The sequence below is a fragment of the Cyprinodon tularosa genome, unplaced genomic scaffold (genome assembly GCF_016077235.1).
Source record: "Cyprinodon tularosa strain WSP-4 unplaced genomic scaffold, ASM1607723v1 ctg368, whole genome shotgun sequence".
NCBI classification, from domain to species: Eukaryota; Metazoa; Chordata; class Actinopteri; order Cyprinodontiformes; family Cyprinodontidae; genus Cyprinodon; species Cyprinodon tularosa.
This window is the reverse complement of record NW_024039083.1, coordinates 454,817-592,500: the sequence shown is the minus strand read 5'-3', so window position 1 is coordinate 592,500 and position 137,684 is coordinate 454,817. Positions and strand designations below refer to the sequence as shown.

At 38.5% G+C, this 137,684-nt stretch overlaps 3 protein-coding genes and 2 long non-coding RNA genes across 7 annotated transcripts in view; 2 read left to right on the top strand and 3 right to left on the bottom strand.

Moving 5' to 3' along the window:
• map3k21 (mitogen-activated protein kinase kinase kinase 21) overlaps positions 1-15,082 on the bottom strand; it is a 30,402-nt gene extending 15,320 nt beyond the window's left edge. The window contains exons 1-2 of one of the 2 annotated variants that reach the window (XM_038296139.1): positions 14,583-15,082; positions 13,391-14,472 (exon numbers count right to left, since the gene is read on the bottom strand). In XM_038296139.1, coding sequence (XP_038152067.1) covers positions 13,391-14,183 — 793 coding nt within the window. In that variant the 5' untranslated portion in view covers positions 14,184-14,472; positions 14,583-15,082. Of the gene's footprint in view, positions 1-13,390 lie in introns of both variants that reach the window. The other variant, XM_038296140.1, reaches the window with a different exon arrangement.
• A 2,811-nt stretch (positions 15,083-17,893) lies between these two features.
• pcnx2 (pecanex 2) lies at positions 17,894-68,221 on the top strand. The gene is given in 41 exon segments (XM_038296131.1): positions 17,894-18,323; positions 22,388-22,590; positions 23,137-23,254; positions 23,356-23,392; positions 25,659-25,680; positions 27,756-28,218; positions 28,316-28,516; positions 29,057-29,545; positions 29,628-29,802; positions 29,929-30,073; positions 30,142-30,284; positions 30,480-30,558; positions 32,375-32,510; positions 33,747-33,889; positions 34,026-34,179; positions 36,932-36,964; positions 37,084-37,255; positions 37,393-37,503; positions 40,237-40,328; positions 40,425-40,534; positions 42,197-42,305; positions 42,714-42,806; positions 42,906-43,056; positions 45,820-45,961; positions 46,049-46,226; positions 47,473-47,581; positions 49,034-49,163; positions 52,575-52,633; positions 52,788-53,003; positions 54,853-55,106; positions 55,190-55,423; positions 55,514-55,617; positions 56,922-57,066; positions 57,435-57,665; positions 61,299-61,456; positions 61,548-61,664; positions 64,726-64,904; positions 66,209-66,375; positions 66,461-66,535; positions 66,625-66,801; positions 67,821-68,221. Coding segments are annotated over 41 exon segments (6,405 nt in total). The 5' UTR covers positions 17,894-18,170; the 3' UTR covers positions 68,019-68,221.
• A 9,480-nt stretch (positions 68,222-77,701) lies between these two features.
• rgs17 (regulator of G protein signaling 17) lies at positions 77,702-113,720 on the bottom strand. 2 transcript variants are annotated; one of them, XR_005281743.1, is made up of 7 exons: positions 113,548-113,720; positions 98,801-99,187; positions 89,900-90,030; positions 81,642-81,716; positions 81,324-81,555; positions 78,417-81,207; positions 77,702-78,357 (listed from the first exon to the last, which is right to left on the bottom strand). XR_005281743.1 is itself a non-coding variant. In XM_038296141.1 (6 exons), exons 2-6 carry the CDS (start codon positions 98,801-98,803, stop codon positions 81,019-81,021), a joined length of 630 nt encoding a protein of 209 aa, XP_038152069.1. In that variant the 5' UTR covers positions 98,804-99,187; positions 113,548-113,720; the 3' UTR covers positions 77,702-81,018. The 2 variants fall into 2 exon arrangements, 1 of the variants encoding a protein (XP_038152069.1); XM_038296141.1 differs by having other exon boundaries at positions 77,702-81,207.
• Positions 107,926-109,951, top strand: LOC119790562. The gene is made up of 3 exons (XR_005281744.1): positions 107,926-107,970; positions 109,646-109,735; positions 109,845-109,951. It is a non-coding gene; the product is annotated as an uncharacterized LOC119790562 (long non-coding RNA).
• A 17,240-nt stretch (positions 113,721-130,960) lies between the features above and the next one.
• Positions 130,961-132,796, bottom strand: LOC119790546. The gene is made up of 3 exons (XR_005281742.1): positions 131,689-132,796; positions 131,539-131,602; positions 130,961-131,085 (listed from the first exon to the last, which is right to left on the bottom strand). It is a non-coding gene; the product is annotated as an uncharacterized LOC119790546 (long non-coding RNA).
• Positions 132,797-137,684: the final 4,888 nt, after the last annotated feature.

Here is a 137,684-nt window from a genome sequence, read left to right as displayed (position 1 = left end):
ACAAACAAGCACACAAGTACAGGTTGCTCATTAACTGTACTGGTGCAATATGAAAAATAAATGTTTGTGTTAAAACTACGCAAACTTACATGAGAAATGTAGCTGTACATCCACAAAATATAGGGTACTTTGTTTCATAAAGCGCAAAAAAATACATTTTTGTTTTTAAAGCCCCTACGGGGTTCAAACAACAGGCCCCCCCATTTCAACAAATGAGGTTTTTTAGACTAGAAGAGTTCTGCCTTTTAAGACAGGAAAGTATAGCAGTTAAAGTTGCTACTTGAGAAAATACTGAACCATAGAGATAAAAATAGCCCTGTGATTCAAATTATAAATTGTATTTGGAATAAAAATGAGAGAACTAGGGGTGCTAAAAAACACATCCTCCAAAGACAGATATTTACATGGGAATGTGGCATATAATTAATTGACATATTACTGATCTTGCTGGATTTTATTCTGCTTTACTTCCATAAATTGCAGGATCTTTACTTTATCTTCGCCAGAAGATTTAAACTTTAAAAGCATTGCCCTCATAATTTGCCAGTTAATTTATTTATAAAGTAAATGTAAACGCTGCTTAAGCTAATTCAAATGAAATTAAAGGTAAAATAAGTAGCCAACCTTATCACTGTCTGTAACCTACTAACACGGTGAGGAAAGCATCAGATGAGCTACCTGAGAAACTAACGTAACGTTTCCCCACTTTAAAACCAAACAAACATGGTGGTTCCGTGCCATGTTCATTTGTTTTGAAAAAAGTTGCATGTTACGACTTTTTTCGCTTTACAAAGCGCAGGCTATTTTAATTATTGTGATCAATTTGCGCCGTCAATCACGGTGCATGCGCGCTTCATTTGCAGTCTGGACGCTGAGGTTCTGACTGCAGAGCTGAGAGGGACTCCTGCGGGAAAACGCGGTTGGGGTGGGGGAGGCGCCCCACGGCAGAGTAGGAACGATACATGCTTTCACGTAAGAGTCTCCAAAAGCCGCCAGTGACACCGAAAAAAGTTGCCAGATTTGTCGCTAGTCGCTTTTTTGAAAAATAGTCGCTGGAGGGGTCTGAAAAGTCGCTGAGTTGGTAACACTGCACCTGCGGCGCTGACTCGCTCTGCCATATTTTTTTTTCTTCCTCTTTCAGTCAAGAGGCAGTGATGACGGCGCGGCGGATGACGCAATAATCGCGCGACACAACTAATCGATGATGAAATTCGTTGCCAACGCTTTTAAAAGTCGATTTTTATCGATTTTATCGATTCGTTGTTGCAGCCCTAGTTTCTGGTATCGCTCCATTATCCAGACTATTTAGACAGTTGGCTCTAAGGATTAGGATTCTAGGCCAACCACAGAAAATAAAAACGATTGAAACTTTATGCACATTTTTAGCTATAATCTGAGTAGATTGCTGCTTTTTTTTTTTTTTCTTTTTTTTTTTTTTACTTATTTGCTTGAAATGTTTTGACTCAATCTTTTCATAGTGCTGCTAAATACTTGGTTTCATAGCAGAAATCCAAGTTAAACATCCAATTTCTTCCATCAACCCGACCAAATAAATGGGAACCTTTTCCAGGAACCAAATTTTTTTTCTTCTGGGTCAAAGAGCCTTACCAAAATACCCCGTTGCAGGGATTTACTACTGAAATTCACAGGAGTGTCTCTCTCTCTCTCTCTCACGCACTCAGTGGATGAACAACATGAGTCAGTTTTATGATGTTTTCAAAGCAGCAAAGATTCAGCTGTAGGTGTGAGCCTCTTAGTGTCAATAGGTATAACTCACATAAACAACGCAGATTGGAACCGTCATTGGGATAAACAACTCGTTGAAGCTTACATCAAAACTAATCTCTGCAAGTTTCATTGGGTTTTACTTGTAGTCTTCATAGATTAAAGTCGTGCTCTTTACATTCCCAAATGTTCGCATTAATGAAAGTAAATTTGTATCTTTAAGAGCAGAGGTTGAGGCAATCAAAGTTTTTCCAACATAATTTTTTGCTCATCATCAGACAAAACTGTAACTAAATGTAACTAAAGCAGGGCAAAATACGACGTTTTATTTACCGTCAGAACAGGATACTTTTTCGTACCATACCTTCCTGCAGCTTTTAATGAAATATATAAAAACCATAAATTAAAACAAAGAGCACTTCTCATTGTATTGTAGTAAGATGTACACTTTATCAAGGTTGTGTAATGCACAGCTTAAGACATCTTCTAAATTCATTCAATCACTTAAAATAAAACCCCGTCCTCAGGTAAAGCTCACTCCTGCTATCTGGCACATATGTAAAAGTTCAGGAATTCAAAAATTAATCAGTTAGTTTAACTTCAGCATTATCACTTTTTGTGTTTTTCCTTATTTCATTATATCCAACAATAATAAATATCTATCTTCTACCCTGCATCCACTTCACAATGTTGTCATTTTCAATCAGTAGACAAGATATTGTAAGATGTTTTACTTGCTTTATGCTATTTAAAATTCAGACCAATTTACACCTAGATATGACTCCTATCATGAAGTACTGATGCAAAGAATCATTGTATTGTTTTATTTTTGGCTGCTCAACAGAGCATTATCAGAGAGACTAGCAGTTCAAAAAAGTCTGATAAACGTTTGATGGACAACTCATATCATCTACTCACTAACTTAACATTAGCCGCTAGCAGCTATTAAGCAGTCACAGGAGTGCGCTGCTCCTGCATGCAATAAAAATAAGGATGGAAATATTAACCTTTTATTGATGTTAATATCGTAATACTACACTAACACAGTAGTAATGATTAAAACTAATTACAGTTTGATCCTGGCTTAGTAAAATATAAAAATCTATTTATTACATAAGATCTCTTTGCTGTTTTTAGCTTGTCATCGTTTTCTAACCTTTCATGATCCAACAGCTTCACACCACCCCACTCCTGTCTCTAAGCTCTGAAAACATCTGAAAAGCTCTGAAAAGTCACCAATAAGTTTATTACACATCTCAGTTTTTTCGTTCTGCCGTTAAGTGTGTGCACACCATAGAGGCCAGTTTGCTGAAAGCAAATCAGGTCTCAAGCCTCCTTTCTCCAATTTGTCCCATCAAGGTAAGAGCTGAAAAGATCTTCAAATGATAACCACAAAAAAAAAACATGTATATAAAGGAGATACCTGTCTGCGACTGAGAAAGGACTGGGTATTGGTAAGAACCTCATAGTTCATTCCGATCCTTTGAGCAACAGTTTGATTCAACATTTTGAACAAGGATGGTATAGCAGTGTTTATAAAAACAATTGGCAATAAAATTGATACTTTAGTGACTAATTAATGTATCCAGTATTTTTTCAATTGATTCAGTTAAATTAAGCGACATTATAAAGACCTAACTCACACATAATCTCAAGACACTTTACAGAGACAATTCAATCAGATCGAACAATGAGACTAATAAAATGTTTCTAAGGAAAATAAGCCAATTCCATCATTAAGTTGCAGGACAAACTCCTTCTGGTCTAGCATGTGGGAAAAGGAGATATTCACTGGCATTTTGCCATCGACTACTGATATCCCACACACCAAGCATGCTGCGACAGTGCAGAGAAAAAAACTCCCTTTTATCAGGAAGAAACCTTAAGGAGAATCAGGCTCTGTGTGAGCGGCCTTCTGCTAAGGACTACTGAGAGTTCAAGGAGACAGAAGAAGGGATAAAAAATTAACAGAAGCACTGATCCATACATAATTTTTACGTAAGAAAAAGTAACTGTGAACTACCTCCATAAATGGCTCTATCTGGGAAAGAAACAGTTAATCAGTCGAGCTCTGAGCCAGTTTTCATGTCAAAGTGTAATGCTTCGTTCACACCGGACGCAGCAGGAGCAGCAAAATCACATCTACTGCTTCCTTTTTGCTGCTTGTACCAGTTAGTTCTGACGCGCGGCTAAAGCAGCTTTGCTGCTCTGGCTGCGTGGTGCAAAAGTGTGTCTGACGCACGTTGGGCGGACAAACTAGTTTGTTATTAACTAACAAAGTAGTTGTATTATGTTTTTAAGTCAGAAAATCCACCTGAAAACTTAATCAGTGGAGTCAGTTCATTCAGATCACCATCCTGCCTTCGAATATTATTTCTGTCGGAGCCGCTCAGACCCCCACATACCAGCGGTGTGCTGTCAGTAGGAATCCCATTCAACAGCAGCCTCTGGCTGGGTCGCCTCCTCGCGGTTCCCCGCGGCAGCTGGTAGGTGTTTTTCATCTAAATAATCCAAACTGCAGGCACCAGGATAATAAAAGCGAACATATTCTGTCGGCAGGTTTTAGCATTTTAAGTTAATTTAGGCGTTAATAAACTGTTTCAGAGGAGTGATCACAGTGCTCTGTATCATCAGTGATGTGTCTGTGTCACGGCCAGCTCCCAGATCAGCTTCTCTGATTGGTTGTTGCGGCACGTCGAGCAGCAAAAGTAAAATTTTTCCATCTCGAGCAGCAGCGCATCAGATGCTTAAACGCTCCAGACGCGCTGCTTCAGCTGCTCAGACGCGCTGCTCCTGCCGCGCCAACCCTTGACTTTGCATGTAAACTCGCTGCTACTGCTGCGTCCGGTGTGAAAGCAGCATCAGTAGTTTATTCATTCAGTAACTGTCATCTTTTAGAGTAGGGATGTGAAATCCTGGTCCTCAAGATCTACAGTCCTGCAGATTTTAGAGGCAGCCCTGCTCCATCACAGCTAATTCATTAATTTGAATGAACTAGCAACAGTGCTGGAGCAGGGATAAATCTAAAACCTGCAGGACCAGAGTTGGAGAGCCCCTTTTTAGAATCTGTTTATAATCATCATCATCATCATCATCATCATCATCATCATCATCATCATCAATCTAGGTGACAACTTGATTACAAAATCGGTTGATGATTATTTCAATAATTGATTTATTACAATTAACTAGATCTTTTACAGCCTAAATATCTATACAGAGTACAAAGGTAAAAAAAAATAATAATAATAAAAGTACAAAATTAACATAGAAGTGCTTGTAAACCTAAATTGTTGTCCTTTCCTTTTAGAAGTGGGATTAATTCCCATTATTCTTTAACAACAACACTAATAATAAAGCATTAACATTGTAATACTTGTGGTGAATATTTATTGTGGACTGCAGGAAACAGTTACCTGGGAGTTACCTGATAATCAGTAATGACATCCAGTATATGGTATTTAATGTAACCTACAAGAGCCACAGAGTTTCTGTTCTTGCAGCAAAAATAACTTCTAAATTTAAAAACTTGAACCTGTCAAAATAAAAAGGGAAGTGGAAAGCTGCTGTATTTAGAAATCTACGTTGTTGACTCTGATTAACCTTTGGAGGCTCTTTTCTACTTCATAATTTTATCTCCTTCCATCATGTTTATTGGGATAAAAGTCAAAAATATCTAAAAGAATAACTGCACTTTCCTGGGGGCCTTTCTCTTTTCATCTCTCAACTTTAGTGCTATCTTGTGTTAAACTTAGACTTACTGTATCTAATGTTGCTCATAATGTTTCTGATTGACAAGTAATGAGCCGATAGGTTAGCTAGATTCTCCAAATTCTCATTAGGAGTTCAGGTGCAAGGTTGTAAATTTGTGAACTTTAAGATTAAAAGGGAAGAGAAACAAAACCTTAACAGCTGCAGTAGTGCATAACTCTCATAAAAATGAATCATTGTACCTTCAAATCCAGGGTATTTCACACAGAAAGAACATATATCTAACCCAGGGTAAAAACTATGATTCAGAAGAGAAATAATACTAAAGGAAATAATATATTTCCAAAAAGTATTTCTATGTTTCTTGTCCATTTGCACAATTTTAAAAACCCATAAGAGAGGGTTGACCCCTGCAACACTGTAACAGGAACCAATCGCTATGTAAATATTACGTGGTTGGCACCTGACTCATCTCAAAAAACATCAACTCAAAATAACTTTCAATGCTTTAGAGCAGTGGTTCTCAAACTTTTTCTGTCATTCTCCACTTTGGACAAGGGGGAATTTTCAAGCCCCGCCTGTCCCCATCGCCCCAACACAATGCTAATGAAATATGAAACAATCTTAAAATGTTCCAATTTTATTGAAGTAACAAGTAGTATCTAAATACAAACTATCTACATCAAATAACAGCAAGCTCAAAAATAAAGAAAATAAAAATGCAGCTGTGTCAAAATTTGTATCAAGCTCAAAGATAGAAAAAATTAAAGTGCCACTCTGCAATCTGTTAATAAAAGAAAATAAGTGAAATCCATCTGGCAAGACAGGTCTATTTATCCCTGCATTAGTGGCTGCAATGAGCCTGTTTTGCATTGCACAGTTTCTCAAAACGGGGTTGCAGGCTTGATACTGCCACTCTCAAGTCATGCTTTGTTTTCAGTGAAGCAGCAGCTGAAAAGCCCATCTCACAGAGATATGATTTGGCAAAGGGAAGAAGAATGCACACAGCTCTCTGCCCGATGAGTGGATACTCCCTCTCCACTCCAAACTAGAAACATGAACATGTGGCTGTGTGAATCAAACGCCGTTATTTATTTAAGATAAAATATTTCAAATTCAGTTATTTATGATCAACCTGCGCCGTCAATCCCGGCGCATGTGCGCTTCATTTGCAGTCTGGACGCTGAGGGTAAACATGCTGTGTCTCTGACTGCAGCGCTGAGAGGGACTCCTGCGATAGCGGGGGAGAACGGGGTTGGGACGGAGGAGGCGCCCCACGGCAGCACCTGCCGCTGGAGGACAAGAAAAGGAACGATAAGTGCTTTCCCGTAAGAGTCTCCAAAAGTCTCTAGATTTGTCGCTAGTCGCTTTTTTGAAAAAGAGTCGCTGGAGGGGTCTGAAATATGGCGACAAAGTCGCTGAGTTGGCAACACTGGGGCGCGAAAGTTTATTCCGCTACAAATAATATGCCGACGTCACGTCAATCATTATTTTGGCACTTCAGTTCCAGGTGAAATTTTTCTCATATCTAATGTTCTTTTAATTAGACTGCATGTAGGCTAGTAATGATTACTTTGTGGGTTTGATTAGTCTAAAAAGCGGCAACATACAGCTATAAGGACAGTTTGCTCTCACACGTTATAGTCACACACACACACACACCCCGGAACTTGGCGCGCCCCACTTGTCACGTCTCAATTCCCCACCAGTGGGTCGCGCCACACACTTTGAGAACCGCGGCTTTAGAGAAACATTGCAATTGGCATCTAATTATCAAGAGCTAAACTTTCACAACTTCCTTATTCAGTGTCATCTTTTAAAAGAAAATCATATTAAGGCAGCTACAAAAAAAAAAAAAATTAAGTCTAAAGAACATGCTCTTCTCCTCAATCTTCCCAAAAAGATATTCAGTGTCCGCACGGCCAACATGGAGCCTCTCTAGAAATGAGAATGCCCCCAGACATTCGGGCTGATGGGAAAAGGATAAGGGCTAACAGTCGGCTAAAACCATCTATCGCGATCCCATCGCTCTGGGCCACTTTCTCTTTGTCCGCTCTCTTCCTCTCCTGGTTTATGGCTATAAAAGCTTACTTTACTCCACAGCCACCAAGTTAAACACATCTAATGTTTAAGGTGTGCACCCGGTGCCTTTTGCTGCAGAAAGCATCCGTCATTGTGCTCATAAGCCACAGACAGGAATGTGGAGGACTGGTTGATGTAGAAGACAGCTCTTCTCAGCTGTGGGCCCTTTTCCTTTTCACCCAACCCTGCAACAATAGGTGCAGTCACAGAGAGGTCATAAAAAACACGGTGAAAGCATCTCAACTCCTCCTCTCTCCCCTCTGCCCTTTCTCCCACCGGAGAAAGGACAGGCAGTAACTGTCTGTGTGTCACCAGGGATAATTGTGAGAAGCCGGAGAGAGTAGCCTTACATTACCTATTTGAGCTTGAACATTTCTTTGGCTGGACTCACACAATAAAACAAGAGAAATATAACAAGTATATTGATTATTCTCCTTTGCTTGTATCCATTAAATAAAATCAGAAGCACCAAGTAGCTTTACTTTGGTTTCTACTAAAGATAGTGAAAAGGTAGAGATTTTGACAGGAAGTTAGAAAGGAAATGGTTCCCAAGCTTTAGGGTCGGTGAAGAGAATAAGAGGAACACCGGGACAACAAGACGAGCCCTGACAATAGCTTCCGATTGACGGGTGTTTAAAGTTGCACACGCTTCAAGCGGAACTCCCAGCAGTTTCAGTGTCATTCAAGCACGCATTCCCGGCATTCTGTTATTCAAACTAAAATGCAAGAGTACAAAGTTAATACAGGTTATGTGCTCTGGCTCAGAACCAAGTTTCAGTGAGTTGGTTTTGCCCAACATACTGTTTAGTCGTGCCTGCACACCCCAACTCAAAGAAGCACAACAACCTTTGCAGCAGATAAATAAAAGTAAAATACAGCACTAAATCCATGTTAAAAGAAAACAAAAAAATAAAACATGCTCTAATAAAAATTTCTAAAAAAAACAAGTTAATTTACTCATTGCAATTCTACAGACTATGTATACATTCAGAAATGTTTAAATGTGTGTGCATAAAGAAATGACCACAAACTAAACTCAACTCAGTAGCATCACATTAGGTGCTAAGACATTTTTTTTGCTAAATATGTACTTCTCAGGTAATAGGAGCACAAGTTTTAATAAATGATTGATTTTAAAATTTCACATAACGGAGAGCATGTAGACAAACAATACCTGCTAGCATTTTAAGTTCTGAATAGGTTTGGATATTTTTATAACAAAAACTACTAGTACAAAAAAGTCTGCACTAACTAAACGGGAGAAATATCAAGCAGCAAGTTGGGGCAGAACAAAACAAGGAGAGGAAGAGGAGAAATAAACCCCCTCAGTTAGGGCAATAAAAGAGTAGCGCTCCTCTCTGGGAGATTAAATATGAACAGAACAAAACAAAACGAGGGCTTTGAGACCCTCCGAGTCCTAGCCATTCTTTTGGCCAAAGTAGCCTAGCAACCACTGCTTGACCAGTCCATTGTGTAAACGTATGTTAAGCTTTTATCCCTCATTAGCAACATTCCTCCCTGCAGGCTGGGATTTTACAGATTAGGTTGAAAAACACAAAAGAGAATGGACAAATCTTACTGACTTCCAACATATTACTTTACAGTCTAATCACTGATCAAATAGGTGCATGTTTGTCTGCAGAGAGCGTGTGTGCACTGAGAGTTGATGAATGACAGGCGAAGAAAGTAGAATGGCTTTTTTTTTAAACTTTGTTCTTCTACATCTGTATGTGCACACCTGTCTTTATCCAATAGATGTTTGTAATGGAAGCGGGAGACAGACATAGCCATGTGATTTGAACAACACTTATTGCAGTGATTATATTCAATTAAACTCCTCCTATGTAGATTAATCTCTTTTATCACTTTCAGTAACTTAAAGCAAAAACCAACGGAAAAACAGTAGCCCATGCAAAAACGTCTGAGCTGCATCGTGCCATTTTTAATAGGAAAAGAACTCAAACACACCGCAGGGAGCCATTTGAGTGTTTGTGTGTCAGACAGAGTCTTTTGTGAACCAACTGTCCTGCTTCTGACCAAACACACACAGCTTGGTACACAGTTCTTATTGAACTAGCACTCAATACTGAGCGCACATCTCCAGACTTCTGACCTCGACACCATCTTCTACCTGCAAGACTTCAAACCGCTGTTAGCAAGCTTTCAATTTGAACAACAAATGTTAATTTTATAAATGAACTCAGTAATTCCTATATGGAGCTCTCTCTGTTCTAGTTTAGGCTTTTGCCGTTTCACAGAGAGGTGGCAGGACAAACACAACGACTTGTGTTTGCAGCACTCTGCCCGTTTGGGGAAAGTGCGTTTGTGTGTGTTAACCAAACATCCGATTAGCAGCAACGCTCCACACAACGGTTAAATGCTTTTGCTCCATCTGGTCCAGATTTAAAGCATCAAACTTAATCTAAACCAACAGGTCTCCTGAAGTCGGTTATTAAACATGTATGGCCTCTAATTAGGGTGAAAAGGCTTGGGATCCGCCAATTAAAGGTTTTACACACCCTGATCAGAGGTTGGCTCATCCCAAACTAAAAATCAACATTTTTTTATTTCTTATTCAGCAATTAATGAAGACATCATATTTCTAACGTGTAAAAAAAGCAACGTCTCTAATCAGTGTAGAAGTTGTTAATGAGTAGCGGTGAGTATTGGCATGGAGGTTGCGATACGATCCGTGTTACGATAACACCATATTATTACTATACTGAAATATCACTATATATTGCGATGTTTTTTCCTGCTATCAAAATTAAATGTATAGATAAACAAGCCACTTCTGTATATGTTCACCAGATGTTATTGATCGTTCAGTTATTTTGGTATTCATGTGGCTTGGGGCTTGAATTAGTCCAGGTCGTCCACTGTGACTGCCTCAACTACATATAGGCTGCGCCGCACAGCAGGGCTCCACAGCATCATCTGCCAAAGAGGTGGTACATAGGTAGCCCATTTTCCCTCAATTTTAGGTAAAAATGTTTTGCTTTAAAAAAAAAAAAAAGGGGAAATAAAGGCAATACTAGGAACTGAAAGATCGATATTATATCAGGCAGCCAAAAATCAAATTTTATTGCCAAAATGATTTTTTTCCACACCTATTTATAATTAAAAAGGACTAAAAGTTTGTCATTTTCAATGTCAGCAAGGCTCATTTTAGAAACGTCTCTGAAAAATAAAAATAAAGAGATTTTCTCTGGATGCATCCGGCCCAATGAGGGTCAGCAAAGGAGGCTGATGGTAATAAAGCAAAGTGATGCGAAACCTGCTAATGCAGCTGAAAACTGACCGTCTTTCCCAAACATGGTTTTGGTGTTTCTTTTACAAAAGTGTCAGAAAGGAGTCCTAAAAGGTTAACGTTTGAGACAATAACTGGATGAATAATTTAAAAATCTAACATATAAGACTAAATAAAAACAAATTCTTTCCAAATATAAGCAGTTATTTGTTTTGAAGCAACAACTGCAAGAAAAAGTTGAATATCTACACTGTACACATTACAAGTTCTGCAAACAAAATTTATTTTGTAAAATTTACTATCTGAGAAATAACAGAAGATGTGCTTTAATTTAGTTTGGATGCATTTAATGTATTGCATTTATATATCTTTATATTATTTAGTCAAGTTTTTTTTTATTCCTAAGCTTAAATTCTGTCACCCTACAAGACATTATGCATTTCTAATATATCTAATATTGTCCCTGGCTGCACGATAGATGACTGCACAAATAGCCTTGTTAGTCATAGGATCCCCCACATTAGTGCAACATGATAGCTTCCAAATTCAGAAAGTCCTAACCCAGAGCGCCTGGATAGTCTGGTATGTGTACATTTCACAGGTTTTGTCCCGACGTTCACACATCAACTTTCACAGCTGGAGATAAACAGACATCTGTACGCCAGAGCTGCTCCCCACATGGCCACAGGCTGATGGGATTCTCCCATCACAAAAGGGGAGAGAAATTGTGTTTGGAGTCGCATTACACACATAAACACACCTGAGCTGAAGCGAGTGGCCTGTGTTTCTGAGTATGTGCCTCGAACCTTTTTTTTTTTCACTTCCAGTCCTTTCCATTCATTAATCAGTCCTGGGAAACTAAAGTTTGCTGGCCTCTTGACAATTACCAGAACTGGAACAGTAGGCCTGCTGCTCTGTGAACCAAAATCAGCTACATGAGCCTGTTATAGTAGGGCTCACAGCATCCGTTCTGTTCCTGCTTAATAAATCACCAGCTTAGTTCCTTTAAACAATTATTCACATACTAATTCCCTCTGAATCGTAAACTGCCGGTGGCTGTAGAGCTTGTATGTGTAGTTATGAAAAGGGTAAATCACATACTTTATTTTAACAGAATTTCAACTTTAGGAGAGGGGGCTGGGAGAGTTTATCTGTGTGTTTTAAAGCATAAGGGAAAGTGGCCCAGCTGGGCAAACTCTTAACCTTATTTCACATCCTCTTGATGCCTTCCCCCCACCAATTCACAGCAAAGGAGAAGGCCTGGACTGAGCAAGTACTCTGCTGGAACCTGTGGATTATGGGTTTGCAGCAGCCTCATCTAAAGCTGGAATAGTAGAGCTGGGAATGCAGTCCTAATGAGCAGGGAGCTTGAAATGTTTGAAAGCACACATGTCCTGATGCCCAAAGCCCTGAAACCCTTTTAGGGCGATAATCAAAACCATTTCCAGCTTTAGACATTTTTAAATTAAATGTTTCTGCTCAACCTTACAAAGTGTATTTTCTGGAGAGAAAAAGTCCCACAGCATGATTCTACCACCACCATGTTTCCCCATGGGAATTGAGCTTTTTATGCCTACATAGAACATTGTTTATTCTGCCTCAAATGTGGCAATGTAAGCCAAAAAGTTACATATTAGCCTCCTCTGACCAGATCAACTTCTTTCATGGGCTTGGAGGCAAATTGAAGGGGGGGACTTCCATTAAAGGTCAGATTTGTAAAGTCTATTAAGTTTTCCTGCGGACAAATTCTTCCACTTAAAAATGTATTCACATTTACTATAGGTCTCTTAGATAAACAGAAACAAATAATCTTTATGATGCTGTTGACCACTAATGTAATAAGGCTTAAATAGAATGGCTCTATTTATAGTGAGAAAAAATTACCCAGAGATTATGGTAATTTCCTCCTGCCCTCTATTTTGATCCTCTACAGTTCTGGTCAAATAACGCCCAACTTTCATGTATGGAATGACAAAAGCGCTGCAGGACACTTTCAGGGTCCGCATGTGATAGCTTGCATGCAAAATAGAGATTCTTAACACTGATCAACTAATAAAAATTAAGATTTGAACCAAATTATATGAGAAAAAACATGGGACAGAAAGCTTTTAAATAAAACAATATTTTAGTATTTTTTAAAATAGTTACCACAACAGTTTCAGAATATATTTAACTATGAAGAAAATAAATTTTTTTTTTTTTTTTTTTAAAGTAGCAGTTTATAAAAAGTACAAAAATGATTCGAGCAATACAGGAAAAAACGTTTGGAGCCTTAAATGGGGCGTTTTTTCTGGTTTGTAATTAGATGAAGTTAGAACATGGTTGTTCTAGGTTTTATTAAGAGGGTTTAAGGTAAAGGGGGATGAAAACTAATCCAGATTTTTAGAGTTTTTTGTTTAATTAAACAGTTTGTCATTTTATTTTCACTTCACAGTTTGATCCTAACTGGTTTTGGTATCCTAACACTCCTAATGAGCATGCACAGGTGACTATTGGGCTGAACACCGCAGGAAAACTTTATACACAGTAATAATAAATGAGCTTTCATGTATTTTTTTAAATCCAGAGGGACACTCTGGGAATCATTGTCTGCTGCAAAAATACACAACAATCTCTGCTTACTGTTACTGGACTTCAGGTCACGGTGGATGATGGGTACCACAGCCTCCTCGTGCAGATAGTGCATCCCGCGTGCAATCTGCACGGCCCAGTTCACCAGGATGTGTGGAGGGATGCGCCTCCCAGTCAGCGCCCGATTCAGCGTCCCACCTCGGGCGTACTCCATCACCAGGCACAGGTTGGGCTCCTCCAAGCAGACCCCCTCCAGCTTGATGATGTTCGGATGCTGCAGCATGGAGAAAAGCTTCGCCTCCTGCTTGACACTGGCAGCGGTGGCAGTTATGTCCTCATCCGGGTCTTGTCGGGCCGCTTTAACCGCGAACTCCTGATCTTTCCAAGTTCCCCGGTAAACTTTACCGAATCCACCCACGCCGATGATTTCCTCCAGCACCAGTTCACTGAAGGGGATCTGGGTGGGTGTGTTGGGCACTTGCTCCGACACCCCCACCGACCCGCCGGCTGCTGGGAGGCGGTAGATAGCGGGCTGGTACGTCACGTAATTGGAAGGGAAAATCCCGACCCGGTGGTTCAGCTTGCCCGTCCACCATCCTTCATCTCCGGAGATCGCAGCGTCCTGGGACAGCACTTCCACCACGTCCCCTCTCCTCAGGCTCAGCTCGTCCTCGCCTGTTGCCTCGTAGTCGTACGCGGCGGTCCACAGGGACCGGGTGGGACACAGCGGGGCAGAGTGAGCCCACGAGCGGACGGTCGGGCACTCTGTCCAGGCATGTTCTCCGGTCCCACCGCCGTCCGGCCGCCCTTCACCGTTTGGGAAAGCGGCCTGAGAGACATCCATTTCTCGGTGGCCGTAGCGGCACCATAGGGTGCAGATATAAGAGAACTAAGTGGGGGAAAAAAAGTTTAAAAAGGGAAAATACGACTCTCTAAAATATTCATACTGCCTTTTTCCGAAGAGAAAACGAGAGGAATCCTCTCAGCAGGACCAAACCGTGTCCAAAGTCCCGTGGGACTGAGTGGACAAGCGTGGATCCACGTCGGTAAAAAGCAACTTAGCGAGGCTGCTCGCTAAGATTAGCCGAAACACGGCTTAAATCCCACCGCTTCATGAGCTGAGTGATAAAAAGCTAAAAAAAAAGGGTATAAATTAATTATTAAGATTAGCTTCACAGGAGGAACATAAGTAACAGCGTGAATAGCTGAGTCTGCTGTGAGCAAACTAAAGTTAGCCGTTTACCGATGGAGCAGAGGAACCGAGTATCCGCAGGTGCCGCGAGAGGTGCACCTGCCGTCCGACAGGAGGAACACGGAGCCTCCCCTGGTGCTGGTGACCCCTTCAAAACACGCAGGAATACAGCTAGAAGCAACCGAGTGACGAAAATGTCGATTTTGCCTGCTGGTTTGTGGACTGTAAACAAACAAAAAAAAAGCCCGACTGCATTCCAGACTTTTGGCTAGCGGGCTAGCTTAGCATAGGTCAGCCCGTTGGTCGGTTTGGGAAAAAGTTGCTGCTCTTTTAGACCGCTTTATCCAGAGTCTCTCCAGCAAGTGGGGGGAGAAATCGGGTGAACAAATAAAAGTCACAGAAAACATTTTGAAAGTCGAACTCGGACAGAAGCATAAAACAGCAACTGGTAAACTTTAACCAAAACAATCCCTCCCACCGCCGCCGATCGATCGATGTTGTCGCTTTGCTTGGAGGTGGTGGCAGCAGCGGCAGGCTGTGGCTGGATCTGAGGAGGCTGCTGCCTGCTGCTCTCAGCGGCAGGTTGTGCTGGACGCTGATTGGTGGATTCTGTGACACGTGACAACGCGCAGCACGGTGGAGGGGGGGAGGAGCCACTGCAGGAATGTATGTAGAGAGCCCGCTTTCATGGAAATCATTGGAAGAGTGAACCATAGCATCCCTTATACAACCCCAGATACATTCTCTTTGACAAAAATAAATTACAACCTTTAAAATAGGGCTTATTATAATTAACTCCATACATGCATACACATAAAGTTTGCACTACTATCTGTATGACTGTATACAATTTGATACAAACAAGCGTGCATTCTTTGTATGGTAGGGACACCGTGACTTGATCGAGCGTCCGAGATTCTCCCTATAGCCGCTTTAATGTGAAGTATGGCAAATCCAATTTGCATATAATACCATTGAAAACAGCGCGTCGGATTCCTTTTGTCCCAATATGAGTGGTTTAATACTGAAGTTCATGTTCGCACCACACCACAGACACTGAATATAAAGTCCAAATTGGACTATTTCTCGAGTTTTTACCAACTTTCACCTCATTAATTCTAAAATGTTATAAGGATGTCATGAGGCATTTAGCATATTGGTGAAATGATGGTGTAGTGTTTGCACTGGGTTTCATTATCCCATGAGCTCTTTGCTCAGTGTATTTTCCAATGGAAAACATCTTTAAAAGCTATTTTGATTAACGTTTATTTCCTTGCTATAGTTTTCATAAATAGGTTGCCCACAAACACTCACACCTCAGGGCAATTAAGAGAACCCCAGGAGCCTAACATTCATGATTTTAGACTGTAGGAGGAAGGCGGACTACCCAGAGACAACCCACACATGCACAGGGAGACCATGCAAACTCCATGCAGAATGACCTCGGGCCAGGATTCGAACCTGGTACCTTCTTGCTGCATGGCAACAGTGCTACCCACCATGAAGCCCAACATATTTTTGATTTCCACGATAATCCATTTCATGTGAAATCAGTATATTGCTTTCATATTTATTTATTATATACCCTCTTACAATTACTATTTGTTTTTATATACCCTTTGCAGTCCATACATGCATAGTCTCTGTTCATATGTAAATACATATTTATATAATGTATAGCACTTCTGTATAGATGCAAACTACATTTCGTTGCTTTGTACTTGTGACAATGTAATGACAATAAAGTTTTATTCTATTCTATTCTAACATATTCAAAAGTCGTTCTTCATAGAATTATCCCTAAAAGACAGTGTCTGCAGTTATCTCAGCTAGAGATGTCCTGAGTCAATAATGATATAAATTGGTCTGATATCACCCCAAAGCCTGATATGTGAATATATAAGTGTGCATCTAAAATTTCAGATATTAACATGCTGATGGAAATATTAAAGCCTATTTATTTGAAATAAATAATCAGGTTTATTTACTTAGTATTAATAAAGTATAATTACTCAAAATTTATGCTAAGGAGTGTACTATTTAAAGTAAACCTGATTTTTCTGCATTTAAACATCCAATAATAAATGTATTAATTCTGAATACATAAACTGGACAATTAGAGATTCTAATTAATAGAATTGGGGAGTGGTGGTCTAGTGGTTAGGGCATAGAGTTTGAAAACCTGAGGTTCTGAGCCCTACTCCCACAGACTGCCACTCTGGGTCTCCAAACAAAGACCCTTAACCCGACTTTGCTCCTTGGGCGCCGCAATGTAGCAGCCCACTGCTCAAAGGCATAGCCAGAAAATTTTTATAAGGGTGGTCAGGCAATAACCAATGTACACTGAGGGGTGGTCGAAAGCAGATAGGCATCAAAACCCCACGGTAAATCTACAATGTTCCAACAGGAAAATGAATGAGCAAAACATCCATATTTTCTAAATAAAGACAAACTATATTTTCCCACAGCATTTGCTAACAAATGGACAAATATATTCAAACATCTGTGCTTTCTAGATAAAAGGTAAAGTGGATAAAATTCTTTCAGGTTTGAGTTTTGGGTGAACATCTTTTCCATTGTCATTACTTACCTACTTTTATCAGTAATTATTCTGCATAAAATTGATATTTACAAGTACAAATATCTACATAAATTGATTATTTAATATGCTTTTTATTAAAATATTTATTTATCTATGATTTCCCTGAAGACTCCTAGATTACTTTTCTCTCTACCCCATAAAACACAAAATCTATTTCAGCTTGAATTCTGTATTTATCATCTTCAGTGTTAGTATATTGTTGTGCATAATTAACCATAGTGTTTTTGTTGTCAAGTAATTGTCAATAAATGAAAAAATGTTTTAAATATTCCACTTGAGTACTGTTGCCACCATCTGTATTAGATGGAAATGAATGGTAGGGTTGCCACAGGGGTGGCCAATGATTGGCTAAGGGTGGCCATGGCCACCCCTGCCCCCCCATCTAGCTCCACCCCTGCCACTGCTCCCCAAGGGGATGGATTAAATGCAGAGGTATTTTTCTCAGATGTCAGATCAACAAACTTCAGTTATTATTTTATTATTTATTATAATAATACATTATAACAAGTACTATAGAAATACTGAATATGCATCACGCAATGTTTATTTAATAGCTTTTTGTTGAAATTATGTGAAAAGTTACACAGAAATTTGTTATGAAATAAAATTATGTAAGTCGTGTAAGACATTTTGTTGGTTTTGACAAAAAACATTTTTTAGATGAAGCGATGGATTATTTCCCTCAATGTCCTGCCATACTGCCTCGCATCCTGAGCAGTAAGGTGGGACTCATAATAGGGAGAGAGGGGAGGAGGGGCGGGGGCTGTCAGTGCTACGCATCTGTAGGAGCGGAGGAGAGGGAGGAAGGGAAGAGCCGAGCAGGTCAGGATGAGAACCGAGGAGGCAGCAGCGCACCAATGGGAAGAACAAGAGGATCCCATCAGGAGGGATGAGAGAGAGGGCTCCGGAGCTCTGCTGCGTCGCTCCAACATGGAGGCGCATTGACAGCATCACACGTTAGAGGAGAGCATTTCATTGTTGCCTTGCAGCATCATCATCAGCATCATCCGTTCAAACCGAAGCGGAGTGGAGCAGACATGGGCTCCCACGTTGTACAGACCCTGCGTCAGGGTGTGTGGGCATCTCTGACCGGCGGCTGGTATCACGACCCGGACCAGAACAAATTCAACAACTCCTGCCACCTTTATCTGTGGATATTTCTCCTCATACTCCCCTTGTCTCTGCATCTGGTGAGTTTCACAGGGGGTGGGGGGTGTCATGAGGTTCAAGGCCGCGTAGGGTTGCCGTGAGGTATGTTTATAACGCTGCGCTGTTTGCGCGTTGGATAAACAACAGTCAGATCTGCAGGTATGTGGCAGCATCGCTGCAGAGAGGCCAGCATCTAATGTCGCACTGTTTTTCCCTGGATGCAACGCATGGCTGCTCCAGGATGTGACAGCAGCGGAGAAACTACAATGATGATGATGGGCGCTGCACAGACTCTTCTCAATTTATTCTCCTAAATACAGAAATACCTAATAGTATTTTACCTTTCTTAACTTCTCTACATTCATTTGTATTCAAGATACTGCTGAACTTAAAATACTATTAACACTAAAGTGGTTTCTTTTCACTAATCAAACAAATCCAGCGTTCTTTTAGTGGTGAAAACCAGGGGTGGAGCTAGATGGGGGGCCAGGGGTGGCCATGGCCACCCTTCACCAATCATTGGCCACCCCATGGCAACCCCTACCATGTTTTACCCCCTAATGCAGATAGTGGCAGCAGTTATACTCTCAAGTAGAATATTCAAAACATTTTCATTTTTCATATATTACTTAGTATTTTTTCATATATTCATAATTACTTGACAACAAAAACACTGCGGTTTATTATTCAAATCAATATACTAACATTAAAGATGATAAGTACAGAATTTATGCTCTTTTCAGAACTAGATTTTGTATTTTATGGAGTAAAGAGAAAATGATGTGTCTCTGCAAGTCATCTAAGAGTCTTGAGTGAAATCAGAGATACATAACTATTTTAATAAAAACGTATTAAATAATCAATTTATGTAGATATTAGTACATAAGATATCAATATTATGCAGCATGATTATTGATACAAGGAAGTAAGTAATGACAATGGAAAAGATGTGAAAAGTATAGTTAGTCTTATCTTTGGCTTGACCCTGAGGTTCTGGTGTCTATCTGCTTTCGGCCACCCCTAAGTGTTATTTGGTTAATACTTGGCCACCCTTATAAAAATTTTCTGGCTACGCCTCTGGTGAAAACCAGGTGGAAATTCTTTCACATTATTTTTTTTTTTCAGGTTTTATTGAATATATGCAGCATACAGTAGGTTAGTGTTAGTACCCCTTAAAGGTTGTCAGCAATTTGCTGAAGTATAAAACAAAAGCAATTAAATTAGAGGCAAAATAAGTGTGATATATAAAATAATGGAATCGCTTTTGGCATTTAGTTAATCATATTTGATTACTTTAACACAATTGTTTAATGCTAGCAGGGAAGGACATAAAACATTTGTGTTAAAGTAACTAAATATGATCAAGTAAAAAGCCAAAAGCAGTTGCATTATTTTTTTCAGTGCAGCTTTCTCTACTTTTTAGATCCAAATTGCTCTAATTATAGCTTTAGGTCTTTAGAGAATGTCATATCCAGAGACTGATTTAAATAACTCCCTCAGATCGAATAGAGGATGTTTGTGCCACAGTTTGTGTGTTTGATAAATGGCAGGAGTTTGACTGGGCTATTTTAGGCTAAATTATGCTTTAATCTAAACAATTCCAATAAAAATGCACCCACTTTTACTTTTATCTTTATTTTGGCTGATGGAGAAATACAAAGATTACTTCTCATTCATTGTGGTTCACATAGATTTAGAGGTACATCTAAAAGGTAGATTTTGTATATTGTTTAAAAGTTCAGTATTTTTTTTTGTTTCATTTCTAAAAGTGAATTATTACAGATGGAGTGATATCAGGCCCACATTCATTGTCTGAGAAAATGTGAATATTGTATGAGATCACTTTAAAAAGGAAATTCTGATGCTTAGATGTATGTAATAGCTATAAAAAGCCCCCAAAATCACGAGGGAGACTGCTGAGAGTACAGATCTCCAGAGGACGGCCCTCCTCCATAAGGAGGGCAAGCAGAAAAGATAACAGCTATAGTAGCTAGTTGTTTACAGAGCGCTGTACTCAAGTATATCTATAAAAGTTGAGTGGAGGGAAATTGTTTTTTAGGAAGGGTGGCGACAGCAATGAGAGACCGGTCGAACAAAACGTATACTAGAATTTGGATCTTGAGTTAGAGCTGAAAACACAGAGTTTACTTAATCCCAATCATATATATATTTTTTAAAGACAGTGATGCTTTGTAGGGCAAGAAAAAGATGAGACACCAAAAGAGACCCGACTATATACATTAAAACAACATTACACTCCAGCAGGAGCATAAGCTGATCTCCTGCATGCAACACCGCATTGACACAGTAATTCATGCAAAGGGACGCCAACAAAGCATAGAGTTCATAAAAATGGAACCTAGGCAGAAGTTCAACTGAAGAAACTAATTACTTTACTACACCCACCTCCGGCACAGCCAATCAGCTTTGAACCACACTTCCATGAAAGCCAATCAGCATCCAAAGTTCATCTTAAAAGGCCTCCGATCGCGCCTGTCAGCTCCTGTGGGCAGGCGGTGGATGAGCAGTGACTTCACTGAGATGTGACTTCATTCAGCGAAGCTTCATCAGGGTTTCATTACTCACAGACTCTTACTGCACTCCGCGTCTCATTTTAACCGGTCCTGCAGAAGACCGCCATGTTGAGGCTGGTTCTGCCAGAGGTTACTTCCCAACAGGGAGTTTTTCCTCTCCACTGTCGCTTCATGCTTGCTCATCATGGACAGGTTCTCTCAACTTGTGTTATCCAACTGGACTTCCTTCTTCCAGGTCCCTGAGTGAAGCTCTAGTATAACTCATCACTATCAGTGTGTGTGAATGTGTGCATAAATGGGTGAGTGACTGAATGCGCTGCAAAATGCTCTGTTCTCACCTTACTTTAAAAATGTGCTATATAAGTACAGGCTTTTTACCATCCTACCTTTTAAAAAAAACAATTTTGGGTTTTTATTATCCATAAGCCATTATCTTAAAAACAACAAAAAACAAAGACTATTTCCCTTTGTGTTTAATAGATCTACACTTCTATCACTTCCTGATATGGGTGAGAAAAACACTGAACCTTTTATTGAAATTACACCTGTTTGAGATTTAAATTGTATATCAAGTACAGAATATATAATCCACCTAAATAGCCAACTATGATACTAGCAAGCAGAATTTAAATGTAATTCACCTTAAATTGTACGCAGCACCAAATATAGCACTTAAGCAAAGTGTAAATACAGTGTTTTACATGGTAAAACTGGGACAATTATATTATTACATTATACAAATATATTATTAGTGATGCACCAATCCAATACCTGGATCAGATATCGGCTCAGACTAATCTGCTGGATCAGATATTTAATATTTGACATAGATCCAATCCAGTGCACTTTACCTGGAACTGTTATTTCTTTCCTTTTGCTGTTTATTTGTTGATAAATAATATAAAGCAGTGATCCCCAACCCCAGGGTCCCAGTCTGATACTGTTTTGTGTGTCATTGATACCATAAGAAAGCAATAAATTACTTCCATTATATCGGGCAGATTTATTTTTTATTCTAAATGGCAATTGATCTTGACAAATGACCTGTTTCTTTCCATTACATCCATCTTTGTATCAATTGACGTATGTTGCCCACAACACCATTGGTCATGTGGTACCCCCGACTCTTGCAGCAAAATACAAGGTTTCTGCTGATTGACTGCTATTGTTAGTAGTTAGCAGGTGGTTTCCATGTTAGTGGTTTTTGTGGTTTCTTATTTTACGATGAGTCTCTGCTGCTCCTCCAGAGTCATTTTGCTCCTCTTGCATGCTTCCCTGATGAATGTTCTCTTTACCCTGCCAGTCAGTGTAAGCAAGTAATGGTAGATTTGCAGTTAATGGATTGAGCATAAATATTTCTGCAAGGCACTGTACTAATATGCACTGTGTTCTTGCCAGAAGTGGAATATGACTTATATATCAGGACAACCCAGATGCTTTTAAGGCTTTTTGCCCTAAATCATTCCTCTCAGACAAACAAACCTAACTAATCCCAGCAATATTTAACATACCTGAGCTTATGCTCCACTATAAAATTTAAAACTAAAAAAGCTCCTTCTGTTCTCTCCCAGGCCCTGCCTCCTACCACCATGGCTCTGAGCATCTACTGCACCTCTATCACTGTCTTCTTCATCCTTATCAAGCTAGCCAACTACCGGCTGCATATTATGTTCGATGAGGGTGAGGCAGTGGTCCGCAGCAGCCTCTCGGACCTCAGCAAGGCTCAGGAGAAGAAAAGCAATGCCTCAGACTCCTGCCAACCAGCCAGCATCAGGTATACGCAGAAAAACAGATACCTATTCTACATCCATGCCTTTTTATTATCTGAGTGCCACAGACTGGAAGGAAATCTGGTCTTAAATCTTGGCACAAAATACATAGTTAGGCCTCAAACTTCATTCTACTCGATGTTTATCGTTATTTTTCCATCCTGTTCATTTTTTTAAATTAAATTAGCTCCATAATCACACTACCTCAGCTTCATTTCTAGAATCTCAGTGCAGTTTCTGGCATATTTGCAAACTAATTTTCATGATTTCCGGTCAGCCAGTCTGCTGAGACATGCTCTCTCTGCAGAGGGCTTAATAAAGCGATATCCATCACTCCTTCCTCTCTGTATTACTCCGATATATTGAGATTGGATGAAACAAGTTGAAACACAGATGGGTTTTATGCTTCAGCCTCTGTAAAAATCTTTCTGTTTTAGCTTTGAAAGCACGAGAGGAAAAAAAACACATCACTTTCTGTAAAAGTGAAGCAGTGATTTATGAACTTCCACCTGAGTCCACATTGTCTCACTTCTTCCTGTTTCCCCGATTAGAAAGAGCAGCACGGTCCCAGACAGCGTTGCTATGACAACGCTGGCCCGCAAGCGTCCCAGCCCAGTGATCCAAGTGACGGTGAAGCAGACAGAAACCGACCCAGGACTGATCGGGGTGGTAAGATGGGCTATTTGAAGTAAAAACAAACCCTGTGCTGACCCGCCTCATGGCTACTAGAGGAATTTTAGCAAGTTCTTTTTGTCCCATTCTTCCTTCAGGACTGCTCAAAGTCAGACGAGGTGAAATCTGCAGAAGGTGACCGCCATCTTTCATCAGGTTTGAACACAAAGACCTTTACCTGTTACCTTTTAGAGGAGAAATCAGGTTTTTGCCAAGATGTTCAATTAAAATATTCTTTGATCCTTCTGCAGATCTTTTTTTCACAAAAGAACTGGTTGTATTTTTTCTAGAAACATTCTAGGTTAGTTGTTATTGTATATATTTTAAAAAATATATTTTGTAAATGTGTTAGCTTTGTGAATTTCTAAGATTAATATCTGCACATTAGCTTTTTCTTGATAATCATTTGTAGAAAATTCTTTTTATTTTGTCTTTTTCACAATAAAATATACAAAAAAAAGATGTTTAACAGGAAGAAACCTCCAACACAACCAGGCTCAGTGTGAGCAGCCAACTGCCAGGCAGACAGAGACAGACACACAGAAACAGCATAAAAATCACTGATCTATAAATACTTTCAATGTTTTAGTGTAGAATACCCCCATTTATGGCGCTTTCTGGGAAGGAAACAATTAAACGAAATTGGTGGTGTAAACAAAATGACAAGTAAAATCAGTCTAAGTCTAAGCAATTTAGGTCTGAGCCAGTTTTCATGTTCAAAAGGATGAAAGAGAGCACATATTGATAGTAAGAGTAAAAACTAAACAGATGCATATCTAGCACAGAAACAGGACTAAACACTGAAAAACAGGCCCGACTGTATCATCAATAATTGAAGTTGCTGACCCACCATCTAGGACATCATCATGGTTAAACATGTTTAACTGCTTATAAAAATCTGTTCAACTATAAATAGAGAAATGCTTCAGATTGTTTTGATAAATGGATTTAGTTCTTTAGTTATTAGTTATATATAGTTAGTCATTCTATAAATTTTCCCCTCCACTAAATAAATCTACTTGAATTAAATGTTTGGCTTTTTCCTGTAAAAAAAAAAACGATGCTACTGTAATAAAGCATCTATCTGCAACCGTGTCTATCATAATACATGTAGCAAGAAATCCAATTAACTTTAAGGATTTACCTGGCAGTATTCCCCACTTTTTAAGTGTGTTTTGGGTTGGAGTGACTAACAGTGAGTTTCTAACATATATCATGTTAGAAAAATAAAATTACCTTGTCTTTCTTTGGCACCAATGTCCCTAAGATTACGAACATGTGATGATAGATCAGAATTTCATTAAACTTAGGTGAATGAATTGCACAAACATGGAACTAAAAGGACACCATGGATCAATGCCACCATAGCCTATAAAACTGGCTAATGTCATCATAAAAGACCTGTTTCCATCAGGATAATGATGCAGAAGGACAGGTTTCATCAACATATTTTATATGAAAAAATACTTTAGAAGTTTAGCCTTGAAACAGGGCAGTAGTACCTGCAAAGAAAGATGATTTGAGTGCATTGCATTTATCTCTGCTGGCAAAACAGATAGCCTATTGGAGATAATAAAGTTTATCTTGATCTTTACAGCTTTATGAGATCAAAGGATAAAAACATGTCTGGTTTTATTTTCCCAGCAGAAATGTAGCCTTGCTCATACAGCTTGTCTCACATGCTGATAAAAAAGACCCACCTTTACATCATTGAGAGTTGCTTTGAGATCTATCTGCATGTTATTACAGTAAGATAAAAATAAAAGATTTAATATCCATATTGAAGCGTTTACAGCGAACAGAATAGATGTGCTTTAATCAATGTTTTCTTTGTGCGTTTAATGTATTACAATGGAAAAAACAATTATGGAAACAGCAAAAATGAAACCAATGTACTTCATTTCACAAAAAGGCTTTTGTGCTTGGTCAAGGTTTTTCCTGATTTTTAAGAAAAAAGAAAAAAGTGTGTTAAAGAAGAGATTGAAACATAATACAAATAAGTTTCGATGTAGTAAATATTTAACTTGCATAACTGATCAGCTGTTTCCGCTGCTGCAGTCCGGCACGGAATTCAAACCTTAGAACTGCATTTCTCTCTTGATGTTCCTGGTTTGCATAAACCATCACTAATACTAGCTGACATTATAAAAGTAAGTACTACTGCAGCACATTTAATAAAGCCTCATTACTAATCTGTGGTCTCCACTAGTTTGCTACTTCTACTTCCTGTTTCTTACAGCCAAGCGTAACATCGACGTATGACGACATTATGCGGTCAATTCACTCATTAACCAAAGATTGAGGAAGGCTTTGTGGGGCCAAGTGGGTCAGACCCTTCAGTTCAAGGGGCTTGCTTTGAGTTGCTGACTTAATGATGCTCAAATCCAAGACGGATTAGGAGTGCGGAATGACTCGCTACAGGAGTGCTCAGTCGGGATTTATTACCAAACCAGCAAAAATGAAAAAAGCATTTACTTTTTGAACCAACAGGAAAATGTAACTACAAAAGTCACTATCTAATCCTAAGATGGCAGCACTATGACACCTTTAAATACTGCAAAAATACTGTAAGTCCACATAAAAATGTAAAAAAAATTGCACAGTAACATTACCATAGCACTCATAGGCCCAGTTTATACAGTTTATCTGTTTAAAGAGTTGATTTTGGGGTGAGTTACACTTTAAACATTTATCTGTTTTTAAGCCATTTTCTTGTAGCCATCTTCAAAGGTCACATCAGCTCACATCAGCCTGACTTAAATTACAAATTTTCTCATAATTTCCAGTTTTATTAGGGACTACAAGAGATTAGCTTCTACTTTATGCTCTAATTGCCAAATAAAAATATTCACTACTTATTCAATTTCCCTTTGGAATTAAAAAAGTATTTTGAATTGAATTTAAAACATTTCTAAACACAAGTCAGTTACATTTATGCAAGAAATTATTAATATGGATCTTTAGAAAAATATTTGTCAATATCTTGCTGATTAGTTGAAGGTTTTATTACATCACTTTGACCAGCAGGAAGTATTTTCGGAGTAGTTCTGTCCTCTAAGCCTCTCTTTTCCTCTTCCCTAATGGGCAGGTTTCTTTCTTAGACAATGCAGCCTCACAACTTCCTTTTCTGGAAACACATCACTGTTGTAAATTATGCTCTGTAAAACACAGTGAGATAGACAGTTAACCAGCTCACAGGCCCTGCTCACTGTTTCCAGTAAATGTATGACCAAATGCATTGGTAATTAGGAAGAGCTCAGTCAGCTGGCTTTGAAATAGGGAAACAAACACTCTGGTGCATTACATCAGATGGATGCATATTTGTTTAAAATGCTACAGTTTGTTTCTGATTTTTTAAAAAAATCACTCATTCTACTTTTAAAGCAACATTCTCCTGGAAACGCAAACATGTCCTGTGCTTGGGAAGTTATGATTTAACTAAATAGGCTTTATAACTGTCAAAAACAAAGGAAAAAGTCAAATTATGATGGGCCAGCTTATGATGGGCCAGCTGAGGAATGGACGTAAAGGAAAAAGTCAAATTATGATTTCAAGAAAGGAAAAAACTTACATTAAATTCTAGACTCAGTGGTGAATAATTGCTGTTTTATGCATTTACTGATTACATTGCAAGATAAGGTATTGTTGTGCTACATTATAAGCTTTGTTATTGAAAGTTTCCTGTTTTGTCAGATTATGACCAAATGTTTGGAGACTTGTGCTTCTGTGTTTAAAGGTACAGTAGGTCCAATAGGTGCCCAATAATAAGGGAAACAAGTAGAGTTAAAGGGGAACCACTGAAGCTGGATTAGCTCACAGGGGAATTATTATTTGTCCGTCTGTCCATGTCTTCACACTCTCAGGTGTCTATATCACATTTAGTTAGCTTGTAATGGACGGAAGTCGCTTTCTTTCTTTGGTCTGGACCGTCTTTGCAGATGATGAAGCAAACTCTGGGTTTGGACTAACTGTAGAGATAGTGACGCCATCTTTTATCTCCATATTTCACTTAGCAACACTGTTGCTGGCATCTATTTATCAACACTATCCAAAAAACAAAAGTAGTGTATGGAGAAACTGCATTAAATTGGCTGTTTTGGAATATTAGAAATATGTCATCAGCTTAAAAAGAAACAATGGAAGCAATCATCACCATACATTTTGTTACTATTTAAGTTTCACTTGCATGGTGTAATTAAAAGCGAAGCACAGTGAAAAAATAAATAAAATTTTGTTCAAGACCAAAATTCTCTTGGCTGAAAACACCCTAGATATCTTAAATCATCTTGTTTGTGTTTTAAAATTCCACTTAAGTGCTGAGTAATGCAGAAAAGCCCGCTGGGTGCTGCAAAGAGTATGGATGAATAAATGACTGTCCAAAAGCATCGCTGCAAATTCCTCTGTTTTTCCTTGAAATTGTTGCACTCATAGAAATTGCAGGATAAAAGTTGGCTGTAAAAGCTGATTTATTTTCCTTTAATTTCAGGACATGCTGAAGAGCACGTCGTGGAAGGAGACTCACAGCCGCACCCTGAACTCTCCCCGATGATTTCTCCAGCCCCAATCCGGAGCAGGATGCCCCGCTGCTGCAGGCCCAGCAGAGGTCCCCGGCTCGAACTGAAAGGGAAGAAACAGAGGTTACTGAAACTGGGGCTGATGTAGAAGAAGTCAGAAAACTTCAGAAACGTTTGAGAGTTAAAAGTGGAGATCAATTGGAGGAGAATAGGTCTCCAGCGAAAAACGTTAAAAAGGACAGAAAAGAAGAAAAGGAATGTGAGGATAAAGATTATGCAGATAGGGAGACAGTGGATGAAGGGTTTCCCACTTCCAACGGGAGTGAAGATGAGAGCGAGGAGGCCAGCGAAGGCCAAAAAGAAAACTCAGATGCCAACAACAACTCATTGGAGACCCAAAAGGATGAGCAGGATGAGCTCATAGAAATCCCAGACTCTCCTGCTCAGGTGGGCTGTGCTGCATAAGAAAGAGCCTCATGTTGTCGTATGAAGGAGAGTGAAACAAAAAAAGCAAAATTTCCCTTCTCTTTTTAATTCTAATTAGGCTGAGCTAGAGGAGGATGAAGAGGCCTACTGTTCTGATGAGATCGAGGTGGTTCTGGTTGATAACTCCAGCCCTGGTTCAGGACCAGCTCATCTGGACGACAGTGACACGGTGAAGATCATCATCACCATGAGCTGTGACCCTCAGACAGCGGCTCAGTTGGAGGAGAGCGTCAAGCAGAGCTTGCAGGAGAACGCAAAGGTCAGAAACCCATTCGACTCGTTTCTGCACTGAGTCTAAAGATCACGGTGGATGAATGCATTTTTAAATTACGTCCGTAAAAACCTATAGATTCAATTTGCATTAGCTTTTAAAGTAGAATGTGTGTTTTTTTTTTTAAGTACCCTACCTTTTAATTCTTTCACAAATAGCTTAACTTTAGTTGAAATTTACTTAAACATTCAGAATCGGAAAAAAAAGAGGAGAAAATTTGGATATAATTAAAGGTAATTTAAAGTGGCTTTTATATGTAAACAAATTTATAATTTTAATACTAGATTTAATATAACCCTCTAATACTGAGCCATATCTGGGTGGGTCATGCCTTTCGTGACCACAATCCAAATTTTAGGAGATTTTTTTCAAATTCACTTTGCAGATCACTTTGCTGATAACAAATGATTTTTATGTGTCAAGCACAAATTTCTAAACTGTCATTAAATAAAGCATAGATTCATGTGAGGGGGTTTGATCCATTTAAGGCTTCTTGCATGTGACATTTCCCTGTTTGTCTCCTGCAAGGCTCAAAAGGATGCAGGAGAATGTCACATCAAGATCCCTGTCATCACCTTCGATTCCCCGGAAGAGGAGTGGCAACAGGAGCAGATGGAAGGAGAGGAGGCAACCGGCTTGGAGAATGACCCCACACCCAGACAGCAGCATCAGATCACCAGCCAAAGTGAAGAGTTTCACTTATGTAGAGAAACCATCAGTTCTGAATCCAACACGCTGGAAGGCGCCGATCTGGAGCAGGAGCAGCGGGGGCTGCTGGTGAATGAGGACAGTACGCCGAGCCCGCAGCTGACAAACGACAACAGCTCGTCAGGCATCGATGTCCACTCCCATCCTGATGACACGGACCCTCTGGAGCCTATTGTGGACTCGCAAGGATTCCTGCGTCTGCCTCCGATGGTCGGTCGCTATGGACCGGGCGGAAGGACCCACATCCGAGGCCTGAGCATGGACAGCGGGAAAGATGCCGTCCTCCTCTCAGACCGCTCCCATAACACGGTATGTTAAACCTCTCTTCTTCCTCTGTTTATGTCCTCATCCATCTGTAAAAAACAGCATTCATTATCTCACATTTCTGCAGACCACAATGACCAGCTCCAAATCCGACCTGGAGGCAAAGGAAGGCCAGATTCCCAATGAATCCAACTTCTTGGAGTTTGTTTCATTATTAGGTTCCCTGAGTATGAAAGGGGGAGGGAGGAGCACCCAGGAGGAGGAGGAGAAGGAGGGCAAACCAAAAGTGGAGGAAGAAGAAGGTTAAAACGCCTAATAAAGCATTTACAATCAGCTGCAGATTTTCCTCCAATTACTTATAAAGGAAACGTCTAATAAAAGTATTTCTGTGTATTGCCTGGGATGATCTCCTTTTATATCTTTCTCAGAAAATCAGAGTGCAACTCCTGGTCCAACAACTACGGATACCAGCACCGAGAACAAATCAGAGCGACCCAAGCCACCCACCAGTCTCCCAACTAACCCACTTCAAGCTATAAAACCTACGCACATCCCAATAGTCTCTCCTGACAGGTAAGCCTTTCTTTCAAGTGACTCTTTAAGTGTAAAAATACCAGTTGGATTTACTCCCTTTTTTGCAGTCCACAAACAGACAGGGAGAAGGATCCGGACTATGACTCCCTCCCATCACAAACCTCCCAGTCTGAGAGCTCCATGCTGCAGGTCATCTGCAGACCTGAAGCTACCAATAAAGAAGAGGCCTACACCTTCCACACAGTGCACAGTGAGAGCCGTCTTGTTTGAATTATCATGTTTTTTTTTTTTTTTTAGTTATAGAAGAAAAACTGACACTGTGGCAGTCAGTGTGTTTTACATTCAATTCCTTAACCTAAATGAATCCCACGTTATCAGTAGCTGCACACCATTCATCCAAGCGGAAAAGACCTGTTATGCTTAATGTGTCTGTTTGTCCAATCAGGAGACAGACCTCGGAAACTGTACGCAGAGAGAGCCCTCAACCTGCCGCTGGGAGCAGAACTCATTACAGGCAACATGTGGTATGCAGACACTCTGATCTTCCTTCAAGCCTTCTTTGCTAACATAAGTTTTCACCATCATTTTGCTTATATTTCTACCTGCATGTTCTCAGCTGTTATCTCCTGTGTTTAAGTCATGTTAAGATATTTACCTTTCCCATCGTTTTTCTTCTTTTTATTTCAAACTTTCCATATTGCCTTTCACAGATATTAATACCCTGCAAACTTTGTTAAATTATCGCCACAAATTCCAGTGCATTCAAGTGGGATTTTCTGTAATAGTCAGAAATAATGCATCAGATATATATTTGCCTGTTGCTCATGTTAATCATGTTAAGATGAGTCGCTGGTCACAAAAGCATATTTTTGATTAATATGCTAATATTTGTGTCATTTTAAAAATTTTCTTACCTGCTCAACATTCCACTGAAATTTATAAAACGGTCTGATGCTTGTAGAAAAAAAGGAAATATGCAGAGATTACAGATTGATACAAGGCTTAAAAAGAGTTGAAAATTGCTTGTAAATTCAGTGAAAATCATTCAATCAATTAAGTTCTTTATTGTCAAATACACTTTGCATTGTAATCAAGATTTCAGTTTCAGAACAGACTGTTCATCACATACATAGAGCTGCCTTTATCTCTGTGGAAAGATAGGAGCCACTTTTGGAGGGAGAGTGGGAAAAAAAACATATTTCACACCTTATCCTTGACAGGCTACAGTTTGAGATATCAGAAAAAAAACACCTCAGCACTAGAAAAGCACATTTAACACGAGATAAACATTTCAGCAGAAGGAAAACATAGGGAGGCTGGAGCCACATGTGAGACAATCTGGTATTTTAGCATTAGTTGTGTGCGTGGCGGGGATGCCGGCAGTTCTGGGCCCTTCTGCTTTAACATCCAGGGGAGTTTTGATAAGGCCGAATCAAAAAACATTTTTATTTTGAGAGCAAGCTACACAGAATTTCTTTTGTCGCTGGGCTCCACATGGCAAATCCAATATTTTGAATGTGTTAGGCTTTTCCACCTTGAAGTGGACAGTGCACATCCAAGATTTTATACCATCTCACCTTTGACTTCAACCACCGTAGCCAACTCCTTGCTCACAGCCTTTGTGATCATGTCAACCGCTGCAGGCAGCCTGATCTATGCCCAAATTGCCAAAGACATCCTCTGTAATTGTAGATACATCAGGTATCCTCCAAATCCAAACAGAAGAAATCCGAGCATCATAAATCCAAACATCCATACATCTGATCTCTCCATTCTGAGCTGTGGACACTGAAACTATTCAATAGTAGCTTTGAATGTATGTTTAGGCCCATTGTATTCCTGGAAGGTAACTCTCAGTCTTTTCCAATCTCCTACATCCGTCAGCTTCATGCTGTCACCAAGGTTTTTTACAGCGGAGATTTTAGGTGATTTCTGTTGTGAATTTGTACCCACGTTTTGCATGTATTTGTTTTAGTCCCCTCTGACCGGAGCACTTCTATCCTATTGGCACCTTTACTGCTCTATTGCTTCATATTCCAACTTTCCCCGTGCTACTTTTCTAAAAACCCTAGATCTAAGGATTGCATTAATAATGGTTCTCCTATTAACAGATTATTCCACATAGAATCCACTCTTGGAAACCAAGTCCAGTGGATTTATTTGAACTTTTATGGAACGACTATGACCTGGATGACTGAGAATCTTCATCAGCACAATCCACTCTCTTATTTGTAGCTTCCTTTGAGATGGAACAATTAAAGATTAAAGCAGTGAGAATACTTATACGATGGGTCTCTTTACAGCCGGCTTATTAAGTGACTTTTTTGTGTGTATCTTCAGTGACCTGCTGTCAACTTCTTCCAACTCAGAGGGTCAGGACGGTGCAGTGGGTGCTCACGCCGACTGCCCTTTCCAGCGACGCATCATTCCTGCTCACAGGCTGCGGCCACGGAGGACGCACCCAGAGATCTTTCCGGTCTTTATCTTCCTCCCGTTTATTTCATTATATTTATATATGGAAAAATGGAAATTATTAGAATTCTTCCTCCTGTTTATTTAATTATTTTTATAAATATGGAAAACGGAAAATATTAGAATTCTTCCTCCCTTAAATTTATACTGAGCTGTACTCACAGTAACACTTCATCCTTTTATTTTATAGGTGAAAAATGTGGGACAGATATAATCAGTTAATTTATAGACAGCTTATAAGATGCTACATGTTCCTGCGCTTTTATATCTGCTCACTTTCTGTGTCCACCTGTTCTAAATGTATTCAGTGATTTACTAAAACATGTCAGTAGGGTTGCTACACAGTCTGTGGGTTATCAAGGTTTGGGAAAATAAGAGTATCTGTATTTCAGGACTTTTAATGTTCTGTCTGAATGATGTGTTTTTCTTCACATCTTCATTCTTTGCTTCTGTTTCTTTCCTTCTCACTTGTGTTGTTTTTTCTTTACCTCCTGGTTACCATCCCTTTTATTGCTTCCTTTCCATGAGTGCATTCCTGTCCGTCCTTGTATGCGTTCCTACCTTCTTTCTGCATGTCCAAAACCATTTTGTATCCTTTATCTTCATGCACTATATTTTTTCCTCCCTCCTTTCTTTCCTTCTCCTTTTGGGTATCCTTCATTCTTTTATCTTACCATAATTTATTGATTCTTCCCTTTTTCACCATCGTCTTATTTCAACCCCTATCTTAATTTTCATTGTGTGCTATTCTTTCTTAAGTTCATACTTTTAATTTTTAAATTCTTTTTTGTCCTCTTTATTCTCCCTACTTTCATATTTTTTTCCCTGTATCCTTCCTCACTTTATGTTGTTGTATTCTTTCTTTCCTTTATTCCTTATGTTTTTCCTTTTTTTGTTCATTCCTTTCTTCCTGTCTCTATTTATTGCAGGTCTTATATATAAAATATGTCAGCTTTTACTTTAAATCCTAAAATGATCACGAAGGTCTGAGAACTCTAGAAAGTTGAGTCCAGAATGTGAATCTGAAAATGTGAAGCGACCTGAAAGCGAACTTAAAGAAACTGAACTCTGTTACAGTTTAAAACATTTTGTTAAAATGTGCATCACTGGAACATGTTGATCTGTTATTGCTCATGACAGAATAATCATGATGTAATTCCTCAGTGTGTTTATGCCTTTGTTTTTCACATGAACATGAGGAGAAGGGTTACTTGATGGGATGTATTGTTTGTCTTTGCAGGAGGAGGACTCCTTGGACGAGTCTTCAGAGACTTCCACACAGGAGAAGCAGACCAGGAAAGTTTATTATAAACTCCAGCTGCTTCCTGGGAAGTGGGTCAGTGTTTTGTACGATCGGCTGACGCTTCTTGCTCTATTAGACAGGTAACTTCCTAAACCTCCCTAATCAGATTTTCTACAGACATTAGTCTTTCTCCCCCAATCGGTTTGGTCGGTTGTGTCAATCAGCACCACTTCTGTGATCCTCCCCTCTTTATATGCATGTGCTGTTTTCTGAAAGAAACCAGGATTTTCTGGAGAACCTTGCAGCGGTCTTCATGGCCTTCCTGGTTTCCTTTTTGGGTTTTGTGCTTCTCAACCACGGATGCTTCAAAGACTTCTGGGTCTTCCAGTTCTGCCTGGTCATCGCCAGCTGCCAGTACTCTCTACTGAAGGTGAACAACGCTGTAGATTTTTGCTCTTGTCGTCTCCGTCCAGACCAGCATTGTTTTTATATGTACAATGTCCCGTTAGGACTGTGCATTCACACAGCACTATATTCTAGGGTTAAATGATTACAAAACAGACAGATTAGGTTGCTAAAGGTTGGATTCATTCGGAAATATATTTCCCTCAGTATGTCTGCAAACTTTCTGGTACATAAATAATCGGGTCGGCTAATTCGAGCACTATCCTGCTCAGGAATTATACTTTATGATTTCTGGCTCCTTTAAAAATTTTCCTCTAGAAAACTGCCATTGGATCTCTTCATTCAGGCAAAAAATTGTCTCAGCAATAGAAATAAACTGTTGCATATCAACGAACACAAGTTAAAAAGTTGAAATACAAGCTTGGAACCAGTTATGGGGTACCACAGGGGTCAGTTTTGGGCTCTGCAATATTCATTATGTATATTGACTTATGAAAAATGATTGCAATATTGAAATGAGTTTTATTTGAAGACAATACTGATATCCTTCGCCTATTTAGATTTGGATTTACAATGATAGTTGTTGATTAAAACAGAATGGGCAAATTTAATGTTTTAAGTTAAATAAATCCTTTTAAAACAAATTTAAATTTGAATCAACCAAGTCATTTTTTGTGTGTTTAATTCTTAAAATGATAAACATTTTAATTCCTAAAATGATAAAAATCAACATCAGAATACCTAATTTTATTTAGGAATACTTACTAATGTAAAGAGTAAATCATTCAAATAATTTCACAGTAAGAGGAGAAGGATACATTTTAACAGGTGAAATAAGTACAAAATAGTGTGAGCAATTTGGTCTGTGGAGTAACTTCTGTCATGATGGGTTACTGAGAGGCCCAAGATGCAGAACACCACGGAGACAGAATAAAAGTTTAACAGGTTTATTGTTTCACAAAGCACATGGAAATAACACTGGCACTGGTTCAGGCCTGGGGGCTGGTTCACTGGAGTCTGTGTGGGAGACAGTTCAGTTAGCGTTGGATCAGTTGAGTTTGAGTTTAAGGTTTTCAGGTTTGTACCTTGAGGAGTCCTGGTAAAGCCTTGAGAGAGGAACTGTTGGGTCCAGAGATTGTTTTGTTCAGCAGAGTCTGAATACTGCTTCAGCGTCTTACTTCTAGCGTGAAGGCAGACCTTGGTTCTGAGATTCAAGCTCTTAGTCCTGAGCTACATGAGAATCCAGAGAAGAGTCTTCAGGTTTGGCTCAGAGGGCAGGCTCGGCAGGTTAAGCTCTTCCAGAGCTTCACAGGAGAAAGACAGGTTTCCTGAAAGCAGAGACAAAGGGTTAGAATCCAATCTGGATTCAATGGCAACAAGGTTCTCAGAAGATACTAGGCTTAGGTGCTAACCAACTGGATTTAACACTGCGGCGTCGAGGCAAGGTCTGAAGACAGCTTCTATACTGTGGATCCTCTGATGATGACATGCGCCTCAGGTGTGTCGAAGGCTCAGCTCAGGAGGATCCATGGCGGACTCTGCTGGAGAGAGATGGAACTTCTCCAGCTCCCAACAACTTCTGGGTACAAAGTTAAAGAAAGAGTCAAAGGGAAAATATGTTGCATTTTGAAAACTTATGCAAAAGATTAACTGAGGTACAGAAAATTAGCTACTATTGCTGCTTTGCTCAGATGTTAATTTTACAACTGTTCAGGCCTGAAACAATTAATCGGATTGATGACATAAAAAAATCAATTTTTAAAATTCAACCAATTTCCTCTTCAAATAATTGTTAACAGCATACAGACTCTAAAGGAAGCTATTTGTTAAAAGAGCAACCAACTCAGAGCAGTAATAAAGATAAAACTACAGTTATTCAACACGTTTTGCAGTAAGGATGAAAAACCCTTCTTGTCTGTAAATATGAAACATTAAGATAATCTTGGTGGCATTCCTGAACATCAAGTATTTAAAAAAAAAAACTGGTTTCACCATTTTTAATGTCAATAAATATCAGTTTTTAAGGTTCAAGCACTTCATTTAGGTCGTTGTTTTTCTAAGGGTATTTGTATTAATACATCAGGAAAATTTTTTGAATCCATTGCTGAAATAGTCAATAGCTGGAGCTCTAGAACTGTTGCAGTTTTCCTTATTCAGAAAAATCATAGATTCCTCCTGTATTTCTCTTGTTGCTTTTCTTGGGTAATGTTTCTTTTTAATCATAGTTGGAATTTTTCTGTGTTAACTTTTTGGCATTTTGACAGAATAACAGCTCAGATGTTTTATTAAAGGCCGATAATTTTAATGCAGTGTGTTCCCATGGCATGGGCAGTTCTAGACAGGGGGCGAGACCTGGCTGTGGCATCTGTTAGGGTTTCTGTACTGCAGACAATCCAATAAATAATTTTCATATGATGATATGCATTGGCACAGAAACTATAATTTAAATATAATGTATTTGCGCAAATATAATTTTTTAATTCAAAACTTTATTTTAACAATAGTTTATAAATAAATGTGTCACATTTTTGCTTTTGAGATAGGATCACAATGGCCTTGGCTTTCCTGATACATTAAATGATGAACTCTTGCTTTTTTTTATTGATTTTATTCTTTTGCTCTCTATTGGCTGTTCCTTGGTACTTTTTGCAGTCAAACTTTATACTGTAAAGCAGCTTTATTGAACCTCCCTGGGCTGTTTGAACAGTAAAGCTTTAAGTGCATGTGTCACGCAGACCCAATGCAGTCAAAAAACAAAGCTTTGTTTGTTCTTCCAGAGCGTTCAGCCAGACGCTGCATCACCAACACATGTGAGTCCCTCGTTTCTTTCTTTGATTTAACAAAACACAAAAAAATGGTTAAAAACAAGTTTAAGAAAAAGAGGCTAATAGTTACTAAAGATTCCCTTTCTGACATCATGCATCTTCAGGGTCACAACCAGCTGGTGGCCTACAGTCGAGCAGCCTACTTCTGTATTTTCTGCTCGCTGATCTGGCTGCTGGAGCTGCTGCTGAGGAGGAAGGACCTGCCCGTTTCCACCCTCTATGGAGTCACCATTATCTGCTACGATGTCCTGAGCTTCGTTCGGGATCTTCTCGTCGGTAAGAAAAAGAGCATTTTAACACACTGCTGTCAGATAGATATACGGCTTATTTCCTTAGTTTTCAAATTCCTTCCCTCTTTACTAAATGTTTTCTATCTGCATTATTAAACATGATTTGTTTTGTGTGTGAATCAGGTTTTACCTACTTTTTCCCTGTCGCCTTCCTGGTGGGCCTTTTCCCTCAAATCAACACCTTCACTATCTACCTGCTGGAGCAGATTGACATGCACCTCTTTGGTGGAACAGGTCAGTGATGGTGACATTTAAGTATTGATGTATTCATGTGGGTTTTTCAAAGGGTTAGAGAAGCTGAAATAAAGAAATAAAGAGGATTGGTTGGTGAGATTTGCCCCAAACAGTGACCTCATATTATCAGCAGATTATAATTTACAATTCAATAATCCCAGAAACAAAAATCCCAAACTAAAAACCCTTTATATAACAAAATATAAAACCAACTCCAGTAGCTTGTTTATAAAGATTTTGTTGCACAGTTATGCACACATGAATTATCTGTGGCCTTAAGAGTCATTTAGGAATCTATGCAATAGTTAGTGAATATTTAGACCAAAGTTATTAGTTAAGATAACAAAGTTCTAACCGTTCAGTATATGTTTATAATAAAAACAACATCTAAAAAATTTGGTTTAAAGGGACAGTATTTGCAGCTGTGTCCAAAAGGATTCTCGCCTTGATTGGGAATTATAAATAGAAAAGAACCTTAATTCTATTTGATTCCTAAAAGGGGTTTTAAAAACAGAATAAGAAGTATTTAAATCCCAAATACAAACATTGGCTTCCTGTTTTTATGTTCTATCTGTAACCTGCTATTATTAGGGAAGCAGGCTATTAACAACCCATGTTTATTTCCATCTCGCTGCTGCTGGGGAGGAGTGGTAATTTGTTTGTGTCCAAACAGTAGAGGAAATATACATATACAGTGTTCTGCATATGATATTGGTAAATATTAAGTTAGCAGCAATAACAGCTTTAAAAAAATTTCATTTGTTGCTTTCAACCAATATTTTGTTAAATAATTCATATCTAGATTAATCATTTTTTTAGATCATGCTTTACTTTTTCAAACTAATCAGTAAATGTTTCTGCTTCCCGGGGAAACAAATAACATAGAGAACCTTCCTTTAATGGCTAGACTGCATAAAGCTGAAATAATCTCATTCTAGTTTCTTGTATAGGAGGAGTTAATTAAACTACAGTTGGTTCTGAAGTAACAAAAGCTAAAAAGATTGTGGCTGAAATGAAGACCTGTATCATAGATTAAGTAATAATATTATATGAGTGGGGATCAAAATGTCTGTAAGATGTTAGCCATTAAGAACTGGGGTCAGTAGGGAAGGGAAATTTAATGCATCTTTGTACTAGTTGGATAATATAATATAGCCAATGATTTTATGCTGTCACAGTAAGCAGTGTGGTGTAGATAATGTCTCCCACCCCATGCATGAAGCTGTTGCAGAACTGGAGAGCTCCTTCAGTGACAGCCTGCTGCACCCTAAATGCACCAGGGAGCGTTATCGCAGATCTTTCCCCCCAGCAGCTGTAGGACTCTATAACAATCACTGTTCCCAACAACCTCAATAAGTTGATGCATTCATGCTATTTTTTGCAGTTTTTATATGAGTCACCTAAATAACATGCTGTTATCATTTTTGCACATCTCTGGTGTTGCTGTTATTTCGCATATCCATTACTGTAAAAATGTCCATGGCTGTATATTGATTAATTACTCTCCAGTTGCACATTATTTATATTGTAAAAACACTGTAAAAGTCTGTTGATTTTATACCACATTTGTGTGACCACTTTTGCTATAATCTTTTGCTGCTGCTTTAACACCACAAATTTCCCCATTGTGGGACAATATAGGGATATTCTATTCTATTCTATTCTATTCTATTCTATTCTATTCTATTCTATTCTATATTCTTCTATTGGGATGAGATATCCTGAAAGCTCACAGTTAGAGTTCTGCAGCAGAGACTTTCAGTTGGATTGTTTAAGTCTTGAGACAGTATCAGCCTCCACATCTGAGCTCCATCTCCAAGTGGGGGTGGGGGTCTTTAGGCTTTGTCCTGCATGGCTTTGTTGCTGGTATGGAAAGTGTCTGACTTTGGAACTGGCCACCCCTCGGTGTCTAATTTCTGATGTACCCTGGGAGTTGTGGTGGGTGTGTGCTGATCACTTCCACTCACAGGTGTATCTTTGCTACTGGGGTGGGGGTGGGATTTGGGCAGTTCCACTTCGGATCCCAGTTCCTCCTTTGGGTTCTAAAGTTTTAAAGAACTTTGGTATTAGAGAAATAACATAATGATAATACTCTGCTGGGGCTTTTTTCCTGAGGAAATAATACAAAAAAAATAAACTGCTTTAATAAGAGCTGAATTGATTTAAAGGCTTTTTAAACATCTTTTCCAACAATGTCAATGTTAATGGAGTGTCTGTATAGCATTTTATTTATACGGTCCATATAAATATAGTCCTCTACTTGTAGCGATAAAAAAGAAACACACATCTTTTACCACTGAGAGATTTCCGTTAAAAGCAGGTTGTCTAAATATTTAGAGGTGTTGCTCTGAAATCTTACTAGGACTGAATTAATGGACCCCGTTGCCACAACAATGTAACCCAATCCCAGAATGGGGGGTTTATTTTACATTCCTTATAATAAATATTAACTCCATATTTTTTATGTGTGAGAAGGAATATGAGTAGTTATGACTGAGCTGAATTCTTGCTTTAATATGGGTCATCACTAGAATTATGTTCTTTAAATGGGTTAAAAATAGGCCTATGTGGGTCAAACTTATATAGGTCACTATGAGGTACTACTAACCCAGTTCCCTGCTTTGCAGAATTATCCATAAATCATATAGAGATGTTACCCACCTTATTTTCTCTGTCATTGTTAGTAAAAGCTGCTGAGTTTTTCTCATTTTTGAGGTCATTTGTGTGTCTCAGCTGCTACAAGTCTGATCTCAGCAATCTACAGCATCGTCCGCAGTCTGGTCGCTCTTTCTCTGCTGTACGGTTTCTGCTTCGGAGCTCTCAAGGTGCGTGACTGAAACAGCAAACCAACTCCGACCAGATTCAGTTTGCATTCTTATGTGTGCGTCTAATGCGTTTGCATTCTTTATGTGTGACTGCAGGAGCCGTGGGATGAGCAGCACACCCCTGCCCTGTTCTCTGGTTTCTGTGGCCTTTTGGTCGTGTTCTCTTATCACCTCAGCCGGCAGAGCAGCGACCCCTCTGTGCTGCTGTGAGTATTTATGTGTGTCTGTGTGTGTCTGAGCTTTGCAACCAACTGAAAACACCGTCATTATAAAAGCGCATAGAGTTTAGTGCTTTGATAAGTTAGCTATTTCTAATACATTTATTGAATTCTCTACGTTAAAGCTGGGATATTATTGTTTTATTTTAGTTATTCTAAGTAACTTTATGTTTTATATACATATATATTTGCTCTTCAGCACATTGCATCCTAATTGGCAATTCTACAGCCAGAACATACAAAACATTCAAGGTTCCTATTTAAAATAACGGATCTAAAAGTGTTCAGAGAGAATCCTGGCTTACAGTTTCCCTCTTTTGCAAAATTTCACATGCAGGGATTTAAGAAAAAAGTAAAAAAAAAAAAAAAAAAGTGGCAGTTTGCTACATAAAATAACTGGAAACATGAATATTGCAGCATCATTTGTTCGAATGTCCTTAATCTAGTACCGGTACTTTACTGCCCTGCTAAGGAGCATGTGTTCCTTTTTGCCGGATTTTATATTAACTTACCACAAAAACACAGCATATTTGTGAAAGGAAATTATTCATAGTTTTTTTTTTTATGTTCACATATTTGAAACATCGAGTTAAAATGAAAAACTTATTGAGTTCTAATAATCTTAAAGGAATAGTACACCCAAAACATGATTAGCCTTCATTTTCTACTCACCCCCATGCTGAACAACACTCTGGAGTACTTTTTTGATATCTCAAATGCATCTGGAGATCTGGGAGGCTTCTTGCTGTCTGCTGACATTCAAATAATGGAGGTCTATGGTGCCCGAGGCAGAAAGGTCCATAAAAGTCCACAAAAGACGTGTCAATATTCCTCCACACTGCTCGTCCAATGTATTCCAAGTGTCCTGAGTGGGTAACGTCCATAATTTACTCGAAACGAAGTCATTTAGAATGTTTTTAGAGCATAAACAGTAGTGTATAGGATTTCCTAAAAACGAGTTCACGACACTACGGAAGCCGGCAGACTAAACCAGATGAAAGTGCGCATTCAGCGTCTGCTCTGCCCATAATGCAAGCGTAGAAGAAGAAATGTGCTGTTTACCTGTGCAAAGAAAGAAACAACGACAGAAAAATGTCTGAGGACTTCAGTGTTGAGGAAGAGCATGAGTTCTTTGCCGAGCTGAATGCGCTGGTTTGGTCTGCCGCGGTTTCCGTAGACTCGTGAACGCGCTTTTAGGAAATCCTACACACTACTGTTTATGCTCTAAAAACATTCTAAATGACTTCGTTTCGAGTAAATTATGGACGTTACCCACTCAGGACACTTGGAATACATTGGACGAGCAGTATGGAGGAATATTGACACGTTTTTTGTGGACTTTTATGGACCTTTCTGCCTCGGGCACCATGGACCTCCATTATTTGAATGTCAGCAGACAGCAAGAAGCCTCCCAGATCTCCAGATGCATTTGAGATATCAAAAAAGTACTCCAGAGTGTTGTTCAGCATGGGGGTGAGTAGAAAATGAAGGCTAATCATGTTTTGGGTGTACTATTCCTTTAAGAGTTTGTGCTGCTATTTTGCTTTTGCAACATCTGATTCCTAATCGTTTTTAAGAATACCTTTCATTGAAATGACCGTTAGGTTGCAAACAAAACCTGATGCCACATCTTCCCCTTTTCATTTCTAGATCTCTTATCAAGTCAAAATTAATGCCCGCACTGGTGGAAAGTGAAGAAGAGGAGGAAGAAGATGCAGAAATCAAAGACCCGCTGCCTGAGAAGCTGCAGAACTCCATGGTAACTATGAACAATGAGCGCAATATGATGTTTGGATTATTACCAAGCTGCTGAATGCACAAACACACTGCATGAACTGAACATAGCGGCTCACAATAATTGCAATCAGGCTATCAATGTACTAAATCACAGAGTGTCTGTGAATTGATCTGTAAAAGCAGGGCAGGCTGCGATAAGCTCAAGTGAAAGACAAAGCAGCAGCATTTCAGTTGATTAGAGAATGTGATCACTATATAAACCCTAATTTACAGATTACAGATGTAGCCGGGATTCTCTTCGCTTTTCTCTGGCTTATGTGTCTCTGATCACGAATAAATTGAGGCTAATAGAGCCTGACGACACCTAGATCAGCCTGTAATGTACAAGGAGATTAAGGGTAATTAGATCCTTCTTTCCTATAATCTGCAGAAGGAGATTCTGCTGTCTGATTTGGTGGTTTGCTCTGTCGCCTACATCCTGACCTTTGCCATCACAGCGAGCACCGTGTTCCTCTCCCTGAAGGTTAGGTTCTCACAAGCTTTTTTTAAATTTAAACATAAAGGATTCAGCATCTTATAACCGTCCCATTTTTATGTTTGCTCTCCTTTAACCCACCTGCAGCCCTTTGTGACCATCGTGCTGTACGCTCTGGCGGGGACGGTCGGGTTCGTCACACACTACCTAATCCCTCAGCTGCGGAAGCATCACCCTTGGTTGTGGATCTCTCATCCAGTTCTCAAGACTAGAGAGTATTACCAGTTTGAGCCCAGAGGTCAGAAATACCTAGTTAACAGCATGTTTACAGGTGCTGGTCATAAAATTAGAATATCATGAAAAAGTAGATTGATTTCAGTAATTCCATTTAAAAAGTGAAACTTGTATATTATATTCATACATTACATACAAACTCATATATTTCAGATGTTTATTTTGTTTAATTTTGATGATTACAAATGACAACAAATGAAAATCTCAAATTCATCATATCAGAAAATTAGAATATTACTGAAGACCAATAAAAACAAAGGATTTATAGAAATGTTGGCCAACTGAAAAGTATGAACATGAAAAGTATGAGCATGTACAGCACTCAGTATTTAGTTGGGCCTCCTTTGGCCTTTATTACTGCAGCAATGCGGCGTGGCATGGAGTCGATCAGTCTGTGGCACTGCTCAGGTGTTATGATAGCCCAGGTTGCTCTAATAGTGGCTTTTAGCTCTTCTGAATTGTTGGGTCTGGTGTATTGCATCTTCTTCTTCACAATACCCCATAGATTTTCTATGGGGTTAAGGTCAGGAGAGTTTGCTGGCCAATTAAGAACAGGGATACCATGGTCCTTCAACCAGGTACTGGTAGCTTTGGCACTGTGTGCAGGTGCCAAGTCCTGTTGGAAAATGAAATCTGCATCTCCAAAAAGTTGGTCAGCTGCAGGAAGCATGAAGTGCTCTAAAACTTCCTGGTATGTGGCTGCGTTGACCCTGGACCTCAGAAAACACAATGGACCAACACCAGCAGATGACATGGCACCCCAAACCATCACTGACTGTGGAAACTTTACACTGGACTTCAAGCAACGTGGATGAAGTGCCTCTCTTCTTTTCCTCCAGACTCTGGGACCTTGATTTCCAAAGGAAATGCAAAATTTACTTTCATCAGAGAACATGACTTTGGACCACTCACCAGCAGTCCAGTCCTGTTTCTCTTTAGCCCAGGCAAGACGCTTCTGACGCTGTCTGTGGTTCAAGAGTGGCTTGACACAAGGAATGCGACAGCAGAAACCCATGTCTTTCATACGTCTGTGTGTGGTGGTTCTTGAAGCACTCACTCCAGCTGCAGTCCACTCTTTGTGAATCTCCCCCACATTTTTGAATGGGTTTTGTTTCACAATCCTCTCCAGGGTGCGGTTATCTCTCTTGCTTGTACACTTTTTTCGACCACATCTTTTCCTTCCCTTCGCCTCTCTATTAATGTGCTTGGACACTGAGCTCTGTGAACAGCCAGCCTCTTTAGCGATGACCTTTTGTGTCTTGCCCTCCTTGTGCAAGGTGTCGATGGTCGTCTTTTGGACAACTGTCAAGTCAGCAGTCTTCCCCATGATTGTGTAGCCTATAGAACTAGACTGAAAGACCATTTAAAGGCTTTTGCAGGTGGTTTGAGTTAATTAGCTGATTAGAGTGTGGCACCAGGGGCCATCAATTTTGAACCTTTTCACAATATTCTAATTTTCTGATATGATGAATTTGAGATTTTCATTTGTTGTCATTTGTAATCATCAAAATTAAACAAAATAAACATCTGAAATATATGAGTTTGTATGTAATGTATGAATATAATAAACAAGTTTCACTTTTTAAATGGAATTACTGAAATCAATCTACTTTTTCATGATATTCTAATTTTATGACCAGCACCTGTATATGTTTTTAGCATTTAGTGACACTCTGGCTGGATAGTTAACCATAGTTAACCATATCTGGTGTTTATGTGTTTGTGTTTGCTGTGCTGTTTCAACCACCTGGCTTTTGATTTAAGGTACATTTTAGAGCTAATCCTCCATTTTTATTAGTCCATCCACTCCTTCCAAGGAAAGAGACCTAAAGCATGACGCATCCATCGCCATACTTTACTGCGTTCTTTGATTTGGAAGGTTTACCTTATTGTTTTCAAAAATAAGGAAGGCCATTCAGTTCAAACTCTAACATATCTTTTAAATAAATTGCTCTTCAGAGAGAGTTTGACTTTACTCTGTAGGCAGCTGTAAATCTCCAGTCCAAGTTTGAAGGTGATGATTTCAGTTCAGCAATGTCATTTTTTATTTTTTTAACCAATGGCTGCCTTTTTATTCGTTTCCGTTCCATTGTAGTTTTACCTTGATGGCTTTTTTACAGAGCATCCCAAACATTTTCCTCATGCTTAAAGGTGACAGTTTGATTCTAATGGTCAAAACTTGAACAGCACTGGGTGTTTTAGCAGTACAATAATCCCACACATGCAGGAAAACTGCTTCTCCAGATGATGAATTAAACTAAAATGAAGCCTCTGAATTGCCCCACCCTCACTAAAATCTAGAGAAATAATTTTAAATGCAGTCTGTACTGGAAACTCCCAATAATAAATGAGCATTAGCATTTCTGATTAAAAGAAAGGTCCAACTTCCAACCTGAATTATGCTAGAAGGTTTTCGATGGCTTAAAAAAACATCAGGCTGAGATACAACTCTCTTAGGAAACTTTATATAGATATTAGCAGGGTTGTACGTATGTTTAAAACTGAGCCAGTATGAATATTTTGCTGCTTATAGATAAAAATCTTCATGATTTTAAGCATGAAGGCTTTTTTATACCATAATTCCACAACTAAAAAAGAGCAGCTTAAAAAATTATATCAAAAAAGAAATAGAGATTGCATTAATGTCTGATGAATTCCTATAAACACCTCTATGAATATAATGACAAAAGTGTCTTTTTTTTATATTTAAAGCTAATATTAACCATAGATGGTATCCTGAGAAACTTTTTCCCTGTTGCTGTTTCAGAGGACGCTGTGCTCATGTGGTTTGAGCGTCTCTACGTGGGGCTCCTGTGCTTTGAGAAGTATCTGGTCTACCCTGCTATAGTGTTGAGTGCCCTTACTAATGATGGCTTTGCCCTCAGTCACCGCAAGAAGCTGGGAATCCAGTAAGTTGGCAAATCAAATAGAACACCCTTTAGCCTTTAGGCTTCTAAACTGACCTTACTCAACCTGTTGCTGACCTCTGCTTGCAGCTGCGATGTTCTCCTTACAACGGTCGCTGGACTGAAACTGCTGCGTTCCTCTTTCTGCGATCCCAGCTTCCAGTTCCTCACGCTTCTCTTTACACTCATTTTTTTCCACTTTGACTGTCCACACGCCTCTGAGAGCTTCCTGCTTGACTTCTTCATCATGTCGATTGTCTTCCACAAGGTAAGGCACAGCCGATCGTATCCCGGGAACCTGGTTCAGCTCACATCATTCAACATCCCAGAAACAGTTTAAGTTTAAACCAGGAGTTTCCATGGAGTTAATCTTTCCCACCCTCAGTCTCACTGCAGCCATCTTCCTTTCAATTCTGGGGAAAACTAGTCATGCAGCAATTTTCCTCAAATATTTTTTACTTTCCTTAGCAGCGGGGGCACAGTCATGTGAGATTATAGGACACCGCACTCAACAAGAAGTGCAATGAAGTCCTCATTAAGCAAAACATATAAACAAAGATACTAATTTCTTCACCTGAGATAATCTGCAGCTCGGTCTCTGAGTTGTGTTTGTCCCACTCCCACTTGATTCAAGGCCTCCGGGTGAATTTAATTATATATTTTAAGCCTTTTCCATGTTGGACCTTCCAGTATCTTATATTATTAATAGATCATGTGAAGTTTAACAAAAAGCTCAAAGCTAATATAATGGACTCTTCTATAGAGGAGAAGTTGTACAAATTTTTTTGTGAAATTGTTTTTGTGTTTTTGTTTCTTTAATTCTTTTGGTTTATCCTACAAACATCTGTAACAAATGCAGCTGCTTTGTTATGTATATAACTGCTCTTTTTGCTTTTTCGTCATGTGACACTGATGTGACGTTACCTTTGCACTCTGTTCCTTGTTGGATTGATAAAGGAATATTTGTACTGTTTTTTTATTTAAGGGGTGGGAATTTATAAGCCTTTTGCTTCAGTCCACTCCTTTGAGCAGATTAACTGCTCAAATGAATAAATAAAGAAATACATAGATGATGGTGGGTTCTATTTTGGTGAGTAGGCCACGTCCCTCACAATAAATCATGCTTTAAAATAAAAGAATGACAGCCTGTTGTAGAAGGGATATGGACATGGGGCTTGAAATTATATAAACGCAACAAAGGTGCATTTGACTGCATTAAAGGGAGAAAAATAACATTAAAAGATATGTTAGGATAAAAATATTAAGCAAGCATTGATGGGTTGATGTTCACTTCAAGATAGGAAGAAAAATAAATCTGTAGCTGGATTTGACACCTAATTTCAAAGCTTTAATCTTATGTCCAGTTTTCCACCTGATTTGAAATCTTGACCTCTATAGTCTGAGGGAGTGGAACTCATATGGTTTTAGAAACCTCTTAGGTTATGTGTGTGTATCCCCTCAGCATACCATAGACCTGTGATAAAGTTTAGTCTGTTTTCTGTGTTTGTGTCCAGATGCGAGAGCTGCTGCTAAAACTCCACTTCATCTTGGTTTACATCGCTCCCTGGCAGATCGCCTGGGGCAGCGCCTTCCATGCCTTCGCTCAGCCTTTCGCCGTGCCTCGTATCCTTTCTTCAAACGCCACGCCATGGGAAAGCATTAGCAAGATGCAAAATGGGTTTCTGTTTTGGCTTTTTGGTCATTTTAAGTTTTCAGATCAACAGTTGTTTTTTTTGGAATAACAGAAATACAATCAGATTTCCTCAGATTATCAATGATTTATTATGGAGTGAAAAAAATTAAGTCCAACAAAAATTGACTTAAACTGGTTGACAGAATATTTCTAATTCAGCCAGACTGGCTGGTATTTAACAGTCTGTTTAAATGTAAATAGGCTGAATATTTGTAGAGAGCTTTTTTATTCCTACTGACACCTCAAAAAAGCACTTTATACCATAGCCACATTCACCAAATTGCACTCTTTAATGTGCATATATGGTTAGTGCCATGACAGAAGAAGGGTGGAGCTGAGCCCACAGTATCTTATGTTTAGTTGTCCTTTTCACCTACTTTAAAGTCTCGCCTTTTGCAAATTAATTAGATTATTTAACCACAGTTTTATTCATTGTGTTCGTTTTTTTTTAGCCATTCAGTCTAGTTTGGCCTGCTGCTTTGATCTTGTTCGTGTCTTGCTTTATAACCCGAATGTACTTTAACTACTGTCTGGGCATTCTCCTTTTGGATTTTAAAGGTATAGTGGAGGATGTTCTTTTTCTGGGTGGATCACCAAAATAAGTGGTCCTCCTAATTGTCAATCATTCTTGTGATATGTTTACGTAAGGCCGTCCTACGTGCTCGTCCCCATTTTCACTTACCGGTGATGAGAGAAAGTAAGCTTGTATGAGAGATGCAAACAGCAACTTTTAAACAGAGTGTGCACGAGGGGAAATGGGCTCCGGTATGCTCTTGCACGCAGAATAGGCGTTCCCTCTCTGGAGTGGGTATAGGGTTGTGCATGTGGATTAAAAAAGGTACAGCCTGAATTCATGGCTCGCTGATAAAAAATAAACCTATTCAGAAATGCTCTGATGTAACACGCCTGTGCACGCCTTCTGAAAAGCTCCACTTATATAAAAATGTTCTACCAAAAATGTCAGAGAATCACTGACATCATTTTGATAGACAGACTGACTGACTGACTGACTGACTTTGTGTTGTCAGATAGGTTCAGTTTGCATTAGCTCCTAATTCTAGAGCTTAATTTCCAATCAGCTCAGGGTCTGGCCTGTGAAAAGGCCCCATATATTCCTTATTGTTATCAATTCATCATATAACAGTTTAAAATTGGACCATGATGATTCTGTCAATATTTGTCCATTCAAAAATCATAACACCTTTATAAAGCTACATCTACTCTGGTAAAATTAGTTTATTGATCTGAAACCAATAACTAGAACAAAAAATGCAAAGGATAAAAGCAATGTTTTAAGAGGAAGCTACTTTTTCACAGCACAATACACCAGGACCACCAGCTCTACCTTTTATTTTCCTTTACCCCCATCTGCGTGTGTCCAGACTCAGCCATGTTGCTGCTACAAACTCTGCTCACCACTGTCTTCTACACCCCACTGGCTCCCTTCCTCGGCAGCGCCATCTTTATCTCGTCTTACCCGCGGCCCATCAAATTCTGGGAACGGAACTATAAGTAAGGCCGTTACTTTGGACTCACAGCTGAGGATTTGGGAAACATCCTTTTTTTTTATACAGCTCAGTTTAACCGTGAAGTAATATAAACCAGACATCAGGAGAAAAGGTTTTGTTTGTCTTTCTGCTTTTTCTTAATAAAAGGTGTTTATGTTTTCATAAAGGGAACGAGTTTATTTAATAGAAAATCTGCTGAAGGGGAAAAACACCCTCTGTCTCTTTCCAGACTTAGCGAACCGGCCAACACTAAACAGATGTTCCTACTCTCACTTATTGATGCATATTTCTACTACAGACATCCAAAAATACTCTGGCGGCTTTGTTACGCAATCTCTCTCAGAGATTATATTTAGATCCAGAATGAAATCCTTGATGTTAAGAGTCTCGAGCAGGCTCAGCTCAGCAGGAGTCTAATGAAAACAGCAGACAGTTTGAGTTGCCCTGTTGCTGTGGTGACAGCTGGAGATTCTTTAGTTCGCTCTAAATATGGTGCCATGCATTGTGTCTGAAAATGTTTTTATGAGAATTCATGTGATAAACCGACAGAAAATTGAGGAAAATGGATAGAGGGCCTTTTTAAAATACAGTGTGACTTATCTTGATGTAAATTATTAACCTGCTGGAAGGTCAACCACCACCCTGGTGTGAAATCCTTTGCAGCATCTAAGAGTTTTTCTTCCAGGATTGATCTGAATATAACTTCATACCCATTTTACCAACATCTATGTTCAGCTTTTATGTTTAAGTTGAATAAAATGTATTAAAATAGATTCTTGCCCGAGCTGTGCGTTTCTGCTAGTGTTGCGCCAATGCCATTTTTTGGCCCCGATACCAATACCCGAGCTGGCTATGCAGTATCGGCCGATACCGATACCATCTGTTTGAAATGGGCTCCGGTATGCTCTTGCACGCAGAATAGGCGTTCCCTCTCTGGAGTGGGTATAGGGTTGTGCATGTGGATTAAAAAAGGTACAGCCTGAATTCATGGCTCGCTGATAAAAAATAAACCTATTCAGAAATGCTCTGATGTAACACGCCTGTGCACGCCTTCTGAAAAGCTCCACTTATATAAAAATGTTCTACCAAAAATGTCAGAGAATCACTGACATCATTTTGATAGACAGACTGACTGACTGACTGACTGACTTTGTGTTGTCAGATAGGTTCAGTTTGCATTAGCTCCTAATTCTAGAGCTTAATTTCCAATCAGCTCAGGGTCTGGCCTGTGAAAAGGCCCCATATATTCCTTATTGTTATCAATTCATCATATAACAGTTTAAAATTGGACCATGATGATTCTGTCAATATTTGTCCATTCAAAAATCATAACACCTTTATAAAGCTACATCTACTCTGGTAAAATTAGTTTATTGATCTGAAACCAATAACTAGAACAAAAAATGCAAAGGATAAAAGCAATGTTTTAAGAGGAAGCTACTTTTTCACAGCACAATACACCAGGACCACCAGCTCTACCTTTTATTTTCCTTTACCCCCATCTGCGTGTGTCCAGACTCAGCCATGTTGCTGCTACAAACTCTGCTCACCACTGTCTTCTACACCCCACTGGCTCCCTTCCTCGGCAGCGCCATCTTTATCTCGTCTTACCCGCGGCCCATCAAATTCTGGGAACGGAACTATAAGTAAGGCCGTTACTTTGGACTCACAGCTGAGGATTTGGGAAACATCCTTTTTTTTTATACAGCTCAGTTTAACCGTGAAGTAATATAAACCAGACATCAGGAGAAAAGGTTTTGTTTGTCTTTCTGCTTTTTCTTAATAAAAGGTGTTTATGTTTTCATAAAGGGAACGAGTTTATTTAATAGAAAATCTGCTGAAGGGGAAAAACACCCTCTGTCTCTTTCCAGACTTAGCGAACCGGCCAACACTAAACAGATGTTCCTACTCTCACTTATTGATGCATATTTCTACTACAGACATCCAAAAATACTCTGGCGGCTTTGTTACGCAATCTCTCTCAGAGATTATATTTAGATCCAGAATGAAATCCTTGATGTTAAGAGTCTCGAGCAGGCTCAGCTCAGCAGGAGTCTAATGAAAACAGCAGACAGTTTGAGTTGCCCTGTTGCTGTGGTGACAGCTGGAGATTCTTTAGTTCGCTCTAAATATGGTGCCATGCATTGTGTCTGAAAATGTTTTTATGAGAATTCATGTGATAAACCGACAGAAAATTGAGGAAAATGGATAGAGGGCCTTTTTAAAATACAGTGTGACTTATCTTGATGTAAATTATTAACCTGCTGGAAGGTCAACCACCACCCTGGTGTGAAATCCTTTGCAGCATCTAAGAGTTTTTCTTCCAGGATTGATCTGAATATAACTTCATACCCATTTTACCAACATCTATGTTCAGCTTTTATGTTTAAGTTGAATAAAATGTATTAAAATAGATTCTTGCCCGAGCTGTGCGTTTCTGCTAGTGTTGCGCCAATGCCATTTTTTGGCCCCGATACCAATACCCGAGCTGGCTATGCAGTATCGGCCGATACCGATACCATCTGTTTGAAATTGATGTGTATGTGTATATATGAAGAACACCATACTACTCAGATGTAAAATAATTGCCATCATGGCTTTGTCAAGCTGCTGCCTGCCTTTGTGAAGCAGGAAAGTGAATCCAGTAGAACTTTTTATTGCCTACCTGGGTGACCATAGTTGAATAAACTTTTGGCTCTCAAAATGGTATCGGTGCCCTATTTGTTGGTACTCGCCGATACCAATATCACCATTTTAGTGCTGGTTTGGGGCCCTGTCCAATACTGGTATCGGTATCGGTGCAACACTAGTTTCTGCAGCTCCTCTAGAGTCACCATGGGCATTTCTGCTTCCTCCTTCTGTTCATGAACAGATTTAATCGACACTAATTTGTGTTTTTGAATCTATACATTTTTCAAGACTATCTAAAGTTTTTCTTTAGACTTTGGCTGCACTCTAAATAGAAAATGCAGCTCCAACTTAAATTAATAGCTTCGAATGGTAACAAGTAATTGAATTAAATTTAACTTAATTTATTTAACCTTTCAACTTATAAACTTAATAAATTAACTTAAATGAACTTGATTCAATTACTTGTTACCATTTCTAGCAATTTATTTAAGTTTGATCTGCATTTTCTTTTTACAGTTTTTCTAGTTAGATTCTCCGTCTAGTATCCTAACTGATTATGACCACTAGTCTCTAAAAATTAACTTATGGTGAGGAAGAGGAAAAAAGATGGATCATCCTCTGTTAATCATCTATTTTCTGCACGGATTTTGGCTGGATGTCTCAGGGAAAATCTAAATATACTATGGTGTTTAACTTTGCCGTGTTTTTAAAAATCAGCTAAAGAAATTAAAAACAGTTATCTTTGTGACTTCTGATAAAATGTTTCATGGCCTGTTCTTCTCAGCACTAAGCGCATAGACAACTCCAACAGCCGGCTGGTGTCCCAGGTGGACAAAGAGACAGGTTGGTTCTCTCATTGATGGTTTCATCATTTATATTCTGCATCACTTTTAGCTTCTCTGTCAGCCCTTCACATCAGATACCATCAAACTACCCATGGGGGAAAAATAAAGAAATAAAGCAGCATATTGTGTGTTTTCTCCTGGCTTTCCTTCAGGTTGTGACGACAACAACTTGAACTCGATTTTTTACGAGTACCTGACTCGCTCGCTGCAGCACTCTTTGTGTGGGGACCTGATGCTGGGTCGCTGGGGCAACTACAGCACTGGAGACTGTTTCATCCTGGCTTCTGACTACCTCAACGCCCTAGTCCACCTCATCGAGATCGGAAACGGCCTTGTCACCTTTCAGCTCAGGGGGCTGGAGTTCAGAGGTACCGCTCCACCTTCTGCTTCTCTGTGACGGCACGGCAAAAAAATAGCCTTTATGTCATGTTAAGTTTTAATAGAGAACATTGTTGAACAAGCAGCATCCTGGGGAGTAAGGGATAAAGCGGACATGTCAGGGAGAAGGTTGTGGTAAAATTGAAGGCCAGGTTGGGTTATTTCAACAATAACTTCAATTTTGACAGGCTGGAAAAGGGAGCAGCAGTTGGGTAACTAGCTAATGATAAACAGAGAGTGCAGAGATCCACAGCTCCAGTAGAAAAACGTCAATTAGTCTTGTACTCCGAAGAATAGGGGCATGAAGAAAGCCATGAGCTGAGTTTGCTGTTTGCCATAAGCCATGTAGGAAACATAGCAACACTAGGCATGACTAACAATATGCTTCACTCCATATATCAACATAGTGGAGGCAGCATCATAATGTGGGAATGTTCTTCCCTGAGCAGGAACAGGGAAGAAGGTCAGACTGAATGTAAATACAGATGGAGCTTTGTAAAGAAAAAGAAAACACAGTACAGTTGTTGGAGCCTGCAGAAGGCCTGAAACTGAGTAGCAGGTTTCCTTTCAGTAATGCAGGGACCCATAAACATGTAGCAGGAGCTAAAGTAGAATTACTCAGATCAAAATGTTAGACCTGTGCTTCCTGTGCTTGTTTTTCTGGTCTAAAAAAGTATACTGCAGTTATTACATAGTGCAACACAATAAAACAAAAAAAAAAACCCCTTTAAATCACAAATTAAGAGTTTCATTGTTTAATTTACTGTCTAACAGAATACAAATTAATTGATAACACATTAAAAAAACCCTCTCAAAATGGGAGCGTTTATTCATCTAATTTCAAAAACACCAACATCCAATCATAAAGCCAGCTGTGAATCTACACTGCAAAAAACTATCTAAAAATAAGTATACAGTGCTTTAAATAACTTTATTCACCTCAATTTATGATGATTTGACATTATGAGACAATGCAGTTGATTTTCCTTGTTTCCAATGTAAATTGTCTTATTTGATTGGCCCTTATTTCAAGAGAAATTGACTTGCTTAGATTAAATTTTTTGCAGTGTGTGAACACTAAACTGATAATACAATGCAAAAACGACCTAGAAATAATTAATTTGATTAGGTAAATAAGATGATCTGCCAATGGAATGAGTATTTTTAATCTTTAAATAAGATAATTAGATAAACTGCACTTAAAATAATAAGACAATGCAATTGTTTTTTTCTGATTTAAATGTAAATTGTCTTGTTCCCTTGGCAAAGAGTCTCACTTACCTTCTCAACTCAAGAAAAAATTAACTTATTTGAAGAAAAAATGACTTATTTAGATTTCATATTTTTGCAGTGTAGGAGGTTTTCTCCAACCGTCCTTCCTGAGCTGGAGCCGTCTTTACATTGATGAACGAGCAAATTGGTCTCCAGATGTAGGGAACTAGTACAGATTTACAGATTTAGCAGAGGCAAAAAGGGTTTTATTGAATATTTACTCTTGTTGAAATAAAAACACACACCACAGCGTCTGTTTCTTTTTCAAATTTGCCAGAGTTTCTTGAAAACATATAACATAATCTTCAGGCTGTGAGATATGTGAATAAGAAATGGGTGACTAAGTTGTGCAAAAAAATAAAAATAAAATAAAACTTTATTTTCATATAGAGGTTTTTATTTTATTAGATGGTGAAGTATTCCTATATGTTAATGTAACAGTTACCCCAAACTGTGCAGTAGTCAGCAATGCAGGAGAGGTCTCAGGAGGGATGAGGGATGAATGCAGAAGGAGGGATGAAGGAGAAGACCTACAGTATGTCCTCACCACTGACCTGTCTGTTTCAGGTACCTACTGTCAGCAGAGGGAGGTGGAGGCCATCACAGAAGGCGTGGAAGAAGATGACGGGTGCTGCTGCTGTGAGCCGGGCCACCTGCCTCACATGTTGTCGTGCAACGCCGCCTTTAACCTGCGCTGGCTGGCCTGGGAGGTGAGGGCCACGAAGTACCTGCTGGAAGGCTACAGCATCAGCGAGAACAACGCCGCCACCATGCTGCAAGTGTACGACCTCCGAAAGCTACTCATCACCTACTACCTGAAAGTATGTCCGCTCTTTATTTCACAGGCTCCAAATAGGGAGAGAATTCAATCAAACCCACCCTCTGCCTCTCTCTCTGCTCACAGAGCATCATCTACTACCTGGTCCACTCCCCTAAGCTGTGCACATGGATCAAAGACGCCAGCATCCAGGAGGCGCTGCAGTCCTACACCAAGTGGCATCACATTGAACGGGATCCGCAGGTCTTCAGTGTGAAGATCGACGAGGACTACGTCCACTGCCTTCAGGGGGTGACAAGGGCCAGCTTCTGCAACGTCTACCTGGAGTGGATCCAGCACTGTGCTGGGAAGTTGGAGACGGTACCAACTGTTAAATACGTCTGACACATCAACACATGTCCTCACAGAGATTCACACCTCGTTATGTTTCTGTTTGTACCAAATGTCCAGCCGGTGGACAGCGACGAAGACTCCCCTCTGGTTACCTTGTGTTACGCTCTTTCTGTCTTGGGGAGGAGATCCCTTGGCACAGCATCCCACAACATGTCCAACAGGTAGAGGACTGCAACACAAACATGTGTAAAGATTATACATTTTCACAGGACTTTGTGTAAATGAATGGAAGGAAAAAATCTGGATGAAAAAGATGGCGGCTTTACAACAGCAAGAAACTTCAAGAAACATTAATATCTGTATTGGTCATGAAAACCAAGAAAAGTCTAGATTGGGTAAAACTGGGTCTGATCCATCAGGGCAGATCTATTCAGTATATTTCTATGCAAAAAAAAATTCAGCTTGAAACCCTTTATAGGCATCTTCTAACAAGATTGACTCTTTTTATTGCTTTCTTTTCAGACTTTATACTTAAATACTTATATCTTTCTTATACTTGCCTCAAGTTTCCCTTTTCCATAAACATTTTTATTCATATGCACACTTGCTTGTAGAGAGGTTAATGAAACTCTCCTTAAAAAAAAACAAAAAAAATCTACAATATAATGATAAGATTAAAGCAAAAGGAGCTCTAGTATTGGAAAAGGATTGGGAGCTGCAAATATCCAAATGTAAGTATCTTAAAAAAAAAGGTGCATCCCTAGCCTGAACAAACTCCGAAACGGTTCAAGTTTTAGGTCAGTGGTTCTAAACGTTGACATTACAATGAATCATTATTCACATTATGAATGTGATACCTGTGACGCTAAGGGGGAATCTGATCAGAAGCTATTAAAAGTAAATTGAGTTGAAAAATAAAAATTAAAAATCCATAAACAAGCATGAAAAATTTGCTGTCATAATTTCACAGGACCGATATAGAGGAAGACAATTAGTATGAATCACTATTGAGTTTATATGTAATTCAAATTCAAATAGAGGATAAAAAAAAGCTAACTTAGTTAATATTTACATTCAATTAATAGAATATTAGATACCTACCAACTGTAGGTCTGGACTTGATTAGTCACTATCTTATAGCTCTATAAACAGTTCACACTCTATCTAGAGATGAGTGCAATAACTTTATGCCAATCAGTGGGTGACTTTAGGATATTATTTTCTTGTCTTTTTGGAAATTATGTAGATAAGAACCAACCAGGTAAATCTCTGTGACATCTTAAAAATCTCTCCTTATCTGATGGAGCCATGTAGAAATAAATTGTGTAAATTATCTTTTAATCCTGACCTGCAGCTGCAAACAAGGGCCAGAAGAGGGCGCCAAATCCTAAAGAAAATGTAACATTAAACAGATTTTTTTTTTTTTTTTGCAGTAAAGCTACTTATTTTTCATGCACTTTATTACCAAAAACTCTCATAATATTAAAACTACTAACTTTTCCCCCCTGTGTTGTTCTTGCTGAAGCCTGGAGTCCTTCCTGTATGGTTTCAACACCTTGTTTAAAGGGGACTTCCGTATTGCAGCCAAAGATGAGTGGGTTTTCACTGACCTGGACCTGCTTCAGAAGGTGGTGGCTCCAGCTGTCAGAATGAGCCTCAAGCTGCATCAGGTAAAGTTTACATAACTAGCTTCCTTATAATGATCTATATTATCACTGTCATTCATAGATATCGATTGGAGATCCTCAAGGTTGTGGTTTCGTACAAGTAACAAGTGCACATCTGGCTGAAAGTGTTATTAAAATGCTTCAATAAATGTTTTAAAATCATTTTACTAATTGGAATTCAAATGTAGAAAAAGCTTTAATTTATTGTATGAATTGGAAAATTATGTTTATGTAATTTAAATTTCTGGGTGTCATTTTAAGATGGGTTTTCTGCCTCTACCAGCACACATATTTCTTTTATATAAATTTTGTTCCTTAAATAAAACTAATAAAAGTTTCCAGTAGTTCAGTACGCCTCTCCTGTCCTTCAGGATCACTTCACGTGCCTAGAGGAGACGGAGGAGGCGTCCATCCTCTACGAAGCCATCACCAACTACCGCAGCAGCCTGGTGATCTGTCATGAGAGCGACCCAGCCTGGCGTAAGGCGGTACTATCCAGCCGCGACACACTGCTCACCCTGAGGCACATAATCGACGACGGCACGGATGAGTACAAGATCATCATGCTGTACAAACGCCACCTCAGCTTCAAGGTCATCAAGGTAACAGAGCTAAGCATCGGCTGCAGCTTCCAGTGTTGGATAATCACAGCATGTTAGAAAGTGGTAGATATCTGGACCATCCTGGAAACTGTTTATCACACAAGTTTTACCCCAGCTGTTTAAAAAAACTGAACAGTTCCATAGATAAATTTCAAACATAATCAGTAGTTTGCTAAAATCAAATGTTTGAAACATGGATTTTATGTGGCTCTGCTTAGATAAGATTAAAGGAATAGTACACCCAAAACATGATTAGCCTTCATTTTCTACTCACCCCCATGCTGAACAACACTCTGGAATACTTTTTTGATATCTCAAATGCATCTGGAGATCTGGGAGGCTTCTTGCTGTCTGCTGACATTCAAATAATGGAGGTCTATGGTGCCCGAGACAGAAAGGTCCATAAAAGTCCACAAAAACGTGTCAATATTCCTCCATACTGCTCGTCCAATGTATTCCAAGTGTCCTGAGTGGGTAGAATCCAGAATTTACTCGAAACGAAGTCATTTAGAATGTTTTTAGAGCATAAACAGTAGTGTATAGGATTTCCTGAAAGCGCGCGCCGGCGCGTTCATGACGCTACGGAAGCCGGCAGACCAAACCAGATGAAAGTGCGCATTCGCGTCTGCTCTGCGGATAATGCAAGCGTAGAAGAAGAAATGTGCTGTTTACCTGTGCAAAGAAAGAAACAACGAAAGAAAAATGTCTGAGGACTTCAGTGTTGAGGAAGAGCATGAGTTCTTTGCCGAGCTGAATGCGCTGGCTTGGTCTGCCGGCTTCCGTAGGCACGTGAATGCGCATGTGCGCGCTTTCAGGAAGTACTATACACTACTGTTTATGCTCTAAAAACATTCTAAATTACTTCGTTTCGAGTAAATTCTGGATGCTACCCACTCAGGACACTTGGAATACATTGGACGAGCAGTATGGAGGAATATTGACCAGTTTTTTGTGGACTTTTATGGACCTTTCTGTCTTGGGCACCATAGACCTCCATTATTTGAATGTCAGCAGACAGCAAGAAGCCTCCCAGATCTCCAGATGCATTTGAGATATCAAAAAAGTACTCCAGAGTGTTGTTCAGCATGGGGGTGAGTAGAAAATGAAGGCTAATCATGTTTTGGGTGTACTATACCTTTAATATTTGATCTGGTGGCTAACATTCAAAATGCTTTTTTGTGCACCCTACTATGAGACATGTTGATGCTTGTCATCGGGAAAGACATGGAAGCTGTTAGAGTGGATGGGAGGTTTGATGGAGCTAAATACAGAACAAGAAACACCGTTGGCTGTTAGGAACCATTTAGCAGCACAGCCACGAGCATTCAGTCAGAGCTGAAATGGCATGGCTTAAATCAAAGCTTATTTATGTATCATAGTGGCCTAAAACCTACTTCTGGTTCTCAGTCCTGGATTATTATTTTGCAAATGGATATTCGATATTTTATTAAATAAAAGAAAAAGAAGAAGGGAAAAAAAAAACGAGATTTCTAGTTTCTAGTTATTAAACCAAAGTGTTTTTAAGTGTGATTAAACCCCCAACTGATCGATTTAGTCTTAAAGGTCTGAAACTGTCCTGTAATTTTTTTTTACGTTAAAAGATGTTACCGTTTACTACAATTTCTCAAAAAAGTCTTGACAATGACAAAAGAGCACCCCCCCCCATAAAAAAAAAAAAAAAACTTTACTCTCTTTGGTAAATCAAATTATAACATAACACATTTTCCTCCATAGATCATAATACTCATTATCAAAGAGCAATCCTGAAGAATACTGAATAATAATAATAATATACTATATAAATATAAAACTTTATATTGATATTTCATTGCAAAATAAATAACTTTGCATGCTTCTCATCCAGGTTGAGTTTAGTTTAAATAGTTATTAATCTGAATAAATATGTGTAATCTGACTGAAAGGTAATTCTACAATTTTTTTTGGTCTTTGAAGGGGTTGTGACATGTAAGACATTATTGACTCGTCTTTCATGTGATTAAAGGAGATCTAAGCCGCCTCCTATTCATTCTGACAGCAGCTGAATTGTGGTCTGATCCAAGATGGCCGCCCTAGAGGCATGTAGGCCGGCGTCCAATGAGGAGTGTAGTATATAATGTCTATGGCCGTGCCTGCTGCCAGCATGTTCTTGTGCTGAATGAAAATTAGCCCCGTTCTCTTTCATTTCCAACTTTGACTTCCCCCTCTGGCGGTTAGGAAAAATCCACAGAGAAGGCGCACCTTTTTTTAAGCTGCACGGTTCAAAGTGTGGGAAAAAAGTAGCGGCTTATAGTCAGGAAAATACAGTAATTAAAATTTTTTCTGAATCAAATTCCAGCAGAGAGCCGCATGAACAAAGGCTTTCCTCCTAAATGAAGTCAGAGAAAAAGTGGACAGAAAAAATCAGCATTCTGTGTGAGCAAAAGTTGTAGAAGTCCACATTTATCAGGGTAATTGCAGAACAGATATAGGCTGGATGCAGGCCAAGTAATGCATTATTAATAACAGTTAACCAATAGGAATTACTTTATGAAACCAAACTAGATCATTCAACCCATGAAAATAAATCACAGTGGAGTGTTTTGCAATTTCTAATGAACCTCAGAGAAGAAAAATAAGAAGTAGCATGCTGATGACATTGTGATGAGGCAATCATCCACAAAAGATCTCCATCGTCCTGTACAGTGGAGCTTCTAGACCAAATTTAGGGGGGGCAGGGCTGGATCAGTGTTTTTTCATTAAGGTATAAAACAAAAGCATGAAACAAACAAACTAAACCCCCCCCCCCCCCCCCCCCCATTTGTTCATATTTTGATTTATTGAGTTTTACTGATACATACCGTTTCTTGCATATTAGCAATTATTTTAGGCATCAGTGGGCTAAACCAATTAGATCTTTTTTTATTTTTCGAATTTTGCTGGTGATTTCACCTCTAACATGTTTCCTTTTCCTCTAAAACACAGCTTTGTTCACTTTTAGTGTGTAAACAGCATCACAGCAAAACTTTATCTGTTGGTTCAGGTTTTTCTCTGAGAAAAAAATCTTTAATATTCCTAAAACAAAGCAGAATAACCAGATGTGACCTTTACTTACTGTTTTTTTTAATCTTCCATATTATTCATTCTAAATGTATGTATCCACCTATATGCAGCCCTTTGGTAACTTTTAGTTTCTAATGTGTAAATAAAGTAAATATAGTAGCTATTTGGGTCGTTGGCTGTGCAGAGGTGGAAGAGGAAAACTCTGCAATAGAGCTGCATTTGTTAATGTATGGTCAGCTTTAAAATTGTAAAAGAAATACATGATATATATATATATATATATATATATATATATATATATATATATATATATATATATATATATATATATATATATATATATATTTTTTTTTTTTTTTAATCTGTTTACATCTGTCTAATAAACCTCATCCAAATACAAGAAATGTTTGTGGCTGTAACAAAAACAGTATTATTAATACTTTATGGGAGGTTTTAAATGAATATATTTTAAGCAGATATAGCCTGTCAAGAAAATGTGTCTTGATCCCTCCAAAACAAAAAAACAAACTGACGTTTTTAAGTTTTCTCTAGTGCTCTTCGTCCCTCCTGAATGCTTTCGTCTATTCCCTGCAGATCAATAAGGAGTGTGTGCGAGGTTTGTGGGCGGGTCAGCAGCAGGAGCTGGTGTTTCTACGGAACCGCAACCCGGAGCGTGGCAGCATCCAGAACTCAAAACAAGCACTGAGGAACATGGTCAACTCATCTTGTGACCAACCTCTAGGCTACCCCATGTAGGTGTGATTCTCAGCTTACAGCTGCAGTGAGGCCGACTAAAACCTGTTGTATGTTTTAAGACATTTGCATCTTTGTTTTTTTTTTTAGGTATGTGTCGCCACTAACGACGTCATTTGCAGGAACGCATCGTACGCTCCGCACCATTGGAGGCGGGGCTTTAAGCTTGGATGCCATTCGTTCCTGGCTGTGCTCTAAGTGGCTACGGTCAGTGTTTGTTTCCTCCCACTAGCAAGTTAAAAGCATGAGCCTGTTCCTCAGTCTTTTTTTTTTATTATTATGGGGGATCTCTTCATTTATCATTCTTTATGTGCGTAAAATAAACAGAGACAAAGCTTTTTTAGTTTGCTCACAAGCTCAATTTCTGAGATTCCTTGAATGAGATGCTGTGCATAAAAAACTAGTCTCTTCATCATGAAAAGAGCCTCCAGAAACAACATGACTAACAATCTTACCTGAATTCAGCTAAATTATGATTTTAGGACAACAATGTTAACACCACTACAGATGCTGTTTAACTGCACCTTCAAGCAAACCATTACAGTTAATGCAGGAAAATGTTGCTAATTGCAATAGATACATTTGGTTTTAATTCATTTAGATGATATTTGGTTTTTGGATGCAGTTCCTTGTTTTTGGTTTTGCATTATCTAAGCATAGTGAGAAATAGTCGGGCTCTCCATCAAGCATGGCCTGGGTTCTAGAACCCTTGAGCAAGGCTGGACTGCTACTCTGGAGTGTGGAGAGACAGAGGACGGTGGTATGTCTGCTTATCTTCTTTGAGCCCAACCGTCTCGCATTGGAGTTTACCCTGTGGATTAGAGAGTCACATCTCTTTGCCTTCGGCACGGTGTAGGTGACTGATTGTTTTTTCGCCCTATGTGCTGAACAGCGGTACAGAGTACCAGGCTTTCTTGGTGTCTTTGGGGAGGGGGTGTTGGATGATGCCCCTTGCAGGGATTTCATCTATCTGCCGGGGTACTTTAATGCCCATGTGAGGAATTACAGTGACACGTGGAGGGTTGGGATTGGAAGGAAAGGATCTGAACTATGTTTCATTTCTGGACTTCAGTGCAAGTCACGGATTATCCATAATGACCACCGTGTTCAAGCATAAGGATAACTTGTAGTCATATGTTCTGATCTTCGGCCACATGTGTTGAACACTTAAATGAAGAGAGGGGTAGGCTGTCCACTGATGACCACCTGGTGGTGAGCTGGATGTGCTGGAAGAGGAGGAGGCTGGACAGACTTGGCAGTCCTAAAGGAGTAGTAAGGGTCTGCTAGGAACTTCTGGTTGAGCCCTCGGTCAGGGATGTGTTCTACTCCCACTTCCGGGAGAGTTTGTCCCAGATTTTGGGGGCGTCTGAGTGGGCCATGTTCTCTGCCTCCATTGTCGATGCAGTCGCTAATAGCTGTGGCCGTAAGGTCTGCGGTTCCTGTTGTGGTGGTAATCACATAACTGGGTGGTGGACACTGGCAGTAAGGGAAGCCGTCAAGCTAAAGAAGGAGTCATCAAACCTTGTTGGCTTGTGGGGCCCCTGAAGCAGCAAGCACCTATCATGTGGCCAACCATTCCACTGCCCAGGTGGCTGCAGAGGCAAAAACTCAGGCTTTGGAGGAGTTTGAACAAACCGGCCATAGAAAAAGACAGTTGGCATTAAAACAATACTGGCAAACCGTCCGGTGCCACCGGAGAGCGAAGCAATGTTTCGCTAACACTGTTTTCAGTGGGAGGGGAGAGCTGGTGGTCTGGGACAGTGCCCCTAGATGGGCAGACCGGGGTAGAGTGTTCCACTGCCTTGGAAGGGGGACCAGAGTGTATTTTCCAACTATAGGGAGATCACACTTCTTACCCTCCCTGGGAAGGCCTATCCCAGGGTCCTGGAGAGGAAAGTCTGACGGATTATTGATTGTTGGCTTCAGGAGGAGTGGTGGGGTTTTCCTCCTGGCCGTGGACCAGCTCTACAATCTCTGGAAGGGGCTTTGGAGTTTGCCCAACTGGTCCATGTGTTTTGTGGACCTGAAGAAGTCATTCAGTCATGTACCCCTTGGTGTTCTGGGGGGCGGCCCTCCAGGAGTATTGAGTCGGTGGTCTTTTAATAGGTACTATCCAGACGGGCGGAGCAGGAGTTTGCTCCACATTGTTGGCATCAAGTTAGACTTGTTTCTGGTGCATACTGGTCTCTGCAAGCCCTCCACTGCCCTCTATCACCAGTCCTGTTCATAACCTTTAGAGGAAAAGTTTCAATCAAGTGCAGGTGTTTTAAATATGCTTGGTTATAGCAATGTTTAGAGGATCTGACAGAGCTAAACAAAAAATAAAATAGAGTGGTCTTAATCCAATGTGAAATGTCCTTAGATGCTTGTAGTAGTCTTTTGTTTTATGTCACTTAACATACTACTAAATATAAAGTTGTTTAGTTGTCAGATGAGGCAACCAAATCTTCACTTCCCCATATGTCTGAATCTAATTTTCAGACTCATAGATTATATAATATTTTTTCCAGGAAATCGTCAAAAGTCCAGATAATTGTTACATGTTTTGAGACATTTCCGAAGGCTTGGCTCCTTAAAACTGGAGGCAGAGTGTAACACGCATTATGCTAACTTCATAAAGCTCTCATTCAGCTGGTTGTGTTTTAGGATGAATTTCTCTGGAAAAAGGCTTCACTGTAATTGTAATGCTCTGGCTCCCTGCAGGCTGAGTGAGTGCTTCAGTGAGGATTTACAGATATTGACTCACAGCACTGGAGAGAGACTCGAGCAAGTTAATGTAGTTTTAAATGTACATACGGGGACAGTGGGGGTGTAGAGATGATTGGATTACAGAGAAGACGGGAAAGCCAAAATGGACTCTCTGCTGTTGCACACGTTTAGCTTTTTATTTCTGTTTTCTTGGCTTTGATAAATTCTATAGCAACTACTACATTATGGATTACTTAAAGATGTACATGTCTTTGAAATTGCACAACATTTTGTGTCATTTTTTGTTTTATTATTGAAATGATTGGAGTGTTAAACTGCTGAGTTAGCAATCATCTGAATGTGTTTTTTTTATTTTTACTGAGTATTAAAATATTTTTTTTGTCTCACTGTTGAATATACATTCTCATTAATAGTTATGTAATCTCCCTTTTAGTCAGAGGGAATGTGCTGAGCCACCTGGGATAGTGGGAGCTTACTGAATTTTTTAAGGCCTCCTGCTTCTGTGGCACATGAATAAATAAATCTGAGCTCTTTGTGCATTCTTTTTAATATCCTGCAGAGTGCGTAAGGACAACCTGACCAGCTGCAACAGCGGTGTGAACATGGAGGATGTGGACTGCGGCGCTGGCGGCTCATCGTCGCTGAGCCACAACCGGCCGTCCTCCGTCACGTCCAACAGCCTGAGTCTCTACCAGCACAGAGCACGGACGACACACAGCCGCAGACATCACAACGCAGGTACTCTAACACACACTGTCTCTTTGCAAGCTTTGACAAAATCCTTTCAGGCTACCTGAATAAAATCACTAATTCATTAGCAGGATTCTTTTTATGTTGGGGTTTTAAAGAAATATTAATAATTATTACATCTGGTTTAGCTTTCAACTCTTCAGTAGCCTTTAGATGTTTGGTATCAAACAAAGTTAAGCTAAAATTATGGTTTAATTTGTCAGCAACGATATAAACCAACCAGGCTGTATGTGAAAAAAAGGACTATCCTCTTTTTTTATTATTATGTAACTGATGCAGTTACAGTCAAAGACACGGAAGCCATACTACATCTTATAATCTTTATAGGTTTTGCTTTCAATGTTTGCATACATGCATTTTTATAATCCATGTGATGGTCCCTCTTTTGTTGTGGTTGGTATTTGGTGTTTTTTTTCTTTTTTTCCTTCTCATTTCTTGCAGATGTGGAAGCAGATTTACCATTTTTTTTTTAATTCCTGCTCCTTTTATATCTCTGTGTTCATTATATGTTTGTTTCTTCTCAAAGCCACTTTTAATATAAATAAATTCATACAGAATCACCAGGTGGCATCTTAAGAAGAAAGCCATGATGGTCCACTCCTGAAAGTGAATCTGTTGGGCTATTATCCATCAATTCTCAGTGCTATATTGGCCAACAGGACACATAAAAATGTAAAAAAGAAAAAAAAGGCATACTACAAGCACCAGCTTTACAAGCACCAGCTTGAGCCTAATGTCCTTTATGTGAACAAACATGGAAGTGATTTATTTTATTTATGGGAAGTGACATGGGACTGGCTCCGAAATAAGAAGTTGGGACGGAACTGCTTCTCTTTTAGCCGATAAATTAGACATCTCAGTTTACAAGAAAGGTAAATATATTTAAAGAGCTTTCTTCTGACATATTGATGTTCAACCCATTGATGTTCCTGAAGGACTCAATGATGTGTTTCATATGGGCCTGGTTGTCTGCCTTTTCCTTCTGTAGAATCATGTATAGATTTGCTTTTTAATACATATTTGCTCCTAATTGGTGATTCGGGTAAAATCAAAATTACAAATCCGGGTTCCTTCTTTTAATTATACAAAAACCCTTTTAAGCTCATGTTTGATTAATTTCTCTTGGTGTCAAGTATTTCTTCTTTGGTTTAAAACATTCCAAACTAAACCATTATTCAGTCCAGCTAGAGTGTTGAAATGAAAATCTCTCTCAGAAGCAGCTTTGGTGGATTCTTGTCTGAATTCTTCAAAAGACTTGATTTATATCCCTCCGTGCTTCTGTGTTTCCTCAGGAAGAAGAGAGTACCGCAGTCGATCTGTGCAGCCTCAGAGTCAACGTCCTCCTGTAAGCAGCCAGTCTGGTCCCATCCTGGACTCTGGCTCCGCCCATGGGCTAGTCCAGCGTTTGTCCAACAGTCAGCTGTCTTTTAACACTTCCATAGCCTCAATATTCTCTCAGGTTATACACATTTTTCCTTTACATCTACAAGCGCTTTCCTAAGGTCTGACAGGAAGGAATAAAGAAGAGCTTTTTGTGTCCTCAGGTCCCTCGTCTGTCAGGAGCAGGAGGGATCAGCTCACAGCTCCAGGCGGCGCAGCATCAGCAGCGTTCCAGTCAGGTGGAAACTTTGCCTGCCTCTCACAATCACTCTCTACAAACCTGAAAGCAGGGCTTCACGCTTTGTTCCTTTTTCATGTCTCTCCACAGGTCTCTTCATCTTCATCTACACTCAGCCTTTTGTTTGGGAAGCGCAGCTTCTCTAGCGGCCTGGTCATCTCCGGATTGTCTGCAGCCGAAGGGGGCAACACCACCGACACGCAGTCTTCTTCCAGCGTCAACATCGCTGTTGGGCCTTCGCATAGGTCCAGCAGCAGAGCCACACAGGTAAGAAGATATCAGGGTAAATAAGAACCTTTGGGAACTTTTCAAATACCTCCAAACTTATCACGCTTTGACGTGTTACAACCGTAAACTTTGAGGAATTTTACTGGGAGTCATTTATGATAGTCCTACATTTAATGGCTCCTGACCTGGAAGTGGAAAATAACTTTTCACTCTAATGGTCATAAATAGAGTGAACTACATTCAGAAAGTCATTGTCTCAGCAGACTACAGTAGCAGCCATTCAGAATGGCCCCTTCCCAGTCTAAAGCCCAGGGCCCAGTCTGGCAAATGGCAGAATGGCCCCTCCAACTTCCAGCCACTGGTCTTCTTCTTGGCGTGCATTATTTTTTAACTCTGACTCCACCCTTTCACTGAATTACAGGGTCTGACCAGGAGATGACGCTTCGCTTTAGATCTTAAAGTCCACAAATCATGATAGAAAAAATATTTCAGTACAAAGATTGATGTTTAAAAATGAATTGTAGGGGATCAGCCAAGGGCCCATCAAGGAAAGTGGGGACATTTTTAATGGCTACTACTGTATGTAGATTATGAATAAAGCGGTTCTGTGAAGGCTTTAGTAAAACTAATATGGTGAACTAAAGGTAGCATGTGAAAGTAGGCAATTTAGTAAGACTGTGACCAAAAGTGGAAGTTTTGACTTAAAAGCAAAATAATGTGCATCCTATTAGTGCATCATTCCAGTGGTGGCAGCATCATGCTGTGGAGACCTACCTTTTTATCTGACACGGGGGATGCCCAGACAAAATTTGATAAAGCTAAATACAAGGGAACTCTTGAAAGAGAAAGGTAAAGGTTAAAAAATTGGTCCAGTCCCTGAAACCCCCAAAAAGTTTCACAGATATAAAATCTTCTTAGAAGCTCTTGATAATTTCAGAAGAGTCAAAGTAGAAGAGAAAGAAAAACTACCTATGCATTCAAAAATCTCTGTGTTTTAGGCGAAAGCGGTTGACCACTTTAAGAATGCTATTAGCTGAAAGTCTTCCTCTTTTCCTCAGTGGACCTCAGAGCCTTATGAGAGTATAGACGCGTCCAATTCCAACGCTGCAGTGACTGTGAGAGAGGGCGCCCAGTCGAGCGATCAAGGCTTCAGCCAAGGATTGGACAAGACCCAGGAGGAATCTGCATCTGCCTCAACAGCTCCAGAGCCAACTGATCAAAAGACCGTCAGAGAAGGACTTACAGAGGAACTATAGAGAAAGCAGAAAGGACTGTATGGAGAGGAAAACACAGAGAAAAGGAAGGTTGTACGCAAGAGAGAGAGAGAGGGAGCACCCATGCACAAACCTGCCTTCTCCCTTTATCCTCAGCATGTGGTCTCGTCTTGTTTGAATGTAAAGTCAGAAAAAAAGTGATCTTTGATTTGGTTGGTGAAATAAATAAATTTTTGAATGAAAAAGGGTCACTGTGATCATTTGAATATTTTATACTTTCACCAAGTTTCTGCTTTTTGCATACTGATCATCAAGGCAGAAAAAAAAAACAAAGTTTCACATCACTTAATGGAGTATTTATGGTCTAAAGAGTTGGTTTAGAAGGATACAAAGGCTTCTGCACTGCAAGTTTTTTTTTTCTAGGAAAATTCCTGTTGTTCTTTTAAGCATTTTGTATAATAGCCTGCTATGCAACAGCATGCCATGTTCCAACATCCATTATCACTTCTAATCCTCCGGGACTTGTTGATGTAATGTAGTGTTTCTAATACAGCTTGATGGGAGGGAGGTCTGAAATGAAAAGCTTTCATATGGCTGAGGATTACACTTGACATTTTTCTCCTATATCAATTTTAATATTATAACAGATTTTACATAACTGCAATACGCAAACAGCACCATAGATATTAAGGAGTAACGATTTCCAGAGAGCAATTCTATCCTCAGAGCTTTCTGCTGTTGTGCTGGAAGTAGTTCCTATGTTAGAGGTCTTTTGATATCAAAAGGAACATTTTTGCTTTCTTTCCTTGTTTTTTTTTTATCTTCATACATACTGTGCTTGGTACATTTCTTAAAATCCCAGGTGAATTTGTTAAAAGCTATTGAAAGAAGAAGAGGCCCACAGCATTACAGATTCTTCTTTATATAAAACATATATGAAATAGGGAATTTTCCATAATTCGTCTTTTCACATCAGGCTGACCCAGAGTGTTGCCAAAACCTCTTTTGACCAAAACATGTTTATGCTTCTGAAGAAAGATCAGAAAAGGCATTCCTTATTTCAAAGAGTTTGAAAATGCAATACAAGCACCAGAATAATCAAAGCGAACATGTTTTGCCAACGGGTTTCAACATTTTGAGTTAATTTAGGCATTAATAATCCTTTTCAGAGGAGTGATCATAGCGATCTGCATCAGCAGTGCTGTGTCTCTCTCCCTCCAGCTCCCAGATTAGCCTCTGATTGGTTGATGTGGCACATAGAGCAGAAAAAGTTAAATTTTCCCAACTCCAGCAGCTTCTGCATGTGAAGTGTCAGGTGCTCATGAGACGCTGCTTTGGATGCATCAAGATTCGCCGCTCCTGCTGCTCAAGACATGCTGCAGGACCTTTTAAAGCGTGTCATCCATTGACTTTGCATGTAAAACAGCTGCTTTAATCACCTATGGTGTGAACGTAGCATTAGAGTCATAGCATCAATTTAATCTCTTTCGGTAAGTAGGTAGCATACCCCCCAGTTGCCAGAGCAACCGTGCTAATGCTAACCTTGGTTTACTTCCAGTATCAACAATAAAAAACCAACACAACAACATTTGGCAAAAATCTATGAATAAAGTCTTTATTGTAAGTTGTTACATTTAGATTTCTCTCTAGCAGCACAATTCAAATTACAGATATTCAAGGGCAGTAACCATAAACTGTAGTTCTCTCTTAATGCAAGATGTCATCATGTAAACAAAGACAGACACAGAAGATAAGTAGAATAAAATGTACCACAACATGGGCAAGCTGCTAATGTGACGATAACTCATTTAAGGTCCAAGGACGACTTTTCGTGTCTTTTGAGATAAAATGTGACTGGTCCAGCACAAAAATAAAGACAGTGTACAGCATCTTGTTACAGTTTTCGTTGGAAATGATGTGATCATTTGCCGCCCTTATAAGGCATGTTTGCAAAATGTATATCACCGCTTTACAGAGGTTGGTTGTGGGATGGTTTAGAGAAATGGAAGGAAGTTGTGACAGTGACATAAAGGGGACATGAAACTGGATCATTTTAGTGCAACAGAACGTGATTAAACATTCCAAGCATTTCTTTGACCTCTTTACACTAAATCCAAAGACACATTATAAATATGGCACAAAATATCCACCAGAAGTCTGTTGTACTTTGGATAGAGACACTGACCACAAAATCTCAATTTGTTTCCCACCTTTTTTTTTGTATTCAAACTATATTTTCTACGTTTTTTGAAGAACATTTTTAATATTGCAAAAGTGCTCATTTAAAGTTGGGTCAAGCTAGCAGCTAGTTAGTTTAGCTCAATCTTTTCTGTCAAAGGAAAAACTTTTTTAACTATGAATAAAAACTTTTGTTGGATAGTGAGTTATTGCCCAAATTGAAAAGGACTAAAAGTTGGAACCTATAAATGCAGAGTTTAAAATTAGCTATGTACAGTTGGGACTAGCAAACTGCTGCTAGCTTAACTTTTAAGGGAAGAAATCTAAATCGAATATTGATTTGCTTCCTTATCTCAATAACATTTCGACACCAGTCTCTCTTACAATAGCTTTAACAGTAAATGTCTTTATCTAGATGTCTACACAAGACATGAGTGCAAATGATACCCAAACTGCACCATCTTGCACAAATGGCCAATGCTAACCCAATTAAGAAGAACATCTAAATTCTGCAAACAGTGATTTTTACTGTGTCCACACATATTTTTATGTCTGTAAGATGGTGGTAAATGAGTGTTTCATGCTACAGTTTGGAACATTTCCTCCCAGTACATCTGAAAGTCATGATGAAAAGCAATAAAATTTCAGAGAAACAAACCCCAGACTAGTAAGAGCACAATGCTTTAAGATCTTATCACCATGACTCAAATCTTCGATGCATAGAGGCATTAAAACATTTTAAAATCTTACTTCTGAAAGATAAGCAAATTAATGTCCGTGTCTACCTCCTCCAGTTTTACCTTGTCAATATATACAGTTGTGTTCAAAATAATCGCAGGCCAACACTGCAAACAAGACCGATACTTATTTTTGGTAGAGATTATATTTCTCTTCAAAATGCATGCTCCTGACTCTTTCAATTGAACCACTGTTTGGAAGGGCTAATATAAATGGGTTGTTCCAGAAATCGATTAAGATGTTTTACTGGGGAGGTGAGAATGTATATTTATCTGTTAAGATAATCTCAAACACTTTAGATGGAAATATATAGCTAAGAGATGTCTTAGAAAATTTAAATAATCTAGAGTTAATTTGGATTGAAGAACAGACAGAATGGCTGAATCTTCTTTGCCTGAACAGATCATTGGCTGAAATTGCCATTTTGGCTGTTCTTCAATCAAACCAAACTCTGGTTTATTTCGTTTTCTACCACATCTTTTGACTGTTCTATAAAACCCAAAAGATCTGGTAGAAAATGAAAATAAACTTGCCAATATGGCAGGTTTAGCCAATGTTCAGGAAAAGCAAATGGTAATACGCTTAGGAATGATGAAAGCCTTATGACAATGTGTTTGTCAGATGTCCACCTAACTGTGAAAAGCGAGCCACAGCATAAAGAAGCTCATTATTGGGATGTCTGTCAGGCCATGGTGTGAGGCCTATCCATCTAAGACAAAGGATAATGAAAAAGTTCAAATACATCAAGACACTAACAGCTTATGCTGCTTTACGTTAATGAGGGAATTGGCTGAATGGAGCCTCAACAAGACATAATCCCAAATAGAACAATAAATGAACTGCATTTTAGGTTCAACCCAATAGGAATTTTATGCCCTGGTCAGCGAAATCCCTAGGCCAGGGGTCACCAAGCTTTTTTAGGCAGAGGGCTACTTAATGGGTACTGAGAACGGCTACCAATACTGACCAAGTAACTGGAGGGATCAGCGTTCGCCTTAACTTCATACACAAAAACCCCTATTTTTATTAGGAAGGAAGGATGTAAGGAAGGAAGGAAGGAAGGAAGGAAGGAAGGAAGGAAGGAAGTGCAACAGAATAAAATCACAGTCACAAAGTCACAACGTTGGTGACCTCAGCCCTACACCAAAATTCAATAGAAACAAACATCTTGTTTCTGAGGGGAAAAAAAAAAATAGAAAGAAAATGGGAAAAGCAGTCCAACCTTCCAGGGATGAAACACCTTTTCACAGGTTACTTAAAGTTTGTTAACTTCATCCACCACATATGTGTATTATATGACAATACATTTAGTGAAGTATTTTTCAGTTAATATTGTAAAGTGCATTTTGGTGTCTAGGCATAACATTAATTATAAAGATTTTAAGATCTCACTTTTTAGATTCAAAAAATATTTTGAACACAACTGTAAGTTACCATAAAGATGCACATTTTCTACCTTTGCAGCGACAAAGCTTTAAGAATCTCATGAGCACTTTTTTTTTTAAGTGTACAATAACCTGGGTAAGTCATGAAAACGTGACACAGAAATCTTGATCAAACATCACTGTCATGAAAGCTTTTTGAATCATGCACATTGGAACAGCAAATGACAGTAGATTGTTTAAAACAATGAGGGTCATTTAGTCATTCTGGCAGTCCATGAAACACTCAAAACTACAATTAAGTATCCATAACTGTCTCTATTAGTCAAACATACTAGAAGAAAAATATGAACCTCTTAAAAGAGTTTCTCATATTTTGAAATGTCTGCATACTGCAGTACTGGAATACATACTCATACAGTATCGTTTATAGCAAATAACTGAATTATTTCATTTATTTAGCACAAAGCATGCTGAATAGAAAAAAGTGTCACTTTAAATAGTCTAAAGTAACTATTTTTTTTTATATTTCTCGCAGCTCGTTTCTCACCGACTGCATCTATCTACAAAGGCATGACAAAAAGCAAGAAGTTTAGGCATCTAAATCAATAAAGAGAAAGGTGATTGCCTAAAACTGTTCATCGCCAACTTCAAGGAGTACCTGCACAAACATATTCTCTCTCCTAAAAAAGCACAAACGCCTCAGGAAGAGGCACAAAAGAGACTGTATGAGGGTATTGGTAATACAGGATGCATGAGGAACACGGTATCAGTTTCATTTTTGCTGTTAAAAAGGATAATTTCTGCTTTCCGGTTTTAAATGATGTCATCTATGACGTGACATGCCACGAAAATCAAAGTGAGGTCCCGAGACACACAAGAAGTGAGACAGACCCAAAAGTGAGAGAGAAAGAGGTCTTGAGGTCTGTTATAAAGCATAAAGAGGCACTATTCTGAACTGAGGGAAACCCAAACCACAAATAGTCAACAAGCTTGATCTTTGCCACCGGTATGCACTATGGGCCAAGGGCTGACTCAGTTCCCAACTTTCTGGTATAACATTGAAAAAAAGCTACAACAAAGCAAAGTTAGGGGTCATCATGATACTAGTTGAATGAAGAGACTAGTTCAAAGAAAAAATACCTGAATCTGCTCCATAACGCTACTGCATCGACACAGTGATAGTCTAAGTGGATGTGGCTACAAAATGAAGAAAAATAGTAAGCACTGTTTGCTGATGACACTGCGCTGTTCGCTTGGTTACAAACTCCAAACAAATATGCGGTGTTTTCTGACCAAACATCTAGAAGGTTAAAATTTTTCAAAGGAAAAAATACTTTAAATGGAAAGTTGAGTTTCTTATAAAAAGTTTCAGTGACTTGGATATAGACAGTGCTCATTTTTTTAAATAAACTATGAATTACTGCATTTCTTACTTGTTTCCCAGATTTTCTTCAAGTCAGCTCTTCCAAGCAAGACTGCGTAACTCAAACAAACGTACTTCTTACAAAATATGTAAGTCTATTTGACAATATAACTCCTCAAACCATTTATAGATAGAATGACTTCAGGATAATGCTGATAAAACAAAAGGGTTAATGCTAAATTGTCTTTAAAAGCCAAAAATCAAAACAATTGTATTTATTTGACAGGTATTGGGTGCTGGTAATTTTGTCCTGTTGCCATCTTGAATCTATAGCTGGATTGATTTGGACTTTTTTTTTTTTATTAAAGAAATTTAAAATGTCTGCCAATGCTAGTTTTGTGGTCCCCATGTGTCAGTTTGCATTGATAGTAAGAGTCGATTTGTATTTGTGTTTTTTCTTAAATTAAGCAGCTAAGCTAAATTACCTCTGTGTTTCACGATTTTGATAAAGGTGTCTAATTTCATCACTTTATTTGAAGATGCTGCAGACTTCTGGCATAAAAGCATGTTTGCACAGCCGGTAGCTAAATTCCCACCACCACTTTACCACCATTTGTTTCAGAGCCAATTTACACTGCAGGTTCTTTGATCTGCATGTATTGGTGTATAATAACAGCTAGAGATGATCTGGAAGTCAGACTAAAATAATTGAGGGAGGGACTAAAACAGTTTAAACTGCATCTCAAAAGAAACTTCTGAGGCAGTGAGATGCAGTATTGAATTTTATTGAATCCAGATAGTTTCATGAATTTCATGAAAGATGGTGAGTAGTCTAGAGAACCTATGTTTGGTTAATTTAATGCATTTAGTGCATATATATGTATAAATATATAATTATACATCTAGACACAATATATGATCTTAATTTGATTTTTTTTTTTAGCAAATAAGCATATTTAATAATAAAAAATAACCTCAGAGGAAAATCGTCTTTCGTGAATTATTTAAAAATATGGATGTTGTGCTTATTCAGTTCTCTGTTGCTGCAGTGATCTCTGTAGATTGACTCAGAGCTGGCTGGCTTCAACTTCGGCCAAAAACATAATCTGGTCAAATTTTGGTAGGTGGCTGTTTGCATGCAGATGCAACTCAAACAACAACTGGGGCAACTTTACTGGAGAGTTTGCTGTAGTGTAATGAGCAGTGGGAGTTGTCGTGGGCGTGTTCCACTGCTCAAAGCAGGTTCCAAATCAATAACATATCCACACTGCAACTTGATCACCAAAGCACAAAGCCACAATTTTAGTTAATTGAATCCATTTTAATCATATTTAGGATTAGCCAATGTCAACATTTCACAATGTGTAGCAACGATTAGAGCAGCATCTTCGAGTCACTTATAGGGTAGCCAGTAGCTATTTTTGTACAGAGGAGGTGGCGGCTCTACCAGGACTTTGTTCAGTGTTTTATTGGTGAAGGTTTACATTTCTTAAGTGGTCCAAATAGGTATCAAAACTGCAATATTTGAAAATGGAAACCAATATAAAACCTAAGATTAAATTTACATTCTGTTGTTTGAGGATTTGGATAGTTATTATTATATTCAAAACAATTATTATGAAGACAGAAAAAAAAAATCTAGTATAAGCATGTCAGTTCTACCTTAAATGGTTTGTTTACTCAGAAAGTGAAATTTAATAGGAACAAAATGGCAATGCGCATATACAAAATAAGGAAAAGGCAAACTGACCTGGGACCAAAAACTAATAAGGTCTTACTTTCAGATAGGAAAAAAACAAAACAAAAAAACATGACAGCAGAAATGACAAGAAGTCCTAGGTTTCCAAAATACCAACATTACCTCCCCCAATGGGAATCATCGTTGTGCTGGAGAAGATCTTGGTGTGGTTGCTCCTTAAATAAATTGGTTTTCTGCCCCCTCAGTAAGCCAATACTGCACAGTTAAGCTACTCATGTTGTAGCCTAAGCAATGAGAGCTTTCCTGAAAGTCTGTCAGCAGAATTCCAGTAGTTTGGTACCAAAATCTCAGCGCTAAACCACCTAATGTTAAACAAAACATTTAGTTATTTTCAGTCAAGTTCATTTTTTTGAATCATCCCAAAGGCATATGCTCTTATCTGTTGAAAGTATATATATATATATATATATACCTATATATATATATATATATATATATATATATATATATATATATATATATATATATATATACTGTAGAGGATTGAAGAATATCAGCAAAGGGCAATGTAAACCATGGCCCGTCTAAAACAGGTAAGAGGTGCGTCCTCTCCGACTCACCCGAAATAACAAATTTGCATAGGCAAAAATGGGATTAGCCCTTAGACAGTGAATTCCTGAATTCTTTATAGAGATGCAAAATCTAGCTGAACACAATTGAAATCAAACAAACATACACATAAACAGAAATATTATCAATAATAATAATGTTGACTAGGCCAAGCTCTCTTTCCTCTCTGGTTATTTACATCGAGTCATTTTCTGTGCACATTTCTTTTTTTTTTTTTTACAGTGTTAGGCTTCAAGTAGATCTAAAAAAAAAAAAAAAAAAAAAAAAAAAAAACTTGTACATTAACTATATGTGAAATAAATTAACCGACATGAGAGGTAGTGAAACACCTACAGGAATGTTCTTGAATGATCTTCTTTTCTTAAAGGAAAAAAAAAAAAGAATGTGTCAGTAAGGCCAGAGCTCTGCGGGACCTTTTTCTTTTTTAGGCTCTAAAACCAGAGCCATGTCTCAAACATCATCTCACATGGAATCCGTGGGAATTTATAAACAACAATCTGAACTGATCAATCACCCTACATTACTTCACATCATAGTCATTGCTAATTAAACTCCACCTTTGCAATGCAGGTGTTAAAAAAACCAAATCTAAACACCCAAGTACACATCTCCCACTGCTGGAATAGCCTGGAAGCTGGAATACATCAAGAGGAACGGACGAAAGCAGTGCAAGCAAAGGGTTCTGCTTTCCCGTGTCCTTTATGTGCAACACCCTCAGTTTCAAACTCAGACCTGCTGGCTATTTACTCCCCTACTATGCTAAACATAAAAAAAAAAAGTACACACGTCCCAATATTTATGAATGTAAACTCTGTTTGATTGCACCATGATTTCAACATCTGGTTCCTGGTGAGACATTCTTGTGTTAGTTAATATATAGACAACATACAAAGTGTACTGTGCAGAGGAGGGGTCGGCCAGCAAGAGAGCTTTATGAGTGACTGAAAGGAAAAGGTATTGCAAGATTTGAAAAATTTGCCCTTGAAATAAAAGCTGTTCCAGATGAAAATGAACTTTTATTGTTAGATTTAAAAAAAATTTTTATTAACTGTATTTCGTTTGCCTGCATTTGCACAGCTCTTCATTCAAACAACCAAGCGACAGTCCCTATCTGGTGGAAATGTATTTCATCTGGATCTACGTTGTTCTGCAAAATATTCTGGGTAATTTATGTGGACTAGAGAAACATTGAGACTTAAGATTTATCCTTACGAGGCATGGGCCGGTCACGCTGTAAAGCTAAACCAAAGTATGAAAAAAAGGCTTAAAAAATTGCTGGATTTACCCCAAATCATGAGACCAGAAGCATGGCTAATTGGCATCAAATTCTAACTGAGCTTTTATAATAATTTTCTCCTTTTGTATTAATTTTAGTGTTACTCTTGTTTTGGGCAGTGTTGGCAAATCAGTAAATCTGAAACGCTTTTTTGAAGAACTTATTACAACTTAGCGGAAAATTATCTCTTTACACCCGGGAAAAATATTTATCGTCGCCTTACATTTAGTTGACTTTTTTTTGTTTTTGTTTTTTGTTTTTTTTCAGCTCCGCTCACCTTTTTAAGGCTGAAAACATCTCACTTTAACATGTGGGTGTAGTTTTTATTTAAAGACGAAAATCTATTTTGGAATAAAGTTCTACTACTACCAAATAATTTATCTTTATCAATGAAATTTTAAATCCAAGAAAAAAAGCAATTGAAGGAAATAATGTTTTTTTTCTTTCTTCCAACAAAACTGGCATGGACTAGAAAAAAAAGATATGGTGACTGGAGTTTTCTCGGGTTGTATAAAAGAGATTAATCAAACCAGTCTTTCTCTGGCTGCTGAGCACAGCCACTCAGTAGGCTGAATAAAAAACAAAACTCCCTGTGCTAAGATTAGAGTTTGGCTGTCAGGAGTTTTATCGTGCACACACGGCATAAAAAACAAAATCTATCTAACCAAAAGGAATCCCGGGGAATTTTTCTACTGCTCAGTTTCCGTCCCTACCTCACTGTAACTTCTGTGGCCTGTCAACCATGACAGCATGAAGCACAGACACAGTGAAGCCAAAACAAAACAAGAGCTGTTAGATATCACCTGACTAAATTATATCTTTATTTAATGCAGGAGACTAGAAGTTATGTTCTGAGAATCAGGTGTCCCTCTAGTTATAGCGAGTCTTGACTGACTGGTTAGCTGATAGCTAGTGAAGCAGGTCGGCTGTAATTGACAACTGACATCTCAACAACAGAGACCTTTGGCAATTGAGCAATAATATCATGAATAACAGAGCAGACACTTGTGTTTTAAAAAGCTACATTCTCGCCTTAAAGAAAACATTATAAAAGTTGATTTTGGGCCACAGAAGGTGTGAAATATCAAACTTCAATCACAGTTTTTGCCATACTTAAGCTTCTGCTAAAACAATCCATATCGACCCTGCCCCCTAACAACCCCAGGGTAACCTTAAAAAGTCCTACCCAGCCCTGAACCTCTTATCCCTGAACATGGAACCCTGGGGAAGTGAAATTACTCCGGAAAACCACTTTAAAAAAGGCTGGACTTTCAAAATCCATGTGATGGTTGAAAGTTCCAGGTATTTTCTTTTCTTACAGCCACAATCAGAACATAATATCTACAGCTGAACAACATATTGAAAAATTATCCTCTTGATGATGAGTGACGAGTTCGAAAAGGACAATATGTATGCATGCTATAGTTGGTAGGCTATGGTGCTTCTAACGCTATGGACTGCATCTTCCTTTCTAGGGTTGTCTTTGTTCCATTAGATGGAATTTAACAGAGATTCTGGCTCTAAACTGAAGCATGAAGAATGTTTTCCTAAAACCATACAGCCTTACTCGTCTTATTTTCACGGCAGGGGAAATTATTCTGTTTAAAACTAAAGCAATGACAGATTTACGCATTTTTTTCTTTGTTTTTGTGTTAATACTGTTTCCACATATGGTTATATTAATGGCCCATGCCTGATCCTCTTCAGTCAGAACTAATTGTCTTTTCACTTCAATGCAGATCCAGATTGGCACAAGAACTTCAGGTAGCAAGAGAAGGCAGCAACATGGATGCCTCTGTGTATCTGCAAGTAATTAGCAGCGTTTATTTGACACGTCTAGCACTGCTCTACCCAACGACCAGATCATGTGGGACATATATTCATCAAATCAATGGACACAGAGGCTCATTGCATTAAAACTGCATATTATATGCTGCACTCATGCACCTTCTGCAAATCCATAGGCTCACCACAATCTATCCGTTAAAACGTTCACATATAAAAAAAAAAAGTGTCCATTTATATGCTAAACATTACATGACATTTGGCAATTTAACTTTTATTTTCCTGTTCGGTGTTTTACTGTATCTCACACGCACTCACACACGTTATAACTGCATGCTTTCCAAGATAGTTTAGAAAAAAACAGACCAGAGTGTTTGAGGGCTGGCAGTGGGAGGGAAGATTAGCACAAGCATCCTATCATCTGCTTGTCTACAGCATGCTTAAACCCTTTTGGTTTCAGCTGAAAAGGCTTGATTGGAGCAAGACTATGCAGATTTCATTAACAGCCTGGGATAGTCCTATTTCAGCATTATTAGACCGGTCGTCTTCCCCCAAGCTCTAAAAAACAGGCTAGTAGAAATCCGATTCCTCCTCACTGGAAGTTTGAAGTCCCATTTGGCACCCAGTTTTCCAATCCACTAAAATCTGATACGTCAAAGACAAGAATATCAAAAACTGAAGCCTTTCAAGGTTTAATAGCAGGTTGTTTTCACTTGTAGCAAGGAGATTGCTACTGTTTTCTACCCACAAAACTCATTGAGACAATGTACTGTAAGTGTCTTTTTGTATTTTTTTTCCATTATGGGTTTTGGCCCAAACTTGGCACCTGTGCTTCTCAGGCTGTGGGGATCTTAAAGCGGGTCAGAGGAAAGGGAGAAAATAAAAAAAAGGAATGGGAGGTAGGGATTGTTGGACAGACTGTAGTTGCTTCACAGCAGATCTGAAGCAGCACTTCTGCTGCCTTCCTTTACACATAAAGGCATTGTGATTTTTTATTTTTGTCTCAGCAGAGAGAAGTTTATAAGTTATAATATTAGAAGTAGCTGCCCAACCCCAATTCTAGCCCTTACTTCTCCCAGTTAGATGAAGGAAAGTGCTCGGACAAAACACGTGGACGGACAGAGGAAGGGTTGGAGAAAGCAGCTTTTACATCTCAATAAAAACTGCAGTAAGCTTAAAACTGACAGAGATGTACCCTTTTTTCCACCCCTTCACTGAACATACATAGTCAGGAGCAGCCAGCCTTAATATCTCTCAGAAAAGGTTGCAGTCCGCGGCTTATACTGTCAAGCTACAGTAGAGAAAGAGAGAGAGCTGCATGCAGAGAGAGCCGATGCTTCAACTGGTTAAAAAGGCAAAGATTCTCCCATTCCCACCAACCACTGGGTGTCATGTTTGGACAGTGAGGAGGTATAAATCAAAAAGAAATTCAAACGAAAAACAAAGAAATAACAGAAAAGACTGACGAGTAAAGACAGAGCAGTAGAGTGAAGGTAAAATGAGGTTCAAATATTACAGTACAGGATCAGTGGGTTTGTCCTTTATGTCACTCTCCGTCTCGGGGTCCTCGTCACTTGAGGAGTCCTTGTCCACGCTCAACCAACACTCGGCCGCAGGGTCGACTGATTCAACCAGTCGCTGTTAAGGTGGAGTCGGCCACTCAAATCAAACAAAACTGCTCAAATCGCTAGCAAAACAATCACTGGCCGCAAATAATGGTCTAAAACTGACCAATAAGCAGCCAGCGAAAGCTCGACCTAGCTCCAGTGAACAACTGGATAAAAACTGCTTAAAAAATATAAATAAAAGAAAATAAAAAGACCCAACCAGCTATCTTGGATGTTATTTAAGTTTTTTTTTTTTTCATCAAAACAAGAGCGAGACTTTTTTTTCCCCCCCAAACCTGACTTCTGGCACCATAGTAGTATTTGCAGTTTTAAGTAGTAGTCTCGTTGGAGTACGTTGGCAATGACGAACGGTGGGGAGGTTTAGGTGTCAAGGCAGGTGCGCCTCCTGCTGGCCAGGAGGTCTCTGTAAACGGAGGAGTTGAGGAAACGGGGGAAGGAGTCCCGGTGCATCAGGGTGTAGATCTGGAGCTGGGCCTCCTCGTACATGGTGTTGCTAGGCTCCGCTAAGCTCTGGTTTATTCCTTCTCTAACCCGAGAGTCCAGACTCACCTGGGATGGGACAGAATATGGCTTTTATTCTGAAAGTTACATTCACGTTTATTCAATGAATAAAATGTATGCTGAGTTTATCTCCTAAACGCAATCAGTCCAATAAATGAACTCACCTCTTTTGGCGACAATATAGAGACGTAATCTTCGTATATAATCCGGGCCTTCTCATCCACCACTGAGGGGTTCGTCTCCTTTTTTAACTCCTCGCAGGCCAACCAGAAAAGCAGGTTGTCCTCGCTGTACTCGGAGCGCAGGAACTCCCGGAAGATCTCCCGGCCCTCCAGCGAGCGCAGCATCATCTCAAAGCTCCGTGCCCAGGACAGCAGCTCTTCTAAACTGGGGTGTCTGCGGTGTAACAAACAGTCAGACAAGCAGAGGGACGGAGACACACAACGATGAGGACGCAAGGGACAGAGTTGGACTTCACTTACTGTTCTTCAACAGCTTCAATACTGCCCATCTTGGTGCAGGTTTGCCGTTCGCTCCTCTCAATTCTATCTTCATTCCTGTAAATGAAACATAAAACAGCTCATGTGCAACTAGACAAAATACCACCATTTATTTCTTGGAGTTTAAGATTCAAATCAATTGATTTGATTTGTAGCTGTATACATATCAGGGTTCTTGCCAGTGTATTTCAGCTGGGGCTGAAACTAATGATTATTTTGCTAATCGATTAATTTGCTGATTCTTTTTTAAGATTAATTGATATATAATCGGATTGCAAAGGATTCCTTAGAGAAGATCGGTGAATAAACCAGGTGAAAGTAAAACTTTTTTTTTTGTGGATAGAGCAAGTAAACAGACAAAAAAAGCAATATTTAAATGCAAAATATATATTTTTGGTGGTTTTGATATAATTAGTGATCTAAGTAGATCTCTCTGTCAGCAAAATTCATGTTTTAGAGTCTATAGTGTTAAAGATTAATCGATCACTAAATTAGATACAATTATTTTAACCCTTTATAGGGCAATCAGTGGAATACTTTTAAAATCAAAATTTTAAGCCAATAGTGTTACTGGAATCCAGGACAAGACCTTATTATCTTTGTAACGTATTTTGATGGCAAATAACAAGAAACGCCACCTTCCCCGAATACATTAAGAAAAATTACAAAAGTTGTTCTATAAGAAATGAATGAAAAACAATGATAGTGAAAGAACCAACACATATACACGTTAGAGGTGAGTATTGGCATGAGTGTTGCGATTCGATACATGTCGCGATACTTGGGTCACGATACGATATTATCACGATATTGCAGTATCACTATATATTAGGGATGGGACGATTTATGAAAACCGTCAGAATCGTTCGGTTCGACTGTCTCGGTTCAGTTCGCGTGTGTTTCGTTCGGTTTATGCGCTGCTCCTTTTTCTCATAGAGGAAGCGATTACACTCCAGAGCAGAAGGTGGCAGTGCTGCGACCAAAGCCAACCGCCAGTAGTAAACAAGAAGAAGAAGAAGCGAAGCAGCTTAGTCGGGTGTAGCAGGGGAAAAAATCAGTTGTTGTGGAGAATTGTGTCGGACTGGCGAGTGGGAAAGAACAGGAGTTGGAAGACGCGCCAGCAGCACTTTATAGGTCTGCTGTATGGGAGCGCTTTGCATTTAGAGTGACCTACGATGACAGCGGAAAGAAAGTTGTGGATAAAAGTGCAACAGTGTGCAAGCATTGTGCAACACGTTTTGTTTATGCTAACAGCAACATGTCATGCTAACCCTGAAATCTCTCATACTCCGTCAGCAACCCCCGCTGCGCTCCAGACCGGCTGCTCAAAGCAAAGCCTACAGCCCCCACTGTGGCTTCGTCCGTCCGCTCCCCTCTGAGTCTCTTGGAGATGGTAGAGAGCATGCGCCAGATGATTAAATTCAAAGCAGCAAAACATACAGAAATGATCCAGGGTTTCTGCGGATCATTTAAAATAATTACAATCCATTATTTTTTGGGGGATTTTTTCATTAATTTCATGAATTTTTATGGGATTTTGGTGTAACAATCAACATGTATCGAATCGAACCGAAAACCGTGACCAGAAACCGTGAATCGAACCGAACCGTGGATTTTGTGAACCGTTCCACCCCTACTATATATTGCCATATTTTCCCCAGCTATCAAAATCAAATGATGAGATAAAACAGCAAGTGCTGTATATTTTCATCAGAAAATATTGATTAGGTATTATTATCCATGTTGTTTGGGGTTTTCTTCCACTGTGACTGCCTCAAATAGAGATTTGTTGCTGCACGCAAAATTATAGGGCTCCACAGCGCTTTCTGCCAGAGTGGTGGTGCAGAGGTAGCCCATTTTCCCATCAATGTTTTATGTAACCATTTTTTTTTTTTAAATCGATACTAAGAAGTGAAAGATCGGTATTATATTGGGCAGCTGAATATCAGGATATATCGCCAAAACCATTATTTCCCACACCCCTAATACACTTACAACATAACCTTAGAGGCATTAATGCTGATACTTACATTTATTAGTTTATAAACCTAAATATAATTGTTAACTTTTAAACTTTACTTTTAAAATTTTCAATTAGCTTTTTACCTTTTTTTTGTTAACTTATCTTTTTTTTAGTCATTCAGCATCTTTGCTGAATGACTGGATATAGATCTTGTACTTCTAGACCTCACTGAGGTACGGGGGGGGGACTCCATTTGTAAGGGGTATGCAAGTGATCAAAAACTATAACTTGCCCTATAATGGGTTAATAATCGATTACTCAAGATTAATCCAATAAATTATTTCAGCTCTAGTTTCAGCGTAAATTAAAGTTCATAATGATGTTGAAATTACGCTGTCAATGGGCGTCATGGCCGCGGAGAGAGTGTTTTCAAACAAATGAAGTAGGGCTGTCATAATCCAAAATTGATCTTATAAATTGGTCCAATATTAGCCAGAAACTTAATATCAGATAATATTGACCTGCATCTAAAAACATTGATATAAGAGAGCTAAAAGAAGCACTATAGTTTAGTCGGCTACAGCACTTCCACCTGCCTGCGCTTGTATCCTGCTCACAGAGCCAATGACATCACAACAGTTGGTGCAAAACTTTTCTAGCACAAGTTTCCTCCAATTTATACATTTTTATTTTACTTTAATGTTTTTTTTATATATATAACATAGACATTTATATAACCTTTAGTTATTAGTAAATGATGGTAAACATTACTCCACAGCAGTAGGTATTTCCTTTCATGCCGGCTTTACATTTAAGTCCATTTGCTTTTTGCGACTGCGTGGTGGAGATAACAGAGATAAAGGTTTTAAAGATAGACCCAGAACTTATTCTGGGCAGATAGAAAATTGCTTCACAATCCTGATACTGCTGAAAACTGAAAGCGAGAGACAAAGATGCAGTAGGAGATACGACCTATACAGCTTTAAAAATTGTTCAAATGTTTGTTGGGATTTCACCCTCTTGCTAAACATGATCCTCTTGCATTTTGTAAACTAACTCCAAATAACAAAATACTAGAAGTCAAACAAGCTGTTTTAGCTTAAAGTACAGTTTGACCTCTAGTTCTGTTTCAGCTTTAGCTGCAAGACTACAGAAAAATAACAGCAGCAGTTAGCCAACATAAACTTTGAATATCCTTCAGAAAGTCTGACAAAATGTTGATTTTACTTCAAAAATGAAAAAAAAAAAAAAAAAACTCCTTAAAGGCCCAACATATTTAAAGCCGAGCTGTTGGTTTATTCCTCTTCTTGCTTAAGTTAATCACTAGTGGACACTAAGAATAAAGTTTCAGACTCATCACAGCAGCCTCTCTGTCTCAGATCTACTTGCAGAGACTACGTTGTAACAAACTGAGCAGTCTATTTTTGCCCCTCCATGGAGGATCTTTCCTTCCTCTTGCTGTCTCTTGTCAAAGTCCCTATTGTGCAGCAGTAATGGGCTAAGCCAGCCACAGTCCCCCCGCCCCCGGCGCCCTCACAATACGCCTAAATATACAAGCTGTTCTTCACAGCTGTTTTGCATGTGATGTTGGGATGGAAATAGAAGACACCCTGACCAGATAAGGGCCTTGTGTAAGACTGGGTGAGGATTCTCTCTCTGTTTGACCCTTTTTATATCTTCCTTAACATTTGGCTTCCAAAGTCAAACATGAACCTAAGTAAAAGATGGGATGTCTGACTCAGAGGCACGTTTCAAGCACTCCACTGAGGAGACACTGGGAGCATTCTGCCATTTACATGTAAGACTGACTAAACTTTTACCCACGCTCAGTAAGCTAAGCAAATGATCCCCTCCAGCCTCAAACCAAAACAGTAAACAAACATATGTGTTACTGAGGAATTTGTTTTTTTCAGGGCTTAGTTCGGGGGAACTGACACCATCGCTGGGCTCAAGCACAAACACGAGCGCACTCACAGTCCCCAAGCTGCGACCACTTCAGATGAAGTGCTGTGAAAGAAGCAGTGCATTCACCATTCACTGCCTGGAAACAATGTTTCATTCACTCCTCTCTCCTGGCAAGACCCGAGCCGCAGCCAGGCAGCTGGAGAAGCTTCACTTCAGCTCTTAGTTTTGGTGCCTTGCTCAGAGGTAAAGCAAGAGACTGCAACTCTCTGACCTGCAGAACAATTTGTTCAGTTTCCTTTTAGAAAGCCACCCCAAACACCATTTTAATACTAATTACAAATCTAAACATAAAGTTTAGATCTTCATTCATTTTACAAAGATTAAACCAAAGCCTAGGCGAAGTGCATTTCCATTTCATGCCACTCTAATAAACTTAAAAGCCCTTTATTAAGTCCCAGTTTGCAGGGCTTAAGATCTGAGAGGAAACACGGTTTCCTTCACACGACTGGAGTTAAATTTGGATTCAAACAAAGAACAGGAAATATTCTGGATTTGTCCTGAACCAATAATTAATATTTATTTTGTTCTTGTTAAATTAATAAAGTGATTACATGACTTTATGCCTGTAGATCAGTTATCTCTACATTCTCGAGAATCTTTCCATTGCTACCAGTAGTTTAGTTGTAAAAAAGGTCAGGTCATGTCAGGTACGCTGGTCAATGACCTTGACGAAGGCACCTTACAGTAGAACTACAGTCAGTCCCTGGACTGGCATGGCTATCATTGGTCCTAATAGTTAGGGACAAATGCAGAGGACAAATTTTCCACTGGGATCAGCTTCATAGTTATGGTACTTCTTTGATTTTATTTAGTTTGCTAGGTCTAACGTACGCCCACAGACTGCCAGACGTTGAAAGGGAACGTTATTGCGATTAATGTTAATATGCAGTAGAAAATTTACACATTCAGTAATAAAACGTCACAGGGAATGGTATGGGGGGATGGTCATTTAAGAAGGGGGATGATTTTTCATTTTTTTTTAAGAAGGGGGATGCCATCCGCCCTCATACCCCCTCAACTCGAGTACTGATTGCTACAAATATTTCACTTTTTTATCCCTTCTTGCTCAAAGCTCAGTTTTAATCAACTTCTGAAAAGTGATGGGGCGACAGTGGTGTTGGATGTAGGAGTTTGCCCTGAAATCGAAGGGTTGACGGTTCAAGCCCCGACTCCGACTTTCAGTGTCGTTGTGTCCTTGGGCAAGACACTTCACCTGCATTGTCTACTGATGGTGGTCAGAGGGCCCCGCTTCTGTCAGTGAGCCCCAGGGCAGCTGTGGCTACAATGTAGCTTGCTCAGTGTGTGAGTGTGTGTGTGAATGGGTGAATGAATGTAGTGTAAAGCGCTTTGGTCAAGTCTCCAGACTTGAATAAAGGTGCTATATAAGTACATGCCATTTACCATTTGATTCTAAGGTCTTCAATGGCTAACCCTTGCCGGATATTTATGGTCGCTGACCTGCCGGAAGCTAAACAGGCTGCCTACTAGGACTGCCTGCATTAAGCTCCATGTTTCCTCCTCTAGCCATGGGGCTGGTGGTCATAAATTGCATTATAGCAGCCGCCACACCAAGCCGTCTATCATTCTCCCGCTCCATTCTCCCCTTACTAACAGGACCCAAAGACAGTTGAACTCCTCCACTTGAGGCAGGAACTCTCCACCAACCTGATGGGGACAAGGCACCTTTTTCCGGATGAAAACCATGCCCTCGGACTTAGAGGAGCTGATTCTCATCCCGGCCGCTTCATTATCTGCTGGAGACTGCCTCAGTGCATGCTGTGGGTCTTGGCAGGAAGAAGCCAGCAGCACCATGTCATCCGCAAAAAGCAGGGATGATATCTGCTGGTCCTCGCGGCAGACCCCTCTGATCCTTGGCTGCATTTAAAAATCCTATCCATAAAGGTTATGAACAGGACCAGTGACAGAGGGCAGTCCTGCGGAGTCCAACGTGCAGATTTGGACTCTGCCAAGGCAGATGGCCCCTAGGAAAGGGCCACGACTCAGCCCCCAGCGGAGGGTGTAGAGCTGGTCTACTGTTCCACAGCCTTACTGGGGAGGCTGCAGAGTGGTACTCCCCTATGGTTGGAACACATCCTCCGGTCCCTTTCCTTATGCAGGGGAACCACAACCCCAGTCTTCCAATCTAGGACCACCGTCCCAGACATGAACAGCCATGTCAGCCACGACATGCAGAGCTGAAAGGTACTCAGACTGGATCTCGTCCACCCTAGAAGCCTTGCCACTGTGGAGTTTTTTGACCTCCTAGGCAACTTCAGCCTGAGTGATGAACCAATCCAGCCCTGAGCACCCCGTCTCTTCTTCCCCACAGAAAGCTGTTAGATCGATCCTCAAAGTATTCCATCCACCATCCAACAACGTCCGCTGTCAAAACAGGGTTAGCAAAACACTGCCTCCCCTTCTGGAGGCGCCGGACAGTTTGCCAGAATCACCTTTCAATTCAGTAAATTTCTCTATTTATTTGTTGTCAAACAGTGAAGCGACTAACACACTTTTCTAGTCAAAATGACCACAATTACATTAAAGTCTCATTCCCACATTAATACAGCAACACATAGTTGAGAGGGACACTCTGGGTTAAGTGACAGCCTGCGCCCAAACATCAAAGGGATCTCCTTCGCGGTTAGATGTTTTTACAGTGTAGAAATGCAGCGTGAGGCTCTGTTGTCGTGTTTTCCAGGGAATGTTACAGTTTTCCTTAAATAGCACGCCACGTTTTTAAATTTTTCATTTGAATGCAAAGTAGGCATAGAAAGCCCGTCAGCACCTTGTGAAAATAAAAACAACTAGTGACAGGAAGAATGGAACCGTATCCAACTATTAACTGATCTCTAGGTGCACTTTTCATTTTTGTCTCAAAATCTGACCGCAGAAAACGGAAATGCTAGTGGTAAAAAGGCTTTTTATGTAAAAACAAAAAAAGTAAAAGATGCCTTAACAGTCATTTCAAACTAAAGAAACTACTTTTCAAAGACAAAACAGGAAATACAAAATACAGCATGTGTCGCCAGACGGAGCTGAACACTGAGAGCGACTTATACTCCCATTTCTTTGATAGCTATATTTAGTCTTCTATTAATAGTTCTCAGAAAGAAAATCAAGTTATTGATAATGTTACCAAAAAAGCTTCATGCTGCTCATCTGACAGAGACCCTACAGTGAGGCTACTGTTCTGTTTTAAAAAGCTGATATAAGAAGTTGTTTGGTGATCTTTAAAAAAAGCCAGTCAGTTTAGAAATGCAATTATTTATGCAAGCTCTTTCCTGGCCATTGGTGATGGGAGGTTTTGGTCCTTTGCTATGCTGTCTGTCCATCCCCCAATTATATATAAAAAGCAGGAAATCATTACATTTTGTCTATGGCATACATTCAGCAATGTTACAGAAGTAGAGAAGTGCTGAGTAGGGCTGGATATTGTTAAAAACCTCATAATTTCCTTCTATTTCACTTCTTCGACTCAATAATGATTAAATTTAAAAGCTTCCATATCGATTTTGTAATAAGTAGAAATACCTGGGTGTTCATGTCAATGATAAACTGGACTGTTACAGCACAGTAGTTCTGTATTGTATGAACAGTTAGGTGAAGTTTTTATTTAAATTTGTGCCGTTGATATTTCCTTTGTCTAATGAGAATCACCTGCTGGCTTTGGGAAGGACACAGGTAGACTCCAAAAGGCAGTTGAAGGTGCTGAATTGTTTGGAAATACACCATAGATAAACAATTCCGCTAAAAAAAAAAGCATATTTTTATTTAACCAGGAAAAAATTAACATTTAAAATCCGTTTTTTAAGGAGTCAGGCATTATGATATAGTATATTTACTATGAAAAAAACTTTACTATTGAGGGTATATTCTGAGCTTTTAATTGAGTTTTGTTTAATTTATAATGCATTTAAAACATACAATACATTTTTATAATTCAAAATGGAAAATAAATAACTAGACATACAAATAAATAAATGAATAAACTAAAAAAATGTGTTTTTGTCACAAAAAACAACTAATTATTTTTCTTTATTTGGTTCTTCATTTATTTATACATTAATATATGTGAATTTCCTATTTGGTTTTGTCATTTTTTTGTTCCTCATATGTTAATACCTAAATAAGGAAAGAGCTAGATTAATTAATGAGTAAAATAACTGATAGCTGAAGCCCACTCTGAAATACATTATGGTGTGTGGTTTTTATTTGCCCCTGTAGTTCATTTTAAGAATATCTTGTTTGATCTATTTCTTAGTAAACAGTGTGGTGAACCAGGCAGCAATATTCAACTGTACTGCTTGCTTACCAAAGACACTTGCAGCAGCCACACCAGCAAAGGCAGCAGGTGTTCGGTCGGGGCTGTCCGGGGGCCTGGGGTGGGGCCTCGATGTGAGCCGCCTGCCTTTTTCTCATCTCCACTCCACTCACACTGTGGGGCTTCACGACAAACGCATGCACAAATACAGAGCATAGTTAAAAATTATTCAAAACAATCGCACGCTAACAGAGAGAGCAGAAACAAATCAACCCTCGTGTTCCACTCTCCGCTCGCTGGAAACATGTAATCCAGAAAGAGGAGTGAAGCTGGAGTTGGAATGTATCCTGAAGGAAAGGATGAAGAGCAACAGAGAGAGCTGAGGGAGGAGGATTCCCTTCCTTGTTTGGTACGAGGGCTTTCTGGCTTCGACCCAAGTGTTTCACTCAGCCCTGACACACACTGGATGTGCATTTTAATGGCCGCAGACAGAGAAACTGGATCTGCATATCACAAACATGGATGGGCACATGTGCATAATAAATATACTAATTCATGCACAGCTGTATTAACCCCTTCATTTTCAACCTTCATCATCTGTTCAGCATCAGAAGACGCAACATCTGTCAGCGACTGGCTGGAGATAAAGATTTGTGCAGAAAGCTTTTATAATGTGAGGCCTTTTTTTCCTGGCACTGATTGATCGTTTTAATTGACACTAATCTTTGTGCCACAGCCGATTTTCACTGCTAATGTTTTTGTTTCCTGATATGAGCTCTCCTTCTCATATAAAACCCTACAGGAACAGCATGGTAATTAAGCAGCAGGGTTTTCTGATAATCTAATGATGGCTGGAATACTTCTCTCCAAAAACAGATCAACTCTTCTAAATTCGGACTTTATTTTAGTTCAGAAGGACCCCTCCCGCCAAACGTTCCAGCCCTCCTCAATTCCTTGAACTATAAATAACGTAATTCTGTCAATTTGCCTCGTTAGACATACTAATATCCAACCTACTCCTCCCTATCATCTTGAAATCACTCGGGTTGCACAGAAAGACTCGATCAAAGAGTCACAGCACCCTTGGCACTTATTGGCATCCATGGATTTAAAACTCTTTAAATGAATAACAGTATCTCACACTGAAACGTAACAAAAAAAAATACTTTATTGTAAGCACATGATTTGAAGGGCAATGAATCCCATCCACATCAAAATAAAGCCATTGTTATCAAACATACGGCACCCTCTAGCAATTTCTTTTTAAACAAATTACACTTTTTGACTAGGCTGCGAGGAATTTAAATAATCATTGACGTTCTGTTTCCTTGTGTTGTAAAAAATAAAGAGACACAATGGCCGATTTCTCTTAACAACTCTGAAAATTTGCCAGAAAATCACTACTCTTTTACAACCATTGTTATCTTTACCCTAACAAATAATAATAAAAAAAATTAAACTACGGTACATATTGAGATAGCACAAAAAAAATATAAAAATCTTAGAAAACTGCAGCAGAGAATGGCTGCATGAGGTCAGCCAATTTCCATAATGGTTTTAGGGACCGCTGTAAAATGTTTCTGTGGTTAGTCTGCTCCCCTTTTTAAATCAAATGAACTTTAAAAACAGTGAGATGAGCAAACAACCTGATCAGGGTTTGAGATTCTCAGTGGATCAGAAATATTTGAACCATTTAATGTCATATAATGTGAAGTTGGAGGGTGACCACGGAGCAGACTGGCCTGTGAATGATTTTATTCACAATTTTATGATGCTGTTTTTTGCTTTCTTTAAGTTGTATAGTGCTTTATGTCAAGGGTTCACTAGCTGCCTTTTGGCTAATGCTAAGTGGATTTGAGTGTTTAACTTGTTGCCAACTTCTCAGATGTTTTCGACCATCAGATTTATAATCTTCATACATGGCCTTCATTCTAAGGATTTTTGACAACTTTCAATATATAACTTTAAGCAGTCATATTACTACAGACTGGTTAATTAAACGTCCCCCACAAATGTGCTCCTTTAGACATTTTACTGCAACTGCCTGCTAGTCTAATGCCCTTCCTAAAACTGAACGATTTTTGCAATCTTAGCAGACTATTGCATGTTCCACTATATTATGTGACACAATGTGTCATTTTATCTGTACACATCATAGATTTCTACTGAATAACTTATGTCCTAAGACAATAGGCAACTTTATTAGTGAGCCACATCCATCTGTGCCGCTAGCGTTGTCGAAACAAATCTTAGAATGAGGAATTTGGACGCAGGGATGTCTGAAAAAACAAAAAAACACTTGGGATGCTGGTTTACCTGGCGGGTTCAAATAAAGAAATAATATATTACCTCCATGGACAATATCACAATACCTCAGCCTGCTGGTTCACATGTGCATTTAAACAAAAATAAAAATTAGCCGCTTAGCCGCATCTTCATCCCCAAATTCCCCCAAAACATAACAATTAGATAAGCTCAATATCAAATTGTACAATAAAACATTTAAGGTTTCTTAGGGGGAATATGTTCAAACATAAATATAATTTTTTACATAAATTAATAAGTTTGCCAAAATGTAACTCAATATATAGAGCGTCAAAGTTTATTCTGTTACGGTATTATATATATTTTGGGTTAAGTGGGTGATGTGAGGAGTTGGTGTAGGGCCATCTTTGACAGCAGCTACATTCCTTTTAACTGGTCGGTAGATGCAGGTTTTTGTCAGCTGTCAAGCTGTGCTTTTTAATATCAGACACTGAAATATGATCACTTCCTGTTATTTTTGGTCAAAAGACCCTTAAACTGCAGTCCTAGAACCCGCCTCAGTGCAACATAAGACCACAGAATCAGCGTAATAAACAATAATCCCTCAACAATATCTATCTTTTGGCTTGATTTCGCCAAATAGCCATAAAATGGAAACACAACACAGTGGAAAACATACTGGACAAAGTAACAGCACCTAGGTCAGCTGACTTTGAAAGACTCTTATCTTATTAAGGCACGATTAAATACAAGGTAAAGTTAAAATATTAATTATCAATAAAAGCAGACTTTTTTTAACTGAACTTCGGATCCTCCCACTGACAGACAGTTCAAAAGGGGCAAAAAGCAAGATTAAGTTCTAAACAGCTGAATTTACCAACATAATTGAAAAAACAAAAGTAGAACCATAATAATTCAATAAATACATAACTGTGCTTCATTAATTGGTCCGTAAAGGAAACTGAATTTTAAATGTGGCTAAAAATAAATATAAAAACTTCCCCTGCACGCCATTTCAGGATAGCTACGTTGCATCAGGGTGGTTAGGATCTATATTTGCATGATTTCCTCCTTGATTTTGCTAGTTTTGGTCATCAGCATAGGATGCGCATATTTATGTGGACAAACATGACAAGTTGTTTGCACATGCTAAATCGATCTACTAAACCAGGTAGTAGATCAGCTTAGCAGAGGCCATTTAATTTGCAGGTGTTTTAAAAAGCAATTAATACATTTTTATGATCAATCGTTTTAAGTGAACATTTATAAAACATGCCCTCTGTTAATCATGATGGAGGATCTGTGAGGCTATCGGCCTGTTTCTCTTCCAAAGATGGCTTTATGAGCTCTTGGAGGTAACCGATCAGTTAAACAAATAATCTGGTGGCCTAAGAAAAAAAGCTGAATCTTGTTTCATATTCTATATCTAAATCAAGATGGAATCGGCTTACCAGAGAAAAAAAAAATCAACCATCCTTCATGGTTATCTAAGTGCTTAGAATAAAAACATAGAGAACGCCTCTAAAATTACTTAAAGAAAAGAAAGCAGAGACGATCTAAGTACGTAGATCTAGAGAGATTATAAAAACAGGAATTGTTTTAGTGAAATGGTAAAGGAGAAGATTAATAGATGTAGAAAGTGTGATAGTCATAGTACTGACCAAAATCCAAAAATGGTGCATTTAAATATGTTAGTTTTGTTTTTTTACAATAATTAGTTTAGCATCTATTGACCAGTACTGCTCAGATTATTGATTAAATTCATAATAGAGGAAATTTTCTCATTGCCTTAAGTCTGCCAAAAACATTTCTAATGGTCTTACTCCAAATGTAACGGAAACCTTTTGTAATTTTTTTTAACTTTAAGCCTTAGCAAAGGTAAGGGATAGGCCTTCAGATTAGGACTGCAACTAATGATTATTTTGTACATAATTAAACAAGGTGAAACTCAAACTTTTATACTTGAGGAGTTCTGGATAGAGCATATTGACAAAATAAAAAGATTTTTTTTTACAACATAAATGTAAAACATTTATACATTTTTTTTTTTACAATGATGATTATTTAAGTAATCGATTAATCACAATCAATCCAATTGATTGTTTCAGACCTACTTCAGATTAAAAGTGATGTCTAAGGACATGAACCAGCTTTGCAGGAAAACATTGTGTTGCACCAACACTGACATTTCCTCTCTACCCAAACTTTCAATGCGCAAAATAAACTTTTTAGCGTACATAACTCACAAAGATCTTTCATTGGAAAGTGGACCTACAAAATCACTAAGGCAGCAGAGGAGTTTTTAGACCTACTGGAGTGAGACTTTTATCCTTATTTCCTCTTAAAATGATACGCCACTAATGACTAAACGAGCAGCTAAAAGCAACTGAACGGAAGGAGCTACTTCTAAAACAGGATAATTTTACTGACAATTAAATAATGACATCTCAGGTAAAAAAAAAAAAAACCTACTAAAAAACTACAAGATTCTCTACGCAGGTTTTTTTTTAAATACACAAACAAATTAAACATATTAATACTGTAAACAACTATAGTCAAGATGAAGAAAACTCTTACTTGCAAAGTCATAATTCCAATATAATCCCTAAAGATCCAAATTACAAACCATAGGAAAGGCTTCTCGCCTCTTTATCATTCCCTTTTCTGAGCATAAGCACATGTGATGGTTCACAATGGTGTGACAAGGGGAGGTAAGCCAAGCACAACCTGCCTGATATGCAAATGCAGTCGTCAGACCAGTGTAGCGACCATCAGTTATTCAGCAACCAGGCAGCACAGTGGAAAACAGGCTGCCGGATGCAAATAACGGTGAGGGTTTGGCTTTGTTAAAAACCAGAAGCAAAGGCTGCTTTGACAGGAGACGCAAATGTTGTTTGGAAATAAAAATATTTTTAGTCACTCAATAAAGATGAGTGTCTAAAAAGGGACCCAGAGAGGTTACTTTAAAATAATGACAGGGAAATACTAATGGAAATACAAGTAAAGTGCCTCATGAAAAAAGTATTCCCCAACAAATATTACTGCAAGAAAGGTGAGTTTGTCTCTATGTTTTTCCCATTCCTCTATTAGACTGAAGTCCATGTGGCTGTGAACATAAATTTATTAAGTCTTTCTACAGATCAATAAATGAGTCTGGACTTTGACTAGGCCCTTTTCACTACAGGTCTGCTCTTACGTACCATTGTAGCTACCCATCAACTCTGAGCCGCTTCTCTGGACGCGCTAAAGAAAGGTTTCTCCATGGCAGGATGCTGCCACCACCATGCAACAGGGAAAGGTCAGGGAGACGAGCAGGTATTTTACTGCCTGCAGTTTTGCAAGTATACCATGGGTTACGTTTAAGGCTCTAGCAGCTTCTTCCACCTATTCTTGATACTCCACATGTGGCAAATCCTAAACAGGACTTCTTCTGGCTTCCTTCCTATGACTTTTCACATTTTGCACAGCTTTAAGCCCTGAACACACCATTTTGCGTCCGATCCTAGAGAAAATCGGGCCAGATGACGTTGTAGCATTGAGAGTCAGTGGAGATGAACACATCCAACATGATTTTCTGCAAGAGGGCTTGCATAGCTCTGACTGAGATAGATCTTCTTTCCTTTAAACATAGTTCTCATTATATTTCTTTCATAAAGGCCTGAACACAACGATTGTTAACGACTTTTTACTCTCCGATCCAATTTTTTTTCAAAGTTTCACCAACTGTGTATAGAGAGGCTACACTTAGGCAGGGTGGGCAAATCTGCAGCGATTTTTTTCACTTCTGTCTCTGTGCTATACACAAATTAAAAAAAAATTCCCACAATTGACTTTATGACAGATTATGAAAAGTCATAAAACAAAACACCAGTGCATTCTTTAAAGCAAAGCATCACTTAATAAGTCTATGCAACATCTCAAACCAGAACAGATAGAGAATGTTCATAGGAATTTTAAAAAATATGAGAGATCTACATCTAAAGATAATAAAACTACAGCAATAAACGCTATGAGGTGGTTTATATGCTGACTGAGGCAGTGAGAGGTGATTCTCAGAGAGTAATCTGTGATGTTTATTGAAGTTTTTCCATCTTTTTTTTTATAGAGGGGGACAAAGATACACAACATTAACCTGCTTTGTCTGCCCCTAGTTATTTTATGAGGCTCAAAGACAATCACTATTTTACTATATCCGCTTTTTCCTCCTGAAGTTATTTTTTTCCCTTGAGGAGATCGACACATAGCACTTTCTGTCCCTCGTTGTTTTTGTGAGGCACTAAGGGGATCACTAATTTGTCGTTTTCTGTCCTCCTGAACTCCTGTCATGGGTAAAATATTGTATTTTTTAATGTTTCATTGTGGGATTCCAAAACTGATTCTTTGCCCGTGTGACTAACAGATTTTATTTGTTTCTTTATTTATTTTATTTATATATGTATTTTCTCTTAAAGAGGATGTGTTTTATATTGTAACCGTGTCTCTCTTCCCGTCAGACAAATGAAACTGCCAGTGAATTGCTGCGAAAAAAGACCTGGGGTCTATCTTGACTTTTAGGGGAGTGGTGGCTTAGTGGTTAGGGCATTGCACTTGGGTTCCAGAGGTACTGAATTCCGGCCCCACTCCTATGGACAGTCACTCTGGGTCCCCGAGCAAAACTCTTAACCCCACAGTGCTCCCCGGGCGATGCACAACGGCAGCTCACTGCTCCCCAAGGTGATGGGTTAAGATTCATTATTTCGTTGCTTTGTACTTGTGAGTGTGTGATGACAATAAAGTGGAATTGTTATCTGAATTCTATTCTTAGTCAGAGCAATGCAGCTCTCTTGAGTAAAATTATGTAAGGTGTGATCATCCCCATTAATTAAATGCTAAATGCAACAACCTCGTCCGACACGATTTCCTGTCATATTGGACGCAAAATCGGATTTAGTGTGTTCTGACCTTAAGCCTTTTAAAATCCTCTATCTGTTCTGATTTCAGATGCTGTGCAGCCACCTGGTCATTAAGTGGGGCTTTGCTTTTTTGCTGCTATGTTTTATTTTCTTTATTTTTTGTAAAATAAGTTTTCAGAACCGTTCCCATTCAAACATGGGACAGTGTTTCAATTCATTGACAGAGACAAAAGTAAAAAAATCTGCACATATCGGGATCGGCTCACCTGGTGTATTCGGAGGCTCTCTATACGCAGTCAGTGTTATGTGGAAAAAGTCGGATCAGAGATTAAAAAGTGATATGCAACCAGTGAGACTTGGCCTTTACCCCAGGTCTGCTTACTGTGGCCCTTGGTCTTTGGCATACCGTTTGTTTATCACTGTTTTCTAAACCTCTCAGGCCATCAGAAAACAACTGGACTTGAGAATAAGATCCACAAAAATTGACTTTATCTACTAAGGAACTGACTTTTGAATGCATTAACTAATTTTCTTTTCACAGTATTGGAGTAAAGAGCACCTAACTTTTTTTTTTTTTTAAGATTTTTATGTTGTTGTTGTAATTCCCATAATACGGCACTATCCACAGATCTAAAAAAGCTGTGCGAACCGGACAGCGGGAAAGATCAAAATACAGGCACTCCATGAGAACATTGATAATAGATGTGGTAATGAGAAATAAGAAATTCCAGATATAAAAAAAAAACAATATCAAAAAAGAACAGTGACTGTCAAACATGTAAATCAGAGAACACATACACACACACATATATATATATATATATATATATATATATATATATATATATATATATATATATATATATATATATATATATATATATATATATATATATATATATAAATGACACCGCAAAATCCTTCGTCATCTTCACGGTCGACAGGCTGCTGCCATGTTATGCTTCTTTTCCAGACATATGGAACCAGTTATATCCAATTAAAATTGTTTTTATAAACTTATTTTTTTTTTTTTTATGAAAGCATTTAAAATGCCACGATAATCACATTTAATGAATTTTAATGCAAATTATGGCCACAATTAAAACAAAATAATAATTTAGTGACCTTTAATTATTTTTAATGACCCGCGTAAACCCTGTATTTTTATGTTAATTGAATGTGTCAGTAGTTAAATATTTAAATTATACACTGTGTAACTTTTAGCCACTAGGGGTGCTAGGCCTACAACTTTCAGATTTAGCTCCTCCTGTAGACCACTAGCAATGCTATTTAACTATAGGTCGAATCCGACCTATAGTTAAATAGGTGAGCTTTTGAGAAGGGCGATGTTCACGGAACGTTGATACCTGAAAATACCCAACTAACAATTTATCCAAACTTGTCAAAGATAAACAGAGGTTGTAATTTGGTTCTCTTGTTACATTGTGATATTGATGAAACCTTAGAATCAGCTTCATGCTTTATCTAAAAACCACTGTGCACCAATAAAAAAGGCGTTTATAGTCAAGCGGCAATATTAACAAATTAAAAAAATTCTCATTGAGTCTAATTAAATCTGCATTTAAAATAAGGAACTTATTAATTTGAATATATATAATATTAAAGAATTTCTTTTTTTACTTTAATGTGTTTGTTAAAAAGGCAAATAACCGTAAATAAACAGGGAAGTTTAAAGGAAACCAAGAAAAACTATTTAACATCCATGTTCTTCACTTTGAAATAACCGTAAACTTTTTTTCTGGCACTTTCCAGAACAGCTGTTATTAACACTTACCATGAATTAACGAGTTCTTAAACACAGGTCAGACAAAGCAGTCATGGCGTGAGGTAATCGGTTGCTGGGTGGTGGCAAGCTGCTTGACAGAATCACTGATTGGTGGAGTGTCTGAGCGTGCTGGCTGATTGGCTCGCTGGAGCTACGGAACGAGGCGATGGGGTACTTTTTACCACGGCGAGGAGGAGAGGTTACTGGTGTCACCATCCCTGACCCTGTAGCACAGGAAAGAACACGAGAGACGGGGTGAGGTGGAAGGACGTCTCTCCTCTGGGTTCCTTCACTCACTTCCCCGTTCTGCTTCTGTTGCCGTCGGCTTCCTAGGACCTCAACGGAAAAGGATCCTTTCTACGCGTGAGAGAAGAGGAGGAGGCGAATGTACAGCATCTGAAAAAACAAAACAAAAAGGGAAATATGATTAAATCGACTTTAACAATATAATGTTTCAGGTCCTTTATCTATTACCTATAAATCTATAACCTTCATTTAACAAAAGTTTTTCTATTACACATCTTTTCCCGCTGAAATGGTATTTATGATCACCATTAAACTAGGCAATCACAAAAGTCCTAGTTGTTTAGGTGCTGACGTGATTTAAGGTCTAATCAACGTGTCGTGTTACAAAGGAAAAACAAGAGGAGCCTCTGGTCAGATTGTGAAAAAGCTAAATACTTTATGGTCACAAGTTATTTACACATTAAGACCAGGAAATAAAGTTCCTCATTTAGCAATGCAGAGCAGAAAGCCACAGGAAGTGCACTTGTACTATTATTCCACCTTAAACAGGATCATGCAGAGGGCGGTGAAGTACTAAATCACTGATAATACCTCCAAAGCATCCTAAAAGTGTTGGTTTTCAGTTTTGTTTTACTATCAAACTCTTACAGGTGAAGCTAAAGGCTGTTTTTAAACTTTAGGAGGTTCAAGTTCTAAACAAGGATGCCCAGATATCAAAATCTGGGTACACACCTATATCTGTTATTACTATTAACGCAGGGCCGACAATCAAACAGATATTATATATTTTCCCTGCCTTCGGAAACTGAGTAAAACTGACAGGACTGCTGACATCGTTCCTCTGCTTCAGTTAAACGCCCACAATCTTCTGTTGCATCACCATCAATGTCACATGACTGGCTGACCTGAGTAGATATGACTGGATTTCAATCTGTTCAATCTATTCAAAACTTTTCCTAGACATTCCTTTTGGTAAGAGCTAGACCTGGCTATCAATTACATTTGCAATATAACAAAAATGTAACAAAACTATATTTTAAATAGCAGAGTCAGTAGATTTTGTCACATTATATGTAACTAAAGTAAGACACTGACTTTCTCACTCAAGCCCTTTAGGAGACTGTAATGCAATTAAAGAGAGTTTGCTGGTAGGGCTGAAACAATTAATGAGATTAATCATGATCAATCAATTATTGAAACAATTGTCAGCTAACATATTAATCGATTAATCGTTAACTGGTATATATATAGCGACTCTAAACATGCCTTTAGCTGAGAGAGCACCCATTTAGAGCAGTAGGTATACCAAGATTGTAAAACAATATATAGATATTTTGCATTTAAGTAAAAAAAAAAAAAAAAAAGAAAACTTTCATCTGTCAATATGCTCTATCCAGAACTCCTCAAGTGGAAATATTTTAATTTCACCTGCTTTAACTTAGTAAAAGAACCTTCTTTAAGGAACTTTTTCTATCCGATATTAAACGATTTGCAAAAATAATCGTTATTTGCAGCCCTATGTCACACGCATGGGAAGAGAGAGTTGCAGTTAGCGCAGTGATCCATGCGAGTACCAGTGAGCTCTTTTCGAAGCAACAGCAGGAGTAAAGTCCTGCAACAATGGGCTCTAGGCAAGCGCACTTCCAAGGTCCTGAAAATGAGTGAAAGCCTGCAGGAAACATCTACATGTTGGTGGACACTAGTGCAGAAGGAAAGCAAAATCTAACTGCAATGTTAGATTTTGTCAAAATGGTTTAGCCCTGGTAACCACTGGTGTTGCACCGATACCGATACCAGTATCGGACGGGGCCCCGATACTGCCCTAAAATGGTGGTATCGGTATCGGCGAGTATCCAGTAGAACTTTTTATTAAAAAGTTCTACTGGATTCACTTTGTATTAGATTTTTTCCTGCTTCACAAAGGTAGGCAGCAGCTTGACAAAGCCATGATGGCAATTATTTTACATTATTATGGTATCGGCCGATACTGCACAGCCAGGTATCGGGTATCGGTATCAGGGCCAAAAATATGGCATCGGCGCAACACTAGTAACCATAAAGCTTTAGTTGTACCATTAGTGGTCTGCGAGAGTATTGCAAGGGGTAGATGAAAATAATGAATTTCTCAGGTAACAAAATAGGGCTGGGATCTGTTCTACTTAAAACAAGATAAAACAAGCTTTTTTCAACCAAAAAGCATGTTCTTTTTATATGTTTGAATTCACCTTCAGCTTTGATATCAAAATCAAGCAGAGGAACAGGCTGCAAATACAGAACAGCCTGGCATCAGCTGTTTTTCTACACCTGAGCTCATGAAAGCAGCTCAGGTGTCATGAATGATGAAAACAATGTAAATGGAGGTAGTCTGACAACAGCATTTTGTTTCCAATCTCTAATGTTTAAATGTAATTATAGGGGAGTTACTTAGAGGAGCTCCAGTTTTATAAAGGCAGATTTATAGTATGATTTTATTTTGTATTTATTATTTGATTGTTACCTGCTTCTGGGAAACATATTTATGTTGTTTTTTTATTGGAGTTGGAAAGAATAACATGCCAAAAAATGTATTCCCCAAGGATAAAGGGATTCAATAAAATACTTTTAATTTTATAATTAGTTATAGTTCATTCCAGTTTTGGACAGTCACAAATATTTTTGACTGAGAGGGGGATTTAATGGTAAGAGAAATGCCCAAAGGGGTACACAAGACGAAAAAAAAAGGTTGGGACACACTGCTTTAGACGAATATAAGCTTCAGCAAATAACTTCACAAGAGGGAAAGAATCATTTATATCAGGAGCTTGAGGGAGACTCTTGAAGGCTGAGAATCAATTAAAAAAGAATAAAAATACTCCACAAAATCAAACATCAGGGTGCATTCACGCTGCCTGTCCGGTCCAGGGATCGGTTTAACAGCAAAAAATTCACAACTTCACTTGCTGCAGCTTCTTTTTTTTTTTTTTTTTTTTTTTTTTTTTACACAGGGACAAAGCTAAACATTTTTTTGCACTTCCAAGATGGAGGAAAATAAAAACAGGAAGAAGACAGCCACATGAAAACAGTTTGGCAGTCCAGGGGATTTCTCTTGCTACTTTGGTGTCCAAAACTTCTCGTTGCCCAACCACACATCCCCATGTCTTAGGATTGGTGCTGTTATTTTTCTTTTACTTAAACTTGCTGCTCTTTCATTGCACCTTCTCTTCCTGCTTTTCGTACATCCTGGGCCCGCCACACCGTCACTCAGCAAGCAAAGCGCTCTGCAGTTTGAATAAAGCAAACCACGTTCAGCAGTTGTAACCATGCCAGGGTACGGATGGGCTCAAAGATGTGTGATCGGCTCCAGAAACCAGACTCTGGCATGGTGGAAAACTTTTTTAAAAGGTCTAAATTGGAAAACATTGTTACTAGATTAGATTTGCATGGTAAATATGTGGCCCTTTAATAGAAAATCTAACATTTTCTTTTTGTTTTACAAAGCCGTTGTTTAGCATCCGCCATGTTTCAACACAAACAGCTTGCAGAGGAAAACTCTGATTTAGATTCAGAGTAAAATTACCCACCTCTAAAAGTCAATGCAACACAAATATATTGTCGGACTAAAGGTTTACAGAATAAACCGGTGTTCTGTCAGATGAGCATACCTCGTAAGACCAGCAATACCTATAGACAAAACACAAGCGCAAGACGTCAGATTTGTGTTTATTCCTTTAGTTTTATACTAAAAAAATAGACTACCTCAACGGGCGTGTATTTATGGAGGACCAATCCTGCCATAATTAAAAATAAATACAGAAATAAATAAATGCTCCAAAACTAAATAAGCATACAATTAATTGTCCCCCCCCCAAAAAAATACAATAAATAAATAAATGTAGGTAGAAATTAAATTATACAGTGAAACATAAATATACCTCTTAATTAGCTTCTTTGTTTATTTGCCTTTGTAATACAGTAAACCCTTGTTTATCGTGGGGGTTACGCTCCAAAAAGAACCCGCAATAGGCGAAATCCGTGAAGTAGAAACCTTTATTTCTTAACAGTTATTATACAATGAAATACTCCATAAAACATTGAAATCAAGGAACAAAAACTTATAAACAAATAACTACTGTACTGTACTGTAACATAATATAGTTATAAATAAATAAGTAATAATTTTAATCATCAATACGAACTGAAGGGTATTGCAGGGATCAGCACCGCCCCACCGTGACGGATTGGAATGGGAAAATTGAAATGAAAAATGATTATGAAAAAAAAATACAAAGTACAGTAGGAGAAATAGTGACTGACGTGTACAGTACAGTACACTATTTCACTGCTGTTCTGACGGAGCCGCTGCATTCTGACTCTGCTCTGTGGCGTTTTTTTCTTCTAAAGCCTGCAGTGCAGGTGTGTTTTTTGGCGAGAAGAACATAGTTATCGGTAGTTGTTGTCCCTCTATTTTCTTCTGGGCCAAAAGATCCTTATAAACCGACAAGCCACCATCGATTATGTTTGACAATAAAGTTTAACAATACATGATACAAATCCGTGAAACAGCGAGACCGTGAAAAGTGAACCGCGTTATAGTAATTACCACTATTAATAGTAATAGTAATTACCTTATTAATTTATTGTCCTTTATATTCTTCAACTTTATTTATTTATTACTTATTTCTTTAAGTATTTATTTATGTGTTATAATTATAACATGCAAATATAATTTTTGTCTGGTTAATTGTTCCTTTGTATTTTTTTTTAACCCTATTCATTTCTTCAATGCTATTTATTTCTGCCTGTCGTATTTACATTTCTGTATGCAGTTTTGCCTAATTATGCATATGAGGAGAGGTGTGTCTTAAAGGAATAGTACACCCAAAACATGATTAGCCTTCATATTCTACTCACCCCCATGCTGAACAACACTCTGGAGTACTTTTTTGATATCTCAAATGCATCTGGAGATTTGGGAGGCTTCTTGCTGTCTGCTGACATTCAAATAATGAAGGTCTATGGCGCCCGAGACAGAAAGGTCCATAAAAGTCCACAAAAAACGTGTCAATATTCCTCCATACTGCTCGTCCAATGTATTCCAAGTGTCCTGAGTGGATAGCGTCCATAATTTACTCGAAACGAAGTCATTTAGAATGTTTTTAGAGCATAAACAGTAGTGTATAGGATTTCCTGAAAGCGCGCACCTGCGCGATCACGACGCTACGGAAACCGCGGCAGACCAAACCAGATGAAAGTGCGCATTCAGCGTCTGCTCTGCCGATAATGCAAGCGTAGAAGAAGAAAGGTGCTGTTTACCTGTGCAAAGAAAGAAACAACGAAAGAAAAATGTCTGAGGACTTCAGTGTTGAGGAAGAGCATGAGTTCTTTGCCGAGCTGAATGCGCACTTTCATCTGGTTTGGTCTGCCGCGGTTTCCGTAGACTCGTGAACGCGCTTTTAGGAAATCCTATACACTACTGTTTAGGCTCTAAAAACATTCTAAATGACTTCGTTTCGAGTAAATTCTGGACGCTACCCACTCAGGACACTTGGATTACATTGGACGAGCAGTATGGAGGAATATTGACACGTTTTTTTGTGGACTTTTATGGACCTTTCTGCCTCGGGCACCATAGACCTCCATTAATTGAATGTCCGCAGACAGTAAAAAGCCTCCCAGATCTCCAGATGCATTTGAGATATCAAAAAAGTACTCCAGAGTGTTGTTCAGCATGGGGGTGAGTAGAAAATGAAGGCTAATCATGTTTTGGGTGTACTATTCCTTTAAGGGCTCATCTTTTCCCCATTGGTGGGCTAGCAGCCACCGGCCACTGTCACAACAAACATGGCTGCCTACGATGAAGTGGTCAGTGAGCTGACATATTTTTAAATATGGCAGGAATGGTCTTCCATATTATCCCTTTAGTCTCTAAAAAAAAAAAAAAACAAAAAAAAAAAAACAATTTAAGGTCAGATCGCCATATGCTTCAAAAAACACCAAAAAGAAAGTAATTAAATAGTTTTTTTGGACATGACTAAAGGGATAAACGCTCATTGAGGTGGTTGAAGTGTATTTTACGTACCAAACTAAAGGGATAAACTAAAGAGATAAAGGGGGATTGATTATGGGTATGCTGGTCTGACAGAGTATGCACTTCTGACAGAACACCGGCAGTTTTCAAATGATAGACATGTGCTATGGCTTTGGCCCTGTCTGAACAGCTGTTAGCTAAACTCTGTGCTATGAATCGGCTTCTTTTACTGAAACTGGGAGTGTACAGGCAATTAAAGAGTGTGAGTAAAACAGTTACTGCTCAGAGCCTCACTACAGCGCCCTCCCTGAAAAGGATTTAACCATCCCTTTAAGGAAAGTTTTCCGACACTGAATCAACTAATACCAGCTACTTTAGAGAGCTCACGAGTTGATCCAAAACCAGAAGCTTGCTCTGAACTATCACTACTCTGTTAAACCTTAAAATAAGCATGAAAAATACACCTTATTTAATTATTAAAATACTAGTTACATCTTTATTTTTGGTGCATATTTAACCTTTTTCATTTATTTAACCGGCATTAATTTTTTAATGCCAGTCCCCTAAGCTTGAAAACTATTTTTTTAAGCATTTATCAATTAATATGTTTGGTAAATTAACAGTATAGACCATTTCCATTTTTGTTATTTCTAGGTGCATCGAAATCAATAATATTTGCACCTTTCACCAGCCTCCTTCTATCATATAATACATGCAGGATGAGTATTAGTCCACAGAAAAAAACTGTCAAAAAACAGCCCTGCAAAGGGAAAAGCCTTTATAACTGCTGATGGCAGTTTAAAAAAGATGGGTTTTAAACAAAAGGTTCTTCTGTATTTTAAGGGCCTTTAAAAAGAGATTTTGCATAGCCGTGTGCAAAGATAAGGTTTTCGTTTGCATTGCACTTGAGAGATTTTCCACAGCCAATATCCAGGAAAAAGACTTCCCTAAAGTTACTTCCTCAAAAATGCATGTGCAAAAAAGAATTGTACAAAGTTAAAACTTTAAGATGAACCTAATACTGATTGGTAAAGAAGCCTTTTTTGAAATACCTTCATATCAACCTATTTAGGAAAGAACTGCCTTCAAAGTTAGGTTGAATAATGGAGCAGGGCCACATTCAACACACCGCCATCCCAGGCTGGAGTCCCAACCCATAGAGACTGTTGCTTTATGTCTTCCTCTTTTCTTCACCCTGTTTCCTGTCAGGCCACTTTCAAAATAAAGGCTGTCATACTACAAAAACGAACATTTGTAAAAAAAAAAAAAAAAAAGAATAACTTTATTTCCTACTATCCCTATGCTTTAAACTTAATTTCATTATATTCCAGAGAATGTGCTGCAGTGAGTTTTTCTCGTTGAATAGCACATTAAACAGAGCTCTGCCCCACCCCCACATGCTGCTGTTCAGCTCCAGTTTAGAAATAGAAATAGAAAAAAACTTTATCGTCTACCATACACAATGATGCTAGAAATTTGCCTTTGGCTTGCTCACGCACAACAAAGTAAAAATACATTAAAATACAATTATAAAAGAGTACCCCCTAATTATATATATTGTATGAAATTGTGTTATATCAAACTAGTCCTATAGTCTCTCTATTACAGATGGAGTAATGTAACGAAAGTAATTTCCCCCTGGGATTATTAAAGTATTTCTGATTCTGATTCCTGGTTGATGGGACAGGTGTTGTGAATGAAATGGTGCCCAGCTTGAAAGAGCTCCTCTGTGTCGCTGAATGTGAGCATTGATGACTAAAAGACATCTTCTGCCTCCAATTATCTGTTTACTACAGTGTGTTGATTTCATGTTAATGTGTATTTAAAGACATTTCAATTAGTCGAAAAAAATTGCAGGGGAAATATATATATATATATATATATATATATATATATATATATATATATATATATATATATATATCTATATAAGATCTAAGATCCTATGGGACTTCAAGATCCAGACTGACAAACAGGTGATGGCTAACCAACCAGACATCGTGTTGATCGACAAACAGCACAAGAAGGCAGTAGTGATAGATGTGGCAATCCCAAGCGACAGCAACATCAAGAAGAAAGAACACGAGAAGCTTGAGAAATACCAAGGGCTGAAAGAGGAGCTAGAAAAGATGTGGAAAGTAAGAGCAGCAGTGGTGCCAGTGGTAATTGGAGCACTGGGGGCTGTGACCCCCAAACTGGGAGAGTGGCTACAGCAGATTCCAGGTAAAACATCAGAGGTCTTTGTCCAGAAGAGCGCAGTCCTAGGAACAGCTAAGATACTGCGCAGAACCCTCAAACTCCCAGGCCTCTGGTAGAGGACCCGAGCTTGAGGATGACACATACCACCCCACGAGGGGTGAGAAAACAGTTTTTTTTTTTTTTATATATATATATAAAAAGTGATCAACCAAAACATTTGCGACCCCAATGGAGTACCTCCGTGGACCCCTTAGGGGTCGCGGACCCCCTGTTGGAGACCTCCAAATTATAAATATAAGATCTAAGATATGTTCCCTATCCAGGGCCGGCCCGAGGCATAAGCGAACTAAGCGGCCCTGGTGGCCAGGGGGCTTCAAGCAAAAATGATTGAACAGGCCCTGGTCAATTTTTTTTTTTTTTTTTTTTTTTTTTTTTTACATTTAAATAACTTAAACAAGTGATATAAATGATGAATACCAATTAATAAATAAAAAATTCAAGACAAAAAAAATTCTGATTTGTCCACAACTGCTCATGCGCATTCACTTTGCGACGGCAGCCGCAGACAGCTCACGGTATGCGGCGCGCGCCTGCATTGACAATTCATGCTGGCGCGCACCTGTTAATAAGAAAGTCTAAGCCATATCACAAAAAAGGATTTATCCCTCTGGTGCCGAAAAAAGAAAAAAGAAAAGGAAAGAGGAAGAGAAAAAAGAGCAAGATAAAGGTATGTTTGCATGATTATTTACTGACCGCTATATTTTGTGCAGCAGCAGCACAGCTAGCTCGTCATCATAACTCATGTCGTGATATTTATCAGCCATCCATCACCATTAACAGTGAAATATTACCCGTTATTAATATACATTTATTTAGGTAGGTGTGTATTTTATGTGTTGATACATATCGGCGTAGGAGACCCAGCACATGCTGGACGGACTATGTTTCTCGGCTGGCCTGGCCTGGCCTGGCCTGGGAACACCTGCTTGGGATTCCCCCGGAGGGGAGGGACGTCTGGGCCTCGCTATTGAAGCTGCTACTCCCGCGACCCAACACCGTATAGGCGGAGGATAATGGATGGATGGATAGATATCGGTTTAAGTTGAAGAAAACACAGATGCCAGCAGCCAGCTTAAACATTGTTGTTTGTGTTAAAATGAATCTACTAACTTAATAGACAAAGCACATGCGCTCTCTGCTCTAAGATCTTTGGTGAGAGATGGTATTTTATCTTTATTAGAAAATATACCAAAAATGAAAATAGAGTGCAGTTTTATTAACATGGTGCTTTCCTCATATTTAGGCTGCAGTAGATCACAATGTTAAGTTTTTACCATATGGCAATTATGCCTCATTTGCCAATAGAATATGAATTGTTAGGTGAGGTGTGGAGTTTCTTGTGGTGCAAGATGGGAAAATAAACTGATTCTACAATAAATTATCAGTAAATTTAGATAAAACCAAATTCATGATATTCGGAAACAATAAAAAACAGGAAAACAATCCAATTAAAATATCAATTGAAAGTGTTGATTTAGAACAAGTACATGAAATAAAATTCTTGGGTGTCATATTAGACGATAAGTTTAGCTGGAAACCTCAGATCAGCCTAGTAAAATCTAAAATAACCAAAAGTGTTGCTGTTATAAGAATTAGTTTCGTCCTGGACTACAAATCTTTGTTTATTTTGTACAAAACACTTATTGTACCACATTTAACATATTGTGTGGAAGTTTGGGGGAATACATACAAAACAAATTTACAGCCATTATACGTTTTACAAAAAAAAATCAATCCGGGAACAATATTGGGAACACACAAATCAGTTATTTATCAAATCAAATATCCTGAAATTCTGGGACCTGGTAATATTTAGAACTTCACAATTCATGTTTAAGGTCCGAAATCAAAAACTTCCACACAATATACAGGAAATGTTTGGTGACAGAGAGAGGGGGGGGGGGGGGGGGGGGGGGGGGGGGGGGGGGGGGGGGGGGGCATATGATCTAAGAGGTGAAGGATACTTTAAAAAACAACACCCAGGAAGATTTTTTGTTTATCTGTGTGTGGAGTAAATGTCTGGAATGGATTGAATGACGAGTTTAAAAAAATTATAAATGCAAACCAATTTAAAAAACGGATTAAAACCGAGCTCATTTCAAAATACGCTATATAAGATGACTGTTTAATAGTCTATAATGTAATTGAAAATATAAAAATGAATGAATGAATGAATAATGAAAATATAAAATTTGCATGTCACATGGGCAAAATAATTTGTTTTATATTTTTATTCTTAAGTTTGTTTCATTCAAATTTTTTCTTTCTTGATTGTTTTTACTGTCTGTTCGAAATAAATAAATAAATAAAAACTATGCATTATGCAATGCTATTTTTCCCAGGAACACTGTTGAAGTACTTTGGAGAACAACCAACTTTACCTGCCCCTACTGTTTCGAGTGTCAGTGCCTCCACAGCTGATGATGCAGCAGGTGAGGGTTTTCTTGATGGCAAATGGTTACATAGCCTGTTAATATGACATGAAACATTTAGCTTTTTATTTATTTCTTTATTTTTTCTTTGTTTGTTTTATCATTGCAGGTTCATCCACTGCACAAGCGACATCAAGGGAGGAGCACTTACATGTGACTGAAAGCGAGGAGCAGTTACAAGCACCTACATTTACTGATCCACTGGTTTCAAACTCAGCCAGCATGACAGGTCTGTTAATCTAAGTTTTTGTTTTGTGTCTGCTTTACAATAAAATTTTCTGCTATGTTATTTTATTCTTTTTTATGTAATCTATTGTCCCTACAGGTCCTTCTACATCTGCACCCACTGCTATAGATTTCCCATCCACTGCCTCAACAAGCTCCAGCTATCAAGATGGATCAACAGCTCCTCCAATTGACCCAGTTGAATGGTCAGCATTCCTCTCAGATTCAGAAAGGACTGATCTGGTAAGAAGAGGGCCAGCGCCAATCAGTGACACCTCTACATTCCCCAAGAGATCAGATGGACGAAGCTTTCACTACCACTATACATACAGACAATTAGTTAATGGGGAAAAAAATCAAGCGAAGCTGGCTAATTTATTCAAAGAAAAGTGATGCAGTTTACTGCTTCTGTTGCAAATTATTTTCAAAAAAGTCCACAAAGCTGTCATCAGAGGGACTGTGTGATTGGGTAAATGTAGGTGCTTTGCTGAAACAGCATGAAAATAGTCAAGATCATTGCAATAATATGGTAAAGTGGAAAGATTTTGCCCTCCATCTTTCTAAGCAGAAGACTATTGATGCAACAGAAATGGCCCTTTTGGATGCAGAAAGAAATCGTTGGAGAGATGTTCTTATCCGTTTGATTAGTATCATTCAGTCTTTGGCAGAGAGAAATCTTGCACTCAGGGGGTCTGTTGATACTTTGCATCAGGCCAACAATGGGAACTTCCTTAAAGAGGTGGAACTGCTGGCAAAATTTGACCCTGTGTTAAAAGATCACATCAGACGAATTGATAGTGGAATGCAGCACAACACGTACCTGGGTAAGACTATCCAGAATGAGCTGATAGTGTGTCAGTGACAAAATAATTGAGGTAATGGTGGCAGAAATCAAGGACTGCAAATATTATTCAATAATTTTAGACTGTACACCTGATGTTAGTCACCATGAACAAATGTCTGTTGTGGTGCGCACAGTCACTCTGGGCACAACACCAGAAATAAAATAGCACTTTTTAGGATTTCTGATAGCTCCAGAATCCACTGGCCCGGGTTTGTCCAATTTAATCCTTAACAGGCTTGAGGAATTGAACATCCCTTTTCAGGATTGTCGGGGGCAGTCCTATGACAATGGGGCTAATATGAAGGGGAAAAACAAAGGTGTGCAGGCTAGGCTATTGGTTAAGAATCCAAGAGCTTTTTATGTGCCTTGCAGTTCCCATACACTAAATCTGACAGTGTCAGATGCGGCTAAAGCATCAATGGATGCTTCTTGTTTTTTTGGAAATGTAGAGAAGGTGTACGATTTGTTCGCTGGGTCCACTCAAAGGTGGGACGTCTTACGGAAGTTTGTTGACATCACACTCAAATCCTGGAGTGAAACACGCTGGGAAAGCAGGATAAAAAGCATTGAAGCTTTGCGGTACCAGTCAGAGAAGGTGAGGGAAGCCCTGCTAGAAGTGAGAAGCAAAGCGACTGACCCTGTAGTGGCTGTTGAAGCCAACTCGCTTGCGGAAGAGATAGGTTCATTTAGGTTCCAGATTTGTTGTGTTGTCTGGTATGACATTTTGTCTAAAATTAACATCACGAGCAAGCTTCTACAGTCAAAAAACATGCAGCTTGATGTAGCAGTTAACCTTCTAAAAAAGAACAAAGGTGAACTTATCAGTTACCGAAAAACAGGCTTCTGTGATGCACAGGCATCTGCTAAAGAAATTTGTGAGCGGATGAACACAGAAGCAGTGCTGAAAGAGAAGCGATTGCGTTCTACAAAAAGGCACTTTGCCTATGAGGCTGCAGATGAGCCTATAGTGGATGCTATGAAGAGGCTTGAAGTATCATTTTTTAATGCCGTAGTGGATTGTAGCATTCAGTCATTGGAGGATAGATTTACATCTCTAAGTGAGGTTAAAGATAACTTTGGAGTGCTGCTCAATTTTAGGGAGCTTGATCAAAAAGTCCGGAGGGAACAATGTGAGCTTCTTGCGGAAAAACTCACTTGTGGAGAGGAGGCTGATATTGATGGTAACGCACTGGCATTAGAGATAGAGAGTCTTCCTGAACTTCCCCAAACTATGAAAACTGCCTTTGAGCTTCTCACATACCTCTCACAAAATGAGATGTTTGAGCTTTACCCAAATCTTTGGGTAGCTCTCAGGATATCCTGCACTCTGCCTGTGACAGTTGCCTCAGCAGAGAGGAGCTTTTCCAAGCTCAAATTAATAAAATCATACTTGAGATCATCAATGGCCCAGGAAAGACTAAGTGGACTTGCAGTCATTAGTATTAATAACAAAGTTGGCCAAGCAATACCATACAATGATGTCATCAGTGACTTTGCCTCCAGAAAAGCTAGGAAGGAACGATTTTGAGGGCATTGTTGTACAATTCATTGTTGAACCCTTGCTGTTTTTTTGTTTGCTTTCCTTATTTAAGTATCTGTTTTTGTAACATTCTATTTTTGATATTAATGTTTGTCTATATTGGTTTTATTTAAAATATTGCACATTTAATGCACATTTAATGCACATTTGCAAATAAGTTATTTAATGTTTGTATTCAAAAGGTTTAATAAAACAAAGTATTGTAAGTATTGTTTATTTATTTTGTATTAATACATTACCATAGTCTATTCATTTTTAATATTCACTGTAACATTATAGTGTGACATTTGTGTCAGTAATCTTCTAGTATAGGTGATTCTGTATGGTAGGAGGGGGGGGGGCCCCAAATCAAATTCTGCTTAGGGCCCCCCAAGAGGCTCGGGCCGGCTCTGTCCCTATCACTCATTCAGTTAAACAGACTAACAGCAACAAAACCAAACCCAAATTTAACTGAGAAATACATTAAAATGACTATACTAAAATGAATCCATCAGGCTTTCAGCATAACTCAGACCAAACACCTGGTTTACTAATTAATCATTGGGTTTTATAATGTTCATGTAGACATCCATAAGTTACATACATGTTTCAGATAATCTGGAACATGGTGATGAGAAATGTGTCTCCCATGTTTAAGTTGATCACCCAAGTTAATGGGATCATAGTGTCCTAGGATGCAGCTGGAACATAACCTGTGCTCAGAATCAACACACCCATGGGAAACTGCAGAGTGGCTGTTCCCTCAAGAGGACAAAATCATCTCACATAGCGGAAAAAACAAAAGCTTTAAAGGCATAAACTCTGTGGGATGGTTTGTTTTAGACATGATCGGTGAACTGTCACAACCCGGGGTGTTTGGGATCAGTGTGTAAAGGCCTGTGCATATCTTCAGATGTGAAGTAGACCAGCTTCTGTTCTGTGTGCACTAGCTGCGCTGCTAGCCTCCTGCTCTGGGTCGCGTGCAGCTGCTGGAACCGCTGTGTGTCTGAAAGAGGGGAAGTCCTCCTAGCTTTAGCTAATGAGTAACAAATCAGCCGGGGAGAGAGCTGCTCGGTGCCGAGTATCGCACAGAGGCTCTCCACAAATCAAACACCACCCACTTTCTCGCTGGCTAGCTTTTAGCCCGAGAGCCGCTATCTCTGACAGCGCAAGGAGGAGGCGGCGGCGGCTAGCCCCAGTTAGCCCGAACAAGCGGAGTCTTACCTCTTCCCGCTGGCCTGTCACTGTCCTACAGTGATGGGTGTGAAAACGCGGCGTCGCGACGCTTGTTTAGAGGCATGGTGGATGGGAATCCCACGGTGTTATCGTGTCCAGCGCCGCTGTTTTTCCTGCCATCCGCCCCGCTTCAGCACCGATCTCCGCCGAGCTCGCCTGGATGCACTGCGCATGCGCGCTGCTGCTCCGCGGCTGCAGACAGTGAGAGGATGCAGCGCCTGGGCTCCGTGCGCCGCTGTCTGCAACACACGCAGGGGCCACTACATCTGCTTCACCCACGACCTCCCTGCAACTCAAATACAAAATATAGTCAGGAAAGCATTCTGTTATGATTTATTTTCTCCAATAAAGACGCTTTAAAATTTGCCTCACATGCAGAAAAATACTTCTTTAAAGACTATAAACTCTAATTTTGAGTACCAATTCATAAACAAAAACATTTAATTGAAACGAACCTCTCAAAAACAGGCTTAAAAAGGGCAAATCTACTTCACACTATTCAACAAATATAATGTTAAGTATAAATGTACCCCATTTTGTCATGCAAATTATTACACAGATTATTATTATTGTAAACTTTCTTTTGCTGCTTTCAAAATAAAACGATGTTATTTTTCAATAACTAAACGAAGATAAACATATTACTATGTAATAAATTAAATCACTCTTTTTTTAGTGTTCTCACACTGATAATTATTGTTCATATGAGCATGTGTAATGATATGATTATCTTATTTTATAAATTAAGATGTACTATATTGCATCTGTAATAAAGAAAATTAAAAGTAGTTTTTTTATTCTAAATTCAAAATAATCAATTAAAGCTTAAGAAAATTAAATTAATTCCTTTTAATCATGTGCTAGCAATAATTCAAAGGTGGTTTAGACAAATAAATGTAGCCTATATGAAGACTGAATGATAAGTGTTTCATTATTGTTTCTAAGAAGCGATCACAAAACACACGAAAGCTTTATTAGTTTCGAATGAATCAGCTTTGAAAATTGTAAAAAGCGTTGATTCTCTAAAAAAAAAGGAAAAAAAAGAAAAGAACAAAACAAGAGAAAAACCCAACAATTCCAACTGTTAACACAAGGGGGCACTAAAGCTCTGTCCTCTTAATGGCAGAGATGCTCACAGATGCACCTGCTGTAATGCAGCAGTGTGTGCCTTTAAAAACGCTATTTGACTTAAAATAACCCAATAATTATTTCAGTTAGTGCTAGATTACCATCACTTATGTTACACATTAATTTTGCTGTGGATATGGCATTTGATTGGATTTTTATCATTACATTTTTTGTATTTTATGAGCCTATCAAAATTTGGTCCCTGTAAAATGATCTACCTATAAAGTTTGATTGCTATAAAGAGTTACATAAAAAGCTACCGACATGTCAGGAATGATCTAACTGGTTGGTTTACTGACTCTTTATATGTCTGGGGCATTATTTATGGAGAGGTTTAACATCTCTCCTCCATATTTTTATAAAAGCAGGACACTGGGGATTAAGAACAAGGAAATTTCATCTCTTCCTCTCCAATATGACGACAGCTTCACTGACTTGAACATGATGAGGTCAAAAAAAGATAGATTGACAGTTCAGTGTCTCAAACCCCAAGCTGTAAATTCAGAACAGACGTTCTAGCTTGACCCTGAGTTTTCACTCATCTTTTCCTTTAATGTGGTAAAATTTTCAGTCTCATGCATATGGTGTTTGTGAGGAATAATGCTGTGCAAATTGGTGCTTGAGGGAAACAAGAATAAACTCCCCACCATGCTTAAACTGAGTCACTTTTGTTAGAGTATATGCGCCTCCTTTCCATTTTACATTTATTTATTTATTATCTCGGTAAAAGCACCTAAAATGTTTATCACAATGTACTTGCTGTTACAAACAAAAATGGTGTGCATTACTATTCATCCATATTTACACAAATATCTCTAAACAAAATACAGAACATTTATCTAATAGATTGCTGTTTTGTGTAGTAATTTAATCTGTGAAATCTCAATTTAAATTCCATTTCTCTGTGAAGGCCTCAGAGGATTCTTAGAGATTTGTCTTTGCTTTAACATCTCAGAGCCTTAAGACCCTCTGTGCTTGAGCAATGGATTGTTGTAGTGTCTGACAATGCCCTCCTTCCATTTCAATTATTAACCCACAATTATATAGAGAGCTGTTGGATCCGTAACTAAAATACCTTGAATCAACCGCTAAAAATGTAAAATGAAGTTAATAATGAATAAAACATTTGCAACATTTTGCATCCGTTACTCCGGTGTTAAAATTTGCATTGTTATCAAGATAATTGGATAGCCTCCGTGAGTTGCTGAGAAATAAAATTTAGAGCTAAATGAGGGAAAATAAGCTTTTCTAAAGGCTTTATGCACAAATGCACAGCCTAAATTAAACAGGGAGAATACCACCACACGTCTCTTTTTAGTGCACTATTCTGGTAGAATCATTAGGTTATGGGTCATTTGGATATTATTTAGAGCCACCCACCTATGTACTGCTGCAGACAATGCTCAGCCTTGATGAAAACTTTCTCCTGAGAGCTGCATCTATAACTGTGCTTCTCTAACTCCATGAACGAGTCCAACAATGCATTTGCAGGATCCTTGAAAAGTAACTCAACATGTTCTAATATAGTTAATGCCAGCATTCTTTTGCAAACATCAAAGCACATACCAGACATGTCGGGATCAAGTCTTGGTCATTAAAGGAGCTGTTCTCCGGTAATCACAGAGAGTTCCTGTCTCTTAGATGGTCTTCTTTTTCAGTACAAAAACTGCTTCTGCTATCTTTGTGCCTGAACCTCATGGATCAGAGACATTTTCATTCCTGCTGCTATCAGACTTAATAAATAGTGGCTATATGCACATAAATTACATTCATTTATGTTTGATTTGCTGAGATAATATTTCAAATTTACATTTAATAAGTATATTCACAAGCTAAACAAAGCACAGGCTCGACCCTTATGTGCTCCCGATTTACTTATACTCATACTTCAAAAAGCCATCAGGAGACGGAGATAAAATAGGAAGATGTAACAGAACATAATGTTAGAGATTGAACTAACAAATTCTGCAGAATGGGAAAATAGCGATAGAATGAAACAGATGAAAAAGGGTCCCTATGTCCTCCAGCAGTCTAAGCCTATAGCAGCATAACTATAGCACTGGCAATAACATGGCTCTGGATAACCTGAGCCACTTTACTATGAGCTTTTAAAAAAAAGGTTTTAAGCCTACCCTTAAAAGTAGACAGGGTGTCTGCCTTACAGACTAAAGCTGGTAGTTCCACAGGAGAGGAGCCTGATAACTAAAAGATCTGCCTCCCATTCTACTTTTAGAAATTCCCAGAACCAGTAAACCTGCAGATTGAGAGCAAAGTGCTCTGATAGGAACATAAGGAACAATCAGATCTCTGATATAGATGGAGCTTGGCCATTTAAGGCTTTATATGTGAGAAGGAGGATTTTATATTCTATTCTGGATTTAACAGGAAGACTTTGAAGTAAAGGTAGCATAGGAGAGATATGATTTCTCTTTACAATTTTCATCGGAATTCTGGCTGCAGTATTTTGGATCAGCTGAAGGCTTTTAACAGCAGTTTGTGGACTTCCTGATAGTAAAGAATTACAATAGTGCAGCCTTGAAGTAACAAATGCATGGGCTAGTTTCTCAGCATCACCCCTGGACAGGAGATTTCTAATTTTTGCAATCTTCCGCAGATGAAAGAAGGAAATTCTAGAAACCTCTTTGATATAGGATATAAACGACAGGTCCTGATAAAAAACAACACCAAGATTTTTTACTTTATTATCTGAGATCAATTTAATCCCACCCAAATGAAGTGAATGACTAATGTGCTTCATTTTTTAAAGACTCTGGTCAAAAGACCATAACGTCTGCATTCAGAAGCAGAAAGTTAAGAGTCATCCAGGTTTTTATGTCTTCAAGAGATGCCTGTAATCTATGTAATGGGTTAGCTTTATCTAGTGGTATAGACAGATACAGCAGAGTATCATCAGCATAACAGTGGAAATTATTCCCATGCTGTCTAATAACTCTACCGACTGGGAGCATGTATAAAGTAAAGAGAATTGTTCCTAGCACTGATCCCTGTGGAATCAGTTATTATAATGTAATTATTATTAATGTAAACAGACTAAAATTGGTCAGACAGAAACCAGTCTAGTGCTGTTCCTTTAATTCCTACAAAATATTGAAGTCTTTCTTAAAGAATATTATGATCAACTGTATGCAGTTGATCATAATATTCAGCACTAAGATCTAACAGGACGAGCACAGATACATGTCCATTATCTGAGGCCATGAGAATATCATTAGTGACTTTCACCAGAGCTGTTTCAGTGCTATGATGAGCTCTAAAGCCAGACTGAAACTCTTCTAAAAGTTCATTATTTTTGACATCATTATGCACAATTTATCCTACTGTCATATCTTTCGTGGTCTATAAGATGTTTGATCTATTTTTCATCTTTTGCTCTTTTGGGCCACTGTTGATTTTTCCCCACGTTAGATAAAAATAACAAAAAGTGGTATTGAATGCAATTTAAAGTCAGGCTAAAGGTAGATCTACTGATAAAGAAACCAAGTTATCCTTGGATACGTGAAGCCAGCATGCTTCTGAGGATAAGAAAATAAAATAACCCTCAAACCTACGAGCCTTCTAGCTCTAAGAAATGTCTTTTGTTATCTTCTCCCCTCTAGTCATTGTATTTGTTTGATTTATAGCTTAGAGTCCAGACACCCCCCTGAGGCTATTCTGTGGTTAATTTGTTTGACTGCTGCTCATGTATGTGTGTGTACACGTGTCAGTGAGATAATCAGAGGACGAGCAAGAAAGAAGGTGATGAAGACTGATTAGCAGGAGACTGCAGTAATAGCTATGGAGCCTATGAGGTTGTGTAAAAGTTCCACATTGGAGTGATGAGGGTTGAATGCTGAACAGAGGAAAGCCACAGGTTGAGAGAAGCAATTTTATTCAATAGCTGTGGGGTTTTTTCACTGTAAGTGTAAGTGCAAGGAAATCCCAGTGGGACCAAGTTCCATCTGCTTATTGCAAGGCTGCAAAAAAAAAAACAAATAAAGCAAAAACACAGTTTTCTCTGTAACCTTTTCAATAGGGTTCAGTTAGTGTTTGTGTTTTAAAACCTAGATATAAATGCATCTAAAGCTCCAACAATGCACTATATTCTTCTTTTATTTTGTCAACAAAAGTCACAGAGATAAGAAATAGGTGGTCATGGATATGAATTATAGATGTGGTAATGTTCTCCCCAAATCAATCATGTTTGAAGGGTCATCTTTTATAGTGTCATTGGCTTTCTCAGCAGCCCTTTTCTCACAGTAACTGATTAAACGCCTCCCAAGGAAAGTGGCAAGAGTTTATAATGATGTCATAAACAGAATCCAATCATTATATTAAGCTTAATAACCGCTCTGCTTATCACCTTCTAGTCATTTTATAAGTTTCTCAGTAAAGTAAAAAACAATTAAATGTTACTGTTAAACACTCTTTACTCTGAATGCTCTACATTTTCAAATTACTTGGGATTTTCTAGGATTATAATTTTCATCACACCATTTGCTCAAATATCCACAATTTGAAATATTTATAAATTATTTGCCCTCCGTGACAACCTGAGGGGACCTCAATCCGATGAGTGTTTTAAAAAAAGGCCTTTAAACATTTCTTTTTAGCAAAGCTTTTGGTCCCCTTTAGATGTTTTTCTCTCTTTTAAAAATATAGCTTTTTCATGCTTTTCTCTTTTTTACCTGTGCAGTATGTGCAGTAGAAATTAAATGTATTATTATTATTTTGCCTTTTAGTTCTTTTAATCTACACAAATGCTTACACTTTTTCTTTCTTCTTATTCTAAGAATACAAGACAGAGGGAGACAGGAAAAGAGACACTTGGACAAATGAGGTGCCAACTATGATTACATCCTAATTTGGAGTTTGACAAACATGGATTGACTCATATGTTGTATATGCCGCTGAAAAAAAAGCATTTCCATGAATCATGAAATTTGATTTCAGTCAGTTCGCAGTGGGTCCTCCTGAACTTTGTATTCTTCACCAATGCTGTTCAGCTGGTACCCGATGTCCTTGTCTAACTGTCAGCCTGTCAATTTAATGAATTTCTACAGGAGGAAATGGAAAAATAACTATAAGTCCCTTCATGGATGGTTTCCATGGTATTTTCATCTTACTCCCTCTGCAAGTAGTTTGAAATATCAAAAAAGCTGTTTAGCTCCAGGCTGGATTCTAACTCAAAAATGTTAGAATAAAATTTCCTATTTTACTGAGACAGTCTGAACAATTTGAAATTGCTGTTTCTTGTAATTTCAGCAGTAGTTTACAGAGTTTCAGCATGCTGCTGTCTGAAAACATAACTGTCAAAGTTTATTTGTCACACAATGACAGGCTTCTGAGATATCAGTACCTTATACATTTTCTAAGTATATCAGTTTTTTCAGTCTTTTTCAGGAAAGTTACATTTTGTCTTTGTCGCTCTGTTTAAGTTGCTTATTGCTCTGTTTAAGTTGCTTATTTCAGCTTATTGCTCAGATTCAGTTCTAACATATTAGCATTTTTTTCATCTTAAAACAAAACTGAAATTTACTTATGTAATGATAAGAGATTATTTACAGTTCAGTTTTGAATAATTTATCATTAGGATGTCCTGAAACCCTGCAAGAATGGGTCAAAGACGGCAAACAGAATGCACACATTTTGGAGGCAAGAAAAACTAGTGACACAGAAGATGAGGTTGAAAAATGAGGGCAGATTGAAACATAATTTTTGATGTCCTGTGTATGCATGGTTTTATAAATCAGACTTTTTTTTACTATAAGGAATGTGGGGTGTAGAGTGACACAGTGGGTAGCACTGCTGCCTTGCATCAAGAATTTTCGGAGTTCGATTCCCGGCCCAGGGTCTCTCTGCATGGAGTTTGCATGTTCTCCTGTGCATGCATGGGTCCTCTCTGGGTACTCCAGCTTCCTCCCACAGTCTAAAAACATGATGTTAGGTTTATTGGCTTCTGTACATTCTCCTAAGGTGTGAGTGTGTGTGAATGGATTTTCATCTCGCGTCCTGTGCAGGGTGAACCCCGCCTCTAACCCATGACAGATGAAGATAGGCACCAGCACCCCCCCTGCAACCCCAGTAGGGATAAGTATGAGAGAAAGTGGATGGATGAATGGATGGATGGATGAATGGATGGATGGATGTAGGGAATACTTTTATAATTCATGTATAGGCTTGTGAAACTCTAGTAATACCTGTCTGTCACGTGTTAATGCTAATGTGGATTAGGAGAGCCCACCTGCCCCCAACCATTCTCACGACCTTCTGCAGAAGTACCATAGAGAGCGTTCTGACCAGCTGTATCACTTATGGCATGGAGGCTGCAGCGCCGCAGACTGGAAGAAGGTGGGAAGAATAGTGAGAACTGCAGGGAAGATCATTGGGGCTCCTCTTCCCTCCATAAAAGACATATAATCCCAGCGCAGCGTGGTTCGAGCCCGTAACATTATCAATACCCTTCACACCCCCACCATGGACTGCACTGTATTCCCCAACAGTGCTATAAACTCAATACAATTGCAGAGCTGTACTCAAAGCTGCCATATTGTTCAGGCACCACAAATGTTTTAAGTTCACTCAACTGGTTACCCAGTTATGGATTATTTTGACAAGATTAACTCTTAGTATATGAGTAGAACTGACCCCCAAACTCATTCCTTTCAAGAGTGGATTGAATTTACGTCTGACGTAATAATGACGTACCAGTTCATTGGATAGGTTCATATCAACATTGCAATTAACCTAGCAAACCAATATAAAAAAATACAAAAAATCGGATATCCCAAATGAATGGTGGATGAACTATATGGAACCCCGAATGATTCATAATTAAATAAATAAATTAAAATTATGAAATAAATACAATTTTGATAAATAATATGGTCATGAAATAAAAACGAGGTAATGTTATTATGAAATATATATTTTTATTCTTTAATATATTTGTGTGTTATTTATCAAAATGGTATTTATTTTATAAACTTTTTAATTAATTTAATTATGAATCATTCGGGGTTCCATAGAACTAGTCTATGATCGATTGTGGTGAATGTAATCTGTTACAATTTGACATCGTACGACTAGTTGTTTGCAAGGACTGCTGTGCACTCGGATGTAGGCAGGCAACAACATTGAGGAGATCATCAACAACATCAGGCTGCAAACCGTAGCTTGTGACTCTGCACAAAAGGTAAGAACGCGCTTGTAGGCTACTTTGTTTATTTATTTGTTTATCGTCTTCCAGCGGGCAGACCTCAGCTGTTTTTGCGAGTTAACTAAAGTTCGTTGTCTCAGCTGTGAGCCAGCTAGCCTTTTGCGCTACTTTAGAGGAAAACAGGACAGACAAACCGTATGGTTTTAGCACTACCAAATATCTTTTATCATCCGTTTCTGGTGTTAAGCCTACTACTTTGGCCGCGAAAGTTATAGCCAGCCAGACGCTGAAGCAATGTTTCATAACTTGAGCCTATGATAGGAAGCGAAGTTGTATCTTTAGGTTAAGGAATTAACCCCGGTTCTCTGAAACATGAGTGAGGTATCTCACTGGGGGGCGTGTCCCATAGTGAGATACCGAAACGAATGTTGAAAGAGAACAAAACTTGAGAACAAAACAAAACAATATCTAAGTTTGGCTACTGCTCTCTAATGAGAATATCTTAGTGGCACTCATCAGACGTAAGAAACTACTAATTTGATTATTTGCTTCGATGTCCCAATACATCATACTTTCATAAAATCATGCAACATACTGTACCCTATCTGTGGACATTGTTATTTGCAAAGTAGGTGCTGGATAAACAAATAAAAGTGCTTTATTGTTGCTTTAAAGAAACAGACTTATCCTCACTTAAGATACCTGTAGCATTTTCCGTTATCAAAATCGGACATGCTCTACAGCCAATAATATTTAGCAGTGTAGCCACCCCTCAGGAAGTGGTCTAACACACACACCCAGTTGTGAGGAAGTGCAACGCTTTTAGCATAATTTGACCTATGGGTAGTGATGCCATGCTGCAGCAATATATAACTTAATGTCATTGTGACCAATTTTCTTTTTGCATTTTCAGATTTGTGCAGAATTCCATCGAATAACAAATATACAGGTGCTGGTCATAAAATTAGAATATCATGAAAAAGTAGATTGATTTCAGTAATTCCATTTAAAAAGTGAAACTTGTATATTATATTCATACATTACATACAAACTCATATATTTCAGGTGTTTATTTTGTTTAATTTTGATGATTACAAATGACAACAAATGAAAATCTCAAATTCATCATATCAGAAAATTAGAATATTGTGAAAAGGTTCAAAATTGATGGCCCCTGGTGCCACACTCTAATCAGCTAATTAAATCAAACCACCTGCAAAAGCCTTTAAATGGTCTTTCAGTCTAGTTCTATAGGCTACACAATCATGGGGAAGACTGCTGACTTGACAGTTGTCCAAAAGACGACCATCGACACCTTGCACAAGGAGGGCAAGACACAAAAGGTCATCGCTAAAGAGGCTGGCTGTTCACAGAGCTCAGTGTCCAAGCACATTAATAGAGAGGCGAAGGGAAGGAAAAGATGTGGTCGAAAAAAGTGTACAAGCAAGAGAGATAACCGCACCCTGGAGAGGATTGTGAAACAAAACCCATTCAAAAATGTGGGGGAGATTCACAAAGAGTGGACTGCAGCTGGAGTGAGTGCTTCAAGAACCACCACACACAGACGTATGAAAGACATGGGTTTCTGCTGTCGCATTCCTTGTGTCAAGCCACTCTTGAACCACAGACAGCGTCAGAAGCGTCTTGCCTGGGCTAAAGAGAAACAGGACTGGACTGCTGGTGAGTGGTCCAAAGTCATGTTCTCTGATGAAAGTAAATTTTGAATTTCCTTTGGAAATCAAGGTCCCAGAGTCTGGAGGAAAAGAAGAGAGGCACTTCATCCACGTTGCTTGAAGTCCAGTGTAAAGTTTCCACAGTCAGTGATGGTTTGGGGTGCCATGTCATCTGCTGGTGTTGGTCCATTGTGTTTTCTGAGGTCCAGGGTCAACGCAGCCACATACCAGGAAGTTTTAGAGCACTTCATGCTTCCTGCAGCTGACCAACTTTTTGGAGATGCAGATTTCATTTTCCAACAGGACTTGGCACCTGCACACAGTGCCAAAGCTACCAGTACCTGGTTGAAGGACCATGGTATCCCTGTTCTTAATTGGCCAGCAAACTCTCCTGACCTTAACCCCATAGAAAATCTATGGGGTATTGTGAAGAAGAAGATGCAATACACCAGACCCAACAATTCAGAAGAGCTAAAAGCCACTATTAGAGCAACCTGGGCTATCATAACACCTGAGCAGTGCCACAGACTGATCGACTCCATGCCACGCCGCATTGCTGCAGTAATACAGGCCAAAGGAGGCCCAACTAAATACTGAGTGCTGTACATGCTCATACTTTTCATGTTCATACTTTTCAGTTGGCCAACATTTCTATAAATCCTTTGTTTTTATTGGTCTTCAGTAATATTCTAATTTTCTGATATGATGAATTTGAGATTTTCATTTGTTGTCATTTGTGATCATCAAAATTAAACAAAATAAACATCTGAAATATATGAGTTTGTATGTAATGTATGAATATAATATACAAGTTTCACTTTTTAAATGGAATTACTGAAATCAATCTACTTTTTCATGATATTCTAATTTTATGACCAGCACCTGTAAATTTAAAGAGTACATTTTATTCTGCATTTGATAAGTACATGCCATGGCTAATGACGATGTACCGTGAGAAAGCGGCCCGCACTGGCAAAACTTCTGAATTGCTAAGAAACATCTTCAGGACCTATGATCTCCTTGTATGTAACATTTCCTACCTCATGACAATTTGTACTATAGTATTATTTAATATATGCATATGATTAATATTCTGCTTATTCTGCAATTCTGTCTTCCCATTACCCACAATCCCTCTGTCTTCTAGGAAGACGTTGATGTTAACAGCAGACGCACAATTGCTCTGCAGGCACTTCCTATCTTCCTGCGTGAAGATGCTGCTGGATTTTTTAAGACCTGGAATGTAAGTTTATGATTCAACTAGGGCTGCAACAACGAATCGATAAAATCGATAAAAATAGACTTTTAAAAGAGTTGGCAACGAATTTCATCATCGATTAGTTGTGTCGCGCGATTAATGCGTCATCCGCCGCCGCCGTCATCACTGCCACTTGACTTAAACGGGGGAAGAAAAAAAAATTACGGCAGAGCGAGTCAGCACCGCAGGTGCGCAGTGTTGCCAACTCAGCGACTTTGTCGCTATATTTAGCGACTTTTCAGACCCCTCCAGCGACTATAAAAAAAAAAAAAAAAGCGAATAGTGACAAATTGGCAACTTTTTACGGTGTCACTGGCGGCCTTTGGAGACTCTTACGTGAAAGCATGTATCGTTCCTACTCTGCCGTGAGGCGCCTCCCCCATCTCAACCCCGTTCTCCCACAGGAGTCCCTCTCAGCGCTGCAGTCAGAGGATGTTTACCCTCAGCGTCCAGACTGCAAATGAAGCGCGCATGCGCCGGGATTGACGGCGCAAATTGATCACTATAATTAAAACAGCCTTTATAAATAAATTAACTTGCAAATTATGAGGGCAAGGCTTTTAAAGTTTAAATCTTCTGGCAAAGATAAAGTAAAGAAGATGCTGCAATTTATGGAAGTAAAGCAGAATAAAATCCAGCAAGATCACTAATATGTCAATTAATTATCTGCCACATTCCCATGTAAATATCTGTCTTTGGAGGATGTGTTTTTTAGCACCCCTAGTTCTCTCATTTTTATTCCAAATACAATTTATAATTTGAATCACAGGGCTATTTTTATCTCTATGGTTCAGTATTTTCTCAAGTAGCAACTTTAACTGCTATACTTTCCTGTCTTAAAAGGCAGAACTCTTCTAGTCTAAAAAAACTCATTGGTTGAAATGGGGGGGCCTATTGTTTGAACCCCTTAGGGGCTTTTAAAAACAAAAATGCCTGTCTTTTTTTGCGCTTTATGAAACGAAGTAGCCTATATTTTGTGGATGTACAGCTACATTTCTCATGTAAGTTTGCTTAGTTTTAACACAAACATTTATCTTTCATATTGCACCAGTACAGTTAATGAGCAACCTGTACTTGTGTGCTTGTTTGTTCCTTCTAAAATGTTTATTTTGGAATAAAGAGGTTAATATAAAAAATATTTTTTTTCCCGATTCATCGATTAATCGAAAAAATAATCGGCCAATTCATCGATTTTTAAAATAATCGTTAGTTGCAGCCCTAGATTCAACTGTGTGTACTCTTTTACTCTTTCTTTTTCTTAGTTTGTGTATCTCTATAAATATATTTTTTTTCTATTTAACCCTCTGTTACTGCCAAAAGACAACAACCACAACCCTCTTCCTAGCCACCAGAAAAGCTATTAAATCATACTGTACTACAGTAATTCTCCAAGAATGTCATATTTGGGAATTTTACCTGAACTTTTCATTCACTGGTATTTCATATTAAATACACATGTAGTGTTTTTCATTGACTGCTCTACTCATTAACTAATTACTGTCATGTTTTTTAGGCAGACCTGCCTAAACATTGACCTGCCAGACCTCTCGGATACAACTGTAGCTGTTCTCACTGTCTCGAATGATACAGTCTCCCTTGTGAAGTTTGGTCCTGCAATACATTCTATAGTTCTTGAGGGAGAGATTGTGGTATGTGATATAGCACAGTTAACATTCATTTTGCTTTTTGGCTTGATTTATGCACTACATCTACAGTATCCCAAGAAATTGACATATACATTCAATTTTATTCAGAAAGTTGTAATGGGTTTGGATGACCTGAAGCGGAGACTGCTTAGCCTTAAAAATGATCTGATGATGGATGAGTAAGCAGTCTGCTTAAAAGATGTCGTTGTTACTACCAGCATGGTGATACTCAAGCAACCATTTTGTCTTTGTTTTTTGTTTTCACTTTTTTATTTATGTTGGCCTATTATTGTTGGCCTATTATTTTTGGATCGGCCTATTATGTTGGCCAATTTTTCGTTTTTTGTGGATACAGAGAAGCCGATGTTTCAGAAGGCAGCTTTAAACAGACCTGCAGATTTGTAATTGTTTTTGACTTGATCATTTCAGTGTTTGGCTTGAGGTCCCAGAGTTTCGTACGGAAATACTTTGGTCTGCCTTGAAGTCACTGGGAACTAAAAGATCTTTTACGGTTTTATTTGCTGAATAAATAAAACCGTATTTATTCAGCATTTTGATTGAAAATGTGGTTGTTATTTATTTTATTTTCTGTATTAACCCCATTGCTGGGGACATTGTTCTGAATTCTAATGGAATTCATAAATAAATGGAATCTGCAGTAAAATTGTCTTTTGAATATTTTTTTATTTGAATCTACAAATAAAATATATTTGATTTTGAGAAAAATTGCTAACATATACAGGCAATAAAATGTGTTTAAATACAGTTAAGTCAACTTAAAAATATAAAAGGCTGAATTGACAATGTTTAGGTCTGAGAAACTGAATGATTCATGGTGATAACATGAAGATATTATTAGGGGTGATAACTTAAAAAAAATCAACTCTGTGTCCAGTGTCAATTTTGTTAGTTTTAACATTAGTTTCAAAATTATCAGGTTCATTAAACTTATCAAAAATTTAAGTATTGATTACTTAAAATGTTAGTTTGTGAAATTATTATGTTTCAGTTCATCAACTTCCTCAAAAAAAATGAGTGTGAATAACTTTTCTAGTTTAGAGTAGTAATTACTTAAAATGCTTGTTTGTTGAAATTATTTGTTTTAATGTTGTTCATTTGACCAAAGATTTTAAGTGTAAGAGCTTGTCTAACTAATGTAGTAATTACTTAAAACATCTTTTTCTCACATTATTCTTTTTAATTTTATCCTTGTCCTCAAAGATTTTGAGCACTAACAAAAGTCTCATTTTAAGTAGAAATTACTTAAAATATTATTTAACATAGCTAAATATTTTGAGGTAATCAGTTTCATCAAATATTTTGAGTTCATTGAACCTGTTGGGGTTTACAGTGTGCTCTCTGTATACACTCTGTGTATAAAAAATGACAATAAATGTTGTCTTCATCTCAGTCATGAAAGCCACCAACCTGGCAAAGTTCAGTGTGAGCAAATGAGGAGAGGAGTGAAGTCCAGAGGAGCGATACTCTGTTTCTTGTTACTGAGCCAGTACCAGAGAAGAGGGGCTGCGTCTTGCAGCAGCCAGAGGAACCGAAGGATCCAAGAGGGTAAATCTAAGCCATGGTCAGAAAGCAGGTCCAAGGTCGACAACAGGTGGAATCCAGGTAACAGCCCAGAAACAAAGGACAGGCAAGAGCAGAACAGGGGCAAAACTCAGAAGTCCCTGTGCAGAAACAGGTCAGGAACAGGCAGAACTAAACACAAGTTAGTCTTGCTAGAGGCTCGAATAGTCTAGCACCAAATGCTTAAATAGCAGCACCTGAAAAGTATGTGGATGGCCTGTGGAAAAGTATTTCAGGTAAATGCACATTTTTCTTTTTTTAAGAGGCCATGAGGCATATCAGTTATTTACTGATGCTACAATCGAGAAAGTGTGTGCGCCATATTTTAAACCAAACAAGGGCCATTTTTGATGGAGACTTATGAGGGATCAAAGCACATCACACTCAATTCAATTCAATTTTATTTATATAGTGGCAATTCATGAAACATGTCATCTCAAGGTACTTTAAAAAAATGAATCAGATTATACAGATTGGGTCAGATTATACAGATTGGTAAAAAAAAAATTCCTAAATAAGGGAACCAGTTGATTGCATCAAAGTCTCTCCAAGCAGCATCACTCCTGAAGAAGCGTAGAGCCACAGGGAGTCGTCTGCATTGTCCATGGATTTGCAGCAATCCCTCATACTGAGCAAGCATGAAAGGAAACCTGCTGCTATTAAAAAGGAAGAAACCTGTTTGACAGTATTTATGTCAACAAGTGCTAAACCATTTTGACTTACCTATAATATTGTGTGACTATAGGGCCTTACCAATTTCAGATATTCTGATTGACCCTGAGTCTGCACTTGAGAGGCACTAGTTTCAGAATCTGTGAAAAATGGTATTCTGGACTTTCTGGAGGAGGGAATACTACAAAGTCCATCACTGAATGCTATCAGGGGATAAAAAATATTTAACAATTTGTCTGTATGATATGATTAAATTGTCTTTGTAAAGTGCCATGAGATAACTTCGCTTTTGAATTGGCGCTATATAAATAAGCTGAATTGAACTTTGTTAACAACATCTTTCTTCTTTGCAGTTTCTGTATATTATAGATTATATTTAAGTTCCAAACATATACGTGAAAAAACATTCTTTTATGGCTGTTTGACATGTGTGTTAGATGTGGATAGTAAAGAAATTTACCAATAAGTAATGTTTTGTTTGTATATTTGTTTTTGTACTCACAGCCTATGCCCAGGCGAAGTTCCCCGACACCGCCATGCAAGATGTCAGGAGGATCATTAGAAAGAAATGCAACAATTTAAGCTATTCAAAGCAACTAGATGAAAAGTCATAAAAATATTGTTTCTTTGAAGATATTTTGTTCCGAAAATGTGCACTTTTCTAAGCTTCTTTTGAAAACCAAGGACTTCAGTTCTCAGTTCTTATTCAGTCCTTATCTGGAACACACTTTTGTTTAGATTTTTGATGTCAATTGCAGTTTTTAATTTTTGACAAAGAATGACTTCATTGTTTTTATATTTTCATATGTAAATGTGTTTACATTTTTATTTTAATATTGAAACCTAAGAACGGTTTGATTTAAGAGAAGCTTTTTAATTTTGAAATGCAGTCTGTAATAGTTTAAGATGGCATTTAGAAAAAAAAACCTATATGTTATATAAATAAACCAAAGTTATCAAGATACTGTCTTGTAATTGTATAAACCCTGCTGAAAAATAAATGTGCTAAGTGTACTAAAATTTAGCATACTTTTGTGTACTTGAAGGCACACTAATCATTACTATACTTTAAGTGTGTTTATGATTAGTTAACTTGAAGGATGCTATTTTGGAACAACTAATTTTGTACTAAATATATTTTAATTGTAATTAAATTGTGGACAAGCTCAACTTGAAGTGTATTTAGTGTACTTTGATGTGCTAAAGTGGAACAACTTAAAGTATATTTTGTATACTTTAAGTATATGAGTTTATATGTACTAATATATGCTTAATTAGTCAAATTAAAGTGCACTATGGTTGTATTATAACTACATTAAAAATGATTTGTTAGTGTCTTAAAAATATATAAGCTTTATACTTTTAATATACTCTTACTGTGGTAATAATATGCTTAATTATACTGTTGGCTTATTCCAATTACTAAAAAAGCATACTTTGCAGTTAATAGTAAATATACTTTATCATTACATTGCTATACTACTTTCTACCTTGCACATTCTTGCAAATGTATTAACAGTATACTAAATGCTGAAAGACTTGTGGATATACTTCCGTGCAGATGAAAAAATATACTTTAATGTATTTGAAACATGTCCAAATTATAGTACATTACAAATAATATAACTTGTACTATCTCAGAATGTATAAACATTTACATATCGACGTTAACCATTTTCATTATAAAACTTACAACACATTTTCAAATATTGGTACTTTAGTACACTTTGTAGAAATATGTCAATTTCAGGCAGCAGACCTAAACATTACAAATAAACTTTAAAGAACGCAGAGGAATACTGAACAATGAAAAACAACATTCCTTATTATTGCACCCCTAAACCCTCCCACCATACAAAAACACGCCCACCACACATTATTTTCCTTTTTTTGGCTGAACTGCTCATTGTTACATTTTCGTCTGATGGCCGTGCGCACATCAGAGACACTTGTCTACGGAAACTCCAGAAGAACAGCGTCTGTTAACCAAACAGAGAGATACTGTAAATTCATAGTATTTTTGAGCAGTACATCAGAAAAGTCTGACAAATTGTATCAGTATGATATACCAGGGTCCATAAGTGCACCAGAAAAAAAAATTGTCCATTTCAGTTGAATTTAAATAAATCTGATGCATCAAGTGGTTTTATCAGATCTGATCAAAAAAATTAAACAAAGTAACAACAAAAATTGTCAGAGATCTCAGAAAAGAAAAAAATTATGAATCCGCAGAAAGAAAGGGAAGAAAAATCCTTAAGTTTCCTTGTTTTTCCTACCACCCTCCAGGAACCGGATGGCATTCAAATTGGGAACATCCTGCATCAACATCTCTGGTGGAGTCTAGTCCAGTCCATACAATGAACTGCTCAGCTGTAACAGCAGATTCTGCAACTATGTAAAAAAAAAAACAGCCTGCACACAAATGTGCAGAGCAATTACTTCAATTGGAAAATAAATCATGTAATCACCATAATATAAATTGGTTTTTACCACATTTATACAGACAAAAATATAAAGTAAAATTATCAATTTACATGTGGTTCACTGTCTAAGAAATCATTATGGTCAGTAGTCAATACTTGTATCTGGAAAAAACAATCCAGGACACCTATGAAGGGTTAATTTTACGTTAACCCCTTGTGGGGGTTTTACAGCAACATCACACAAGATGTAGCTAGCTTGAAAGTGCATTTTCTTTTTTAGAAGAGCACATGGGGGGTGTGTTAGCCTCCTTCTCACTGTGCTAATGCATTCAATAAATCAAAAGAGCTAGTAAAATTACATATATTACAAAACATTATATCCTGACTGGTTTTACATCTCAAAAAATATATATATTTCATTCACAGGTTCATGTGAACTCACCAGGATATTCTTCAACACAATAATACAGCAAATCTTCCTGCTCAACCGATTACATCTCCTGTTTCTACAATACAAATATAATAATCAAAATCGCGTTTTATACAGATATCTTAAGATTTCAAAACCAAATGGGAATGTTTTGAAAGTTACCTCTCTCCATGCAGACCAAGGCCTTAAAAGAAAAGCACGCTAGCTCTGAGCAGGGAGGAGCCGTGACTAACTGCTGTGCAGGTGTGGTGCATTCAAAGTCTATGGGAATTCTGATATCAGTACTGAACCAAAAACTCCCCAAGACTAAAATTCTTGGGGAGCTACTACTTTACAGACATCAAGGCCAAACAACCTCCACATATCACTCCTATATGCATGAAGTGCTGTCAGCGACTTTTAAATATGTGCACTCACCAATTGGTCTTGTTTGCAGTAGCCCTGCTTTGATCCATTAAACAATACTAATGAAATGTTCTTTTTTGAACACTTGAGACAATTGTAATGTGTTAAGTTTATTTCTTTTGCATTTGGCCAGTATTAACTTTTCTGTTGCAATGTGGGTTATGCTATTTGTTAGATCATAATGTAGCACTGCACCAGCTTTAAACCACTTGCTTTTCAGCAGAACACACATTTTTGTGCACCTGTACTTTTGAAGTGAACATTTAGTGTTTTGTTCAATGTGGTTTTGTGTGTAAGATGTATTGTATCATATTTCTTTTTCAAAACTTATTAAACATTACATAACAACTGCAATAATTGCTATCTGTGTACTTTACACACAGCACAAAATTGCATAATAGGGTTTAAGTGCATTTTTGTAGTTATACTATTGAACACTTTCCAAAAGAATTACCTGAAGTACAAGCGTATATAACTTCACTTCATAATTAGATTCAAATGTAACTTAAAATGCACTCAAACTTAATATTACAGTGTCGATATTAAAATGTGTACTTTTAAAATATGCTTTCAATGTACGTTACAATGACAACTTTGAGCATACAATTTAAAATATAGCAAAAATATATGTAAAAACAAATTTAAAATAAGTACACTTTAGAAATTACACATAACTTTCACTTAAAGTATACTTTTTTAATAATATATTTCTATAAAGTGTAACATAGTGTAATTATGTTAAAGTGTGTTAAAAGTATTAGCATGAAAGCGTAATGTTAGTATACTTTTTATATATTTACAAAAAGTACAATTTGTCTAAGTACATTTTCAGTAAACTATAGGAAATATGAATATACTTGAAATACAATAAAGCACATTTTTTTTTTACCAGGGAACATATTGCATTATAACTACATTATGGGGTAACTGTAAGGATATGATATCTGATGTGCTACAATATGGTCAGTGAACTTAAGTATACTTATACAAATTAAAATAGTATTTTAGTTTCAGTAAATCTTGAATGTGTAAAATATGGACTAGCAGTATATAACTATTATATTGGCAGGATATTGAAGAGTATACTGGTGGTATATTTTAAATATACTTCAACAAACTAAAATGTGAACCACAAGTATACTTTGTAAACTTCTAGTATATAGATTAGTGTACTTGCTTAATAATTTAATGTATACTTTAGTAAACTTAAAATGATCTTGGAACAGTATACTATCAGTATACTTTTGTAAACTTAAAATGATCTTGGAACAGTATACTATCAGTATACTTTTGTAAACTTAAAAATGTCCCAATTTAGTTCGAAGAAGTATTAAAATAGTATACTTCAAGTGCACTAAAAGTACATAGCCCGAGTATACTTTCTAAACGTATACTTATACTTAAGTATACTTAATATAATTTACTTAAAGTATACTGCTTTTTGCTAAGGGATATCACAGTAAAAACACTATACTCATGGTGGTATTGCCGTAGGTATACATTTTTTATTTAGCAGAGAGCAATAGGGAACACTTTTCATCTCTAAATGTGTGCATTTTGTTGAAACCTTCCACTGAGGATGTTTTTTGTTCTTTTGTGTAGATGTGAGTCATCTCTCTTTCCTGACAATTTCTGCCGAAAGGCTAGGCACAGCAGTGTGTCATTACAATCATCTCCTGCATTGTTTTTAAGGAGCAGTGTTGCAGTCATTCTTTGTCTGATGGTCCCACATGGTTGGCACATTCTTCCTGAACTTCCTCGTGATCAAGAACTCCATATCTTGCTCTCCCATTTCTTTCACCTATTCTCTGCCTGCAGATTGATCTCTGTCAGACACCTTTCCTGTCGGCTTCTAAGAACTCCATTGCTGACATAAGCTTTGGCAGTATCTTTCATGGCTGTTAACGCTTGGTCCAGAATCCCCACTCTTCATCATGTCTGTGATCAGCAGGCATTAACTCCAGGATCTCAGTTTCCCTTTTGGCCATACCTGCATCTGGTCACATTCACTAAGATCCCACACGTCTACTTGTTCCACTTCACCTTCTTGATTTGATTTTAAATAATTATGTTGAATTGTTCGCTGTATGTCACTTGAATTTTTTTTTTACTCATCGGACTGAAATAGCCTTTGGATCACTACCCTAAAGGACATACGATTGTGACAGATTTAAAAGATTTTTTTCTGTGGGGCACAATACAACGCATTTCAGATTTTTCTAGAGAAAAACAAGAAAAAGTATGTAATAACTGCTACTTTGTGTTGCTTTATAACATATAATACTCTAAAAATCAAATAAAATAATAGGTAAAAGAAGTGTTACAACTTTCCTCCTGTAGTTAATGGGTTTCTTGTTTAAGTCTCCAGTAATCAATCATAACTTTGGACAAGACACATCTGACATTGGTGGTCACAACACCAGGTTGTACCAGTTGTTTAGAAGTTTGCCCAAATCTGTGGCTACAACGTAGCTTACCATCATCAGCGTGTTGATAGGCGAATGACTGAATTGTACAGTAAAGGGATTTGGGGGCCTTGGAGTTTATTAATTACTGGCCATTTACAGTCCATATAAAAAGGTATCTCATGGAGTAAGTGGTCCACCCTCTGTAGCTGGTTAGTAACCACTAGAGCATTAAGTTTAAACCAAAGTTCTTAGGGTTATAAAGTCTTCCAAAAAGTCTTCTGTTCTGACACTTGAAGGAGGCGGTCGCATTTTCCTGCTGCTATGCAACTCCCTGATCTGTCCCTGCTTTGCTGTGTCTTGTCTTTTCTGAGCCCTCTCTTCATATCAACCGAATTCAAACGATGGATCTGGTCAGCTGGTCTCTCAAAATTTCTTACTGGAAGACATGGAAAAGGGGAACCCTTCCTGTCCTGCCGAGACATACTTTGTGGGATACACCATAGACTCATAGAAGGCTTGGAGGATGGTGCGTTTTACAATGTTGTCAGTGGAGGATATCGAAGATGAATGGATTTTCGGATATATGATACTTGAATTTCTCCTGCTTGGATTTGGAGGATACCTGATGTATCTACAATTACAGAGGATGTCGGGGGCAATTTGGGCATTGATCAGGCTGCGATTAAACGCTGTGATTAAACGCAGGATGGTGCGGTGGGTGAACTCAAAACGAGAAGGGATAATATCTTGGATGTGCACACTTGCTTTAAGGCGGAAAAGCCCAATGAATTTTGAATATTGCATTTGCCATGTAGAGCCAGCAATAAAAGACTCAAGGCTGCCGGAAAATTCCTGTGCAGTCTGCTCTTAAAACAATAAGTGTTATTCTGGATACTGCGTCCCCTTATCAAACCTCCCCTGGATGTTATGGCGGAAGGGCCCAGAACTGCCCCCCCCCCTCTCCCTACCTGTGGATGCATCCAGAACTGTAGTGATGGTTGATGAACTTCCATCTTATCAAGGACAATGGCCTGTGGATAGGTTCTTAGACAAACTGAATGCACTCACTCATACACACAAACAACTAATGATTACATGTCAGATTGACTTTCACGTGGCTCTAGCCTCCGATGTGACCCTCTGCTGAAATGTTTGTTTCGTGTTTATATGTGCATTTCTTGTCCTGAGTTTTTTTTTTTTTGTATCCTAAATTGTATCCTATCCACGATAAAGTGTGAAATATGCTTTTTTTGTCCCCTCTGCCTTCCCAATGTGTCTCCTATCTTTCCCCAGAGATAAAGACAGCGCTATAGGGAACCGCCTCATGTTGGGGCCCTTGGCGACCATAAGAATGCGCCAACGGCAGCGTTCTGCGGCACGCAAGGCCTCAGTTAATCGTTCCCCCTGTCACCCCACCTCCCCCCTCCCCCCAGCCCAATGTATGTGATGTATGTGATAACAGGTAGTACTGAAACTGAAATCTCGATTACAATGTAAATTGTAGTTGACAATAAAGAAAATGATTGATTGATTGATTGATTGAAAAAAGCCCCTAAACTCTTGTTTTCTGCTTTTTGTGACACTTACTGTATACATCTTCAGATACCAGGTAAACTGATTGAAAGCTTGGAAAATCCTGGTATCAATAAACAGATTTATTTAGAAAAAGACAGTTTATTTATTTATTTTTTTATTTTTTAGCTTGAATAAATATTTTTGAGGTCTGCATACTGATTCAGACTAAAACATACGATGCACAGTAGCCAAATATTTATCAGTCTCTATTTTCAGATGTTTCAAGCTCAATGGTATATTGCAAAGACTCGTGATTAGCTTAACACATGCATTTCTGACAAGGTTAATATAAGCTTTTAAAAACGTCCATACACATTTTAAATCACCCATTGTTTAGATTAAACAGCAGCACATCAATATGACATATTATTATAAATAAAAAAAAGCAATATATTGCTTATCTTCAAAAGTCTTTTGTGAAAAATGTGATCTCTGTTATCATCTGCTTGGGTAGCAGCATCAGAGCAAATTACTTAGAGAAGCTCAAGAAGCTTCTCTAAGAAGGTTGATGCTGTTCTAGGACTTCCTTTAGAACCTCTGCAGATGATTTCATGAATAACAAAATGGACGCAGTAAAGATCTTTTTCAGAAGAGTCTTTAACAACAACAGTGTTCAAAGGCTTTGACAAATCTGATTTTTCCTGCCTATACAGCTATAAACACCTACAATGACTGGTTAAAAACGATGAGTGACTGCAACATTTAATTTCCAATAGAGATCATCCAGCCATCCATTTTCTGACATGCTTATCTGAGCTGGGGTCGCGAGGGGTACTGGTGCCTATCTCCAGCTGTCAATGGGCGGGGTTCAACCTGGACAGGTCACCAGTCCATCGCAGGGCAACACAGAGACAAACAGGACAAACAAACATGCACACATACACTTAAAGGAATAGTACACCCAAAACATGATTAGCCTTAATTTTCTACTCACCACTGTTTATGCTCTAAAAACATTCTAAATGACTTCGTTTTGAGTAAATTCTGGATGCTACCCACTCAGGACACTTGGAATACATTGGACGAGCAGTATGGAGGAATATTGACACGTTTTTTGTGGACCTTTCTCCCTCGGGCACCATAGACCTCCATTATTTGAATGTCAGCAGACAGTAAGAAGCCTCCCAGATCTCCAGATGCATTTGAGATATCAAAAAAGTACTCCAGAGTGTTGTTCAGCATGGGGGTGAGTAGAAAATGAAGGCTAATCATGTTTTGGGTGTACTATTCCTTTAAGGAAAATTTAGAGAAGCAAATTAACCAGTCATGTTTTTGGACTGTGGGAGAAACCTGGAGTACCCAGAGAGAACCGACACATTCACAGGGAGAACAAGCAAACTCCATGCAGGACCAGAAATCGAACTCGGAAGTTTCTTGCTGCAAGGCAGCAGCGCTATCCACTCCATCACTGAGCAGGCCCATTGAGACAAATTAAGTATTATTAATCTATCTGAATTATATGGTTAAAAGTCATATTAGGTTTACAAATAGACATGTGGTTGAAGACGTAAAAAGAATAAAATAACAAAATAGGCAAGATGGCAACAGGAGAATCCATCATTAAAAAATAAGAAGTCGGGGGCTTAAATACTGCGGTGAGAAGGAAGATAATAAAACCCAGTTGAGAAGAAAGAAGTTGCAGCTGTGTCAGAGAAAAAGGGAACTAATTCAGCATGAGTGGAGCAGATCACACGGAAATAAACTTGAGACTAAAGCACACACCAATTAATTATCAAAGTACAATCTAACAAAAAAACTAAACATTGAAAA

Coding starts and splice junctions, on each gene's coding strand:
- rgs17 (XM_038296141.1), bottom strand. Junction 81,717..89,899: donor GGCTGCTGCAAGTGTCTTTG/GTAAGCAAGCAG, acceptor TTTCATTTACAG/GAATGAAGATAGAATTGAGA. Junction 81,556..81,641: donor ATTGAAGCTGTTGAAGAACA/GTAAGTGAAGTC, acceptor GTTACACCGCAG/ACACCCCAGTTTAGAAGAGC.